Source organism: Pinus tabuliformis, chromosome 7, assembly GCF_031772625.1.
Source record: "Pinus tabuliformis cultivar Carrire ecotype Pingquan chromosome 7, CPIR1, whole genome shotgun sequence".
NCBI lineage: Eukaryota > Viridiplantae > Streptophyta > Pinopsida > Pinales > Pinaceae > Pinus > Pinus tabuliformis.
In genome coordinates this window covers 957,205,908-957,327,803 of record NC_142293.1, presented here as the reverse complement: position 1 = coordinate 957,327,803, position 121,896 = coordinate 957,205,908, and the positions used below count along the sequence as shown (strand labels likewise).

Below are 121,896 nucleotides of genomic sequence, written 5' to 3'. Positions count from 1 at the left end.
AAGCATCATATCGCTCGGCTTCCAAGAGGCCCGAAAATTCATAGTTTTGATAGGATTTCTTCATTTATGATTCCTATTCAAATCGGCCAGCGCCAGTAGCATTCCAGAAGCCACGGAAATCATTTGCAGCAGCTTTTCTTGCCTTGAAAGGGCAGAAAAGGGGCGATTTGACAGTTTCAAACACGCCGAGGGAGAGAAAATGGCCTGATTCAAGTGTCAAAGAGTATCAGAGGAAAGATGAAGCCTTGATTAAATTAAAGAGTATTAGTAAAGTGGCAAAGAGTATCAGATCGAAGCGGGCGAACATTAAAAGCCCCCAAGCAAAGTCAAAGAAAGCGGTACAACCATTTAAAGGCTCTCAGATCACAGTTAATACACATCAAAGCCACTCAAGAGCGGGGGATCAAATCCCAAAGCACAGTTATGGCTGAATGAATCACACAGAGCCATAAGGACAGATTTCAAATCATTTTTTTTGAGGCAGCTACCCCAGCGCAACACTTAGATATCTTCTTGCATTTATTTCACGACAAGATTAGATTAAAAAACTCATTTCCATCAGATCTGTTGTAATGGATATTTTTAGATATTTTCCCTATATAAACCACCCTAATTCATTGTTTAAAGGGTTGGTTGGTTGAGTTGCTCCACGAGAGACTCGCTCTGTATATCTGATATGTTTTCTTTAATCAAAGACTGCTGAAAAGCTTGGAGGATGGACTGTCTGATGTGTTGTTACTGTTCTGAAGAATGAATATGGAATTCTTGTGCTGCAACATGATCCAATAAGTGTCTCTTATCTCTGTTTTAAATTCATACATGTTTTTATCATACGTATATCACCATCTAAGTTACAGAAAGAAAGATTAGCTTAGAATTTGCGTGGATGCACTCTATGCTCAGTTTCTGTGACTTCTATATGTTTTCTTCTGATTCAGGCATAAATTTGAATTCCTCATGGTTCGTATTTGCTCTGTTTCATTCATGTTTGACGGTTATCTAGAGATTCTTTACTGCTCCTGGATAGAGCTCATTCACCCTCCCTCTGTTAAGCTGAAAGAAAGATTCTTAATTGCCTCTCTTTCCTTAGCATTCAATCCATCTCCATTTAGATTGAAAATTGTTTCATGTATAGCTATATTGCTCCATATTCCTCTTGTGACCAAGAAAACGCACCAACAGTCCCACTCCTTGACTCCACGCCCAATGGTTTGAAACTCTCACACTATACTTACCTCTCTACTTGGAAGCCTCATCCATCCCACCAAAACTCAAACAAAACCCCTTGAACTCAACAACTAGCCTAAAATCATCAACAAAGCTAAATCATTAAGAGAGAGACCTCTCTGATTGCAGGTGGGCTAGAACCTGCAGTCCAAAGATTGGTTTGTGGTTACCTCAGCCGTATCCCTTAAGGAGCTTTCGGGACAACCTAAGTGATAACAGGGAGCTATGGAGATAAATACATAAAGTGGACCACACTACGGCAGGGAAGGGACCAAGATGTGTCAGAGTTCACAAATATTTTTGATACCCTTCTCACAAAACTGGGTATCAAGGATACTGAGCGACATTTGGTGCTCAAGTACCGCGATTGTCTACACAAGTACATCCAAGATGAGATGGAGTTCTTGGACATTTCCTCACTTGACACATCGTACTAGTACGCTGTCAAGATTAAGCAGAAGTTTAAATAGAAGAAGTGGGACTTTGGATTTGCGAATCCAAAGCAAGGAAAAGGCGCAGCAAACCACATAACAAAGGACCAAGTCAAGGCGGGGCTACCCAGGACAACCTGCCGAAGTTGCAAGTAAAGAACAACATGAAGAAGGCAAAGAAGGACATGGGAAAATGGTTTGAGTTCCATAAGAGCTCCACTCACAACACAAGTGAGTTTTGGGCCAAGTAGCCACTGGTGGCTGAGCTGAATGCTTTTGAATCAGACGCATGTTCCAATTCTTAATCAAAACCTAATAATGGAACTGACAAAGGGAATCAAATCATTGATGCAGAGCCCAGTGCCACTGTGGCCACCACCAAGATCCAGAAGATTGAGCCTGAAGATCCAGAGGAGGGGGAATGCCTCTTCCACTCATAGATGTGGGTGAAGGGTTCTCCACTGCAGTTCATTGTTGACAATGGGAGCCAAAAGAACCTCATTTCAGCAAAGGTCATGAAGTGGCTGGGCCTAAATACTACAACACATCCACAATCGTACACCATCGGGTGGCTTCACCAAGGGTGAGATCTTTGTGTCAGCCAACAGTTCCACCTTCCCTACAACATCAAGCCCTTCACGGATGAGGTACTGTGTGATGTTGCTCCCCTTGAAGTTTGTGATGTATTGTTAGGACAACCATACTTGTGGAAGTGACATGTTGTATATGAGTCTAGACCTTGCTCTCTGATTATTACATTGGCCAGCAAGTTGTATGGGATACCAGAGGTAGCCCCACCTACCGCCATCTCTTTGATCACTGCAAAGCAATGCGATAAGATCATTTCCTAGACCAAGAAAATTGTTTTCCTAATGATTCACCATTAGGGAAAAAAGAAGGTTGTGGCCACGACTTCCATGCAGGGCTCCTCTGCACAACAGCAGCAGATGGACAAGGTTGTGGAAGAGTATAGGGATATTTTTGCCTCACCTACAGGGGTACCTCTGCCCTGTCAGGTTAAGCACTCCATCAATCTAACCTCGGACGCGTCGCTGCCCAATGCGCCGATATATCGGCACTATGTTCTGGAGAACGATGAGATCAGGAAGCAAATTCAGGAACTATTGCAGAAAGGGCACATCAGGCCAAGCTCATGAACCTATGGGAGATTGATTGTATTGGTACAGAAGAAGGGTGGGACCTGGAGGTTCTGTATTGAGTACTGGGTGTTGAACAAGATCACTATCCAGAATAGGTACCCAATCTCGCAGATTTATGACCTTATTTACCAGCTCAAGGGGGACAAATATTTCAGCAAGATTGACTTGAAGTCAGGTTATCAACAAGTAGCTATTGAACCTTATGATGTGTGGAAGACTACCTTCAAATCCAAGGAGGGCCTTTTCGAATGGTTCGTCATGTCGTTCAGATTGACGAACGCCCCTGCAACCTTCATGAGACGGATGGACGACATTTTGTGACCCTTCACCAATGCATTCATGGTGGTGTATTTAGATGACATCTTGATCTTCAGCCAGAGTTGGGACGAGCACCTACACCATATTCGACAGGTCCTTCAAACCCGGATAAAACACAAGTTGTGTGCTAACTTGGAGAAATGCACCTTTGGCCTGACCTAGGTTCAATATATTGGGTACATAATTGATGAACAAGGTGTACATGTGGACCCATCCAAGATATAAGTCATTCGGGATTGGCCAGCCCCAACCACTCTAACGAAGCTCTGCAAATTTTTGGGTCTTGCCAACTTCTACCATAGGTTCGTGTTGGGGTTCTCTCATATGACTTGGCCTTTAAGTAAAGTCACCAAGGGTGGAGCAAAAGAAAACTTTTTTTGGTTTGAAACCCAACAACAAGCATTATCTAAGTTGAAGAATCGCCTCTTTTCAGCACCAATGCTCACATTACTAGACCTGCAACAACCATTTGAGATTGAGACAGTTGCCTCTGACTATGTTATTGGTGCGGTTCTTACTCAGCATGCGCATCCAATGGATTACCACAGTGAGACACTTTCAGACACGGTTCGAAAGTACCCCACTTACGACAAAGAAATGTATTCCATTGTGCAGGCTTGCTGTCAATGGAAGCATTACATTCTGGGGAAGAAAACGGTGATCCACACAGACCACCGACCTCTACAGTTCATACAAATACAAGGGAAGTTGCAGAACGATTGCCATAATAAATTGTCCACCTACTTGCAACAGTTCCATTTGAACATTAATTATAAGAAGGGAAACACCAATAATGTCATTGATTGCCTTACCCGACCACCGGTCATGGCACAGATCACTGTGCTCGACTCCAATGGGCACAAGACATCGGGGTGGCCACATCTTTACAATAATGATATAGAATTCGAAAACACATATCAGGCACTACTGGAAGGGAAGAAAGTTCCAAAATTTCACCTTCAGGATGCACTGTTATGCCACCTGGGACACATCTGTGTTCCTTCAAGTGAGCGTACCAAGATGATTTTGGAGGCACACTACAATCGGGTCGTTGGACATTTCGGAGTAGAGAAAACAATGGTGGTATTGTAGAAGTATTTTTATTGGCTGAAACTTCGTCAGGATGTTGGGAAGTACATTAGATCCTGCACCGCCTATGCCATTACCAAACCAACCATAAAAAAACAAGGCATGTATATTGCTCTACCTACTCCGAGTCAGCCTTGGGAATTTGTCTCCATGGATTACATGTCAGGCCTTCCTTCTACTAAGCACAACAACGATTGCATTTTCGTGGTCGTCGACAAATTCTCTAAGATGGCCATCATGGCAGCCTGCAAGAAGAGTATCACAACAGAGGCCACTGCTAAGCTCTTCTTTGAGCGAGTATGGGTACACTTTGGGATCCCACAGTCCATTGTCTCAGATCGGGACAACAGATTCCTGAGTGCATTTTGGTCAAGTCTCTAGTCGATGCTGGATACAAAACTTACTAAGTCCATGACTTTCCATCCCCAAACTGATGGCCAAATAGAGGTTGTCAACAGGATGATCGTACACATTCTACACATGTACAAATCGAAGCATCCACACACATGGGATGAAAGCCTCCCCTATGTCCAACACAGCTACAACAAAGCTCTCCATAGCTCAACGAGCCATAGCCCCTTTCAGGTAGGGTTGGGATTTCAACCATTATGTCCTATTTATGTGGCCATACCATTTGCAACTACTTAGGAAGATTCGGCTCATGTACAGTCCGAAGTCGACAGGGCTAAGAACTTCATTGAGCACATTCAATACATCTATCAGTAGGTCAGTGATATATTAGATAGAGCCAATGCTAAGTACAAGTAGCGCTATGATTAGTATCGGGTGCCGCACAAGTTCTAGGTGGGCAACAAAGTTTGGCTACATTTGTAGAAGGAGAGCCTCACTGGACCCCACCGCAAGCTTTGTCCCCTCTGATATGGGCCATACACCATCACTAAGGTTGTAGGGGAAAATTCCTTTGGGCTTAGCATTCCACCATTCCTTGGCCTTCACCCAGTGTTCAATGTAGACCGCCTTCGTCCATACTTTCTACCATTGCTAGACACATCCGACGTTGCAGAACAACTCAAACCAATAGAGCTAAACCCAAACTACATGGAACAATCCACCACCTAATCATGGACACACAACTCAAGAACACTCGCCAACAAAATATCCAACTATATCGGGCCATCAAAGCTATCTAACTCCTCCACCAAGGCAAATGGCTCACCAGGGACCAAGTTTAGCAGAAGTTTCCCCATCTCATGGAGGCACTCAACATAATGGGGACCATTTCTTCCTAAGGGCAGAGGAATGATCCAAGTGGATATTTGTTAGGTCCCTATAATACTAGTGATTACCCCATTACTATTGTAGTTGTATCCCTTATATTGTTGTGCCCTTGTTGTCCCCATATTGTTATTACTGTGCCCCATAGAATCCCTCTATTATTATTTTTGGTGCCTTTATATTATTATTGTTAGGTCGGCTAGGTTATATTGTGACTCCTTAGACTCCTATATATAGGAACGAGGTTTTGTCATTTGAATCATAGAAGAATCATTCATTTGTGTAATTTAAAGGAGGTTGCCCCCTCGAAGAGGCTGAATTCTAAGGCTTTGATCTATCTTTTCTATCTTTTTGTGAGCTGGTTTCATAACATTTGGTATCAAAGCTTTGGATTCTAGGGTTTCGCTACTCCAAATAGGTCATCGTGACATTTTCGCTATAAATTTTTTTCTGCGACATTTCAGATGCGAAAAAAAAACCCATTTGAGAGAAATCACATTGAACCTCGGGTCCAAATTTTAGAGCTTTTTGCACTATATTTGAGGAGATATGATTCGAGGAATTTGGTATTTTTGCAGACTCCTGAATTACATTCCAAACAGGTGACCTAGGGAAAGTCGTCATAACTTTCTATCTGAGCATCAGATTGAAATTTAGTCAAAAGGCATAGAAAGAGGACAGATTGTAGTTTCTTGTACATATTTTTCAAATCCAGAGGTCGAAACAGGGACACGTGGCACGTCATACAAGTTCGCTCTACTGAACTAGTCTATAATCAGGTCACTGTGGGAGATTTGGCATAACTCTTCCTTGGAGAATCCAATTGGGATCAAATTGGTGGCATTGGAAAGAGGACACAGAGGGCTACTGCAGGTCGCAATTTCAAAACTGGATGATCCAAAATTACAGAGATACATCAAAGGCAATATCAAGCTCCTACAAAGTGAAAAAAGGTGTGTAGATTTTTTAAAATTTTTTCTTAAGCTTGGTTTGAAGAATTATTTTGAAGGAATTCAAAGGGCATAGTAGAGCATTATTATCAGTAACTGATGCCCCGAGGAAAGAAAATGAAAACACCTAGTAAGCAACCTGAAAGTTCTAGCATGACTCATGAAGAAGAGGAAGAAATGCTACATGATATATCAAAATTACAAGACCAAGTGCAGCAAATTTCACTCTCACAAAAGCTAACAGAAGCTAAGAAAAATGGCATGGAATCTAAGATAAAGGGCGTGGAAGCTAATATGAATGGCGTGGAAGCTAAGATTGACGATTTGAAGATAGATTTGACAAATTTTCTATAAGAAATACTTACTAGTGGTGAAAGGGTAGCAAAGGAAACTCATGATGCGAACAAAAGAAATGTTAATCATGATTTCATAGACTCTAATGTTGGATCGAAGAACCACCATATTCCAAAAATCGATATGAGGAAGTTTGATGGCAAGGATCCCGCAACATAGATATTATAGATGGAGCAATTTTTTGTTCTCAATAATGTGAAAAACACACAAAAGGTACGTATTGCAACTTTATATTTGGAACCAAACTAGTTTGTATGGTATCAATGGCTTTGCTCTCGTAAACAAATTATCACTTGGGCAATTTTTACAGAAGGATTAACAACACATTATGAGGATACAAAAAGCAACACTTTTTTTAGCCAATTGATAAGTCTCAAACAAAAGGGTTCAATAATGGAGCACATTGAGGAGTTCCAAAAATTGAACATAAGGGTAAAAAATATTCCAAAGGAGCATAGGATTGATGTGTTCACAGGGACTTTAAAGGATAATATCTAACATGATGTTCGCCTTTGGGAACTTGATTCATTAGAGAAGGCATTTAGGTTAGCAAGAAAAATTGAAAGAAAAATTATGGAAACCAGGAAGCATACCACTCACAACTATAAAGATGGAAGTGTTGTTGCGCCTAGTCTTCCACAAACTATAATGTTGACACCACAACAACTGGAAGAAAAAAGAGAAAAAGGGCTTTGTTATAGTTGTGATAGCAAATACACTAAAGGTCATAAGTGTGCTGAGAAGACATTATTCTACATAGATTGTGAAGAGGAAGAAGAAAAGGAGCAAGAAAGGTCAAAAGAAGAGGATATACTCCAGGAACAAAGCCTAGATAAAGAAGAAATGAATCCAACCATATCTTGTAATGCATTGGCTAGAATTACCACTCCTCAAACCATCAATATAGATGGAAAAATCAAGAAGAAAAAGGTAATAGTGTTGATTGATTCAGGAAGTACCCACAATTTTATTCATTGTAAGGTGACAAAAGAATTGAATTGCTTCTATATCCAGCACCATAGTGTCAAGTGATGGTTGCAAATGGAGGAACAATAAATTTCTTTGGAAAGTGCCATAATATCAAGCTATCCATGGGAGAATATGTATTGACTAGCCCAATGCTTTCCATTCCAATGGGAGGTGTTGATGTTGTACTAGGAGTCCAATGGCTACAATCCTTGGGTACAATAGCTTTTAATTTTCAAGAACTTTTCATGAAATTTTATGCGGAAGGAAAGGAAGTTGAATTAAGGGGTATTGCAGGGAAACCGGGAAAGATAATCAGCTCTAACGGTATGACAAAGCTTCTAAAAACGGAACAAAGAGGTGTAATTACGCAATTATGTTCGCTAAATGTTTCCACATCGAAATCATCTATTTCTCCAGATATCCAAAAAGTCTTGGACAATCATTCCAAGGTATTTGAGACTCCCAAAGGTCTCCCACCTATTCGTGATCATGATCATGCTATTCATCTGATTCCAGGAAGTGTTCCTCCAAACATCAGGCCGTACAGATATCCCTATGCCCAAAATAGTGAAATTGAACGTATGGTTGCAGAAATGCTAGAGGCTGGTATAATTCAACCTAGTCAAAGTTCTTTCTCCGCTCTAGTAGTATTGGTGCACAAGAAGGATGGATCATGGCGCATGTGTCCGGATTATAGGGAGCTCAACAAGCTCATTATTAAAGATAAGTTTCCCATTCCTGTCATTGATGAATTACTGGATGAATTGCATGGATCAATTTACTTCACCAAGTTGGATCTTCGTTCAGGATATCATCAAATCAGAATGAAGACTGAAGACATTCCAAAACAACATTTAGAACTCATGAGGGTCATTATGAACTTTTGGTCGTGCCGTTTGGCCTTACCAATGCACCTTCTACATTTCAAGGTTTGATGAATTCCATTTTCAAACCCTTCCTTAGAAAATTTGTGTTAGTATTTTTTGATGATATACTAATTTACAACAAGTCTTGGAAGGATCATGTTGAACATGTTGACAGGGTGCTACAACTATTGGAGGAGAAACAATTATATGCAAAAAGATCCAAATGTTTCTTTGGAGTACAAGAGGTGGAATATCTGGGTCATATTGTATCTCATGAAGGAGTTATGGTAGACCCTAGCAAAATTAAAGCCATTAAGGAATGGAAAATCCCCACATCCATAAAGCATATGCGAGGATTTTTGGGGTTGACAGGGTATTATCGCAAGTTTGTTAATAATTATGGGAGAATAGTAGCACCTCTAACAACATTATTGAATAAAGATGCATTTTCATGGACTCCAGAAGCAACAAAGGCCTTCGAACATCTTAAAGAGGCAATGTGCCAAGCACCGGTCTTAGCTACACTGGACTTCACAAAAACCTCTATTGTGGAATGTGATGCTTCAGGAAATGGAATTGGTGCTGTTTTAATGCAAGATAAAAGACCCATTGCTTTTGAAAGTTGTCCAATCAAGGGAAAGTTTTTACACAAAGCTATTTATGAGAAGGAAATGTTGGAAATAATACATGCACTTAAGAAATGGTGACCCTACCTAAAGGGAAGACACTTCAAGGTAAAAACGGACCATGATAGCCTTAAATACTTTTTAGAACAAAGATTATCCTTTGAAGAGAAACAAAAGTGAGTCACAAAGATGTTGGGATATGGCTTTGAAATCTGATGGAGGAGCATCAAGACCTTTTTCTCCATTTGTAAATATGGGGTGTGATAATATTAATTTGTAAATATGAGGTGTGATGATTTTTAATATTTTATTAATTAATTTGAATTAAATAGGAGAAGGTGAGGATTTATGTAAATATCTTTTTATTAATAAAAGGATATGAGGAAATTTAATGAATTGAAGGATTTTAGGGATAAAAACCTATCCTTTAGGGATGTTGAGAAACTTAGGGGTTTGTTGAGGATTTTAAGGGATTGAGCATTTAATTAAATGATTTTTAAAAGTGTGTAAATAGGAATGGGTTTTAGAGAGGAAATGGTGAGGAGTGAGTGAGAGAAGGGAGCAACGGTTCTCCTTGAGAGCCTTTGGCAGTTTGTAAAGGGCCATAGATCTGCATATCTGGCCATGAATAGAACTTTTGTAAATGTTTGTTTTTATGTAAATATGAATATGTAGAATTCAGTTCTGTACGAGCATGTTTGTGGTTGATGAATTCCAAGATATGGTTCTGCATGGGTGACAGAAATTGATGTTATACAACTTGAATTGGAATGAGGCGCTGATGGTTCGATTTTTTCTAATGCGCAGTTGCTATGTGTGTTAATTACAGAAATCGATTCCCTTTCTTTTTATGTTGTTACCAGGCTTATCCCCCGGTTGCATATATGTCTCTGTCTACACTTGGAATTCTTGTGTTTTATTAAATCGCTGTGCTTAAGACTGTGAGGCTTCTCATAGGAAGCATTCAATGCCATCGATTGCGTGTTAACTTAATTATTCGAAAAGCTAATCAAAAGCTTTTCGTGGACGCCGACTGTTGGTTGAATGGGAGCGGGTTCTCATCAGTGAATCCTTATATGCCGTGTTCGTTGAATTCATATACATATAACAGTGGACTTAAAATGGTTGCTGTCTATATATATTCTCTTGGAAAGGTTGAGTGGGCAACGTATTCCCCAGTCATTAGCTTCAAAGCGGATTCTGATTGCTGTTCACTGTATATATATCTGTGTGCGTGGAACAGCCTGTCTGTACGCATGGAGAGGGTTCCGCATATACATATATATACCTCTGTGCATGAATTTTTTGCAGAAGCGCGTGGATGCATATATAGGCGGAGAAATCACAACTGATATCCGGGAGTTAAGATTACACAGGGATTTCGACTTCCAAGAATAGTTTCTACAAAGGAAATCGCTACTGGACGGAGACATATGAAGATGAGCAAGTTCTGAAATTGGCAGCGGAAATTATATAACTAGTTTCAATTAAAGCGCTGCATAATTAAAGGCCGCTGTCAAGTGTATCTAATCAAGAGATACCGATTTGTATCTGCGTCAATTGGAGATAGCGAAGGCCGCATGTATAATGATAGTGGCTGTTCAGTTGAATCTCCATATATATACCACGATCATGCCTTGAAGCACTGCGCCTTACGCAGTTAAGATATGAGAACGATTACGCCTTGAAGCGCATGCGTTATTGCATTATTGGCATTTAAATGCGGGTCAAATTAGAACGCACAGAGATGCCGTGCAGGTGGGAGATGAAGCGAGATCAACAGGATCTTGAAGGTGAATTGTAATTGATTATGCGACCTGAAGCACAGAAGTAAGAAAAGGCCAGGTATGGGTTTCATCTTATATGGTATTTATTTTTAAATAAAGGAAAAGCCGACTTTTGAACAGAAAAATTGTATGTTGAATAAACCTTGAAGCTTAGCAATAATTCCCTGTGGGCTGGTGGAAATTGTAAACGTCAATCTCAATTACGTTTAAAGGGCCTATATTAAGTATGACTTTGCAGAGTATTAAGAATTTGATTTGGGGAAAATACTGAGACATGCTGTATACATGGGTAAGATGTGATTCTAGGTTTGGTGGGTTTAGCTCGCTATCATTTTGGTATCAGAGCTTGGCTCTGTTGAATGAAGAAGGTTTGTTTTTCTGAATAAAGACAGAAGGTTTGTTGAACTGGAATATATTTCTGAATGTGTGATGAATGATCAGATTTTAAATCTGATATGCAGCTGAATGAAGGAAGAATCGTGCAGGTATTGGCTTGTTTAATTTTGAATTGTGTTTTACTGACAAGAGACAGATTGAGGATTAATGGTTGTAGCGTTCGAGGAGGTGAATAGAATGGCAGATCGTTGCAAATGGTACAGCGCTGGAATGAAGTTCATTCCTGGTCAAAAAACGCAGATATAAAGGTATGAAAACTGGATTCATTATGTGGTTCTGAACCTGGAGTAAGACGCTTATATAGATGGAAATTTTAAGTCCAAAGAATGTTGTTAACTTACACTGAAATTTGTAAACATGGGAAAATTGTAATGCATTGGGTTAATGGAGTTCCATTATGATAATGATGAAGACTGTGGCAAATTGAAGGGCGCAATTTAGTTGGTTGACTTCCAAATTGGGATTTTAATAACTTTGTTAAGTTGTTAAGATAACTCAAGGACGCATTTAACTGAATCCAACACATGGGAACAAATTTGTGATGGTATGTTGGGGATGAAATGAATGAGGGACTTAAGCATAGTTATGGTGTTATGAAGCATCTAAAATCTGATTGATAAATAATTTGATGTTTGAGAAATGATTATTGTGAAAAGGTTTCATAACCATAAATATGAAAGAAAGCTTCTACATGTTGAAATGGGGGAAAGATGAATTTGCCAGTGATTGATATTTGAAGTTTGGGAATTTGCTGAGTATGGTAATTTGAAGATCCTGGTATTGCAGGCTAGGCTCTAGGCTTGCGTCAATTTTTGGTAAGATGATATGTTTTTGAAGAACAGAATATTGTAGTCTTTGCAATGAAATATTATTGCAACTAACAGATAAAGGAAGCTGGTGAAAGTTTCTAGGTGAAACATAGAGGTGGCAGAACCTTGAGGAAATCCAATAGAGATTGGATAAGGAAGACAGTTGTAAACAGGGAGATGAGTTGAAGCCAGGAAGAGCAAAGAGAAGTGCTCAAAGGAGGTTCCAGAGATAGAACCAATTACTTGCCAAAAGACCGAGTGAGGAGGGCTTGGTGAGGTAAGTGGCGGCATGACAGGACTTGCTGCGAAAGAGGCTTTAGTGCAACTCATAGTAAAGTGAGTAAGGAACTCATAGAGATGGAAAGGAAGATGACTAGTGACAGTCATAACAGAGGTTCTGAAATCAACCACAGCAGAGGACAAAAGGAGAAGGATGCCAAGGCAGTTGGCATATAGAGACAGTTAAGCAAAGAGGAATATGAAAGGGAGAAGGCTGAGATAGCAGTTCAGCTTGAGGTATTAATGGAGATGTTGCAAAGAAATGAGGAAGACCAAAAGCGTGGTTACGTCATGAGAAAGAAGTTGAGGTGGCGGAGGCTACAAGAGAAGTGGAATCATCAGGTAAATTTGCAGTTGATAAAGGAACTAAGGGAACTTGAACAGGTTATAGATGCCAGGCAGAGAATAGAGAAGCTCGGAAGAGTTGAGCTACAGCAAAATGAAGATGTTGAAGAAGATGTTGAAGTTTTGTTATGTTACCCAGAGCGTGGACCATTACTTTTTGAAAGAGATGAAGAGCTAGAGGAGTTGAATCATATGAATGATTCAAGGCAGCCCAAAGATTTGATGACTGAAGCATCAAACAAGACCGTAAGGTCTTGTGATTTTAAAACTAATGATTTGTGTGTGATTGCAGGTTTGGAAGAAGAAGAAGAACATCTACTGAAAGGTGTTAAGGAAGATTTAGCAGAAGAAAGACCATGTGAGGAAATGGAAGATCATGTAAAATTTCCAAAGTCCACTACAAGTAAAATCATTGAGTTATATAGAGAAATGGACTTTCAAAGGAGGAAATTGGAAGAACAGAGGACGAATGTCCAGGATAGATTGCTGATAAAGGATGACAAAGCAGTTGTCATAAATGATAATCAAGAAGAAATTGCAGATGAAATTGCAGATGGTGAACAAAGGAATGTTGCAGAGGGAAAGGAAGTTTGGGAGGCCGCAACATTCATAGTGATAGCTAGAGCAACATGTGATGCAACATTTATAGTAGCAGCAACAGAAAAGGTGATCAAAACAAGTGATGAGCAAGCAAGAACGAGAAATCAGCAATCAAGGGATGGAAACAATCAGCAGACAGAGGACATACTGGACAGAGAAATTGAGTTGATAAGGAGATTAATGACAAAGACATCCCAGAGAAAGACAGCCGAAAGAAAGAAAAGGAGCGACAACAAGAGAATGACAATGAAGGATTATAGGAGCAGAGCAGGTGGAGCACTACAACACAAAATATGGAAACCTGGAAGACACCAGCAGATGACAACAACAGTGAAGCAATCGACAAGCACGGAAGGATTACAAAATAAAACTTGGGATCCAGGAGGAGATATCTAGACTTATGACCAGGTGGTCATGAATTTTCTTACATGGGGAGTCTGATGCAGGAGCATCAAGACCTTTTTCTCCATTTGTAAATATGGGGTGTGATAATATTAATTTGTAAATATGAGGTGTGATGATTTTTAATATTTTATTAATTAATTTGAATTAAATAGGAGAAGGTGAGGATTTATGTAAATATCTTTTTATTAATAAAAGGATATGAGGAAATTTAATGAATTGAAGGATTTGAGGGATAAAAACCTATCCTTTAGGGATGTTGAGAAACTTAGGGGTTTGTTGAGGATTTTAAGGGATTGAGCATTTAATTAAATGATTTTTAAAAGTGTGTAAATAGGAATGGGTTTTAGAGAGGAAATGGTGAGGAGTGAGTGAGAGAAGGGAGCAACGGTTCTCCTTGAGAGCCTTTGGTAGTTTGTAAAGGGCCATAGATCTGCATATCTGGCCATGAATAAAACTTTTGTAAATGTTTGTTTTTATGTAAATATGAATATGTAGAATTCAGTTCTGTACGAGCATGTTTGTGGTTGATGAATTCCGAGATATGGTTCTGCATGGGTGACAGAAATTGATGTTATACAACTTGAATTGGAATGAGGCACTGATGGTTCAATTTTTTCTAATGCGCAGTTGCTGTGTGTGTTAATTACAGAAATCGATTCCCTTTCTTTTTATGTTGTTACCAGGATTATCCCCCGGTTGCATATATGTCTTTGTCTACACTTGGAATTCTTGTGTTTTATTAAATCGTTGTGCTTAAGACTGTGAGGCTTCTCATAGGAAGCGTTCAATGCCATCGATTGCGTGTTAACTTAATTATTCGAAAAGCTAATCAAAAGCTTTTCGTGGACGCCGACTGTTGGTTGAATGGGAGCGGGTTCTCATCGGTGAATCCTTATACGCCGTGTTCGTTGAATTCATATACATATAACAGTGGACTTAAAACGGTTGCTGTCTATATATATTCTCTTGGAAAGGTTGAGTGGGCAACATATTCCCCTGTCATTAGCTTCAAAGCGGATTCCGATTGCTGTTCACTGTATATATATCTGTGTGCATGGAACAGCCTGTCTGTACGCATGGAGAGGGTTCCCCATATACATATATATACCTCTGTGCATGAATTGTTTGCAGAAGCGCGTGGATGCATATATAGGCGGAGAAATCACAACTGATATCTGGGAGTTAATATTACACAGGGATTTCGACTTCCAAGAATAGTTTCTACAAAGGAAATCGCTACTGGACGGAGACATATGAAGATGAGCAAGTTCTGAAATTGGCAGCGGAAATTATATAACCAGTTTCAATTAAAGCGCTGCATAATTAAAGGCCGCTGTCAAGTGTATCGAATCAAGAGGTACCGATTTGTATTTGCGTCAATTGGAGATAGCGAAGGCCGCATGTATAATGATAGTGGCTGTTCAGTTGAATCTCCATATATATACCACGATCATGCCTTGAAGCACTGCGCCTTACGCAGTTAAGATATGAGAACGATTACGCCTTGAAGCGCATGCGTTATTGCATTATTGGCATTTAAATGCGGGTCAAATTAGAACGCACAGAGATGTCGTGCAGGTGGGAGATGAAGCGAGATCAACAGGATCTTGAAGGTGAATTGTAACTGATTATGCGACCTGAAGCACATAAGTAAGAAAAGGCCAGGTATGGGTTTCAGCTTATATGGTCTTTATTTTTAAATAAAGGAAAAGCCAACTTTTGAACAGAAAAACTGTATGTTGAATAAACCTTGAAGCTTAGCAATAATTCCCTGTGGGCTGGTGGAAATTGTAAACGTCAATCTCGATTATGTTTAAAGGGCCTATATTAAGTATGACTTTGCCGAGTATTAAGAATTTGATTTGGGGAAAATACTGAGACATGCTGTATACATGGGTAAGATGTGATTCTAGGTTTGGCGGGTTTAGCTCGCTATCATTTTGGTATCAGAGCTTGGCTCTGTTGAATGAAGAAGGTTTGTTTTTCTGAATAAAGACAGAAGGTTTGTTGAACTGGAATATATTTCTGAATGTGTGATGAATGATTAGATTTTAAATCTGATATGCAGCTGAATGAAGGAAGAATCGTGCAGGTATTGGCTTGTTTAATTTTGAATTGTGTTTTACTGACAAGAGACAGATTGAGGATTAATGGTTGCAGCATCCGAGGAGGCGAATAGAATGGCAGATCATTGCAAATGGTACAACGCTGGAATGAAGTTCATTCCTGGTCAAAAAACGCAGATATAAAGGTATGAAAACTGGATTCATTATGTGGTTCTGAACCTGGATTAAGACGCTTATATAGATGGAAATTTTAAGTCCAAAGAATGTTGTTAAATTGCAATGAAATTTGTAAACATGGGAAAATTGTAATGCATTGGGTTAATGGAGTTCCATTATGATAATGATGAAGACTGTGGCAAATTGAAGGGCGCAATTTAGTTGGTTGACTTCCAAATTCGGATTTTAATAACTTTGTTAAGTTGTTAAGATAACTCAAGGACGCATTTAACTGAATCCAACACATGGGAACGAATTTGTGATGGTATGTTGGGGATGAAATGAATGAGGGACTTAAGCATAGTTATGGTGTTATGAAGCATCTAAAATCTGATTGATAAATAATTTGATGTTTGAGAAATGATTATTGTGAAAAGGTTTCATAACCATAAATATGAAAGAAAGCTTCTACATGTTGAAATGGGGGAAAGATGAATTTGCCAGTGATTGATATTTGAAGTTTGGGAATTTGCTGAGTATGGTAATTTGAAGATCCTGGTATTGCAGGCTAGGCTCTAGGCTTGCGTCAATTTTTGGTAAGATGATATGTTTTTGAAGAATAGAATATTGTAGTCTTTGCATTGAAATATTATTGCAACTAACAGATAAAGGAAGCTGGTGAAAGTTTCTAGGTGAAACATAGAGGTGGCAGAACCTTGAGGAAATCCAATAGAGATTGGATAAGGAAGACAGTTGTAAACAGGGAGATGAGTTGAAGCCAGGAAGAGCAAAGAGAAGTGCTCAAAGGAGGTTCCGGAGATAGAACCAATTGCTTGCCAAAAGACCGAGTGAGGAGGGCTTGGTGAGGTAAGTGGCGGCAGGACAGGACTTGCTGCGAAAGAGGCTTTAGTGCAACTCATAGTAAAGTGAGTAAGGAACTCATAGAGATGGAAAGGAAGATGACTAGTGACAGTCATAACAGAGGTTCTGAAATCAACCACAGCAGAGGACAAAAGGAGAAGGATGCCAAGGCAGTTGGCATACAGAGACAGTTAAGCAAAGAGGAATATGAAAGGGAGAAGGTTGAGATAGCAGTTCAGCTTGAGGTATTAATGGAGATGTTGCAAAGAAATGAGGAAGACCAAAAGCGTGGTTACGTCATGAGAAAGAAGTTGAGGTGGCGGAGGCTACAAGAGAAGTGGAATCATCAGGTAAATTTGCAGTTGATAAAGGAACTAAGGGAACTTGAACAGGTTATAGATGCCAGGCAGAGAATAGAGAAGCTCGGAAGAGTTGAGCTACATCAAAATGAAGATGCTGAAGAAGATGTTGAAGTTTTGTTATGTTACCTAGAGAGTGGACCATTACTTTTTGAAAGAGATGAAGAGCTAAAGGAGTTGAATCATATGAATGATTCAAGGCAGCCCAAAGATTTGATGACTGAAGCATCAAACAAGACCGTAAGGTCTTGTGATTTTAAAACTAATGATTTGTGTGTGATTGCAGGTTTGGAAGAAGAAGAAGAACATCTACTGAAAGGTGTTAAGGAAGATTTAGTAGAAGAAAGACCATGTGAGGAAATGGAAGATCATGTAAAATTTCCAAAGTCCACTCCAAGTAAAATCATTGAGTTATATAGAGAAATGGACTTTCAAAGGAGGAAATTGGAAGAACAGAGGACGAATGTCCAGGATAGATTGCTGATAAAGGATGACAAAGCAGTTGTCATAAATGATAATCAAGAAGAAATTGCAGATGGTGAACAAAGGAATGTTGCAGAGGGAAAGGAAGTTTGGGAGGCCGCAACATTCATAGTGACAGCTAGAGCAACATGTGATGCAACATTTATAGTAGCAGCAACAGAAAAGGTGATCAAAACAAGTGATGAGCAAGCAAGAACGAGAATTCAGCAATCAAGGGATGGAAACAATCAGCAGACAGAGGACATACTGGACAGAGAAATTGAGTTGATAAGGAGATTAATGATAAAGACATCCTAGAGAAAGACAACCGAAAGAAAGAAAAGGAGCGACGACAAGAGAATGACAATGAAGGATTATAGGAGCAGAGCAGGTGGAGCACTACAACACAAAATATGGAAACCTGGAAGACACCAGCAGATGACAACAGCAGTGAAGCAATCGACAAGCACGGAAGGATTACAAAATAAAACTTGGGATCCAGGAGGAGATATCTAGACTTATGACCAGGTGGTCATGAATTTTCTTACATGGGGAGTCTGATGCAGGAGCATCAAGACCTTTTTCTCCATTTGTAAATATGGGGTGTGATCATATTAATTTGTAAATATGAGGTGTGATGATTTTTAATATTTTATTAATTAATTTGAATTAAATAGGAGAAGGTGAGGATTTATGTAAATATCTTTTTATTAATAAAAGGATATGAGGAAATTTAATGAATTGAAGGATTTTAGGGATAAAAACCTATCCTTTAGGGATGTTGAGAAACTTAGGGGTTTGTTGAGGATTTTAAGGGATTGAGCATTTAATTAAATGATTTTTAAAAGTGTGTAAATAGGAATGGGTTTTAGAGAGGAAATGGTGAGGAGTGAGTGAGAGAAGGGAGCAACGGTTCTCCTTGAGAGCCTTTGGCAGTTTGTAAAGGGCCATAGATCTGCATATCTGGCCATGAATAGAACTTTTGTAAATGTTTGTTTTTATGTAAATATGAATATGTAGAATTCAGTTCTGTACGAGCATGTTTGTGGTTGATGAATTCCGAGATATGGTTCTGCATGGGTGACAGAAATTGATGTTATACAACTTGAATTGGAATGAGGCGCTGATGGTTCAATTTTTTCTAATGCGCAGTTGCTGTGTGTGTTAATTACAGAAATCAATTCCCTTTCTTTTTATGTTGTTACCAGGATTATCCCCCGGTTGCATATATGTCTTTGTCTACACTTGGAATTCTTGTGTTTTATTAAATCGCTGTGCTTAAGACTGTGAGGCTTCTCATAGGAAGCGTTCAATGCCATCGATTGCGTGTTAACTTAATTATTCGAAAAGCTAATCAAAAGCTTTTCGTGGACGCCGACTGTTGGTTGAATGGGAGTGGGTTCTCATCGGTGAATCCTTATACGCCGTGTTCGTTGAATTCATATACATATAACAGTGGACATAAAACGGTTGCTGTCTATATATATTCTCTTGGAAAGGTTGAGTGGGCAACGTATTCCCCAGTCATTAGCTTCAAAGCAGATTCCGATTGCTGTTCACTGTATATATATCTGTGTGCGTGGAACAGCCTGTCTGTACGCATGGAGAGGGTTCCGCATATACATATATATACCTCTGTGCATGAATTGTTTGCAGAAGCGCGTGGATGCATATATAGGCGGAGAAATCACAACTGATATCCGGGAGTTAATATTACAGAGGGATTTCGACTTCCAAGAATAGTTTCTACAAAGGAAATCGCTACTGGACGGAGACATATGAAGATGAGCAAGTTCTGAAATTGGCAGCGGAAATTATATAACCAGTTTCAATTAAAGCGCTGCATAATTAAAGGCCGCTGTCAAGTGTATCTAATCAAGTGATACCGATTTGTATCTGCGTCAATTGGAGATAGGGAAGGCTGCATGTATAATGATAGTGGCTGTTCAGTTGAATCTCCATATATATACCACAATCATGCCTTGAAGGACTGCGCCTTTCGTAGTTAAGAAATGAGAAAGCTTACGCCTTGAAGCGCATGCGTTATTGCATTATTGGCATTTAAATGCGGGTCAAATTAGAACGCACATAGATGCCGTGTAGGTGGGAGATGAAGCGAGATCAACAGGATCTTGAAGGTGAATTGTAATTGATTATGCGACCTGAAGCACAGAAGTAAGAAAAGGCCAGGTATGGGTTTCAGATTATATGGTCTTTATTTTTAAATAAAGGAAAAGCCGACTTTTGAACAGAAAAACTGTATGTTGAATAAACCTTGAAGCTTAGCAATAATTCCCTGTGGGCTGGTGGAAATTGTAAACGTCAATCTCGATTACGTTTAAAGGTCCTATATTAAGTATGACTTTGCCGAGTATTAAGAATTTGATTTGGGGAAAATACTGAGACATGTTGTATACATGGGTAAGATGTGATTCTAGGTTTGGCGGGTTTAGCTCGCTATCATTTTGGTATCAGAGCTTGGCTCTGTTGAATGAAGAAGGTTTGTTTTTCTGAATAAAGACAGAAGGTTTGTTGAACTGGAATATATTTCTGAATGTGTGATGAATGATCAGATTTTAAATCTGATATGCAGCTGAATGAAGGAAGAATCATGCAGGTATTGGCTTGTTTAATTTTGAATTGTGTTTTACTGACAAGAGATAGATTGAGGATTAATGGTTGCAGCGTCCGAGGAGGTGAATAGAATGGCAGATCGTTGCAAATGGTACAGCGCTGGAATGAAGTTAATTCCTGGTCAAAAAACGCAGATATAAAGGAAGCTGGTGAAAGTTTCTAGGTGAAACATAGAGGTGGCAGAACCTTGAGGAAATCCAATAGAGATTGGATAAGGAAGACAGTTGTAAACAGGGAGATGAGTTGAAGCCAGGAAGAGAACCAATTGCTTGCCAAAAGACCGAGTGAGGAGGGCAGGACAGGACTTGCTGCGAAAGAGGCTTTAGTGCAACTCATAGTAAAGTGAGTAAGGAACTCATAGAGATGGAAAGGAAGATGACTAGTGACAGTCATAACAGAGGTTCTGAAATCAACCACAGCAGAGGACAAAAGGAGAAGGATGACAAGGCAGTTGGCATACAGAGACAGTTAAGCAAAGAGGAATATGAAAGGGAGAAGGCTGAGATAACAGTTCAGCTTGAGGTATTAATGGAGATGTTGCAAAGAAATGAGGAAGACCAAAAGCGTGGTTACGTCATGAGAAAGAAGTTGAGGTGGCGGAGGCTACAAGAGAAGTGGAATCATCAGGTAAATTTGCAGTTGATAAAGGAACTAAGGGAACTTGAATAGGTTATAGATGCCAGGCAGAGAATAGAGAAGCTCGGAAGAGTTGAGCTACAACAAAATGAAGATGCTGAAGAAGATGTTGAAGTTTTGTTATGTTACCCAGAGAGTGGACCATTACTTTTTGAAAGAGATGAAGAGCTAGAGGAGTTGAATCATATGAATGATTCAAGGAAACCCAAAGATTTGATGACTGAAGCATCAAACAAGACCGTAAGGTCTTGTGATTTTAAAACTAATGATTTGTGTGTGATTGCAGGTTTGGAAGAAGAAGAAGAACATCTACTGAAAGGTGTTAAGGAAGATTTAGCAGAAGAAAGACCATGTGAGGAAATGGAAGATCATGTAAAATTTCCAAAGTCCACTACAAGTAAAATCATTGAGTTATATAGAGAAATGGACTTTCAAAGGAGGAAATTGGAAGAACAGAGGACGAATGTCCAGGATAGATTGCTGATAAAGGATGACAAAGCAGTTGTCATAAATGATAATCAAGAAGAAATTGCAGATGAAATTGCAGATGGTGAACAAAGGAATGTTGCAGAGGGAAAGGAAGTTTGGGAGGCCGCAACATTCATAGTGACAGCTAGAGCAACATGTGATGCAACATTTATAGTAGCAGCAACATAAAAGGTGATCAAAACAAGTGATGAGCAAGCAAGAACGAGAATTCAGCAATCAAGGGATGGAAACAATCAGCAGACAGAGGACATACTGGACATAGAAATTGAGTTGATAAGGAGATTAATGATAAAGACATCCCAGAGAAAGACAGCCGAAAGAAATAAAAGGAGCGACAACAAGAGAATGACAATGAAGGATTATAGGAGCAGAGCAGGTGGAGCACTACAACACAAAATATGGAAACCCTGAAGACACCAGCAGATGACAACAGCAGTGAAGCAATCGACAAGCACGGAAGGATTACAAAATAAAACTTGGGATCCAGGAGGAGATATCCAGACTTATGACCAGGTGGTCATGAATTTTCTTACATCGGGAGTCTGATGCAGGAGCATCAAGACCTTTTTCTCCATTTGTAAATATGGGGTGTGATAATATTAATTTGTAAATATGAGGTGTGATGATTTTTAATATTTTATTAATTAATTTGAATTAAATAGGAGAAGGTGAGGATTTATGTAAATATCTTTTTATTAGTAAAAGGATATGAGGAAATTTAATGAATTGAAGGATTTTAGGGATAAAAACCTATCCTTTAGGGATGTTGAGAAACTTAGGGGTTTGTTGAGGATTTTAAGGGATTGAGCATTTAATTAAATGATTTTTAAAAGTGTGTAAATAGGAATGGGTTTTAGAGAGGAAATGGTGAGGAGTGAGTGAGAGAAGGGAGCAATGGTTCTCCTTGAGAGCCTTTGGCAGTTTGTAAAGGGCCATAGATCTGCATATCTGGCCATGAATAGAACTTTTGTAAATGTTTGTTTTTATGTAAATATGAATATGTAGAATTCAGTTCTGTACGAGCATGTTTGTGGTTGATGAATTCCGAGATATGGTTCTGCATGGGTGACAGAAATTGATGTTATACAACTTGAATTGGAATGAGGCGCTGATGGTTCAATTTTTTCTAATGCACAGTTGCTGTGTGTGTTAATTACAGAAATCGATTCCCTTTCTTTTTATGTTGTTACTAGGCTTATCCCCCGGTTGCATATATGTCTCTGTCTACACTTGGAATTCTTGTGTTTTATTAAATCGTTGTGCTTAAGACTGTGAGGCTTCTCATAGGAAGCGTTCAATGCCATCGATTGCGTGTTAACTTAGTTATTCGAAAAGCTAATCAAAAGCTTTTCGTGGACGCCGACTGTTGGTTGAATGGGAGCGGGTTCTCATCGGTGAATCCTTATACGCCGTGTTCGTTGAATTCATATACATATAACAGTGGACTTAAAACGGTTGCTGTCTATATATATTCTCTTGGAAAGGTTGAGTGGGCAATGTATTCCCCAGTCATTAGCTTCAAAGCGGATTCCGATTGCTGTTCACTGTATATATATCTGTGTGCGTGGAACAGCCTATCTGTACGCATGGAGAGGGTTCCGCATATACATATATATACCTCTGTGCATGAATTGTTTGCAGAAGCGCGTGGATGCATATATAGGCGGAGAAATCACAACTAATATCCGGGAGTTAAGATTACACAGGGATTTCGACTTCCAAGAATAGTTTCTACAAAGGAAATCGCTACTGGACGGAGACATATGAAGATGAGCAAGTTCTGAAATTGGCAGCGGAAATTATATAACTAGTTTCAATTAAAGCGCTGCATAATTAAAGGCCACTGTCAAGTGTATCTAATCAAGAGATACCGATTTGTATCTGCGTCAATCGGAGATAGCGAAGGCCGCATGTATAATGATAGTGGCTGTTCAGTTGAATCTCCATATATATACCACGATCATGCCTTGAAGCACTGCGCCTTACACAGTTAAGATATGAGAACGATTACGCCTTGAAGCACATGCGTTATTGCATTATTGGCATTTAAATGCGGGTCAAATTAGAACGCACAGAGATGCCGTGCAGGTGGGAGATGAAGCGAGATCAACAGGATCTTGAAGGTGAATTGTAATTGATTATGCGACCTGAAGCACAGAAGTAAGAAAAGGCCAGGTATGGGTTTCAGCTTATATGGTCTTTATTTTTAAATAAAGGAAAAGCCGACTTTTGAACAGAAAAACTGTATGTTGACTAAACCTTGAAGCTTAGCAATAATTCCCTGTGGGTTGGTGGAAATTGTAAACGTCAATCTCGATTATGTTTAAAGGGCCTATATTAAGTATGACTTTGCTGAGTATTAAGAATTTGATTTGGGGAAAATACTGAGACATGCTGTATACATGGGTAAGATGTGATTCTAGGTTTGGCGGGTTTAGCTCGCTATCAAAATCATCTACAAAAAAGGGAAGCAAAATGTGGTGGCAGATGCACTCTCAAAAAAGGATGAGGATGTGGAAGCATTGTTGTGCGCCATTTCTATTATCCAACCAGATTGGATAAACGAAGCAAGGGAGGAATGGAAGAATGATGAAGAAGTGTGAGCACTTATTCGAAAGTTACAACAAGATTCTAGTACATCTGATACATTTAGTTGGAAAAATGATTTGTTATGGTACAAAGATCGCTTATACCTCTGTAAGAATTCCCAACTCAAACAAAAGATTCTTATGGAATTGCACACTTCTCCCTTAGGAGGGCACTCAGGATTTTTAAAAGGTTAAGAAGGAATTTTTTTGGGATGGCCTTAAATAAGATATTCAAACGTTTGTGGCAGAACGTTTGGTTTGCCAACAAATAAAAGTTGAAACAATTAAGACCCCGGGTCTATTACAACTTTTATCCATTCCAAGCCAACGTTGGGAGGAGGTTTCAATGGATTTTATCACAGGTTTACCCAAGTCTGAGGGAAAGAGTGTCATCATGGTGGTAGTTGACAGACTTACCAAGTATGCACACTTTTGTGCATTATCACATCCATTTAAAGCCAGTACAGTTTCTATTGCATTTATGGAAACAATTCAAAAGCTACATGGAAACCCAAAGATTATTGTAAGTGACAGAGATCCCATTTTCACTAGAAATTTTTGGACATAATTATTTTCTTGTCTCAGTACTCAGTTAGCTCATAGCTCATCTTATCATCCTCAATCGGATGGGCAAACTAAGATAGTAAACAAATGTTTGGAAGGATATCTTCGTTGCTTTGTATCTAATAAAGAGACACAATGGGTCAAATGGTTGCCTCTGGCTGAATGGTGGTATAACACTTCCTTCCATACAACAACAAAAATGACCCCATTTATGGCACTTTATGGATATCAGCCACCATCCATCACATCATATTTAAGAGAAAATTCTAAGGTTCAAGCAGTGGAACATCACATCGAGCATCAACAACAAGTCCTCCAACTCTTAAAGGATAACCTCATGTTGGCGCAGAATAGAATGAAACAATGGGCAGATCAACATCGCAGTGAAAGAAGTTTTGATGTAGGTGATTGGGTATTCCTACGACTACAACCATATAAACAAATGTCCCTCAAGCAAGCTAAGAAGGATAATAAATTATCACCAAAGTATTATGGTCCATACAAGGTGTTGCAAAAGATTGGTACTATGGCATACAAATTGGAGCTTCCTATAGCTTCTCGAGTGCACCCAGTTTTCCATGTTTCATGTTTAAAGAAGGTTATACGTGACAAGCTCCTAGTTCAAACAATATTGCCAGAACTTGACGAGGAAGGAAAAATTATATTGGAACCAGAAGCAATCACAGAAACAAGAACTCGACAACTACGAAATTGATCAATTTCGGAGTATCTCATCAAGTGGAAGAACTTATCCGCTGAAGATTCCACATGGGAGGATGAGAATTTTATACAGAAGCATCCAGAACTACTCAAGCGTTGAGGACAACACTTTTTTGAAGGAGAGGGGCATGTTAGGTCCCTATAATACTAGTGATTACCCCATTACTATTGTAGTTGTATCCCTTATTAATATTGTTGTGCCCCTGTTGTCCCCATATTGTTATTACTGTGCCCCATAGAATCCCTCTATTATTATTGTTAGGTCAGCTGGGTTATATTGTGACTCCTTAGACTCCTATATATAGGAAGGAGGTTTTGTCATTTGAATCATAAAAGAATCATTCATTTGTGTGATGTAAAGGAGGTTGCCCCCTCGAAGAGGCTAAATTCTAAGGCATTGATCTATCTTTTATATCTTTTTGTGAGCTGGTTTCATAAAAATATTGGTGGCCACCCGCCTATTCCAGTTGGATCCCCAAAGCTGTCTCTTTCAGTTTTTCGGTCTCCTTAATTGTTGCACAATTTACTATTTTTGGTAGTTTTTTCGGGTCTTGAACTTCTGGAGCTGTTTTGAGTCCCTAAACGATGTTTTAGGGAAAATGGAGAGATTGTAAATGTCCCAAACTAAGCGACCAAATTGTTTTTAGCCTTTTCTTTTAGATCTTCGAAACGAGGTATTATGATAGCCAAACAGAGATCGTATGCTAAAGTTACGACCCCGAGAAGTTGACGTACCAATTTACCCAAATGGGGCCCACAATTTTGGTGCTTCATCTCCTAGGATTAGGTTTTTGTATGTTTAAGGTTTTCCATTGTTTCTCAATAATAAATAGGCCTTTGAGCCTCATTGGAACACAGTTCAGAGGCATGTAGCTGCCGCATCTCTTCTTGGAGATAAGCCACCATCGCCCAAGCTATCTTATTTCCATTCTGTTTGTAAGCATAGTTCAATATTTTTCTATTAATGAAATGAAGTGTTTTTTTATTGCATCACTATATTTATGATTATATCTATAAGTTGTTGTGTTCCTGTTTAAGTTCGGTTCACATTTTTTTATGGTTGATTGAGACAGGTGGGTCTAGTATGAAATATTATGAAATGCGGTCCATGGTGCCGCTGAGGGTTTGAGCCTTCAGTGAGGGAGTAAGAGCTTCCTTTTGGTAGGAGTTGGTAAACTTGTCTAGGGGGTTGTAGCTCCCTTCCAGTGAGTGTTGGAGAACGAGTGGAGGTAGTAGCCTCCTATAGGTAGGAGCCTGTGTGCTGGTAAAAGTCTGCGCTAGTACATAATTGTAAGAATATTTTTATTTATGATAAAAGAAGAAGACAAAGATAACAACGACAGTGGTTTTCTCCCACATTGGGTTTACACTTAAAATCCAATGTCCATATGTGTTGATGTGTTTCTTAAGTTTTATGATTTATTTTCTTTTTACTGGTCCTGGTTACTACATAATGAATGGCTAAGGAAATAATGATGCAATGGTTAAGTTAAACAACTGATGAAATTATGAAAAGTTGGTAATCTGCATATACACGACTTTCATTCACTAAAGGTACATGCATACACAATTTATCTGAAGAACAATAGCATACACCTTTCTGAATTTGAAATTGAAGATTAATTGAAATAAAAATATTGATTCACTCCCCCCCCCAGTGTTTTTCCTAATAATTTGGTTGATAGCATGTCTCTCCAATACAAGCTTAATCGCTTGAAAGTGGATCAGGGACAATGGGAAGGAAGAACAAAAAGAAAGAAGCATAAACTAACAAGTCAAGTCAGGAATGTATTGACAGTGATGTATCAAATGTCGTGGAAATATCCGCATTCACAGATCAATGATGAACTATATTAAAAGATGTCAACAAATATTCAGATTTAGGAGCACCTCGTTATCTATTGATCAAGGAAGAAGAAGATAGTGAAGATAGTGACAAGGAATTATCAGGTGCTTTTATTTATTTATTTTCTATTTCTAATTGTGATGATCATTGTACAAATGATTTCCCATTCCCTTGCTCATGTAGCGATGATAATAATGGATTAAGTAAAATTTCTCTCTTGGGTAGAAGTGAAAGTGATAATTCTATAGAGGAACTAGATTAAAAAATAACGGTCCTAGAAGGAAAGATTAAGAGGCTCACATATGATAATAGAGGTCATCAAAAGTTACTAAAACTTTTTGATGAAAGGTATTGCACTTACAAAGAAGAGATTATTAGGTTAAAGACTCGGCTAGAAGAAGGAAGAAAAGTTGAATAAGTAATGAGGAAGCAGTTTACGGAAAGGGAAGATCAATATCATAGACTGAAATATGAAGTAGCTACATTGAGAAATGAAATAAAAAATAAAATATCCCATCTATAGAAGGCAACGAGAACTGAAGAAGATGAAACAATCAAGGAGCATTAAAGAAAGAACCAGTTATTATGAAAGACTTGAAGCAAAGATCATCTCTCTCAAATTTGATCTTGAAAAGTCAAAAAAATGATATGAGGAGATACTTCAAGTATTTGAAGAATAAGAAAATGATCTTAAAAACAAGATCATTGAGTTGAGGACTCAATTGGAAAAGACAAGAGAAGAAAAAGAAGTTGAGGTAAGAATATTAGAAGGTAAATCAGCAGATAAGAATAATCAATTGAGATTTCAAGATAGCTCAAAGATATTGGATAATATTCTTAACAGTCAAAGATCCCCCTCCATTAAATATAGTCTTGGATTTTTGGAAACTATAAAGGGAAAATCCAGCTCACAAGCTTGTGTAAACAATCTTAAGACCAACAAGGAAAACTCTGAAAATTTTGGTCAACAAAACCAACAACCAAGGAAATCAATTTTTCAACGGAAATTTTGTGCTCCCAATAATAGAAAGAACAATTGATTCTCTCCTTCGAACAATGATATTGAATGTTTTAACTGTCATAACTTTGGATACATTGCATCCAATTAAAGAAGTAGATTCACGAAAAGATCATCAACTCGCAGGTACTCAAGTTTCTTTTAGGGGTATTTTTTTACATGTATTGTATCTGGTCACAAAGCTATTGATTGCAATAGGAGAAATATGAAGCAAAAATATTATGACTATCTTTCTCCCTTCTCTAGTCATGTAAGGTGTTATACATGTAACTTGTAGCAAAATAATGCATGAACAAAACAATGAACTCATACAAAAAACCAAGCACGCATACATATAAGAACATTGTTGGACCCGTCAGCACTCGTCATATTAAGAAGAAAGAAGAAGTACAAGTAAGGTGTGGCCTTTCTCTATGCACATTTGAAGAAGAGGATCAATGGTACATTGATACAATTACTCTTATCACATGTCTGGAAATATGGAAAAATTTATCTCTATTAAGAAAAAAAAGAGTGGTAAGATTGTTCTTGGAAATGGCTCATCTACAAAGGTACTAGGAATGAGTAATGTTGATCTTGATGTTAAGAATAAAGAAACAACTAATGTATTATTGGTTGAAGGGATAAAGAAAAACATTCTAAGTCTAGGTCAAATAGCTGATAAAGGAAATGTAATCATATTTACATCAACTGGATGCAAGTTCATAGAAGAAGACACTGGAGAAATCATAACAAAAGTATGCTGAAATTCAGAAAAATTATATGTACTAAAGAAGAATATAGGCAAAAACAAGAGGTCTAACTCCTCTTCATTAGATTCCAACTAAAAAAATTAGTCCTCACTACAATCTATTCTATCTGATGCATATTTCTAAAAGGACTACAAAAGTACATATGGACTAGTTTATAGCTTTATGACAATCAGGTCCACAGGATCAATGGTGCATGATCTCAGGGGGAGTTATGCATGTGTACCTTAGTGATGATTTAATATGTTGCTATATTATTCTTTTGGTGATGTTTATGCGTTGCATCTCATGAAGTGATTATGATCAAGAACATATATGACATGTTCAGGGGGAGCTACGGGCATGCAAAAATCAACATTTTATATTTTGTACACATTTCTTATGAAGGATAATCATGCATGTACATGGTTCTTATCTTAGATAGTAGCGTATGTTTCTCTGTGATGAAAAATAAATAGCACAGATTTAGGGGGAGCTTCACATAAGCTTCCAACATTTCAATATTGACATTCTGGTTCTGACATTGGTTTATTGCAGACTACTGATGATGCCTATCTGATGTTTAGATGTGCTTATCCATGCAAGATCTTATATTATTGTTTTTGTTAACTTTATCGGTGAAGAGGATATATGTATGTTGTTAGTGATGAAGAGTTGATACAGGTTCAGGGAGATCATCTTCTATGCTTCCAATGGCTCATTGTTGACATTATGGTTTCTCGGGATGTTATGAACTAGCTCAAGAAAAAGATAGAAAAGATAGATCCACGCCCTAGAATTCAGCCTCTTCGAGGGGGCAACCTCCTTTACATTACATAAATGAACAATTCTTCGATGATACAAACGAAAAGACCTCCATTCTATATATAGGAGTCTAAGGGGTCATAACATAATCAGAGCCGACATAATAATAATAATGTAAGGGCACAATAATAACAATAGTGGGCTTCTATGTGGCACAATAGTAACAAAATGGGCACTACATCGGTACATCAATATAATAAGTGGGTTGTACTAATAACAATAAAGGGTTACACTAGTAGTATAGGGGCCTAACATACCCCTCTCCTTCAAAAAGCGTTGTCCTCAACGCTTGAGTAGTTCTTGATGATTCTGTATAAAATTCTTGTCCTCCCATGTGGAATCTTCAGCGGGTAAGTTCTTCCACTTGATGAGATACTCTGAAATTGATCGATTTCGTAGCTGTCAGGTTCTTATTTCTGTGACTATTCTAGGTTCCAATATGATTTTTCCTTCCTCTTCAATTTCTGGCAATATTGTTTGAATTGGGATCTTTTGCAACCTTTGAATAAGTGGCCATACTTATTCATCCTTCTTCCATTCATCCCTTGCTTTGTTTATCCAATCTGGTTGGATAATAGAAATAGCACAAAACAATGTTTCCACATCCTCATTCTTGAAGAGTCTTCCCATTTAGTAAGGTCTCCATTTTTTAAGTGCATGTAGTATTGCCAACATTTCCTTCTCATAAATAGCTTGCTTGAGATGTAGCAGTAAAAATAACCAATCACCTACATCAAAACATTTTTCACTACGATGTTGACCTACCTGTTGTTTTGTTTGATTTTGCACCGAAGTGGCATTATCCTTTAAAATTTGGAGAACTTGTTGTTGATGCTCGATGTGATCTTTCACTGCTTGAACCTTTTTCTTCTTGATATGTTCTTCTATCTCTAGAGTTTGAGGAGTGGTAATTTCTTCCAATCCTTTACAAGATATGGTCAAATTCATTTATTGATGCTCAATGTGATCTTTCACTTGAACATTTTTCTTCTTGATATGTCCTTCTATCTTGATAGTTTGATGAGTGGTAATTTCGACAAGTGAATTACAAGATATGGTTGGATTCATTTCTTCTTTCTCAATGTGATATTTCACTTCTTGCACCTTTTTCTTCTTGATATGTCCTTCTATCTTGAGAGTTTGAGGAGTGGTAATTCTTGCCAATGCTTTACAAGATATGGTCTAATTCATTTCTTCTTTCTCTGGGGTGGGGTCCTAGCGTATATCTTCTTATTTTGATGTTTCTTGATCCTTTTCTTCCTCCTCTTCATATTCTATATAAAATAATTTCTTCTCAGCACACTTATGACCTTTAGTGCATTTGCTATCACAATTGTAACAAAGCCCTTTTTCTCTTTTTTCTTCCAATTGTTGTGGTGCAACCCTTGTAGGTTGTGGAAGGCTAGGAGAAACAACACTTCCATCTTTATAGTTGTGAGGGGTATGCTTCCTGGTTTCCAAAAATTTTCCACTATGTCACAAAGCCCTTTTACTCTTTCCAATTGTTGTGGTGTTGCTCTAAAGAAGGTGTTGCTCTTTGTATCCTCATAATGTGTTATCATTTTCTCCGTGAAAATTGACCACATAACAAGTTGTTTACGAGAACAAAGCCCTTCATACCATAAAAATTGATCCGGTTCTAAATATGAAGATGCAATACATACCTTTTGTAATAGTGGTACACCATGTAGATCAAAATATTGCTCCATCTAAAGTATCCAATTTACCGGATCCTTGCCATCAAACTTCCTCATCTTGCTTTTTCTTGATTTTAGGAGCTCGATCTTGAAACGAATGTAACTCTGTACTTTTGGATCTTTAAGTTTTGAAATTGTTATTTGTAGTAGCCCTCTGTGTCCTCTTTCCAATGCCACCAGTCTGATCCAAATTGGATTTTCCAAGAAATAGTTATGCACAATCTCCCAAGATGACCTGATTATAGACCTTTCCAGAAGAGTGAACTTGTATGAAGTGCCACATGTCACTGTTTCGACCTAATATCTACAGCCCATCCTCTTTCTATACATTCCAACGAAATTTCAATCCAATGCTTAGAGAGAAAGTTATGACGATTTTCCCTAGGTCACCTATTTGGAATGTAATTCAGGAGTCTGCAAAAAGACCAACTTCCTCAGATCATATCTCCGCAAATATAGTGCGAAAAGATCTGAAATTCAGACCCAAGGTTCAGTGCGATTTCTTCTCAAATGGGTTTTTTTTTAGCATCTGAAACGTCGCAGAAAAAAAGTTATAGCAAAAATTCCACGATGAACTATTTGGAGTAGCGAAACCCTAGAATCCAAAGCTCTGATACCAAATGTTATGAACTAGCTCAAGAAAAAGATAGAAAAGATAGATCCACACCTTAGAATTCAGCCTCTTCGAGGGGGCAACCTCCTTTACATTACATAAATGAACAATTCTTCGATGATACAAATGAAAATACCTCCTTTCTATATATAGGAGTCTAAGGGGTCATAACATAATCAGAGCCGACATAACAATAATAATGTAAGGGCACAATAATAACAATAGTGGGCTTCTATGGGGCACAATAGTAACAATATGGGCACTACATGGGTACATCAATATAATAAGTGGGTTGTACTAATAACAATAAAGGGTTACACTAGTAGTATAGGAGCCTAACATGGGAACTCCTTATTATTGATATATGATGAGTCCATTATTTTTTGTTGTTGTGATCAATCTTCTTACACTAGTTCTTCAATGCATTGATTATTGTTGGAAGATATATATGCTGTTGTCACTTTGTCATGAGTTATCAATGATGCTTATGCAATGCCTTGTGTTGTATATGTTAAACCTATTGATGGTACCTTATTATTGCTATTTCCACTATAAATATTGATGCACTTGATGAGGAGGATATGTATTCTATGTTCACTATTAATGTTGGTTGAAAATTAATATGTTGTGGACCGATTCTATTCTACTTAATGGTTTATGGTGTTGGAGGTCCTATTTGCTTTCACATATGTTGCTGTCGCATGGAGAGAGTATGTTGTTGTTTTGAGTCTCATGAGAATAGTTTTGGAAAGAGTGTGCTGAATTTAGTGGCATGAGGTCAAGAGGATGAGTTTCTTTATTGAAAAAATCTTATGCTGCTACTATTGTTGCTTAGATGCATTGCATATTTGGCCACATATTGATGATATTAAAGATACTGATGTTACACTGTCTTATCTGCTTGATGATATATGGCTTCTTGATAATAGGGATGTTTATGATGCTGTCATTATGTCATTTATGTTGCTGATGTCAGATGATTATGCTACAAATTCCTATATGGTGCATGGTGGTTGCTGATGATTATCATGGTTTTGCTACAAAAAATTCATCACTGAAATCCTTGTTCATGGATGAGATGCTACATAAAGCATAATTTATTGCTCATGGTTTCCATGTAATTGTATAGGGATTGCATTGAGGAGAGAACGCTTGTATGAATTTGTAAAAGTCATGCATCATTATTGTTCTATTTTGATGGCCTATTGGTCGTGAAAAGATTCATGTTGTAATCACTATAAAATTTAGCCATGTATGGGCTATTGGGATCAAGTCATGTCATATATGTAACCCCATTAATTTGGGTGTTTGATGTAATCATGAGATCATAGAGTCATTGGTTATAGGAGAGGTCATATGTGCTCATGGATAACCATGGATTTGATTTTTATATCACTGGAAGGTCTAGTATATGCTTAGAGGGAGCATGGTCAATATGTAAGGCTATTGTCATATTTTGTAGTTATGCTTCTTGGTTCACAACAAAAATTCAAACTTATAGTGTTGAGCATGATTGGGGGAGTAATTCAACTTGATTCCTCCATTTTCCCTAGATGTCAAAGGGAAGAGAAGACTTGGTGTTTGCAGGAGGTTGCCATCAAGTCCAAAGGGGGAGATTGCTAGCATTATGAATAATATGTTATCCTTGATGGAAACCTGCATGAAAAACATGTCCTTAATGTCAACTTGGTTATAATATAATGTGTTATAGGACTGCTACTAATGACATGAATGATGGTACAATAATTACAGAGGATAAGGAAGAGTATTGATTGCTTAGTCACATGATGCATGGAAAGTGTGAAGTTTGAAAAGTATACACAACCCTTGTGAAGAAGAGACACATACATACATAGGTTTAATGAAAAATTTGTGTACATGATCCTACCCATGGAAAATAGAAAACGAAGAGATTTTCCCATGGTAATTTCCCATAGTATTGTGATGACAATGTTTATTTGATCCCGTCAACAATTACCGACAACATTACCAAAGGATTTTCTTATGGTATTAGAAAGAAAAAAGCTATAAAAGGAAAAGGAGATCAAGGAGTTATTTTTGCAATGCAATGATGTATTCATGTGTGATTTGATTTGGAACAGGTGTGCACCAGGGAGTAATAAGAAGGCTCAAATATGAGAGATATAAAGATGTGTTGAAACATATGTTTGATTGATTTTCTTATTAAAAAATGTTTGGATTGCTAACAATGCAAGATCTATGGTTATAACATAACTATGATATGGATGTATGTGCCGAGATCTATGTTTTTGACAAAGGTTGTATGTAAGATAAATCTAATGCTTGTGGAGAGGGTTTGATGTATGTTGACATATGTACATTGTTTGTTTTCTAGAATGTTGCATACATAAGAACATATTCTTTTGAATAGTCATGTATATTATTTGAGTAGTTGTGGTTTGATTAATGTTGTTATTTGTAGATGAATGTGGGCTTTATTACTATTGATTGATGATTGACAGAGGTTGATGAAGTCAATGTGATGGATGATTTTCTGCCAGGATTTTGATTTAAGATATGTACACAATTTCCATGAATAGGTAACTCATATATACATGGATCCTTCCTATAACAATCACTATATATTATGAATTAAAAAGCCTTTAATTTTTTTGCTTGATCTGGGTTGTTAATAGTGGTCTTGCTTGTAATCAATGCTTATGATGGCAGTTGATAAAATTCGCTTTTAACAAATAGAATGGCTTGGGAATGACATTCATTGAACTGAGATTTGTATGCGGATATTATGCACAAAATACATGTATATACACATATATTCTTAATGATAGTTATGTATATGTTCTAAAGTTGAGTAGGGTTTGCAATTTTGCTCTAGCTACGACAATAAATGCGTCTTTTGTTGTTTGCTGATATTTATCAAGGATGTATGGTATTCAACAATGTAGTTATTAGTTTAGTAATCAATGTTTGGTTAATGATTGGTCTTGGTTTGATCAGTGGTTGATTGATTGGTATCTTGGTTTGATAAGTGATTGGTTGCAGAGAAAATATTTGTATTTAGTATTCAGTGTTTGGTTTCAAAATGGTTAATTTTTATTGAGCATAAGGTTGGGTATGGGTCCAGTTTGAAAATTTGATGAAAGATGGTTTGCATGTTTTGATGGTTGATAGAGACAGGTGGATCCGGTATGAAATATTATAAACCACAGTCCACGATGTTTTTGAGGGTTGGAGCCTTTAGTGAGAGTGTAGGAGATTTCTTTCGGTAGGAACTTCCTTCTGGTAGGAGCTGATAAACTTGTTCACTGGGTTTTAGCTCCCTTCCAGCGGGTGTTGGAGAATGCGTGGAGGTAGTATCCTCCTGCAGGTAGGAGCCTGAGTACTGGTAAAAGTCTGTGCCAGTACAAAATTGTAAGAAGATTTTTCTTTATAATAAAAGAGGAAGACAAAGACAACAACATTGATGGTTTTCTCCCACATTGGATTTCCACCAAAAATTTGGTGTCCATATGTGTTCATGTGTTTTTTATGTGTTATGATTTATTTTCTTTTTACTGCTCATGGTTAATGCATAATGAATGGCTAAGGAAATAATGATGCAAAGGTTAAGTTAAATAATTGATGAAATTGTGAAAAATTGGTGATCTGCATATGCGTGGATTTCATTCACTATAAGCGCATGCACATGTGATTTTTCTGAAGAACAATAGCGTAAACCATTCTGAATTTGAAATTAAAGATTAATTGAAATAAAAAATACTGATTAACCTGCGCCCTCTCTCTTTTAGTATTTTTCCTAACAAAAATCACATTAAATTTATATAAAATCATTAACCAAAATTATATGATTATAGGAAAGGAACGAAGAGAGATTTATTTGAATTTAAAAATTACTTTAACCCATCCCTACACATATATACCATTTCATCATAATTTTGAAAAAAAAATGTTTATTTATTTATATTATATTATTGAAAAAAATTATATATATATTTTTAAATTATAATTACAATTTTATCCTAAAATATAGAAATATTAAAAAATTTTCCTCTCATAATTGATTATTTTATTTACTCCTTTATATAATGAAAGAAATTAACTTCTATATAATTATACATATTTTTTATATTATAATTACAATTCTATCCTACAATATGAAAATTTAATCCTTAAATAAAATACATTATATATATTATACCATATCCCAAAACATTACATACCAAATAAGAAATAATCTTGACTTCATAATTAATGTTGAGAAATGTAATCACAAAAACCATCTTTATATAAGGTAGCCTAAAGTAAAGTTTGAACTGTTATCACCCCAAGAAACTCTCCTAGGTTGTATATCAGAGATGCTCAGGGACATTACAAACTTAGCAAAAATGTTGGAAATTGGATGAATGGAAGGGATGATGCATATTCAAGCCAGATAACCACTTCTACTAGGCTTAACCCCAGACATGGGTGAACACCCCCAGAATACAAGGCTTTAGACCACCAATTACTCATAGTTTAAGGAATAGGTGAACATGGAGAATACTGACCACACCAGTAGATGCACAAGACCATGTGATGGCCGGCTGCAACTAGTAGAAAGGTCTGTAAATCTATCTCCTAATGCACAAATAGGATGACAGCTCCCTGGCACCAAGAAAACAGAAACCTGCATACACCTTCAATAATACATACTAGATTCTAACACAGAGGTGGGATGACAGCCCCTCTAATGCTAAACATCAAGAGCACATGAAAAATGCATAACAGGCACAACCTGGGACAAAGAAGAAGTGGAAAGTCAGCAATTAACAACAAAAGAAGCTTGCATTAGTTGAAAATGAAGGCTAGACACTGCAGTATCACAATAGTTACAGTCTCCAGAAGTTGAACTTTAAATCAAACCAATATCCATCAACCTCATTACATCTTGTTACTGGGTATATGGAGGTTGATTACAAAAATATTTGTTGTCCTATGCATGGAGGGGTCATAATGGACCACCAACCACCTTAACTCTCTGATGGAGTCTCTGCTACGATTTGACTGTGTCTGCGCATGAATTTGACGTTCTCTGGTGTTCTGCAGTCCTCTTTTGAGCAGGTGGAGTATAATATGTATAAAGCTCCATGACTGATAAATGTTTTAACTGCTCGAAGCCATCCTTTCCTTCCTCGGCCATGCTTTCTTTTAAATGCGGTTGTTGAGGGTTAACTATGCCAAACACTGATAAATGGCCGCTTCTATCCTTCGGGAGCATGGTACAGGATGAGGGTGGCACGGACAGTATGGTGGGGCAGATTGAACACAGGAACGAAGCTCAGCCGTCGGATTGCGCAGATCGATGGTGGAGATCAGTTTACAAGAGGAATCGGGAGATGATGCAGATGGAGAAACGTGGGCCGTCGGATCGCGGTCGGGCGGATCCGACGGTCATTGGGAGGCGAAAGTGCATGGGCGATAACATGCGGGGGATATATAGGTAGGCGGTAATCGGTACTCCTCGCACTGCCTACGGGGGTCTAGTGGTATACATACAATGGCCAGCGATCCCATTTATCAGTTGACGTGTGGTCGACGGGACGTGGCGAAAATCGCTGATATCGCGAGTTAACGCGCGGGCAAGTTTTGGCGGCGGAAGGAGCGATCACCATTGGATCGCGCGACGGACGGTCAGATCGCGAGGAACGTGCATGAGGTTTAACGTGGGGGGGAAAACGCGGAGACCATTAGATCGGGATGCAATGATCGAACGACGCGGGGTTAATTGCACAGGTTTCTGACTGTTATGACAGGGAAACGGTGAATTCGAGGATTAGGCGAAGGCACGGGGCTACATGGGTTATGGTGATATGAGGGTTCGGGCTAAAGAGCGAGGGGCCCTCTACTTATGGGTTTTGCGTGTATTAAAGCTCAGGACAAGGGCTTGGACCATGGTTTAGAATGAAAACACGGGAAGTAAGGACAAAGGAGGGTAGGAGAGGTAAAAGGGGAAGGTGAGGGCTACCACCACGAGCCTCTTTTGAGCACGACCAAGGGCCAAGTTGGCATCCAGCTTTAAGGAATGTAGCAGAGCTAACATGAACATTTTTGACTTCATAATCAATGTTGATAAATGCAATAAAAAAACTATCTTTATACAAGGTACCCTAAAGAAAGTTTGAACATTATCAGTTAAGGTAGCATGTCTTTCATTAATTGAACATAAGAAAGTATATTACTATCGGTTATTGGAAGTTAATATTTTTAAATTTTATAAAAAGATAATAATTTTTTTTGTTTAAATATAATTTTTAAGATCACTTATATTATGTTTTGAATTTTATTTATAAATTTTACTAAAATACCATTTAGAAAGAAAATATTTATTTTTATTACTTAGATAATTATTTTAAATTTAAATAATTTATTTATACAATCTTTTTTAAATATGTTCTAGTATAATGATATGTTCATTATAAACTTAGTATGTTACTTGCAAAAATTAAATAACTTCAAAAGTTAGTTATATAGATTTATTTTTTGTTTTTATTTTTAAATATATTTAATTTCTTTTATTTTTTAAATGAATTGATTTTAATTATTTCATTAAGTTAGAGGATAGTTTTTTATAAATATTATAGTTAAGTAGGTTTGAAAAGTTGTTTCTATGATACCATTCTTTTCATTCAGTCAAGAGATGCTATCTAGCTTTATATGCAGAGATGTTGTAATGACATGTTTAACATTTTGACTTGGTCAAATAAAGTAAAATGAAAATTAAAAATAAAATAAAATAGAAAACACAAAATTAATAATTAAATTAATAATAAATTAGCCTAAATCCATCTTAACTTTGAATCCACCAAGAACCAAGAGAGATCAAATCTCTTGAGATGAAGACTTGTTTTAAAGTGAAAAGAGATTTTATCCCTCTTTACCCTTGGTAGATCGAAAGTTAAGATGGACCTAGACTAGTTATATCATATCACATCTCTCTCCATTATTATTTAATAATAGGAAAAAAATCATTTTCCCATATTTGATTATTTTAATTATTTTTTGTTTTTTCCTCTTTTAGCCAATCCACATGGGGGATTTGAATCGATGACTCTTTCACAAAGAGTACCTTTGCAATGCACCTAGTCACGGTAAATTCAAAACCCAGTGACCTATTTTATTTATTCTTAAAAAAAACCAAATTTCTATATAATTATATTTTTTTTATAAATTACAACTTAACTTTACCATATGGTATTATTAGCGCAACCATATGAATTAAATGATTGGTAAATACCAATAGGCATCAACCCATGATAAGCATAGAAACACTTACGTTATGATACATCTCACATTGCCAACATTAAAAAAGTCATAATAATGTGTGTGAATACCATAGCTTATCAATACCGTATACCCAAAAAAATATAATTCATTTTTATGCTAATAGGCATGTCTATTTTAGAATATGACTTCCATAAATTTAATTTAATTATCAATAATTATTGGTGGATAGTTGTCAAGTAAGGATAGACTGAGTGGTTGAGGTGGGTTGTTAACTCCCTCACTATTCAGGGTCAATTTCCCAAAATGGAATGCTTAGCATGTATTGATTAAGCTCAAGGAATAGGTGGTTCCAGAGAGTTTTCACTCTGTCTATGGTCAATACAGGATGTCTCGGCTCTTGCTTAGTCATTTGGTCATTACTACTAAATAATAATAATAATGATTATTGGTGGATGGTACAAATTTAACATGCACATTATATTTTTTAGCCCTGAGGGTTAGCTCAATTGGTTGAGTTCTGGTCACTAAAGCAACATGCTAATGGGAGGTCACGAGGTCAATTCTCCTCGACACACTTGGGGTTAGGATTGACTAATAAATGATTTTTCGTGTATGTAACAAAGCCTATTTACATACTAGCAATCTCTGTGAAAACTGGAGTAAATCTCCATGGTTAAGAATATTGTTCCATGTTCTTTAAAATGTATAAATGTTCCTTTATGTCATGTGGATCACTGCCTCATATTTTATGGCCTATTGTTCCATGTTTTAAAAAATGTATAAATGTTCCTTTGTGCCATGCCTCATATTTTATGGCCTATTTACGTACTAACAATATCCATGACAAATGGAGTAAATCTCCATGGTTAAGAATATTGTTCCATGTTTTTTAAAATGTATAAATGTTCCTTTTTTCTGCCATAATTTTTGGATACAGTTGCAATATTTATGCCAACAATTTTATATACTTGTGGAGTGATTTTTCATTGTTAAGATTCATAGGAAACCAACCCAAAATTCAAATCTTTGAAAATTTAAACAAGTATTTTCATAAAAAATGGATAAGAACATGATGTAAATAAATATACTTACCAGAAGTTACTACACACCATTATTTATGTGTTGTTTAGCACTTTAATAAGTAGAAGTAAAAATGTAAATGTGCAAACTTAATAGTGGTTACTACCCACCAAAATTTATGCAATTCCTTGCCCCTTAGTTCACGATTAATTTTTCTATTTCATATATCAATTTGTAATTTTTATGAATGCATAATTTCCACTTAAGTGGCAGGGACTAAGCTACTCCGACCATATGATGCATTCCCCTTTGTGAAAAGAGAAATTGTTTTTTTAGCACCATGTATTGGCTATCCCATAACTGACCTAACTACATGGGAATAACTGTATGTTAGAGTATGATTTTTCTTATCCATTAGGTCGATAACATACATGTTAGGAATTGCTTTTAAGTTTTGTGCTTTTTGAATCAAAAGTTTTCTCATCGCATAAGCTGTTATCATATCAGATATTGCTCAAGGGTAGAGCACCTACATAGAGTGGAACATTAGATTCTTTTTGTGATATTTTATAAAGAACTACAAATATATAATTTGCATCACAATCTTAATATATAGAGTGGAGAATTATATTTTTTTTGCAAGATTATATGAAGAATTACAAATATATAGCTTACATTCACAATCTTGATACTATTTATCTTAAATATGCCTCAAATTCTAAATTATTTGATAATTAAATGTGTAATTTCATCTACAGGTATCCAAATACACCTGGAATATAGAAGGAGCAGGTGAAAGCCTAGAAGCCCATTGTTAATGTTTTTTTCTTCTATCAAATTTGGCATAGGGAAGGGCTTTCCATATGGGTAAGGACATATGCATTGCTATCTGTAAATTCCTTCCATGCAGATTGTGTATATTTGATTCGGATTCGGATTGGGAATTTATAAATTCCTTCCACGTTGGTAATATGTATTGGATTAAAATCATTTTTATATTAAAAAAAAAATTATTTTGTTAGTACAGAAACTGTAACACCCTCCTCCAAGATCTATCCAAGTAATCGGCCAACCGGGGTAAACATGTGATGAGAAGTTACTATGATATGATTCAACCTCCTAAGTCATATTAAGGAAGTGGAACCGACAGAAACACACCATACATACCTTCCACATCAACAACATGAATCCCAGGAACCATCCCAACCACTTAGGTAACTAGCCCCTGGATCCCACTGAGTTTTTTGACCATTAAACTCTTGGACGCTCCCTTTATATGGGAATGCATGCATCCAAGAGTCTCTGGACGCTTCCACAACATGGGTATGAATGCATTCAGGGACATTTCTTCCCAGTGCTGTGCCTACGTCTCCAGGATTTGAACTATTTTTTCAGGCCCAGAGAGCAGGGCTCTGCCCAAAACTCAATGACACCTCCATGAATGAAAGATAACAACAAAACAATGATACAAATAAAATTACTTGAACAAGGACTTGACTGGACCCCTACTAGCCATCACAAGCATTTCGTCAAGCATGTCACAAAAATGTACTCTACTAGTTTAAGCAACAAATCTGAACATAGGGGTCTCATACTCATCTAAGAATCACTAAGAAGCATTGATGCCTCAACACATTAGCTATAGTTTCATCCATTAGGCCATTGATACATTGTTCATTCATTTACAAGTAAAAACATGATGAGAGCCATACATAGCCATTGTCATAATACATATTCATAACCAGCATAATAGCAACATAAATACCAAGGAAATCACAACCATATCATCCACATATAAACCAATATAATACTCATGAAATAAAAAGGAGAAATAACCTCATATTAATGATGCAAAGGCCAACCAGTTGTGGGACTTCCATGAACCACCCGACTGTAGACATGGCTGAGCCAAATATCTCTTCAGCCAGTCACCCCCATGCCATATTCCAAGCATGAATGTGGGATCTCATTAAATACATAAATAAAAAACATCCAATGCTTCCAGAGGCCAAACCACCTCAACCCATAAAACAGTGTTTCCACCGCATGGTCAGACATCACAAAACCATTATTAAATTGGGCTCTACCCAAGCCTTCCAGGGTTCTAGAGCATTTGTTCCAACCAAGGCTTCCAAGACTAGTAACTCAACCCACAACTGCAGCTGGGTTTCTAGAGCGTTTTTCCAACAAGGGATTCCAATACTAGTAACTCAACCCACCAAGGGGTTCCAGAGAGTTTATCCAACCAAGGCTTCGAGGACTAGTAGCTCAACCCAAGCTGTTATAGGGTTTCTAGCACGTTTGTCCAATCAAGGCTTCTACGAACTAGTAACTCAACCCAAGCTAAATGAAACATGAGAACCAACCAGGAAAAAAAACAAATAAACTCACAACACCATAACTATCGAGGAAATAGCAAGGCTAGGAAAATCCATTGCCAATCTAGGCAATCCTCCATGCCAGTGACAAATCATGACCAATACACCTCATACATATGCCATGCACGCCAAAAATAGTGAGGAAAACAACATGCAACCCAATACCTGCAAGCAAAACCCGTTGTAGCTGCTGATCCCGATGTCCTCTTGCACTTTCCTGTTATTCCTTTGCCTTCTTGTACCAAAAATCCAAGTATTCCACACTCCTCCAAGAGTGTTCTAATTGAATTTAAGTGTCCAGTAGTATGAGAGAGAGAGAAGAAAGAGAGAGCTCCAAAACTGAATTGAAAAAAGTCTGTGTATTGATCCTCAAAATCCTTTTTATTAATGAGGCCTATATTTTCTCCATTTTCCGTTATTTTCCTTCATTTTCCTCCTCACATGCAAGTTGTGACCTTTCACCTCCCTTTTCTCCTAATTTCCATTATTTTCATAAATAAATGTTCCAAAATGTGATTTTGCCTTTCCAAAGCCTTTACCAATTTCCTTAGCCATTAATAAATCACCAGTGATCCCCATCATTATGTTTTTGCACAACATTCAGCTTGGAATAAGTGTCCCATCAACAGTGGTTATTATTTTATCTTTATTAACTTTTATTACATGAAATTTTCACCAGGGCTATTACATAACCCTCCCCCATTGGGGGAACTCCATCCTCGGTGTTCAACAACACCTATAACCAACAAAGTTGTTTTAAGCAAAACATACTACCTATGGATATTTATAACTTATCTCATTGCAATATTTACAATGATCATCATGCTAAGAAGCAAACCAACAAAACAACATAACACGCATAACATCATAATGAGATGACACCCATACCGCTTATTAGAGATTTATAACATAGATCATGGTGGTATTTACATCCATATACATATGTACATATAACAAACATCACCAAAACATGTACCAAAACATATACGAAAGACATGCCAAAACATCCTCTCAACCAACGAATAAGGATACATAGCCCGCATCTGATCCTCCATCTCCCATGTAGCTTCATCAGAACTAAACTACTTCCATTGCACTTTAACCTGCTCGATTTCTCGGTTTCGGAGCATGATCATATTTGTCTATAATATACACTAAGGCTCTAGCTAGAATTCTCCTTCTGACTCCACTTGCAATACAGACAGGTTAATCACATGATCAAAATATTTAACATACTTCTTAAGCAATGACACATGCAAAACATCATGGACTTTCACTGTCAGAGGTAGTGCAAGTCAATAGGCTACTAGCCCAATCCTCTCAATAATCCTAAAAGGTCCACAAAAATGGGGTGCCATCATGGCACATGATCCAATCCCCAAGGAGATATTCTTCGGTTTGATGCGCAAGTACACCTGTTCCACAACATGGAACTCCTTTAACAACCTATTCTGATATGCATAACTCTTCTTCCTATCCTATGTTGCTTTCAAATTCTTCTTGGTTACTTGCATTTCCTGTTCCATTTCCACTAACATGTCCAGTCCAATCAACATCCTGTTAATTGGATCACTCCAACTCATTGGAGTATTGCAACTCCACCCATACAATCCCTCAAACAAACTCATCCTCAATGACTCAGAGTAACTATTGTTGTGAGAAAACTATACCAAAGGAAGGTATTGTTCCCAATTTCGCTGCTGATGCATCACATACGTCCTCAACATGGCCTCCAATATCCTGTTGACCCCCTCTCTCTGTCCATCTGTATGCGGATGATAATATGTACTGAAGGCCAACTCCATGCCCAAACCTACAAACAAATCCTTCCAAAACTTGGAAGTGAATTTCGCATCCCTGTCTGACACAATCTTCTTCAGAACTCCATGCAATTTGACCATGTCCCTAATGAACTCACTAAGAATGTAGACCTCATTAGAATGAACTCCGCTACCTTTTTCAACCTGTCCACCAATAACATGATGGAATCATGATGTCTCAATTTCCTCGGAAAACCCCTGATATAGTCCATGGAAATAACCTCCCATTTCCATTATGGAGTCACAATTAGTTGTAATAGTTCACCTGGATTCTTACAATCTACCTTCACCTGCTGACAATCCAAACACCTAGCCACAAACTCTGCTACACCTCTCTTCAAATTCGGCCAATAATGAAATTTCTTCACTATTGTCAGTGTCTTCTGATATTCTGGGTGACCTAAATACAATTTTGCATGAAACTCCCTCAAGATTACCTCATTGAGTTCACTAATGTCTAGCACATATATCCTGTCTCTAAACCTAACCAATCCATCTGCTGTGAGATGATAGTCCACATCCTGTGCCCCTGCATCTGTACATGTACCTGTACATATACTTGTACCTGTACCACTACCTGAACCTGTATCATCACCTATACCTATACCTGTACTATTACCTAAACTCTGTTGCAACCTATGCACAATCTCCTTATACTTGACATCTTGCTAACCTGCCTGCAAGATCCTATTATGTAAATATGTCCTGTAGGAGCTCATAACTGCTATGTGATTTACCTATACCCATCTGCTAATAGAATCTACCATGCTATTCTATTTACCTTTGATATACCTGATCTCAAAGTAAAAATCACTGATCATGGCCAACCATCGAGTTTGCCTGCCATTTAGATTCGATTGGTTAAATAGATACCATAAACCACAATGATCACTCATCAATACAAACCTCCAGCCAAGAAGATAGTGCCTTCACATCTTCAATGCATGTATGATCACTACCAACTCAAGATCATGTTTTAGATAGTTCTGCTAGTGCTTATTTAGTGTTCATGACTCATAACATACCACCTGTCCATCCTACATAAGGAATCCACCAAGTCCTCTCTTGCAAGCATCTGTACATACTACAAACTCTTTTTCCGGATCTGCAATATTTGACATTGGTGCATGTGTCAACAACTGCTTGAGCTGCTCAAAACTAGTCGCACACTCCTATGTCTATTCAAACTTCTTACCTTTCTTTTGCAATGATGTTATAGGATAAGTGATCAGTGAGAAGTTCCTAATGAACCTCTTGTAATAACCTACTAACCCCATGAAAGATCTCACCTCATCTACATTCCTAGGATATTCCCACTACATGATAGCTCTTACTTTTTTTGGGTATACTGTTATGCCCTCATTGGAAACAACATGTCCCAATTAGTGCACCTCAATCTGAAAGAAACTGCACTTTCTGAGCTTAGCATACGACTGATATTCTCTCAACAATATCAACACTGAAGCTAAATGCTCGACATGCTCTTCTTCATTTTTTGAATATACCAATATATCATCAATGAACACAATAATAAACTTGTCCAAATACAGATGCAACACACTATTCATCAAGCACATAAAGGTAGTTGAAGCATTAGTTAAACCAAATGGAACTACAAAAAACTCATAATGCTCATACCTGGTCTAGAAAGATGTCTTGTAGATGTTCTCTTGTTTAATGCGTACTTGATGATATACGGATCTTAGTTCAATCTTCGAGAACATTACTGCTCCCTTCAACTGATCGAACAAGTCAACAATCCTCGGTAATTGATAACTGTTCTTGATGGTCACTTTTTTCAGCTGTTTGTAATTAGCACAACCTAAGAGTACCATCCTTATTCTTCACAAGCAATATCGGTGCGCCCCATGGTGATACACTTGGGATAATGTATCCCTTGTCCAATATTTCCTTCAACTACAGCTTCAACTCTACCAACTCAAGTGTACTCATCCTGTAAGGTGCCTTTGATGCTAGAGCTGCCCATGGCACCAACTCAATAGAAAGTCTACTTCCCTGTGAGGTGGACACTCTGAAATCTCTACGAGAAACACATCCTGAAATTGCTGTAGAACCAGGTACCTACTCAAAACATCTGCATCCTCAACTTCCTTACCTTTGTCACTAGAGGTATATATGTAAAATAACACATGCCATTTTCTGCGACTGTGCTTTTCCTGCATAGCTGTCACCATGCTAACTAATGTAGCTTTCTTCTTTCCCTGTAAGACTCTTAGTTCCCCATTTTCATCCAAGCACTCAGTGGATTTGTCATAAAAATCCACCTTGGTCCTATGAAGGTACAACCAATCCATGCCCAACAACATATTGTATGATCCCAATAGTAATACATTCAAATGTGCTGCGGTAAGCATACCATTCAAATCTAATGCACAAGCTCTTACCCAATGATGAAATCTCTTCTTGGTACCTGTAGCCAACTATAATAACTAAGATTCTGCATGCACTTCTTTATTCAAACCACACTTATCCACTAAGTCAAGACTACCATAACTATAATTAGATCTAAGGTCAATCAAAATAGAAAAAAATGGATCACAAAGCTTATCATCCATCTTAATGATAGATTCCTGATGATCTACCTATCTGTTATCTAGCACTGCATAGATCCTAGGAATACTCCTTTCAACAACTCCCACTCTCTGTGCCTCCTGAGAACTGTAGATATGTGGTCTACCACCCTGATGCTGTGGAAAATATCTCCTATGATGATCTTTGCCACAAGTCCAACACTCTATAGGCTTCCATCTTGAATCCTTGTTTTGCTCCTCAGATCGAAGTCCTTGTCCTTTGTCAGATGAATTGAACTTATTAGATGGAACTGCATTCTCTTTATTACATGAATCTTGAGGTCTTACTTGCTTCTTGTCCCATTTTTCTTTTTTCTTTGCATTACCTTTCCATTTCGTCTTAGTCTCAGATTTGCGCTTTGATTACTCATAGAAATGCTTTAGCTTTTGGATGACCTCCTCTAGTGATCTAGGCTCATCGAACTCAATCCTATCTTTGAATGCAATCGACAATCCACTGATGAATCTTTGAATCTTGGAATTCTCCTCCTTGAGGTAAGGCACATACCTCGACAACTCCAAGAACCTGCTAGTGTACTCCTCATCTGTCATTGATCCCATCTTTAGCTCATATAATTCTTTTGCCTTGTCATCAAAGTATCTCTTCAATAGGTAGTTCTTCTTGAATAGTCTCTCAAACTCACTATAAGTCAAGTCCTACTCATGAATACCTCTGACATTCTTCCCATATTCCCACCAAATATCTGGTTTACCTTTGAGGCTGAATGTAGCTATTATGGCTTTCATGTTCTCTAAATAATCATGCAACCTGAAAATTTTCCTCCTACCAAGATATTATGGCTTTCATGTTCTCTGAATAATCATGCAACCTGAAAAGTTTCCTCATACCAAGCAACCATGCTTCTACATCCTAGGATTTCTTCATCTCTCCATCAAATGTAGGTGGCTTTGTTTTCTTAAAATCATCCAATAAATATCCACTGCCACTCCTCTTGTAAGGATAATAACGATGAGGACCATAATGTTTATCAAAACCAGAACTAGAGTAGTACCCATGTCCATCACTCTCCTATCCAGAGTATCAAACAACCTGCCATCTCTCACCGTGTCATCTCTATCTGACCAATGATCACCATGATACCTACTACCATATGCCCCATTAGTTCTATCCTCCTGCTCATGGGTGATACGAAGTGGTCCATGTCGCTGCAATTCTGACAAACTCTGAAGTATCAATGCATTTACCTCTGCTTGTTTCTCATGTGCCTGTATGATTTAGTCATTTTTCGCCTTACAACTCCTTATTTCTGCCTCAGCTTCTCAGTGTGTCTACCAAATCATAAGAGTTCCCAACACCACATTGCTTATCTGATCCATCAGGAGAGTCTTGGGAACTATTGGATACCATCTTGCTAGTCATCTTTGATATTCTTCCTACAAGGTATATCATGTCAGCTAAACCAAATCACAATAAACCAACATACCTTAGCATAGTTTGGGGAGGATAACTCGTCTGCAAGATCAACCAATGAGTGTAATACATGTATAAAATAATCATGAAAACATATGGAAAAATATAACACATAAGAATATAAGCATATACCAATCATTCTAGCTAGAGTCCAGTCATTAATGCATGACCATATCAACTACACATTCCATGACCTTATGCATGATTACAACCGCCACACGTGAATACTAATGTGAATAAACAATGCATAATCAACCATACACTCATGAGGACACACTTCACCACAAAGTCATCAACTTCCCATGGTGGCCTCCCTACAACCATAACCCATATCGTACAAATGCAGCAAGCACATGGTCTTACAACACAAGAAACACATATGAAACTGACATGAATGCATGACAAATACACAACCCATTTAGTCCAAGGTGTGAACAATGATCTGATACCACTCTATAACACCCTCCTCCCACATCTACCCAAGTAACCATCCAACCAGGGTAAACATGTGACGAGAATTTATGTCTATGATATGATTTGACCTCCTAAGTCATCTTAAGAAAGTGGAACCGATAGAAACACACCATACAAACCTTCCACATCAGCAACAAAGCTCCTAGGAACCATCCCAACCACTTAGGTAACCATCCCCTCAATCCCATTGATTTTTTTTACCATTAAACTCCCTGACACTCCCTTGATATGGGTATGCATGCTCCTGGGAAGCTCTGGATGCTCATGCATGCATTCAAGGAGTTTTCTGCCCAGTGCTGTGCCTGCATCTCCGAGATTTGAACCACTTTTTCAGGCCGATAGCTAAGGTCTCTACCCAGAACTCAATGACACCTTCAGGAATGAAAGGTAGCAACATAAAAATGATACAAATTCAATTACTTGAACAAGGAATTGATTGGAACTCTACTATCCATGACATGGATTTCGTTAAACATGTCACAAATATGTACTCTATAGGTTTAAATAATAGATTTGAGCATAGGGTCTCATACTCATCTGAGAATTGCTAAGAAACATTGATTCCTCAACACATTAGCTCTAGTTTCATCCATTAGGCCATTGATACATTTTTCATTCATTTACAAGTAAAAACATGACGAGAGCCATACATAGCCACTGTCATAATACATATTCATAACCATAATAATAGCAACATAAATATCAAGGGAATCACAACCATATCATCCACATATAAACTGGTATAATACTCATGAAATAACAATGAGAAATAACCTCATGTTAATGATGCAAAGGCCAACCAATTGTGGGACTTCCACAAACCAACTGACCGTAGAAATGGTTGAGCCAAATCTCTCTTCATCCAGTCACCCTCGTGCCATATTCCAAGCATGAATGTGAGATCTCATTAAACACATCAATCAAAACCATCCATGGCTTCTAGAGGCTAAACCAACTCAACCCATCAAACAGTGATTCCACCTCACGGCCAGACATCACAAAACTATCATTAGATCGGTCTCTACCCAAGCCTTCTTGGGCTTCATAACATTTATTCCAACCAAAGATTCCAGGACTAGTAACTTAACCCATAACTATCACCGAGCTTTCGAAGCATTTGTCCAACCAGGGCTTCCAGGACTAGTAACTCAACCCACCAAGGGATTCCAGAGAATTTTTCCAACCAAGGCTTCCAAGACTAGTAACTTAAACCAAGTTGTTACATGTTTCTAGAGCATTTTTCCAACCAAGGCTTCTAGGAACTAGTAACTCAACCCAAGCTAAAGGAAACATGAAAACCAACCATAGAAACAAAGAAATAAACCCACAACACCATGGCTATCTAGGAAATGGCAAGGCTAGGCAAATCCACTGTCAATCCAGGCAATCCTCCATGCCAGTGATAGATCATGACCAATAAACCACATGCATATGCCATGCATGCCAAAACTAGTGAGGAAAACATACATGCAACTCGACACCTACAAGAAAAACCCGTTGTAGATGTTGATCCTGATGTCCTCTTACACTTTTTTTCTCTTCCTTTGCCTTCTTTCTCCAAAACTCCGAGTATGCCACACTCCTCCAAGAGTTCTCCAAGAAACGCTAAGTGTCCAAGAGTATGGGCGAGAGAGAAGAGAGAGAGAGCTCTAAAACTAAACTGAAAAAAAGGTCTGTTTACTGATCCTCATAAGCCATTTTATTAATGAGACCTCTATTTTCTTCATTTTCCATTATTTCTTTCATTTTCCCCCTCACATGAAACTTGTGACATTTCACCTCCCTTTTCTCCTAATTTCCATTATTTTCATAAATAAATGTGTCAAAATGCCAATTTTCCTTTCCAAAGTCTTTTCCATTTCCTCTGCCAATTTCCTTAGCCATTAATCAATCACGAATGATCCCCATCACTATGTTTTTTCCCAACATTCAGCTTGGAATAAGTGTCCCATCAATTGCGGTTATTATTTTGCCTTTATTAACTTTTATTACATGGATTTTTCACTAGGGTTGTTACAAAAACCACTTTGTCTTTTTTCCAAAGGGAAACTATTTTATCTATTAATTAGATTAAACTAATATTATTATATGTTGTTTTTGTTGATTGAAAAACATTTGTGTTCAATTTCTTTGAATAGAGGTGGCTAATTGGGTCTATGGAATGCATATTATCAACCCAATGGACAATCCCATTTCAGCATTAGATTGAAAAATATAGAGATGGCTAACTGGGTCTATGGAATGCATATTATCAAACCAATGGACAATCCCATTTCATCATTCGATCGAAAAATATAGGCAAAATTATGTTGATTAAAGGCATGGATTTTGCAGATTATCCTACTAAAGCTCTTAAAATTGATAATATCCCACAAATTGTTAATGATTTTCGTGTTGCTTCCGTAGTAGCTAACTGTCATTCATAATTTAACATTTAGCCACTTACTAAGTTGTAATTAATGTAGTTGAGTGAAATTTTAGAAACTATTTATTTATTTATTTATTTTAATTAATATTATATTTCTTTTCCTCTTGTTAATATTAAATAGTTGTTATATATCTATATATCTATATATCTATATATATATATATTTGGATTTAGAATATTATCAATGAAATTGGTTAAATTTTATTAGTCTTTGTTAATAATATGTATTGAATAGCTTTTATAGCTTTTCCATTTCAATATGTTATTATGATTTTGGATATAATTTGTTTTAATATTTATTGGTAATTTCTAGATATTTTGTTGTTACTTAATAATTAATAATAATTAATATTACTAATTATGATTTGTTATTTTGCTATCAATTAATAATATTAATTGCTATTATTTAATATATGCTAACTTCTTATTAAATAATAATAATAATAGTTATGGTTACGTTAATATTCATGAGTACTGTTGTTTATATTTACATATATATAGCCTTGAGGGTTAGCTCAAATGGTCGAGTACCCGTCACATAAGCACCTTGCTATGAGAGGTCACGAGGTCAATTCTTCTTGACACCCTTAGGGTTAGGCTTTGAAATGAGTTGTCAAGATTGATCTCTTTAGGTGGATCTATTTGAGATCGGGTTAGGCTCCGAAATGAGTTGACAAAAGGATTGATCCCTTTGGGTGGATCTATTCGAGTGGGTGGATCTATTTGAGACCGGGTTAGGCTCCGAAATGAGTTGACAAAAGGATTGATCCCTTTGGGTGGATCTATTCGAGCGGGTGGATCTATTTGAGACCGGGTTAGGCTCCGAAATGAGTTGACAGGATTGATTCCTTTGGGTGGATCAATGAGTTGATAGGATTGATCCCTTTGGGTGGATCTATTTAAGACCGGGTTAGGCTCCGAAATGAGTTGATAGGATTGATTCCTTTGGGTGGATCTATTTGAGCGGGTGGATCTATTTAAGACTGGGTTAGGCTTCGAAATGAGTTGACAGGATTGATCCCTTTGGCTGGATCTATTCGAGAGGGTGGCTATTTTTGAGACCATTTCTTTTGGATGTAGTGGTCACCTATATATAGACCATTTATTTGAGTGGGTGGATCTATTTGAGAATTTTTTTTTTGGACGTAGTGGTCACCTCTCTCTCTCTCTCTCTCTCCCTATATATATATATATATATATATATATATATATATATATATATATATATATATATATATATAAACAATTTTATTGTATACTATGTTTTTTATATTCAAAATTATTTGGCAAGGACTATGCTGTATGTAGCCATTGTTACATATTGATGTCTATCGACATTTACAAACCATTTAATTTATATGGTTGCACTAGTATATGACACCTTCAAAAATTCTGATCACTATGAAAATTATTTTAGAATATTTCATTGAAGTTAAAAATCTACCATCCATCTGATCTAAAAATTAAATCATATAATAAAACACAATTTGACTTTGAAGATATTCCACACAATGATCTCACCAAATGAGTATGAATTTTAAGAATTATAATATAAAATATAAAATCATCTAATAAAACACAATTTGAGTTTGAAGATATTCCACACAATGATCTCACTAAATGAGTATGAATTTTAAGAATTATAATATAAAATATTTCAGGTCTTCAAGCAGTGTTATCATTTTTTTTTAAAAGAATCACAAATATGAATATTTTCAAAGATTATCCATCATATTTATGGGCATTCACTCTTCTATTTCTTTTAACAATTTTATCAAGTGTAGTTGAAGTAAAAATTATGCATTGTGTTACTCACACAATATCTTTCTATTTTGAAATAAGGTTTTACAAATTTTAATTTAATAATCAATAATTATTAAGTAGATGATAAGGTTTTAATCTCCAAATATTATTTTAAAATGTTTTTAATAATAGTCACAAAATAAAGGTTTAAACTTATCTCAAAAGTAGTTATGCTATTTCTATTCTTTTAATTAAATTGATTAATTAAAAATAATATCATATGAACATGGGTTATGGTTTTCTAGGCATGTGGTTGATAAACCATGCTATTGGCCCGTAGTATTGTAATAAAGCCCATTTATAGGTTAAGAATCTACATAGTAAAGTGGGGTGAAACTCCATGGTGAATAGTTAAGTTCTTTTATGCCTATTGATGTTTATTGGCCATTTACTTTATATTGTTACACTAGTTTTTGTATGATTATATGTTTTTGAGTTCAATTTATTAAAATTATAAAATTTTGTTGATAAAATTTCTTTACTTGAGTGAAAACATAAAAATGGTAATATATTTATTTTATTTTTTTTGTCGATTAAAAGAGTTTGATTAGTTCATCAAAATTGTACAAAAGATATACATAATAGCCCCTACTCAACCGGCCTCACTTGAATCAGATTTGTTGGCTAGGGGATCATAACAAAATATGAGAATAGTTTGATTTACAGAATATCAGCCAATAAAGAGACCATAATGCCCAAAAAGCAGAGATGATGAGAAGGAAATCAATATCCATAAGGGACAAGAGGTAAGTTAGGACCATGACCAACTCCATGCACATCCAGGGGTCGAGGATAATCGTGAGCATAGAACTCCACATGTCCTAGACGCCCCTCCATCTGGTCTAGGAAGTCATTGATACATCTTTGGCCCCTTTGTATGGAGTCCCAACTGTCTAAGATATCCCACTAGTTTTGTTGCAGGTCAGGAAGGATATGACTTCGTTGCAATCATCATGCCTTTGTTGTCGCATCTCTTCCAACATTGCCAGAATACACCTCATAGAAGAATCTAGTTGTTCCAAAGTGGGACGCTGGTCCACATGATCAAGAGAGAGGTTCTGTTCCTGAGCCAATTCCCCTTCAAACCCAGCCCTCGTACCCACATCGTCTGCCATTGTTCCACCACGTCCCATCTGTTGGCCCCGCAACCCCATCCTCAACTGAGCTTGACCTCTCTACATGAGCATTTCTTAAAGCACACCAGACCACCGAAAAGGAGACCTCACGGTAATACAAGACCAAACCTCATGCCTGATAGCCCCAAACCACTTGACCCCAACAACATGCTTAGTGGCACTCCTTGCCATAGGTACTCGCATCAATAGAATGCAACTCTAACATCACCACCTTCTATCAAACACTAAAATCTTGCCAGTTTCCCTTGGGAAACCTATCTCACCCTAAACAAACCTAATTACACCGAAAAATCACTACTCCATGCATCATCCCAAGGAACTGAAAACAAAAGGGGTCCTTGTATAGGGATCCTCCAATTCACCACACCCCACCAACAAACATAAGAAAATCCATATCAAATACCCACTCCAGGGAATGAATTCAAAACCAACAACCAAGGGAAACCAAACTACATAAATAGGCTTACCTAAAGGATTGTGCATGAGCAAGAATCCTTGAAATGCCAAGAGTTCTAGCTCTACTGTGTAACCATGAAACTTTGAGAGTTCTAATGTCTGTTCATGCCCGAATTTAAAATTATGTGTTGTGGGTTTGCCCTAGAGCCATCCAAAGAGTCGAGCCTTACCACTGCAATAGTTTCTCATAGAAAAACCAGAATATCGAGCATGCATAGGTTGATAGCCTCTGCATACCTAATGACGTATCTACCACCCTCTTTTCTCTGATACCACGAAACCACCAACACAGGAACCAAACCATTGTCTAGTGTTTATAGGCGCGACCTTGCATCACGAAGTTTCTAAATGTCCCATGACAAGTGTCATGTTAGGTATTTTCCATCATTATGTTTGTCATCGTATACGTTCCCCACCGCGCCAGTGTACACCAGTAATCCATTGTTCTTTCACCCCATTGAGGGAATCATAATATTTTTATTTATTTAAACAAGAAAAGTTGTTTATTTTTTTGCATAACTTAAACTACTCAAATGTCATATTTTATTTAATAATTATAATCAAGTTTTGTAAAGCATTCTCTATTGAAAATATTATATCTATATCTATATCTATATATATATATATATATATATATATATATATATATATATATATATATATATATATATAGACACACACACATTAATTTTCTAAATATATATAAGGATACATGTAATGCTTATTATATATACTTGTTTCCACTTTCAAAGACTTCAGATAAGCATGGACAAAGATTAAAGCTAATTTCAATGGTGAACATTATTAAATAACAATTACATAAAAGATGGTTGACTTGTGTATATAGGTGAATGCATGGTAGATGACTACAAGGAATTAATTCTTGAGAGGGATGAAGCAATGTAGATTCCCTATAATCTATTTCCTAAAAATGCGATAACAACTTCTAGAGATACATAATTTAGGGTTACGAGGCCTAAGCCACATTCGATGTTTTCTATCATCAATGACTCATGAGTTTAAATAACATTGTTTTAAAATAAAATTGAATTTTAAGTAGGATTGACTACATACACTTGTCATATCTCTACGAAGCTGCAAAATAAGTTTAGTGAAAGTGAGTAAGAGAGATCCAACCAACACTACTATAGTATTGGTTCATGCCGAGGTCTTTGCAATGGGATATGGATGAGAGATTTTACTATTGAAAACTATTATTTTCCTAAATATTGTGCTAAGGTACTTGTAAGGTTTCAAGGGACGAAGAATGTGGCACCAAAGTTTCCAATGGAAGAGGAGAGCTTGGATTACTCAAGCAACTCACTGGAGGTACAATTAATCTAGACGAGCTTGCTTCCACACATGCGATGAACTTTGGTAAGTGCAGGGAGGAGGTATGCCATGGAGGAATATCCACTGAAGGGGGACACGATGAACATCCCCAGTCTGTTGGAACAAGGGTTTTCCAATATTGATTCCAATGTGGAAGCTAAGATGGAGGTGAGGCTCTACGAATTTGGTATCCTATTCCCCAAGTGCATTAATGCTACCCCAATCATACTTGATGTGGCACACTTTGGAGAGGATATTGAAAATCCATGTCTACGAATTCACTATATTGAAGAGATTAGAGGTTTTTCTCAAATAAACACAAAAAAGATAACAATGACCCAATTTTGGCCTCCTACGAGGAGTTTGAACTTTTGTTATGCGATTGTTTTGGTTTGTATGCAATGAAAACTAAGGAATAATTTATCATAAAATATTTGGATCATACCCTCATGAGTGGCTCCATTATATTTGAGATAGGGAGCCAAGTGAATACTACATTGGGAGGAGAAAAGTGACCCAAGAAATGAAAATGCACTAAAAATAAGGAGGAGGTGATAAACCTGAACTTGAAGACTAAAACTAGGCTCAATGTTTTGAGCCTTTGGCAAGTCTCATGGTAGGAAGATGAATGGGGGCCACCTTAAGGAGTGGAGTAAGGTAATATTGAACATGTGGTTGGATGTGGATTGGACACCATCACATTATGAGTTTAGAAAAAGCATGGTTAGTGTGGGATTTCAAATCAATGTCTAAGGTAAACAATATATTTCATAATATATGGATGTGGGGTTTCAAAAGCTTATCGTTGAAAAAATGGCATGTGTATTTTGTTGATATAGATATTAATGGTGATATCCTTCCAATATGGGTTTGCAATCTAACTCATTTTCTTGTTTTATAGTTTTAGGATATGTTTGAAACTATTTGGAATGCCCTAAACTCATACTTTGAAGATGAGTACTCCTTCAAAGATAGCTAGTAATATAGAATGGAAAGAATATTAGTCAGCCTAGAGAAAAACAAGGGTTTGGCAAATAAAATGGTCATTAAGCATGAGATATGATTTTACTATCTCACTCTTGACAATGAAGGAATTCCTTTTAAGTGTTATAATTGATATTATTATGGGCATTCAGAAGTGAACTACTCATACCCTTATCATAGGAAGGCCTGGATACCAAAAAAAAAAGCAAATTTGTTGGGATTGGTCTTCAATGTGTGTTATATTCTTTGCATAACTAATCCCATGTGTGATTCGTTATAGCAGGTGCAAAGGGGAGGTCAGAGGGGTTGAAACAACTCCCCTTGTTCAAGGGAGTTGAAAAGGGGTAGTATCTCACCCCCCCGACCTGCATGGGGGTGCAGGAGTAAAAAAAACTTTTAGTTGCTTTTTTGCATCCGTTTTTGGCACATTTTTTCCACTTTAGTGACTTTGTGGCACATGGCAGTTCAACCCATGTTTTTGTAATTCCAATTAAGGAACTTTGTTTGTACTCTAATATAGGGTTAATGGATTTTTAGTGTATGCATGCCATAGCAGATACATATTATATTGTAACACTATAAAGACATAATATACTGAAAAATATTTATGCTTTTCCCAGTTTGGTTTTCAAGGATAAAATCTCTATGCTAATATGCGTATATCATTGCATCTTTTTTTTTAAGAATCTATTTGCAACAATTAATTGTACAAGATTAAAATCAATATTTGGTATTAAAAAAGTTTGGCTTCAAAAGGAAAACTTTGTAGCTAAGGGGTTTGGATCAGGCATGTGGTAGATCCTATTATAATGGGAGCTCCATGGAATCAATTTTTGTATTGAAAGGAAATAACCATCATTTTTAGGACAAATTTGAAAATATATATCTTTATATTGCTAAAAAGTTACATAATGTCACTAATTGCATTTATACTTTAATTTATATTTAAAAGAGTTGAAATCTATGTCCACGGGGTCTTGGATAGCTGGTGATCAAGTGCTTTGTTAAGGCAATTCTTGATGTGAAGTCACCAATTCAATTCCTCACCCCCATCAGGGTGATATATTGGACATGATGAAGATGTAGTCCTGCCAAGCTTACAAAAAAGAAGAAGAGTGGAAATCTACATTTTCAAATGTAAACAAGGCAAAAATTTACGGCGAAACATTCATCATTTACTAATTTATACATCAAAATATGAAAGCATCAGTGAAATTTATCAATTTATACATTAAATACAACTATTAGTGATTTTTTAAATTATTATTATTATTATTATTTTAAAGTTTTAGTCAAAAATTAAAGTTAAAACTTTTGATTTATTGCTGATTATTAACTAATTAACCTTTTATCATACATATTTTTAATTGTCTAATATTGTATATTAGATAAAGAAAATAAATATTTTTTTATAATATTTAATTTAGTTTCAGAAGAAAATGTTATTGGCTAAGAAGTTTTGTGATATTTTAAAATATTGTAATTTTATAATTTGAGAAGTTTGTCACGTTTTTAAATTGGTTTCATAACATGATAATATGATAAGAAAATATTATGGGTCACACTGTACATGTAAACTATCAATGATAAATATATTAACAAACAAATCAAAGTCAAATCATCTTAATAGTTTTTCCTTCTTTCATACCAAGTGTTTCATTACACACACATGAAGGAATAGTTGAACTGTAAAATTTAATATGAAATTGTTTAATTATTACTTAAATACACACATACATATATACATTCATACATAGCGTAATTTTATTATCAAACGAAATAAAATTACATTCTATTTATATAGGTTGAGCATGTATTTAGATGATGAAGAGATCTATATAGATATTTCCCAAGAGTGTGGTAGAATTGCAATTATACAAAAATATCATAGAAAGAGTGTATGTTTAATAAGAATCACCTTAATGCCCGCAGAGGTTTGGTCTCGTGGCCAACGGACGATTTGTTAAGTCATCCGTGCTACTGTGCAGGTCACGAGTTCAAGTCTCGTCTTACCTGAGGGCCGTTCTTGCGGGCTGGGCGGTTCCTCCTAGAGGTTATAGTGGCAGCCAGTGGGATTCAACCCCGTGTAACACGAGTACGATACCATCGCCGTTGCTGATTCCACTAGTCAACAAAAAATAAGAAAAAGAGTCACCTTAAGGACCTTGTGTATGTGCCTGTAAGTGATGGAAAAGAAAAAAATGTGGAAATATTTTGATATTAAGGAGTTGATAATGAAAAAAAATGAGTAAAGCAAAAAATATTAATCTATGTTGTCTTCCTCGATGAATGGTCAATGGTATAACTCATATTCTTGACCATTTAGTGATTATGTGATAATCAATGTCCCATGAGACATTAGAATACCCTATTTAGAGAGGGTGTTTGCAATGTTGTTATGCTCCTTGTATACATGTGAGGCCAAGAAACAAGTGAGAATATATTTCAAACGAATTATTTTATCCACTAGGGGTTGAATCCTTTGATTGTGGCATCTGCATGAACCGTTTATCCATTTTATAGACAACTAGGAGTCCCAAAAAACCTGAGGAGAGAGGATACCCTTTTCAATAACAAAGATTAGAAGAAGCTCGAGGGGCATTAGTTTAGTGAAATTATTGGTTCCCTCTCCTAAACCCATTTTGATGTGAAAATAATGGTGTTCATCTATGTGAAGTGTTTCCCTTCCACCAAAAGTTTTTGGATCTCCCTAAGTGGCACCGTCAAAGAAAGTCCATGGCCTAGATTTGTCAATTTGGGGGATGGGAGAAGTTTTGTTGTGTTGCGTAGCCTTGGGTTTGGGTAGGAGGTCAAGAATGGCAAGAATTGAGTTGTTGAGATTTTTGGGGATCAAACATTCATTGAAAATGTTCTCGTTTATGGAAAGCCAAATACCCCAACATGTGAGAAGAGGGAGGAAAATGAAACATTTGACTGCTCTATTTTTGTACCATGTCTACGAGGTCTCAGTGAGGTTCTCCCCTGTCCATAAACATGCTTTTCTGAAATTGGAGGAGAGAAAACGACATAATGCCTGTGTATATGAGTACTTAATCAGTAGGTGGGGGGTAGATTCATCAGAACTTTTATATAGGCTACACCATTTAGGCCCTTTTTTTTTATCTTTTGTGCAAAAAAATCCCAGGTTGGTATTTTTTTTTCTAATGCACACCACATAAATAATCTAGTTTTGGTTGGTCACCTCAAATTCTAGAGATGCTACCACCAATCCTCCTAGAGTTATAGAATCCCATATGCGATAATGAAAGAATAACCTTATTTAGGAGTATAGTTCCCAGAGGGTGAATGCATCCATATGAGTTCATTAGGTTCACCATTCAAGAGAATGTGGGCATCCCTTAAAGAATGAATATAAGCATACCAATTTTCTTTGAAAACTTGTGGGAGGCTCAGCTATAACCCAATGAGCCACTGTTGTTCTCTAAGATGCTTCTGGAGAGGGGCCATAATGTGATTAAGAGTAAATAATCCTTTTTCATGAAGAAGAGTGATGAGCTCCTCATGGAGATGGTGGGAATTGTTGCTTTCAACCCATGGGTCTACTTCTAATCTAATTTGAGATCCATCCTTCACCTTCCATACCAATCCATTTTCAATAAGGGGGAAGGATAAGATGACAAAAAACTAGACGATGGATACATTATGCATGTTATTTTTTAGACTTTTGATCCAATCTTCAATAAATAGGAGGTATATATATTTCCTATAAACCATGAGGGTCCATAAACTCTGGTCCTTTGCAGTTAGAGTTTGAGAGGAAAAAGGGAGGTGTTTAAGACCCCAACCCCCTAAGCCTTTGGAATAGAAGTTCTATCCCACTTAACCCAAGGAAAAGTGTACTATTCGACAAGACCAACACATAAGAAATTGTATTATAACTTCTATATCTTTTTTAGAATATCCTTTGGGATCTAGGATAGAGACATCTAGTAGACTAGTATGGCCTCGAGGAAAAATTTAATAAGTACTAACTGACCTGCTCTTGATAACCATCTAATGCTATAGGAATTTAGCCTATTTTCGATTTTAGCAAGGATCCATAACCAATCAACATGTTTATAAGAGTTTGGTTTGAGGATAAAGCCTAGGTATTTTAAACCATTCTCCATATTGACTAGTGCAAAGGGTAAGAGGTCCTAATGAAATCTCATCTCATCATCATTGAGTCTGAAGGGAGTTAGTGAGCAGTGATCAGTTCATGAGTAGGACTTGACTTATAGTGAGTTTGAGATACTATTCAAGAAGAACTACCTATTGAAGAGATACTTTGATGACAAGGCAAAAGAATTATATGAGCTAAAGATGGGATCAATGACAGATGAGGAGTACACTAGCAGGTTCTTGGAGTTGTCGAGGTATGTGCCTTACCTCAAGGAGGAGAATTCCAAGATTCAAAGATTCATCAGTGGATTGTCGATTGCATTCAAAGATAGGATTGAGTTCGATGAGCCTAGATCACTAGAGGAGGTCATCCAAAAGCTAAAGCATTTCTATGAGTAATCAAAGCGCAAATCTGAGACTAAGCCGAACTGGAAAGGTAATGCAAAGAAAAAAGAAAAATGGGACAAGAAGCAAGTAAGACCTCAAGATTCATGTAATAAAGAGAATGCAGTTCCATCTAATAAGTTCAATTCATCTGACAAAGGACAAGGACTTCGATCTGAGGAGAAAAACAAGGATTCAAGATGGAAGCCTATAGAGTGTTGGACTTGTGGCAAAGATCATCATAGGAGATATTTTCCACAGCATCAGGGTGGCAGACCACATATCTACAGTTCTCAGGAGGCACAGAGAGTGGGAGATGTTGAAAGGAGTATTCCTAGGATCTATGCAGTGCTAGATAACAGATAGGTAGATCATCAGGAATCTATCATTAAGATGGATGATAAGCTTTGTGATCCATTTTTTTCTATTTTGATTGACCTTAGATCTAATTATAGTTATGGTAGTCTTGACTTAGTGGATAAGTGTGGTTTGAATAAAGAAGTGCATGCAAAATCTTAGTTATTATAGTTGGCTACAGGTACCAAGAAGAGATTTCATCATTGGGTAAGAGCTTGTGCATTAGATTTGAATGGTATGCTTACCGCAGCACATTTGAATGTATTACTATTGGGATCATACAATATGTTGTTGGGCATGGATTGGTTGTACCTTCATAGGACCAAGGTGGATTTTTATGACAAATCCACTGAGTGCTTGGATGAAAATGGGGAACTAAGAGTCTTACAGGGAAAGAAGAAAGCTACATTAGTTAGCATGGTGACAGCTATGCAGGAAAAGCACAGTCGCAGAAAATGGCATGTGTTATTTTACATATATACCTCTAGTGACAAAGGTAAGGAAGTTGAGGATGCAGATGTTTTGAGTAGGTACCTGGTTCTATAGCAATTTCAGGATGTGTTTCTCGTAGAGATTTCAGAGTGTCCACCTCACAGGGAAGTAGACTTTCTATTGAGTTGGTGCCATGGGCAGCTCTAGCATCAAAGGCACCTTACATGATGAGTACACTTGAGTTGGTAGAGTTGAAGCTGTAGTTGAAGGAAATATTGGACAAGGGATACATTATCCCAAGTGTATCACCATGGGGCGCACCGGTATTGCTTGTGAAGAATAAGGATGGTACTCTTAGGTTGTGCTAATTACAAACAGCTGAAAAAAGTGACCATCAAGAACAGTTATCAATTACCGAGGATTGTTGACTTGTTCGATCAGTTGAAGGGAGCAGTAATGTTCTCGAAGATTGATCTAAGATCCGTATATCATCAAGTACGCATTAAACAAGAGAACATCTACAAGACATCTTTCTAGACTAGGTATGAGCATTATGAGTTTTTTGTAGTTCCATTTGGTTTAACTAATGCTTCAACTACCTTTATGTGCTTGATGAATAGTGTGTTGCATCTGTATTTGGACAAGATTATTATTGTGTTCATTGATGATATATTGGTATATTCAAAAAATGAAGAAGAGCATGTCGAGCATTTAGCTTCAGCGTTGATATTGTTGAGAGAATATCAGTCGTATGCTAAGCTCAGAAAGTGCAATTTCTTTCAGATTGAGGTGCACTAATTGGGACATGTTGTTTCCAATGAGGGCATAACAGTATACCCAAAAAAAGTAAGAGCTATCATGTAGTGGGAATATCCTAGGAATGTAGATGAGGTGAGATCTTTCATGGGGTTAGTAGGTTATTACAAGAGGTTCATTAGGAACTTCTCACTGATCACGAGCACCAATGGAAAATGTTGATTCCAACGAGATCGCAAGAACCTGGATCTCTCTTCACCGAACTTGTTGTAGTTAGCTATGTGTTCTTAGCGAAGGCGAAGAAACGAGCTTGGTAAATCGTCTCGTGGCTATATATACGTAAAAGGGTTCATCAAGCAGAATACCAGACCCATGTCAAATTATCATGTTTTTCCAGAGCATAACACCTGTGCACATAATTTATTTGCTACATGTTTTTTTAAAGCATAGCACTTGTGCACATAAATCATTGGCAGCATGCACGGATAGTGTAACATGTCAAATCCACTTTAACTCCGTGATTGCTATGCCCAGGTATCGGCTTCAACAAGACTAAAGAGTTGTCCGTCCATTGCATTATCACCTTCACTATAAGTTGTCGGTCGCATTGCCATTATCGCCCTCGCTGTAAGCAACCCAATCTACTTATCTCCTTATGAACTAAGGAGAGCCGGAACAAAGCTTATTGTGGTGGTCTAACCTCAATCAACGTTATTATCATCGAATATGGAGGTTGAGGGCCGTAACTCTACCTTTAGGTTGCTCACAGATCTCAGCTTATCATTGTAAATGTGTTAGAAAACCTGCACAGATGAATCTAGCTAGTAAAGGTTGAACACACAGCTTTGCATAGCAAAAACAATAAAAGAAAATCGAAAGAAGAAAAGAATGATTCATTAGAAAATAGGTTACAATGCTCATGATATAGCATTACTGGGTGAAGATCCCAAGGTAATGCACCATAGTGGTGATCAATGAGAAGACTCAACACCTACAACAAGTTCCGGAGATAACTAGCTAGTTGCGGAGAGAAAGAAGGAGCAAATTAGGGAGTAAATCATGTAGAAGAACTAACCAGTTGCGGAGTTAAAGAAGGAGAAAATCAAGGAGTAAATCATGCAAAAGGAATCTTGCATGTAGTCCCATGCTCTAACTAAGAGTCTACATGTAGGTGTGTAGTAGTTCCAACACCCCCCCTGAACACCACTATGGGGAAAAATAGAAAATGGGCCCTGGCAACTAAGGCCAAAGGTCACCCAAAATACAGTGCAACTTGTACTAAAATTGAGGAAAGAGGGAAAACCTTGTGGGAAAACCCCCCCTCAAAATACAATGTAATCAAAAGAAAAGAGGAAGAAAAGACAGTTGCTAAGCAACTGTGTCCTTCACTCCAAGACGATCGCGCAGAGAGTGAAACTTCTGCTCAGTGAATGTCTTGGTGAAGATGTCTGCAGTCTATTCTGCTGAGGGAAAGAACTACAAATCAATGACTCGATCATGTACTAAGTCTCTGATGTAGTGCATATGGATCTCTATGTGCTTCGTTTGCTACCTCTGTACTGGATCCCTGTAAAATTTGAGGGTGCTTTGGTTGTCACACCAGATGACAATGGGCTGGTGGAATTGGATGCCCAACTCAGTGAGGAAGTGCTACAGCCATAGAGCCTAAATGGTCATGTTGACTACTCCTCTGTACTCAGCCTCAGATAAAGAGAGAGCAATAGCAGCTTGCTTCTTGCTCGACCAACAAATAGGGTCAGATCCTAGATTGAGTGAATATCCGGAGGTGGACTTCCGATCAATGTTGTATCCTGCCCAATCAGAATCTGTGAAGCCAAGGAGATTCAATGCAGTGCCTGCTGCATAGTGAATCCCGAAGGTGATGGTGCCCTGCACATATCAGAGGATGCGTTTGGTAGCATTCCAGTGTAGCTCATGTGTCTCCTGCATGTATCTGGAAACTGCCCCTACTGCATATGAGAGATCTGGTCTGGAGTGGGTGAGGTACAATAAGCTCCCCACTAGCTGTCGGTAGAGAGTGCTGTCAACTAATGGAGTCTCACCTCCATCCTTAAGGTGGACTCTAGACAGAAAAGGAGTTGGTGCTGGCTTGCAGTGAGTCATGCGAAATTTCTCGAGGAGATCCCATGCATACTTAGCCTGAGAGAGTTTGATGCCTGTGGCATCCTGTCTGATCTCAAGACCAAGAAAGAAGTGTAATGGACCCATGTCTATCATCAAGAACCTATCATGCAAGGCCCTCTTGACTGTAGCAATGGTTGAAGCCGAACTGCCGGTGATTAGGAGATCATCCACATACAAAACTAAGATAAGAAGAGAATCATGTGTCCTGAGCATGTAAACATTCAGATCAAACTTACATCTTTCAAAGTTCTGTGATAAGAGAAAAGAATCCATCTTCTCATACTAAACTCTCGGGGCCTGCTTAAGGCCGTAGAGAGATTTCTTCAGTCTGCAAACCAAAGATGAATCCTGAATGAAACCATGTGGCTGCTCCATGTAGATCTCCTCAGATAGGTCTCTGTGAAGAAAGGCATTCTTCACATCCATCTAATGTACTTCCCATCCCTGGGCAGCCGCAATGGCTAGTGTAAGGCATATGGAATCCATCTTTGCTACTGGAGCAAAGGTCTCGTCATAATCAATGCCATGCACTTGTTAGAAGCCTTTAGCTACCAGCCTCACTTTCCATTTGGTTATTTGCCCATATGCAACACTCTTGGTCCTATAGACCCATTTGCATCGGACAAGTTTCCTTCCTGAAGGAAGGGGGACCAGATCCTAGGTTTGGTTCTTGAGCAGGGAGTTATATTCCTCCTCCATGGCGGACTCCCAAGATGGATGCCTAGCAGCCTCAACATAAGACTGTGGATCAGAAGACTGAACCAAATGACAATGCCAGGATGGCGATGGTTCAGTGGTAGTGAGGACATGGGAGGCTCAATAAAATCTGAGCTAGTCCTCTGTAGATCAGAATTATCCCCCACAAGACCATTTCTAGTAGCTGGGTGGTCTTGTGCATATATCTCACGTAAGATCCTTGTTCTCTAATTTATGACAGGGGAATATGATTCACTGCTGGAAGCTCGATCTGGACTTGGATGTGGATCATCATTTGCATGCACTAGTTTTGTATTTGAAGACTCTGTCTCTGCATCTGCATGCTCTACCTTAGCATCTGCATGCTCTGTATCTGCATCTGAGTGTACTGAGTCATCATCTCAGACATGAGGTAGATAAAAGGTGTCTGCATGCGGCAATTGAGGTGCATGCGAGAGACTTTCCTCAAATTTGACACTTCGCTCAATGATGAGCTTGTCCGTAGAGGAAATAAGGAGCCGGTATCCCTTTACACCATCAGGGTATCCAAAAAAGATGCACTCAGTGCTCTGTGGATCAAGAGCTTTCCTCTTTTCAGAGGGGATCCTGGCCCATGCTCAGGAGCTGAAAACATGGAAGTGGGTGACCTCTGGTTTAGTGCCGCTCCAAGCCTCAAAGGGGGTCTGATCCTTGACAGACCTATGAGGAGATCTGTTCTAGATGTAGTTAGTACAATTAAGTGCTTCAGCCCATAGCTTATGAGGCAGTGACTTAGCATGCAACATGCAGAAAGCCATCTCTTTGAGAGATTGGTTCTTTCTCTCAGCAACTCCATTCTGCTGCGGAGTGTATGGAACTATGTACTACAATTGTATGCCAGACTGAAGGCAAAGGTTCCAAAGTGTTGTGTTAACATATTCCCCCCCATTGTCTATATGGAGGGCTTTGATCTTTCTCTCTGATTGTGTCTCAACTAGTGCTTTGAAATCTTCAATGTGCGCAAAAACTTCAGATTTGGCCCTGAGAAGATACACCCAAGTATACCATGAGAAATCATCAATAAATGTAAGCACATACCTTGCTTTGTTGATGGAAGGATGAGGAAAAGGCCCCATGAGATAACTATGGATTAGATCTAGAGGAGAGGATGCTCTGTGAGTCTTGCCAGTGTCAAACTTTTCTCTAGGATGTTTGCCAAGGACACACCCTTCACAAACTCCTTTGGAGAAACTGATATTTGGCAAGCCTTCCACCATCTAATTCTTTCTTAGCTACTGATATACCTATAATTTAAGTGACCAAACCTCTCGTGCCAAAGCCTACTACTATCATCAGCATGTGTAAGCAGTAAGGAAGATTCAGATTCAATAAATTTAGAAATTGTATACAGTCTGGCTCCATTGTTTACCTCACCAGTTGCAATTTTGGAGCTGCTATGTAGGTCATATATGTTCACTGCATCTGGAGTGAATTCCACTCTCTTTCCAGTGCTAGAATGAGTGATCTGATAAACTGAAAGCAGATTTACCGAAAGTTTTGGAACATGAAGCACATATTCAAAGCTTCCGTGTAAAAGTTCCACTCTACCTTTTCTGGTGACCTCAATAGGTGAGTCATCTCCCATGAGGATGGAAGGTCCTTTGCATGCATCCAAAGAGGAATAGAATTCCTTTGCAGCAGCCATATGATATGATGCACCAGAATCTATAATCCATGCATTAGGAGAAGAATTAATTGCAACTAAAGCATGAAAATTGTTACCTTTCTCGTGTGGCAGATCCTCAGTTTTCTTCTTGGCGCCCTGAGGGATGTGGTCCCCAAGGTTGTGCTTCTAAAGGATTTCTACCATTTGGTCACTTTGTTTCTTCATGCAAGAGGATTCTGAATGGAATCCTCTTTGACAGTAGGTGCATATGTTTCCTGTCTTCCCTTTCTCATTTCTTGAGCCGGAGGAGTCATTGAAGGGCTTGGTGTACCCTTCCTTATTTGGATGGGAATGCGCTTTTACCTTGTCTTTTTGCTGCTGATTTTTCTGATTTGAATCAGATCTGTGATTTTTATTGTGGCTGCCATCATGCACAACAAGTGCATGCACTTTTGGAGGTTTGATTTTCCCCATGCCAATGAGTTTATCTTGCTAAAAAATGAGGGACTCCATAAATTCTTTGAGAGAAGGCATAGTGTAGGATTACCTCTTGCGAGCCTTACTGAATGACATGTAGACACAAAGACGGAGTATTCCAGTTTGAGCTTTGACATAATAGAGAGAACTTGGCAACTCTCCTCCTTGGATTTGTCAATTCCACAACCCTTGAGTTGCAACAATAGATCATTATATTTGGTGAAGAAGTCTTGAATTTTGTCATAGTTCCATGGATCCAATGATAGTAGCTCCACTTTGAGCAGATGTCCTTTCATCTCATCCTATTTCCCATATAGATCTTCAACCTTTTTCCAAATCTCATTGGGAGTATTGCAGGCAGATAGATGAAACTGCAACTCTGGAGAGATGCACATGCATATGGATCCGTGGGCCTCATCCATATGGTTGAGGTACTTGGATTTCTCTATGCTGAAGCGGGTTCCACTTCTGTAGCCATGGTAATCCTGTACAACCCTTTTTGACAAAGGTATCGAGCCATTTGGTCCTTCCATTCATGATAGTTGTATGGTGTTAGGATGGATGCTTTGGGAAACTCCATTTTTCCGTCGATCTTTGATCTCCAAGCTGTAATACCTGCAAAATAAAGTACTGGTGCACCTTTTATCTAGCAACCTGTGGGCTTTGATACCATGTAAATGTGTTAGAAAACCTGCACAGATGAATCTAGCTAGTAAAGGTTGAACACACAACTTTGCATAGCAAAAAAACTAAAAGAAAATCGAAAGAAGAAAATAATGATTCATTAGAAAATAGGTTACAATGCTCATGATATAGCATTACTGGGTGAAGATCCCAAGGTAATGCACCATAGTGGTGATCAATGAGAAGAATCAACACCTACAACAAGTTTCGGAGATAACTATCTAGTTGCGGAGTGAAAGAAGGAGAAAATCAGGGAGTAAATCATGCAGAAGAACTAACCAATTGCAGAGTTAAAGAAGGAGCAAATCAAGGAGTAAATCATGCAAAAGGAATCTTGCATGTAGTCTCATGCTCTAACTAAGAGTTCGCATGTAGGTGTGTAGTAGTTCCAACAGTCATGGAATATGCAGGCCGAGGGCACAACTCTGCCTTCAGGTTGCTCGTAGGTCTCAGCTGAAGAGAATTAACTTATTTATGACTCTCTCGGGTTTGAAATGAAGGGTCCTTCTCCCCTCGCTATGTTGCGGCTGTAATTGAATGCAAGCCTGTGGTGTCTCAGCAACTGTACTGTTTTGAAGACATCCAAGAAAAGATAGTGCCAGTACTTACTCACTCAATTGGAATGATTTCATAACAATTTCTTTTCAACTTGCATGGGTTTTGGTTTAGGGTTGTCTCTCCTCTTATTCAGTTGCTAATTCAGGCCTAACACTGGCATTACCTGAACCTTGGGGCTTTCATACGTGAGTCTGCAAATTACCGTTTTTCACCATTTGGAAGCTCATAAGGATCTCACCTCAAGAGCAGTGGAGGAATCATGGCATAGCGTAGACTGAAAATGTACATAATTCAGAATTCACATTCATTGGAAATGAATATAGTCTACTCACATTCAAATTAATTATCTTCTAAGCAATGAATATAATGTACTCAAAAGGTATTCAAATGTTATCCTATATGTTGTCTGTTTTCATTGTGATCCTGTATGTATGTTTTCATTGTGACCCTGTATGTTTTCATGCATTGTAATTTCTTGTAACACAACAAACTTGTGTTACAAACTTTACGAGAAGAAATAGAACCATTTTTTTCAAAATTGTAGAAATAGAAGAAATATAAGCTTTCTTGCTTGAAAGCATAAATAAAATTCAAACCCTAAGCTTCCCTTTGAATTAAGGCTTTGAACAAAACATTTGTGTTGGTTGAAGTTTGTGCGACAGAATAGTCACCAAACAAATAGAATGAACAAAATGAACAAAATAGTTGTGTGCTTGTGTGTTTCTTGTCCAATTATTCTAAACAGTTCGAACAAAAGAACCGTCATACACCACTCGGACAAAAGAACCATCATACGCCGCTATACAGAGGAGCAACAAGAGAGGCATTCTAGAAGTCGCAGAGGCAAAGCAGAGGAACTCGCAGAGGCAAAGGTCAGATAGCTTCTTGCTCTTGTTCCACTCGCAGAGGCACAGGTTCTTTAATCGTTCCAGAACTCAGAACTCGCAGAGGGAGAGGGCGGATAGGTTCTTGCATCATTTTTTCATCTTAGCAGATGATTTTGCTTTCATTTTAAGCCTAAGGCAGGCAAGTAAATTCGTTTTCTCTCATGCAAACTGCAAACTACAATTTTGACACGTAGGGAAATTTTGACATGGCAAGGCAGGCATGGTTTGACACGGCATGGATGACCTGTCTCAAAACTTACACTAATACCCAATAGAGCGGTTGTTTATGAGCTAGCATTTACTGTTATCAACTAATGTAAGCATTAGTTCACCAGTTTCAAAATTCCAAGCAACAGGTTTTAAAATGCGGAGCAAATGGATAAATATATGATATGGTTTTGCCTCCCCACCTCAGGAAGAGGTCAAATAAGACTGCAAAATAGAATGCAGTGTAAAATATGTAAAAAAAGCAGTGTTGAGCTAAAAACTTTGCCTAAAAACAACTAAACTAATACTAACTCCAAAATTTCGATTACTATAGTCCCATGCCATTGCCAGATGGCAGGGACTGATAAGGTCTTAACTAGTTGTCGAAGGGATTATATCATCACCAACCACAGGTTAAAAAGAAGCACACGTTTGATATTTGGAGTGGAGTGATAAACCATGGTTGGATAGAATTGGCCCTGGTTGTGAAATACATAATTTATCACTACCATACTCCCATTGCACTTGCCACCGCATACGTCCCCAATATTATCATCTCCTCAATTCTTTGGCTTCTTCAGCTCGGTGTTGATGTTTTTTGACTATACACCAAGTCCATCCATAGTTACTTTGGCTCATAAGTTTTCAACCCTTTCGAAGGGAACTTGGATTCTCCAATACATATTTGCATTCTCTATAGTTTCCTCATCCATCATACGAATTGTTAATTATTGTGAATCCCAATCATCTACCTCAATGATGATTCCTTCATTCTAGACAGGATGTAGAGTGTTTTTCTTAGTTGAGCACCGCTTTATGCATTCTATTTTAAGTCGTACAAAAATCAATACAAAAGGATTTGATTCCCTAAGGATATCATTGTTCATCGAATCTGTTGCCTCTATCAAGGATAGATCCAAGACCCCAAGACCTCGGTTGGCCTCAATTCTAAATAGCTATAATCTCCAGGTAAAATAGGATAAACATATCGACTAGGCCACGCAAAAACATATATTGTCATTGTTTTGATTGTACTATGTATCGGGTTGTCAACCCCTAGTAATGCCTTAACATCTCCACCTAGAATCCTTATATTGAAGGATCTTATTTACCCTTTATGTGCATCAAATTGAGACTGCCAACCAAATATTTATCACATCATGATTCTCCTATTTGTTGGAGATAGATAGTTGATCATCTAAGTAGAGTCTTTTATGGCTCCTTGTCTTTGGTTTTCTTTGACCACCCCATGTATACCAATATCTCTTTTGACTACTACATGTACATTAGTTTAGATTTATTTAAGTATGAATTTAATATGAGTTGAGAGGGATCAAATTTCTTCACGTGTAAACTTTCTAAAGTGCAAAATACAATGCCTAATTTTTCAATGTTTAAATTGTATTTTTAAATTGCCTTTTTATTATTAATATATTTTTAATTGTATGTCAATATTAATTCATATTAAAATATTTTATTGATAACCATATTGAATATATTTTTATATACAACATTAAAATATTTTATTTTAATATTTTTTTTTCCATATATAGATATATATGAAGTTTATATCTATATAAATTATTTAACATAGATTTTCAAATAGTTTATTTAAATATCTTGTTAAAATATTTTTAAAAAATATAAAGTTTAAACATTTTATTCACATTTTTTTTTACTTCTAATTACTTATTATTATTATTATTATTATCCATTTTTAAGGTCACGGCCAAGCCAAACAACAAATTTGTGTATGAGACCCCCTTGTTTGTGGGACAAGGGACCCACCTTCGCGCAACGATTTGACTGCTAAGTCTATGAAGGCATACATACTCTACCCCCCTCTGGTTTTGAACCCGTGACCTCTTAGGAGAAAACACATGCTCTTAACCATTAGGCCCACTCAAACTGTATCAATTATAGCGAACATGTATTCATTTTATTTTAATTATAGCCAACATTATTTTTTTCTTTAAAGTATATTTTTTATTTTTATTTTAAAGAGACATGTGTCAACTTGATGAATGGAAGAACACACTTACACATCCCCTCATAATGAGTTGTAGATTGAACCTCTCTGCTCAATAATATAACTCATATGACACACAAAGTGAATACACAACAAACATATCAAATGGAGAGAATATATGTATTTTATAAATGCAACTTTGGAAATGCAAGGAATTAGACCGCTATATATTTTTTCGTAAGGATGAGAGCAATAAACCACTCAAGCGAAGCCATTAAACATGAATTATATATCTTTCTCTGATGAATTTATAATATGATCCATGAAACTGCAAAAGAGTCTTTGAATTTAAAATATTTTTCTTCGCATTTGTTATAAATCCATGATTCCGTTGGTGCTTTGATGCTTGGGATTACTATCTTCTGACTGTAGTTGTAAGGTCCCAAGAAGTTATACATAAATGGTGTAATAGATTTCATGTAGAACTTTTTTTGAGAAATCCTTCACACTTTAACTGAGAAAAACTTTGCTACAACACCTTTATCTATGGATTCTTCTAAAAAAGTGCTATTGATTTGAGGAAGAATATGATCCTCTAGATATCCCAAGATCCCAACTATCACGTAAGATCCAAGATGTTAAGAAGATGATTCCAATGTCCTTGTAAAAGGTGTAAGAGTAGAAATGTTTCCTTCAAATAAAGAAGTCATTAAAAAAAAGGCTAAATACAAAGTACATAAAAATCCTCTCAATTTATAAAAATTGGCCACATCATTCCACGACAAGCCAAAAGGGTGGATTAATCTCACTAAGAAAAAAATGATCTTAAATGTTTTTTTTTAATACACTAATACAAAATTGAAGTGTAATAGTTTGCTTTAGTTAACTCAAATAACTGTAATTATGTAGAATGAAAATCAGACTGGTGAGAATCTCATATTCTATATTCATTATGCATTCAACCCATTAAAATTTAATTGACTATTGGACCTACTATACAATGGCCATGGTAAGCTCGACAATGTTGTAAGGATCATCATTTCTCCAAAATAAGCCAAAATAAGCAAGTGGATGTTCAATCCAATCAAGAATGGCAAATGGTTTCTCATTACAAGGTAGAGCAACAAGTGGGTTTTCAACACGAGCAAAGATGACTCAGCCTAAGCCTAAAAATCACAACCTTCAACCTCATAAACCATGATTGTGTGCGCTAAACCACATGCGATATTAACAACCCTTGAGCCAAAATATAAATCAATTTCATGTGAAAACAACACAAGAAATAGGAGGAGGCATATTGATCAGAATATTAGGGAAGAAGCTAGGGTTATTATCATCACTGTGAGCTAGTGTTTCTTTGTGAAATATTTTCCCTTATCTATGAAATATGTGCAAGCTCCACGACAAATGAAGAGTATTCCCTTGAATAAATCATCCATAGGAGTCGAGTTTGAGCCCCACTAGAAGTCCAACATGACATGGATTCTTTAAAAAGTATGATGACACATACTGGAGTAACCTCTTTGATTCTAGAGTAGGAAGGACCACCTAGCCTTATGGGTCAAGCATTTGGAGTAAAAATAAATGGGTTCTACCTGAAATAGATAATGAACACATTGTTAGTGCATTTGAGGGGAGCTCCTATTTGTTGTGGGCCTAGAGATATGGGAAAAAGATATTGGGAATGAATGATCTATGGGTGAAACATTATGGGATTGGTCATGCAGGGAGTTTTAAGGATCTATGGATGAATATGCTTGTTATTCAATTCAATAGGCATAGGAAGATGAATAAGGTTGTTGTTTCTTTGGGTTGTGCTATGACTGGTGATACTTCGACTGTGCTGTCATCATATTGTGCTGTTGCAGGGATACCTGCTATTGTCTTTCTACCTACAAATAACATCTCGATTGCCGATTTAGTTCACCCAATTACCAATGATGGATTCATGCGTAATCTCTATACTGATTTTGATGGGTGTATGAGGTTGATCTAGGAGGTGATTGCAAAGTTTCCATTCTATTTGGAGAATTTGCTAAATATTCTATAGTTGGAAGGGAAAAAGACTACAACTATCAATATCCTGCAGTAGTTTGATTAGGAGGTGACATATTAGATCATTATGTTGGGTGCAGTGGGGGGTGGGGGGGGGAGGGGACTTGGGGAATATCTATGCATTTTATAACGGGTTCCATATGGGTTTGGTGAATCATATTCCTCACCTTGTCTATGCACATGCTACCAATGTGAATCCTTTCTATTTGTTATATATGTCCAGGTGGAATGAATTTATGCCTATGATTACTAATTCCACCTTTGCATCAACGATATAGATTGGTGATCACGTGTTAATCCATCAAGATGTTTGTGCATTGAAGAATTTAGATGGAATATTCAAGAAGGATACCAAGGAGGAGTTGATGGATGTTGTAACTCTGGTATATCTGGAAGGTATGTTTAAATGCATTCATACTAGAGTGGCTCTTGCAACATTTAAAAAACTCGAAGTAAGTGTATTTTTAGGCTTATTGATGGGATCATTGATGTTAGTATTGCTCATGGGCTGAAGTTTATCCAAGAGTAGAATCAATATCTACATTCTAAACATATAGATGATAAATATCATCATAAATCCAACGTCATAATTATAGCATATAAAAAAATGGAATATTCATTGATTCAAACAATAGGAAGTCCAAAACTTGTCTAACACTCATCAATGGACTATTGGTCATATCGTATCACACATTTGAAACAATGGAGACTTTTGTAGTATTTCAATTGGAATGCATGTGTTATAAAACTCTCGCCATAATCAACTTTCCCTTTCATAGAAGTATGGTGCATGATTTCACCAAATTTGGCCTCATGCCAATGTGAGATTTATTGACTAATCTAGATACGCCTTTGCAATAAGGATACCAAAATACATTGTAGGAAATTCACATCCATATGTGTAGTGGGAATCCTATGATATGTCTCATCCCTTCTGCATAAGTTGAACATATTTCCCAAGGAGCAAAAAATGTTTACTTGACTTCTTTACAAAAAAAAATAGGAGTAATTGCAAAAATGGATATCCTCTTAGAATTCTACTTAAATCAAGAAATTTTTGTCATCATTTTAAACTATATGAGATATAGAGAGAGAGAGATATGTGTCACACCCATAATGGAAAAATCTATCAATACACATAGTTTACTTGAAATCCTTACAAATAAATAAGAGAAACCATAAAAATTGATATTCTCTGAGAATGCTACTTAAATAAAGATATTTATGTGTGTGTGTGTGTGTCACTTCTATGTGTGTGTGCTTGTGTGTTTGTGTGTGTGTGTGTGTCACTTCTATTAGGGGTAATGTTCGAAGGCATGATTTTTTTAGTATGTGTCATCTAAAATGATTATCTAGACACATGTGGACTAAGATATACTTTTAAAAATAACAGTGTAGCTGAGTAACACCTAGTTACATTTGTATTCTTAGGCCACAAGCTTCACTTCACTCAAAGGCCACAAATTTTGTTGTATTCCTCGTATAACTAAAATATATTAGGATTTTTTTCTTGATACATAAATCAAATCTACTATGGGACTCTAACTTTCTACATATAAGTTATTTGGCCCTTTATTTGTCAATATAACTATCAAAATTCCGTTTTAGAGGGAAAAAAAGTTATCTAGAAATTGTTTACATCATAGCAACATGGATAACCGATTCAACCCTAGACACAATGAGTCAGCCAGATTGATGACCAGAATGGGTAAATCTGCTTGGAACCAACAGGTCTAACATGGAACCTAATTGACTCACCCTTACCTCACAAGACTTGGTGAGTTAAAAGAATATATAAGTCATTCAAAATTTTTTGAGTCAAAGAATATAAAAGGTAACTTTTTCTCATATTTTTATCATTCTTACCCTTTTTGCATGTATAATTATGAGAAAAATGATAAGGTTTTATGACTAAGGTTTTGAATTTAAAAAAACAATAGCTATGGTTTTCAACATTTGCACACCAGCTGGTGTTTTGACCCAATTGAAGAGTTTTTTAATTGATGTATAGGGCATTTGATGATTTTACATTCATGAATCATGATCCATAGTCCATGGTGACTTTGAATCCCAATGGATCACGAATGACAATAGATATGTATTATGATGGTTGAACTTGATCGTGAATTATGAATCATGATATACTTGGTTGTGTTTTCATATGTTGTTTTTTCATTTTATATAGTGTATTTGCATTGCAACCAGTGTAATCTCTCATTTATATTCTAAAAAAATATATTTTATTGAAAAATGTGTTCCTTGAATGCTTCATGGTGTCGATTCTTTGCCCTAGGTTGACTCATGGGTATTTGGCTAGTCCTAAGTCAAGTCTGACTCTTGCAAAAGGGAGTATTGTTGCAAGTCAAGTCTGGTACTAAGATTTATATTACTTCCATTCCATTTTATTTATTTATATTATTTTGTAGGTCATTATCACCATTTTTGATGAGTATGGAAACTACCCGCAAGAAACTTGGGAGCACATTTTAATGCGTATTTCTCATTTTGAGAATTTGCACCTTTTGGGAGAGGGTGTTCCTCTAGATGCTATATTCTTTTATAGTGCCTCATTGTATCAGAGAAATTAAAACAACCAATGTCATCAGTTTTTTCATGTACTAAAGAGAAAGGAACCTATACAATTCAATAGGCCACAACAACAGATGTTGGATGAGTTTCATTTGACAATGTTGGTGTTGGGGGGTATTCTTTAGGATTAGTAACCACATATCATATACACAATTTGATTTCAAGCTTGAACATTCTTAAGCATAATGGAAGTGTTGAAATCAGTAATGTATTTACACATAGCCAAAGGTTAAACAGTGAGGCAATAGTTGATTTTGTAAAGGCCCTCTTCAAGGTCTCCATGGAAGAACTATGATCTCCTACTGAACCCCTATTTTTCAACCTAACCAATATTGTAGAAATTACGTGAGGATCTATTTCTTATACAGAGTTCCTTTTCTATATTTACAAAAGCTACAATCATAGAGGTTTCTTTTTGTGGTAGAGATTCAAATATAATGCTTGATTATGATTAGACATGTGTTTTCCCTATGCATGAATTGTAATATGAACCATATTAGGCTAGTTTAGTCTCCCAAATGACATGTTATTTCTAGTTTTTTATTATTTTTGGATGCTCAGAGAACCTCTCAATTGCTACCTTTTTCATGGATTCACTGTGACAACTAGCCATGAAGTTTGTAGAATGCGAGGAGCTGGAAAATTATAACTTTCAGAATGAATTCATGAAACCTTTTGTAATTGTGATGCAAAAGAGTATCTTTGTAGAAATAAAGGAACTAATCATCAGATGTGATTCACAAATGGTTTTGTCTCATGTCAATAATGTAATGTCAGATTGGAAAATCATGTTTGTGTTATGTTTAAATTGCATTGTATGGTTTTCATTTTTGGTCAAGATGTATACCATTTCCTTACCTTAAAAAATATATACTTGTAATGTTTTTTCTTTTAAATATTTTAAAAATATTTTAGAAGTTAGTTCTATATGAATGAACCTTTAATTTTTTCATTATGCAGATGGTTTTCTTAAGAACTTTCAAATATAATTCTATTGTCATTTTTGTTGAGATCTTCACTGTAGCTTATTATCTTGTTATGTAGGTCTCTGATCTTATTTTATTCTAAAGATGTTCATGATAAAAACTTATGATGATCACAAGAATATTGTCTTTTTGACTTTTGAGACCATTGAAAAGATAGTGCGAGATTATTTCCCTTACATAACTAAGATAAAGATTACCACATTCATAGATTGTGTCAACTGTCTGATTGCATTTACAAAGAGAAGATTCAACAAGGATATTAGTCTCAATGCAATTTCATTTCTTTGTTTTTTTTCTCTCAAACTTGTTGAGATGGGCCTTATTTCTTCTTCAAAAAATAAAGGTAAAGAAAAATATGGGAACCTTGCTACTTTATTTGCTATTGGTCTAGATAGTCAAAATTTTAGTAATGAAAGTTCCAAAATGTAGTAAAACATTACAACTTCTTCTATTCTAACTATGTTCATTGTAATGGTTGTTGAATATGTGTGTAACACACACATATTTGATTTCCTGTCACTCTCTCTCTCTCTCTTTTCTTGTCTGTTAGATATGGTACATTAATATATATATTTTTTCTTTTTCTAAAATTGTGGAATATGTTATGTTATAAATTTGTATAGATGCACATCATAATTGACACATCTTGGAGTAGGAGATGAGTACACCTGATACCCCTTCCTATATAACCAAGGAGATCTAACATATCGGTTTTGGCCTAAGCTTGAAGAATATCAAGTGTTTCCTAAAAATTGGCATCCTTGATTGAAAATCTTGAGAGACAAATATGATCTGAATGTAAGAAATTCTCCTTGGTTGAACACAACATCTGCCTCATGAAAATTGACTCAAAAGTGTCGTTTCAACAAGTAAAAGATACATGTCAAGTTGATCACATCCAAGATACTCTTAATAAATTGTTGTATCATCACCCCCCCGAGCAAACCCATTTGAACAAGGAGTGGAGACAAAGAAAATATTATAGTTAGTAGCAATTAAGTCCCAAAATGGTATGGCAACTTTTCATCTCCATATCTAATGCTTAAACATTTTATTTTTTTCAGGTACCACATTACGTCCATTTATAATCCCATTGCATTTTACTCAATCCCTTATCACTAAATTTGTAGTGACCTACGGTAATTTTTCCCTTAGGTTTTCTTAGATACTAGGGTTTCCAATATAATTCCTTCACTTATTCAACAATGAAATAAATAGTTCATTCAAGAAAAACATTTCTAATACATGAATAAGAAATATGGTCCTTAAACCCCCCAAATAAATAGACAATTATAAGATTCAATGAAAATATAATCGTCCAACAAAATCACACTATTCTAGGGATTTTCTCCCACTATATTGAGTTTATATTCAACCAACAATTCAAAACACTATAGTAAACTAGTACTATAAAATTTGGTGAGCCTACCACTATTTTACCATATGGCTCGATCTTGTTGCCTCATGGATGCCAGAAAATTACACAGAGAACCCAACGAATTTTGTCGTAAATAGCCTCAGGAAATAACCCAAATTCTACTACAGGAGTGGTCTAAAAACCACCAAACTCTTCGTCATGAAAATTGTTAGCGCTTGAAATTTCACCTAAGGCTGAGAAAGGTAAACCTCAAGGCAACATCAAACCACTTAGCCTCGTAGCTAGCCCTACGGGGCTGGAGAGGGCTCTCTCCGGTCTATCTCGGTGAAATCTTCAATGGATGAGATGACCAATAGGGTAACACTGATTTTAGGCTAGTAAACTAATCAAAAAGGTTGATTTGGGGTTTTTAGGGTTTTTGGTGGAAAATTGGGGAAATGGCAATTTTGGGTGCGGGGATTGGACACAGTTTCTGCAGGGGATTCTTTGGGGCGAGGTAGGAGACAGTATTGATGCCTTTGATTGAGGTGGATGGTCAGGAATGAAAGGTGAGGAGCTAAAGAGAGCAAACAATAACTTTGAATTCTCTTTAGACAGTAGAAAACATTGAAATTAAACAAACTTAAAAGCAGAGCATGGCAGGCATGAATTCTTACTTTAACACTTCATTTGTTTAATGTGCAGAAGTAAAAGAAAGGAAATGAATCACATAACAAGCTTACAAGTACATTGAGAAACACACCATCAACACATGAGTCCACAAGAATCCCAAAGAGGACTGCAAAACCCTGGTCTTCCTTAGCCAAAAATTGCAGAGATACAGTGAATAATACAATGATAGCTTATCCCTCAAGAGTCCAACCTTCCAACCCCTGAAAATGACTAAGAAAATACATAATATAGGCAAGCTAACACCTTTCCTTGCCTCTAGGGGTCGAGCTCATCCTTCTAGGAGCTGTTTCAACCAATTCTAAACTGAGCACTAAAATCTAGGCAGTCAAAACAACTTGCCTCTATAAACTAGGAAACCAATTCATTCATTTAATTTTCAGCCTTTTCATGAATGAATCTTCTAGAAGAGGTACATAAGAGTAAAAGTGTCACAAAAGTACAATAATTACATCAAAGAGCCTAATAATCCACCCCAAAAAGTCAAACAGGGTCAAACTGCGTTTTTCTGAGCTGTACAGTGAAATTTGGAGAAGTTTGCCTGACGGGTCGCGCGCATTTGGGACCACTTTTGGGGAACTTCCCGGTGTCAGAATCAGGTGCAGGATAGCTCGTTGGAAAGTTCTTTGAGTCTACTCTCCAACCCAACTGGAATTTTGCAATTTGGAGTTCATTTTCCCTGTCAAAAATCACATCTCCCAAGACTGCTTTCTGCAACTCAAAAATGTGGCAGAAAGTCATTTTTTGCTAGTTTTTTGACTTTCTGGAGGCCCAAAACTTCACCAAATCTCAAGTCCATCCATGAGCATGTGTAAATTTGCATGAAAAATTTTGAAATGCTGAGTTTTTTCCAAATGGAGTTGCCATGATGAAGGGTCGCGCGGGGGGTGAGACCCGTTAATGGGAAAAACCTGCAAATGGCACAAAAAATTCACAAATGACAAAATTTTCTCCAAATTTCTTGAAATTTGGGCTGGGAGTCCCAAATCAAGTACCATGCTCAGTCAAAGAGGCTTTGACCAAAATTTGGAGTGGATCGGGCCTTTTCCGTCGTTTTAGTGCCTTGGCCAACTTCCTTGGATCCGACGATTGTAATTTTGACATTTCTCTAAAACCATGACACCTGTACAAAAAGTGAAGGAGGTTTTTCTTCCTTGGCATGTTATGGACAAAAACATCTCTCAGTTTTACAAAATTCATCTTTTATTGCTCTGGAACATCATTTGAGTGTGACTTGTCCCGATTTGTGAAATAAGGAATTTTGTCGAAATGGAGCGAAATGAAGGGGATAAGAGGCTTCTAAATTCTTGGGGAAATTTTTGGGAGTGGGGAGGGATGTTAGGAAGCAAGGGAAATTTGAATCTCAGAGATTGAGTGAGGGGAAGGGGTCCAAAAGGGCAAAACACAGGCCAAACCTAGAAAATTGCCAAGTTGTAGCTAGAAACTAGGGTTTGTGCAAAAATGAGGAATTTGGCGGATATAAGGGATGTAAAGTGTTTGATAAGGTACTTTAAGGATAGGGGAAGGTGTATGAACATCAGGAAACAAGTTTTGCCAGTGATTTGACCATCCAAGAGAAATTGCCTTCAAAACCCTAGGAGAGGGAAATGACCTTGCCTAGGCACAACTGAAGCATGAATAAGGTGTAACATGACCCAATAGACACTGACATGATAATGAAAACCCAATGAATTATGATTGAATCAGCTGAATAGTGACATAGACTGACATTTTGACAACTTTAGAAGGAGTTAAAGCAAACCCTAGACCTAATGCCTAGTGACCAAATTTTGCTTGAAAATTCTTTGAAATGACAAAATTTGACTTGGAAACTCTGAGACCACTTTGTAAGAGCATATTTGATCACTGGAGGAAGGCTGGAAAGACTGACACTAACATTGGCTCCAATGGGGATGGTAGCTCCTTGGAGGTGCCAAGAACCACAGACCTCTGGGAGAGCAGACCAGTGCTTTTGACCATTGGGCGATGGAGTCATTATTTACACCTTTGACACAAAACTTTGACACATTTATTGAATGAAAACTTGACTGAAACTTAACCGACTCGATGGCAAACTGAAATAACTTGAAAAAACTCACTCAATAGACCAAACACAAATGACTCATGACTAACTTAACTAAAACAAGAACTTACAAAGCTTATGGAAGGGCAGCAGTCCATCAAGATGTGAAATCATGATGACAACTACCTGTGTTTCTTACAAGACAATATACATCAAACTATATCAAAATGCCAATGCAACCAATCAAGCAGATTCCTTCTTGATTGATTTTCCTGATTAGATCTCCTGGTCAACAATACAAACCTATCACTGGGCATCCAAAAACATAGTTGACCATGATCTCCCTCCTGACTGAACACAACAATAAATACTTTCACTGTTGGCTGCAACAAACTTGCTAGAGGATCGTGAAAAATATGAAGATTTGCCACTGCCACCTCCCGATGAAAGAACAAGGTGTCCTTTGTTTCAAATTCTGATCTGCCTTCATCATGTGTTTCGGTAAAAGTATGCTCATGGGCTTCAAAAAACTCTGAACAAATGGATGGGCAAATCTCTTCTTGGAAAAACATTTCAACACATGCAACATATGAAGAATCTGCAAGGTAATCCTGTATGCTCTGATCTTCTGTAGTTTAACAATATGGTGGGTCATCTTCAAATGATATGACAGCCGGATTATCATCTTTGTGAAGGAAAACATTATCTGTTTGCTGATCTACAAGACAATCATCTTCTTCAACAGAGGAAGAAGTTTTCTGACTATGTGTGCACTGCAAATCTGCTGTAGCTTGGGCTGTAACAAGGCCTTTCAAAAGCTGATCTATCTCCTCTTCAAACAAAGGAGACAATTCCTTTTGTTTTCTTCTGCTTAAGCAGTAATTATCTTCATATGAAAGGGCACTCAAACTATCATTTATTACTGAGTTATTGAAAGGAGATTCATCACTTACTTGCACAAAGATCTCACCTTGTTGTTCATGAACATCTGAATCCAAAACTCTGTCTATGATATCAACAGTAGAGCTCTCTTTGATGGGCTTCGGCACAAGATATTCCTGGTCATCATAATCTAAATGTTGTTCTGAAGTAGCTGTCCTAACATTATCACATTCTGCAATCTGGTTTTCTTCTGTGGGAAGATCTGAAACAAGATCTTCTCTTTCATCAATTATAGCCATATGGAAATCTTCAGCCTGCTGATCTTGACAAGTATCCTCTAAGATTTCTGTGTGCTGCTGAAACGGATTTTCATACAGAGCCTCCATAATGTCAACGTCCATAAAATTATCATCTTCATAATATTTCTCAAGGCTTTCAATAAAACTATAAGCATGCTTGCAACAGTCATGAACTAAATTTAATGATGGATAAGATGCTTGATATCTTTTAATGAACATAGCATGAAAATCCTTTAAACAGTAAATACAAGCAGGCGGCAAACTTTCATACCATGATTGGGCTTCACCTTCCAGAGTGGCCAGAAATATCTTCATCAAGCAATCTTCAGGAAAATCCACCTTCAACTTGCGAATATGCATATGAAATCTAACTAGATGAAGAGCAACATCCTTCTTACCATCATCATTAAATGTAGGCAAATTCCTTGACCAATCTACCTTTGGAATTTTATTTGGAAAACCGGGGATGTGATCTCGACTCAAGGGAGCATATCTTCTTGTGATTAGATCCATCTTGAAAATCTCAAAGCTACTGATCTCTCTGTAGTGAAGTCACCATGAAGCATTGATCTCTGGAGTTTTTAGTGAAGGAGTCGCCAGTGAATGATTTCAGCCTTGTCAGTGTCTGATCGTTGTCCACTATCAACAATCGGATCTGAACTTGATACATGTACTGGGGTAAAATGCAAATGAAGTGTTGTATTCACAAGCTCACGGAGATTGACTGAAGCAACATTTATCTACTAACGCTGATGTAAAACAAGAGCGTTTTCTAAGGCTACCTGGCGTAACTTCAGGCTCCGTCTAAGACTTATGAAATAACACGGCAATGAGGAAACGATTAATTTTTTCTCCCCAGTATGGTCGCCAATATGTTAGCGCTTGAAATTTCACCTCAGGCTGAGAAAGGTAAACCTCAAGGCAACATCAAACCACTTAGCCTCGTAGCTAGCCCTACGGGGCTGGAGAGGGCTCTCTCCGGTCTATCTCGGTGAAATCTTCAATGGATGAGATGACCAATAGGGTAACACTGATTTTAGGCTAGTAAACTAATCAAAAAGGTTGATTTGGGGTTTTTAGGGTTTTTGGTGGAAAATTGGGGAAATGGCAATTTTGGTTTCGGGGATTGGACACAGTTTCTGCAGGGGGTTCTTTGGGGCGAGGTAGGAGACATTATTGATGCCTTTGATTGAGGTGGACGGTTAGGAATGAAAGGTAAGGAGCTAAAGAGAGCAAACAATAACTTTGAATTCTCTTTAGACAGTAGAAAACATTGAAATTAAACAAACTTAAAAGCAGAGCATGGCAGGCATGAATTCTTACTTTAACACTTCATTTGTTTAATGTGCAGAAGTAAAAGAAAAGAAATGAATCACATAACAAGCTTACAAGTACATTGAGAAACACACCATCAACACATGAGTCCACAAGAATCCCAAAGAGGACTGCAAAACCCTGGTCTTCCTTAGCCAAAAATTGCAGAGATACAGTGAATAATACAATGATAGCTTATCCCTCAAGAGTCCAACCTTCCAACCCCTGAAAATGACTAAGAAAATACATAATATAGGCAAGCTAACACCTTTCCTTGCCTCTAGGGGTCGAGCTCATCCTTCTAGGAGCTGTTTCAACCAATTCTAAACTGAGCACTAAAATCTAGGCAGTCAAAACAACTTGCCTCTATAAACTAGGAAACCAATTCATTCATTTAATTTTCAGCCTTTTCATGAATTAATCTTCTAGAAGAGGTACATAAGAGTAAAAGTGTCAAAAAGTACAATAATTACATCAAAGAGCCTAATAATCCACCCCAAAAAGTCAAAAAGGGTCAAACTGCGTTTTTCTGAGCTGTACAGTGAAATTTGGAGAAGTTTGTCTGACGGGTCGCGCGCCTCTGCCTGACGGGTCGCGCGCCTTTGGGACCACTTTTGGGGCACTTCCCGTTGTCAGAATCAGGTGCAGGATAGCTCGTTGGAAAGGCCTTTGAATCTACTTTCCAACCCAACTAGAATTTTTCAATTTAGAGTTCATTTACCTAGACAAAAGTCAAATCTCCCAAGACTGCTTTCTGCAACTCAAAAATGTGGCAGAAAGTCATTTTTTGCTAGTTTTTTGACTTTCTGGAGGCCCAAAACTTCACCAAATCTCAAGTCCATCCATGAGCATGTGTAACTTTGCATGAAAAATCTGGAAATGCTGAGTTTTTTCCAAATGGAGTTGCCATGATGAAGGGTCGTGTGGGGGGTGAGACCCGTTAATGGGAAAAACCTGCAAATGGCACAAAAAATTCACAAATGACAAAATTTTCTCCAAATTTCTTGAAATTTAGGCTGGGATTCCCCAATCAAGTACCATGCTCAGTCATAGAGGCTTTGACCAAAATTTGGAGTGGATCGGGCCTTTTCCGTCGTTTTAGTGCCTTGGCCAACTTCCTTGGATCCGACGATTGTAATTTTGACATTTCTCTAAAACCATGACACCTGTGCAAAACGTGAAGGAGGTTTTTCTTCCTTTGCATGTTATGGACAAAAACCTCTCTCAGTTTTACAAAATTCATCTTTTATTGCTCTGGAACATCATTTGAGTGCGACTTGTCCCGATGTGTGAAACAAGGAATTTTGTCGAAATGGAGCGAAATGAAGGGGATAAGAGGCTTCTAAATTCTTGGGGAAATTTTTGGGAGTGGGGAGGGATGTTAGGAAGCAAGGGAAAGTGGAATCTCAGAGATTGAGTGAGGGGAAGGGGTCCAAAAGGGCAAAACACAGGCCAAACCTAGAAAATTGCCAGGTTGTAGCTAGAAACTAGGGTTTGTGCAAAAATGAGGAATTTGGCAGATCTAAGGGATGGGAAGTGTTTGATAAGGTACTTTAAGGATAGGGGAAGGTGTATGAACACCAGGAAACAAGTTTTTCCGGTGATTTGACCATCCAAGAGAAATTGCCTTCAAAACCCTAGGAGAGAGAAATGACCTTGCCTAGGCACAACTGAAGCATGAATAAGGTGTAACATGACCCAATAGACACTGACATGATAATGACAACCCAATGAATTATGATTGACTCAACTGAATAGTGACATAGACTGACATTTTGACAACTTTAGAAGGAGTTAAAGCAAACCCTAGACCTAATGCCTAGTGACCAAATTTTGCTTGAAAATTCTTTGAAATGACAAAATTTGACTTGGAAACTCTGAGACCACTTTGTAAGAGCATATTTGATCACTGGAGGAAGGCTGGAAAGACTGACACTAACATTGGCTCCAATGGGGATGGTAGCTCCTTGGAGGTGCCAAGAACCGCAGAACTCTGGGAGAGCAGACCAGTGCTTTTGACCATTGGGCAATGGAGTCATTATTTACACCTTTGACACAAAACTTTGACACATTTATTGAATGAAAACTTGACTGAAACTTAACCGACTCGATGGCAAACTGAAATAACTTGAAAAAACTCACTCAATAGACCAAACACAAATGACTCTAGATAGTCAAAATTTTAGTAATGAAAGTTCCAAAATGTAGTAAAACATTACAACTTCTTCTATTCTAACTATGTTCATTGTAATGGTTGTTGAATATGTGTGTAACACACACATATTTGATTTCCTGTCACTCTCTCTCTCTCTCTTTTCTTGTCTGTTAGATATGGTACATTAATATATATATTTTTTCTTTTTCTAAAATTGTGGCATATGTTATGTTATAAATTTGTATAGATGCACATCATAATTGACACATCTTGGAGTAGGAGATGAGTACACCTGATACCCCTTACTATATAACCAAGGAGATCTAACATATCGGTTTTGGCCTAAGCTTGAAGAATATCAAGTGTTTCCTAAAAATTGACATCCTTAATTGAAAATCTTGAGAGACAAATATGATCTGAATGTAAGAAATTCTCCTTGGTTGAACACAACATCTGCCTCATGAAAATTGACTCAAAAGTGTCGTTTCAACAAGTAAAAGATACATGTCAAGTTGATCACATCCAAGATACTCTTAATAAATTGTTGTATCATCACCCCCCCGAGCAAACCCATTTGAACAAGGAGTGGAGACAAAGAAAATATTATAGTTAGTAGCAATTAAGTCCCAAAATGGTATGGCAACTTTTCATCTCCATATCTAATGCTTAAACATTTTATATTTTTCAGGTACCACATTACGTCCATTTATAATCCCATTGCATTTTACTCAATCCCTTATCACTAAATTTGTAGTGACCTACGGTAATTTTTCCCTTAGGTTTTCTTAGATACTAGGGTTTCCAATATAATTCCTTCACTTATTCAACAATGAAATAAATAGTTCATTCAAGAAAAACATTTCTAATACATGAATAAGAAATATGGTCCTTAAACCCCCCAAATAAATAGACAATTATAAGATTCAATGAAAATATAATCGTCCAACAAAATCACACTATTCTAGGGATTTTCTCCCACTATATTGAGTTTATATTCAACCAACAATTCAAAACACTATAGTAAACTAGTACTATAAAATTTGGTGAGCCTACCACTATTTTACCATATGGCTCGATCTTGTTGCCTCATGGATGCCAGAAAATTACACAGAGAACCCAACGAATTTTGTCGTAAATAGCCTTAGGAAATAACCCAAATTCTACTACAGGAGTGGTCTAAAAACCACCAAACTCTTCGTCATGAAAATTGTTAGCGCTTGAAATTTCACCTAAGGCTGAGAAAGGTAAACCTCAAGGCAACATCCAACCACTTAGCCTCGTAGCTAGCCCTACGGGGCTGGAGAGGGCTCTCTCCGGTCTATCTCGGTGAAATATTCAATGGATGAGATGACCAATAGGGTAACACTGATTTTAGGCTAGTAAACTAATCAAAAAGGTTGATTTGGGGTTTTTAGGGTTTTTGGTGGAAAATTGGGGAAATGGCAATTTTGGGTGCGGGGATTGGACACAGTTTCTGCAGGGGATTCTTTGGGGCGAGGTAGGAAACAATATTGATGCCTTTGATTGAGGTGGATGGTCAGGAATGAAAGGTGAGGAGCTAAAGAGAGCAAACAATAACTTTGAATTCTCTTTAGACAGTAGAAAACATTGAAATTAAACAAACTTAAAAGCAGAGCATGGCAGGCATGAATTCTTACTTTAACACTTCATTTGTTTAATGTGCAGAAGTAAAAGAAAGGAAATGAATCACATAACAAGCTTACAAGTACATTGAGAAACACACCATCAACACATGAGTCCACAAGAATCCCAAAGAGGACTGCAAAACCCTGGTCTTCCTTAGCCAAAAATTGCAGAGATACAGTGAATAATACAATGATAGCTTATCCCTCAAGAGTCCAACCTTCCAACCCCTGAAAATGACTAAGAAAATACATAATATAGGCAAGCTAACACCTTTCCTTTCTTCTAGGGGTCAAGCTCATCCTTCTAGGAGCTGTTTAAACCAATTCTAAACTGAGCACTAAAATCTAGGCAGTCAAAACAACTTGCCTCTATAAACTAGGAAACCAATTCATTCATTTAATTTTCAGCCTTTTCATGAATGAATCTTCTAGAAGTGGTACATAAGAGTAAAAGTGTCATAAAAGTACAATAATTACATCAAAGAGCCTAATAATCGACCCCAAAAAGTCAAACAGGGTCAAACTGCGTTTTTCTGAGCTGTACAGTGAAATTTGGAGAAGTTTGCTTGACGGGTCGCGCGCCTCTGCCTGACGGGTCGCGCGCATTTGGGACCAATTTAGGGGCACTTCCCGGTGTTATAATCAGGTTCAGGATAGCTCGTTGGAAAGGTATTTTAGTCTACTTTCCAACCCAACTGGAATTTTTCAATTTGGAGTTCATTTTCCCCGTCAAAAATCAAATCTCCCAAGACTGCTTTCTGCAACTCAAAAATGTGGCAGAAAGTCATTTTTTGCTAATTTTTTTACTTTCTTGAGGCCCAAATCTTCACCAAATCTCAAGTCCATCCATGAGCATGTGTAAATTTGCATGAAAAATTTGGAAATGCTGAGTTTTTTCCAAATGGAGTTGCCATGATGAAGGGTCGCGCGGGGAGTGAGACCCGTTAATGGGAAAAACCTGCAAATGGCACAAAAAATTCACAAATGACAAAATTTTCTCCAAATTTCTTGAAATTTGGGCTGGGAGTCCCCAATCAAGTACCATGCTCAGTCAAAGAGGCTTTGACCAAAATTTGGAGTGGATCGGGCCTTTTCCGTAGTTTTAGTGCCTTGGCCAACTTCCTTGGATCCGACGATTGTAATTTTGACATTTCTCTAAAACCATGACACCGGTTCAAAAAGTGAAGAAGGTTTTTCTTCCTTGGCATGTTATGGACAAAAACCTCTCTCCGTTTTACAAAATTCATCTTTTATTGCTCTAGAACATCATTTGAGTGTGACTTGTCCCGATGTGTGAAACAAGGAATTTTGTCGAAATGGAGGGAAATGAAGGGGATAAGAGGCTTCTAAATTCTTGGGGAAATTTTTGGGAGTGGGGAGGGATGTTAGGAAGCAAGGGAAAGTGGAATCTCAAAGATTGAGTGAGGGGAAGGGGTCCAAAAGGGCAAAACACAGGCCAAACCTAGAAAATTGCCAAGTTGTAGCTAGAAACTAGGGTTTGTGCAAAAATGAGGAATTTGGCGGATCTAAGGGATGGGAAGTGTTTGATAAGGTACTTTAAGGATAGGGGAAGGTGTATGAACATCAGGAAACAAGTTTTTCCGGTGATTTGACCATCCAAGAGAAATTGCCTTCAAAACCCTAGGAGAGGGAAATGACCTTGCCTAGGCACAACTGAAGCATGAATAAGGTGTAACATGACCCAATAGACACTGACATGATAATGACAACCCAATGAATTATGATTGACTCAGCTGAATAGTGACATAGACTGACATTTTGACAACTTTAGAAGGAGTTAAAGCAAACCCTAGACCTAATGCCTAGTGACCAAATTTTGCTTGAAAATTCTTTGAAATGACAAAATTTGACTTGGAAAATCTGAGACCACTTTGTAAGAGCATATTTGATCACTGGAGGAAGGCTAGAAAGACTGACACTAACATTGGCTCCAATGGGGATGGTAGCTCTTTGGAGGTGTGAAGAACCGCAGACCTCTGGGAGAGCAGACCAGTGCTTTTGACTATTGGGCGATGGAGTCATTATTTACACCTTTGACACAAAACTTTGACACATTTATTGAATGAAAACTTGACTGAAACTTAACCGACTCGATGGCAAACTGAAATAACTTGAAAAAACTCACTCAATAGACCAAACACAAATGACTCATGACTGACTTAACTAAAACAAGAACTTACAAAGCTTATGGAAGGGCAGCAGTCCATCAAGATGTGAAATCATGATGACAACTACCTGTGTTTCTTACAAGACAATATACATCAAACTATATCAAAATGCCAATGCAACCAATCAAGCAGATGCCTTCTTAATTGATTTTCCTGATTAGATCTCCTGGTCAACAATACAAACCTATCACTGGGCATCCAAAAACATAGTTGACCATGATCTCCCTCCTCACTGAACACAACAATAAATACTTTCACTGTTGGCTGCAACAAACTTGCTAGAGGATCGTGAAAAACATGAAGATTTTCCACTGCCACCTCCCGCTGAAAGAACAAGGTGTCCTTTGTTTCAAATTCTGATCTGCCTTCATCATGTGTTTCGGTAAAAGTATGCTCATGGGCTTCAAAAAACTCTAAACAAATGGATGGGCAAATCTCTTCTTGGAAAAACATTTCAACACATGAAACATATGAAGAATCTGAAAGGTAATCCTGTATGCTCTGATCTTCTATAGTTTGACAATATGGTGGGTCATCTTCAAATGATACGACAGCCGGATTATCATCTTTGTGAAGGAAAACATTATCTGTTTGCTGATCTACAAGACAATCATCTTCTTCAACAGAGGAAGAAGTTTCCTGACTATGTGTGCACTACAAATCTGCTGTAGCTTGGGCTGTAACAAGGCCTTTCAAAAGCTGATCTATCTCCTCTTCAGACAAAGGAGACAATGCCTTTTGTTTTCTTCTGCTTAAACAGTAATTATCTTCATATGAAAGGGCACTCAAACTATCATTTATTACTGAGTTATTGAAAGGAGATTCATCACTTACTTGCACAAAGATCTCACCTTGTTGTTCATGAACATCTGAATCCAAAACTCTGTCTATGATATCAACAGTAGAGCTCTCTTTGATGGGCTTCAGCACAAGATATTCCTGGTCATCATAATCTAAATGTTGTTCTGAAGTAGCTGTCCTAACATTATCACATTCAGCAATCTGGTTTTCTTCTGTGGGCAGATCTGAAACAAGCTCTTCTCTTTCATCAATTACAGCCATACAGAAATCTTCAGCCTGCTGATCTTGACAAGTATCCTCTAAGATTTCTGTGTGCTGCTGAAACGGATTTTCATATAGAGCCTCCATAATCTCAACGTCCATAAAATTATCATCTTCATAATATTTCTCAAGGCTTTCAATAAAACTATAAGCATGCTTGCAACAGTCATGAACTAAATTTAATGATGGATAAGATGCTTGATATCTTTCAATGAACATAGCATGAAAATCCTTTAAACAGTAAATACAAGCAGGCGGCAAACTTTCATACCATGATTGGGCTTCACCTTCCAGAGTGGCCAGAAATATCTTCATCAAGCAATCTTCTGGAAAATCCACCTTCAACTTGCGGATATGCATATGAAATCTAACTAGATGAAGAGCAACATCCTTCTTACCATCATCATTAAATGTAGGCAAATTCCTTGACCAATCTACCTTTGGAATTTTATTTGGAAAACCGGGGATGTGATCTCGACTCAAGGGAGCATATCTTCTTGTGATTAGATCCATCTTGAAAATCTCAAAGCTACTGATCTCTCTGTAGTGAAGTCACCATGAAGCATTGATCTCTGGAGTTTTTAGTGAAGGAGTCGCCAGTGAATGATTTCAGCCTTGTTAGTGTCTGATCGTTGTCCACTATCAACAATCGGATCTAAACTTGATACATGTACTGGGGTAAAATTCAAATGAAGCGCTGTATTCACAAGCTCACGGAGATTGACTGAAGCAGCGTTTATCTACTAACGCTGATGTAAAACAGGAGCGTTTTCGAAGGCTACCTGGCGTAACTTCAGGCTCCGTCTAAGACTTATGAAATAACACGACAATGAGCAAACGATTAATTTTTTCTCCCCAGTATGGTCGCCAATATTTTAGCGCTTGAAATTTCACCTCAGGCTAAGAAAGGTAAACCTCAAGGCAACATCAAACCACTTAACCTCGTAGCTAGCCCTACGGGGCTGGAGAGGGCTCTCTCCGGTCTATCTCGGTGAAATCTTCAATGGATGAGATGACCAATAGGGTAACACTGATTTTAGGCTAGTAAACGGATCAAAAAGGTTGATTTGGGGTTTTTAAGGTTTTTGGTGGAAAATTGGGGAAATGGCAATTTTGGGTGCGGGGATTGGACACAGTTTCTGCAGGGGGTTCTTTGGGGCGAGGTAGGAGACAGTATTGATGCCTTTGATTGAGGTGGACAGTCAGGAATGAAAGGTAAGGAGCTAAAGAGAGCAAACAATAACTTTGAATTCTCTTTAGACAGTAGAAAACATTGAAATTAAACAAACTTAAAAGTAGAGCATGGCAGGCATGAATTCTTACTTTAACACTTCATTTGTTTAATGTGCAGAAGTAAAAGAAAGGAAATGAATCACATAACAAGCTTACAAGTACATTGAGAAACACACCATCAACACATGAGTCCACAAGAATCCCAAAGAGGACTGCAAAACCCTGGTCTTCCTTAGCCAAAAATTGCAGAGATACAGTGAATAATACAATGATAGCTTATCCCTCAAGAGTCCAACCTTCCAACCCCTGAAAATGACTAAGAAAATACATAATATAGGCAAGCTAACACCTTTCCTTGCCTCTAGGGGTCGAGTTCATCCTTCTAGGAGCTGTTTCAACCAATTCTAAACTGAGCACTAAAATCTAGGCAGTCAAAACAACTTGCCTCTATAAACTAGGAAACCAATTCATTCATTTAATTTTCACCCTTTTCATGAATGAATCTTGTAGAAGAGGTACATAAGAGTAAAAGTGTCATAAAAGTACAATAATTACATCAAAGAGCCTAATAATCCACCCCAAAAAGTCAAACAGGGTCAAACTGCGTTTTTCTGAGCTGTACAGTGAAATTTGGAGAAGTTTGCCTGACGGGTCGCGCGCCTCTGCCTGACGGGTCGCGCGCATTTGGGACCACGTCTGGGGAACTTCCTGGTGTCAGACTCAGGTGCAGGATAGCTCGTTGGAAAGGCATTTGAGTCTACTTTCCAACCCAACTAGAATTTTTCAATTTGGAGTTTATTTTCCCTATCAAAAATCAAATCTCCCAAGACTGCTTTCTGCAACTCAAAAATGTGGCAGAAAGTCATTTTTTGCTAGTTTTTTGACTTTCTGGAGGCCCAAAACTTCACCAAATCTCAAGTCCATCCATGAGCATGTGTAAATTTGCATGAAAAATCTGTAAATGCTGAGTTTTTTCCAAATGGAGTTGCCATGATGAAGGGTCGCGCGGGGGGTGAGACCCGTTAATGGGAAAAACCTGCAAATGGCACAAAAAATTCACAAATGACAAAATTTTCTCCAAATTTCTTGACATTTGGGCTGGGAGTCCCCAATCAAGTACCATGCTCATTCAAAGAGGTTTTGACCAAAATTTGGAGTGGATCGGGCCTTTTCCGTCATTTTAGTGCCTTGGCCAACTTCCTTGGATCCGACGATTGTAATTTTGACATTTCTCTAAAACCATGATACCTGTGCAAAAAGGGAAGGAGGTTTTTATTCCTTGGCATGTTATGGACAAAAACCTCTCTCAATTTTACAAAATTCATCTTTTATTGCTCTAGAAAATCATTTGAGTGCGACTTGTCCCGATGTGTGAAACAAGGAATTTTTTCGAAATGGAGCGAAATGAAGGGGATAAGAGGCTTCTAAATTCTTGGGGAAATTTTTGGGAGTGGGGAGGAATGTTAGGAACCAAGGGAAAGTGGAATCTTAGAGATTGAGTGAGGGGAAGGGGTCCAAAAGGGTAAAACACAGGTCAAACCTAGAAAATTGCCACGTTGTAGCTAGAAACTAGGGTTTGTGCAAAAATGAGGAATTTGGAGGATCTAAGGGATGGGAAGTGTTTGATAAGGTACTTTAAGGATAGGGGAAGGTGTATGAACATCAGGAAACAAGTTTTGCCGGTGATTTGACCATCCAAGAGAAATTGCCTTCAAAACCCTAGGAGAGGGAAATGACCTTGCCTAGGCACAACTGAAGCATGAATAAGGTGTAACATGACCCAATAGACACTGACATGATAATGAAAACCCAATGAATTATGATTGACTCAGCTGAATAGTGACATAGACTGACATTTTGATAACTTTAGAAGGAGTTAAAGCAAACCCTAGACCTAATGCCTAGTGACCAAATTTTGCTTGAAAATTCTTTGAAATGACAAAATTTGACTTGGAAACTCTGAGACCACTTTGTAAGAGCATATTTGATCACTGGAGGAAGGCTGGAAAGACTGACACTAACATTGGCTCCAATGGGGATGGTAGCTCCTTGGAGGTGCCAAGAACCGCAGACCTCTGGGAGAGCAGACCAGTGCTTTTGACCATTGGGCGATGGAGTCATTATTTACACCTTTGACACATTTATTGAATGAAAACTTGACTGAAACTTAACCGAATCGATGGCAAACTGAAATAACTTGAAAAAACTCACTCAATAGACCAAACACAAATGACTCATGACTGACTTAACTAAAACAAGAACTTACAAAGCTTATGGAAGGGCAGCAGTCCATCAAGATGTGAAATCATGATGACAACTACCTGTGTTTCTTACAAGACAATATACATCAAACTATATCAAAATGCCAATGCAACCAATCAAGCAGATGCCTTCTTGATTGATTTTCCTGCTTAGATCTCCTGGTCAACAATACAAACCTATCACTGGGCATCCAAAAACATAGTTGACCATGATCTCCCTCCTCATTGAACACAACAATAAATACTTTCACTGTTGGCTGCAACAAACTTGCTAGAGGATCGTGAAAAATATGAAAATTTGCCACTGCCACCTCCCTTTGAAAGAACAAGGTGTCCTTTGTTTCAAATTCTGATCTGCCTTCATCATGTGTTTCGGTAAAAGTATGCTCATGGGCTTCCAAAAACTCTGAACAAATGGATGGGCAAATCTCTTCTTGGAAAAACATTTCAACACATGAAACATATGAAGAATCTGAAAGGTAATCTTGTATGCTCTGATCTTCTGTAGTTTGACAATATGGTGGGTCATCTTCAAATGATATGACAGCCGGATTATCATCTTTGTGAAGGAAAACATTATCTGTTTGTTGATCTACAAGACAATCATCTTCTTCAACAGAGGAAGAAGTTTCCTGACTATGTGTGCACTGCAAATCTACTGTAGCTTGGGCTGTAACAAGGCCTTTCAAAAGCTGATCTATCTCCTCTTTAGACAAAGGAGACAATGCCTTTTGTTTTCTTCTGCTTAAACAGTAATTATCTTCATATGAAAGGGCACTCAAACTATCATTTATTACTGAGTTATTGAAAGGAGATTCATCACTTACTTGCACAAAGATCTCACCTTGTTGTTCATGAACATCTGAATCCAAAACTCTGTCTATGATATCAACAGTAGATCTCTCTTTGATGGGCTTCAACACAAGATATTCCTGGTCATCATAATCTAAATGTTGTTCTGAAGTAGCTGTCCTAATATTATGACATTCTGCAATCTGGTTTTCTTCTGTGGGCAGATCTGAAACAAGATCTTCTCTTTCATCAATTACAGCCATATAGAAATCTTCAGCCTGCTGATCTTGACAAGTATCCTCTAAGATTTCTGTGTGCTACTGAAACGGATTTTCATACAGAGCCTCCATAATCTCAACGTCCATAAAATTATCATCTTCATAATATTTCTCAAGGCTTTCAATAAAACTATAAGCATGCTTGCAACAATCATGAACTAAATTTAATGATGGATAAGATGCTTGATATCTTTCAATGAACATAGCATGAAAATCCTTTAAACAGTAAATACAAGCAGGCGGCAAACTTTCATACCATGATTGGGCTTCACCTTCCAGAGTGGCCATAAATATCTTCATCAAGCAATCTTCAGGAGAATCCACCTTCAACTTGCGAATATGCATATGAAATCTAACTAGATGAAGAGTAGCATCCTTCTTACCATCATCATTAAATGTAGGCAAATTCCTTGACCAATCTACCTTTGGAATTTTATTTGGAAAACCGGCGATGTGATCTGAACTCAAGGGAGCATATCTTCTTGTGATTAGATCCATCTTGAAAATCTAAAAGCTACTGATCTCTCTGCAGTGAAGTCACCATGAAGCATTGATCTGTGGATTTTTTAGTGAAGGAGTCACCAGTGAATGATTTCAGCCTTGTCTGTGTCTGATCGTTGTCCACTATCAACAATCGGATCTGAACTTGATACATGTACTGGGGTAAAATGCAAATGAAGTGCTGTATTCACAAGCTCACGGAGATTGACTGAAGCAGCATTTATCTACTAACGCTGATGTAAAACAAGAGCGTTTTCGAAGGCTACCTGGCGTAACTTTAGGCTCCGTCTAAGACTTATGAAATAACACAACAATGAGCAAACGATTAATTTTTTCTCCCCAGTATGGTCGCCAATATGTTAGCGCTTGAAATTTCACCTCAGGCTGAGAAAGGTAAACCTCAAGGCAACATCAAACCACTTAGCCTCGTAGCTAGCCCTACGGGGCTGGAGAGGGCTCTCTCCGGTCTATCTCGGTGAAATCTTCAATGGATGAGATGACCAATAGGGTAACACTGATTTTAGGCTAGTAAACTGATCAAAAAGGTTGATTTGGGGTTTTTAGGGTTTTTGGTGGAAAATTGGGGAAATGGCAATTTTGGTTTCGGGGATTGGACACAGTTTCTGCAGAGGGTTCTTTGGGGCGAGGTAGGAGACAATATTGATGCCTTTGATTGAGGTGGATGGTCAGGAATGAAAGGTAAGGAGCTAAAGAGAGCAAACAATAACTTTGAATTCTCTTTAGACAGTAGAAAACATTGAAATTAAACAAACTTAAAAGCAGAGCATGGCAGGCATGAATTCTTACTTTAACACTTCATTTGTTTAATGTGCAGAAGTAAAAGAAAGGAAATGAATCACATAACAAGCTTACAAGTACATTGAGAAACACACCATCAACACATGAGTCCACAAGAATCCCAAAGAGGACTGCAAAACCCTGGTCTTCCTTAGCCAAAAATTGCAGAGATACAGTGAATAATACAATGATAGCTTATCCCTCAAGAGTCCAACCTTCCAACCCCTGAAAATGACTAAGAAAATACATAATATAGGCAAGCTAACACTTTACCTTGCCTCTAGGGGTCGAGCTCATCCTTCTAGGAGCTGTTTCAACCAATTCTAAACTGAGCACTAAAATCTAGGCAGTCAAAACAACTTGTCTCTATAAACTAGGAAACCAATTCATTCATTTAATTTTCAGCCTTTTCATGAATGAATCTTCTAGAAGAGGTACATAAGAGTAAAAGTGTCACAAAAGTACAATAATTACATCAAAGAGCCTAATAATCCACCCCAAAAAGTCAAACAGGGTCAAACTGCGTTTTTCTGAGCTGTACAGTGAAATTTGGAGAAGTTTGCCTGACGGGTCGCGCGCCTTTGGGACCAATTTTGGGGCACTGCCCGGTGTAAGAATCAGGTTTAGGATAGCTGGTTGGAAAGGTCTTTGAGTCTACTTTCCAACCCAACTGGAATTTTTCAATTTGGAGTTCATTTGCCCTGTCAAATGTCAAATCTCCCAAGACTGCTTTCTGCAACTCAAAAATGTGGCAGAAAGTCATTTTTTGCTAGTTTTTTGACTTTCTGGAGGCCCAAAACTTCACCAAATCTCAATTCCATCCATGAGCATGTGTAAATTTGCATGAAAAATCTGTAAATGCTGAGTTTTTTCCAAATGGAGTTGCCATGATGAAGGGTCGCGCGGGGGGTGAGACCCGTTAATGGGAAAAACCTGCAAATGGCACAAAAAATTCACAAATGACAAAATTTTCTCCAAATTTCTTGACATTTGGGCTGGGAGTCCCCAATAAAGTACCATGCTCATTCAAAGAGGCTTTGACCAAAATTTGGAGTGGATCGGGCCTTTTCCGTCGTTTTAGTGCCTTGGCCAACTTCCTTGGATCCGACGATTGTAATTTTGACATTTCTCTAAAACCATGACACCTGTGAAAAAAGTGAAGGAGCTGTTTATTCCTTGGCATGTTATGGACAAAAACCTCTCTCAGTTCTACAAAATTCATCTTTTATTGCTCTGGAACATCATTTGAGTGCGACTTGTCCCGATGTGTGAAACAAGGAATTTTGTCGAAATGGAGCGAAATGAAGGGGATAAGAGGCTTCTAAATTCTTGGGGAAATTTTTGGGAGTGGGGAGGGATGTTAGGAAGCAAGGGAAAGTGGAATCTCAGAGATTGAGTGAGGGGAAGGGGTCCAAAAGGGCAAAACACAAGCCAAACCTAGAAAATTCCCAGGTTGTAGCTAGAAACTAGGGTTTGTGCAAAAATGAGGAATTTGGCGGATCTAAGGGATGGGAAGTGTTTGATAAGGTACTTTAAGGATAGGGGAAGGTGTATGAACATCAGGAAACAAGTTTTTCCGGTGATTTGACCATCCAAGAGAAATTGCCTTCAAAACCCTAGGAGAGGGAAATGACCTTGCCTAGGCACAACTGAAGCATGAATAAGGTGTAACATGACCCAATAGACACTGACATGATAATGACAACCCAATGAATTATGATTGACTCAGCTGAATAGTGACATAGACTGACATTTTGACAACTTTAGAAGGAGTTAAAGCAAACCCTAGACCTAATGCCTAGTGACCAAATTTTGCTTGAAAATTCTTTGAAATGACAAAATTTGACTTGGAAACTCTGAGACCACTTTGTAAGAGCATATTTGATCACTGGAGGAAGGCTGGAAAGACTGACACTAACATTGGCTCCAATGGGGATGGTAGCTCCTTGGAGGTGCCAAGAACCGCAGACCTCTGGGAGAGCAGACCAGTGCTTTTGACCATTGGGCGATGGAGTCATTATTTACACCTTTGACACAAAACTTTGACACATTTATTGAATGAAAACTTGACTGAAACTTAACCGACTCGATGGCAAACTGAAATAACTTGAAAAAACTCACTCAATAGACCAAACACAAATGACTCTAGATAGTCAAAATTTTAGTAATGAAAGTTCCAAAATGTAGTAAAACATTACAACTTCTTCTATTCTAACTATGTTCATTGTAATGGTTGTTGAATATGTGTGTAACACACACATATTTGATTTCCCGTCACTCTCTCTCTCTCTCTTTTCTTGTCTGTTAGATATGGTACATTAATATATATATTTTTTCTTTTTCTAAAATTGTGGCATATGTTATGTTATAAATTTGTATAGATGCACATCATAATTGACACATCTTGGAGTAGGAGATGAGTACACCTGATACCCCTTCCTATATAACCAAGGAGATCTAACATATCGGTTTTGGCCTAAGCTTGAAGAATATCAAGTGTTTCCTAAAAATTGGCATCCTTGATTGAAAATCTTGAGAGACAAATATGATCTGAATGTAAGAAATTCTCCTTGGTTGAACACAACATCTGCCTCATGAAAATTGACTCAAAAGTGTCGTTTCAACAAGTAAAAGATACATGTCAAGTTGATCACATCCAAGATACTCTTAATAAATTGTTGTATCATCACCCCCCCGAGCAAACCCATTTGAACAAGGAGTGGAGACAAAGAAAATATTATAGTTAGTAGCAATTAAGTCCCAAAATGGTATGGCAACTTTTCATCTCCATATCTAATGCTTAAACATTTTATTTTTTTCAGGTACCACATTACGTCCATTTATAATCCCATTGCATTTTACTCAATCCCTTATCACTAAATTTGTAGTGACCTACGGTAATTTTTCCCTTAGGTTTTCTTAGATACTAGGGTTTCCAATATAATTCCTTCACTTATTCAACAATGAAATAAATAGTTCATTCAAGAAAAACATTTCTAATACATGAATAAGAAATATGGTCCTTAAACCCCCCAAATAAATAGACAATTATAAGATTCAATGAAAATATAATCGTCCAACAAAATCACACTATTCTAGGGATTTTCTCCCACTATATTGAGTTTATATTCAACCAACAATTCAAAACACTATAGTAAACTAGTACTATAAAATTTGGTGAGCCTACCACTATTTTACCATATGGCTCGATCTTGTTGCCTCATGGATGCCAGAAAATTACACAGAGAACCCAACGAATTTTGTCGTAAATAGCCTCAGGAAATAACCCAAATTCTACTACAGGAGTGGTCTAAAAACCACCAAACTCTTCGTCATGAAAATTGTTAGCGCTTGAAATTTCACCTCAGGCTGAGAAAGGTAAACCTCAAGGCAACATCAAACCACTTAGCCTCGTAGCTAGCCCTACGGGGCTGGAGAGGGCTCTCTCCGGTCTATCTCGGTGAAATCTTCAATGGATGAGATGACCAATAGGGTAACACTGATTTTAGGCTAGTAAACTAATCAAAAAGGTTGATTTGGGGTTTTTAGGGTTTTTGGTGGAAAATTGGGGAAATGGCAATTTTGGGTGCGGGGATTGGACACAGTTTCTGCAGGGGATTCTTTTGGGCGAGGTAGGAGACAATATTGATGCCTTTGATTGAGGTGGATGGTCAGGAATGAAAGGTGAGGAGCTAAAGAGAGCAAACAATAACTTTGAATTCTCTTTAGACAGTAGAAAACATTGAAATTAAACAAACTTAAAAGCAGAGCATGGCAGGCATGAATTCTTACTTTAACACTTCATTTGTTTAATGTGCAGAAGTAAAAGAAAGGAAATGAATCACATAACAAGCTTACAAGTACATTGAGAAACACACCATCAACACATGAGTCCACAAGAATCCCAAAGAGGACTGCAAAACCCTGGTCTTCCTTAGCCAAAAATTGCAGAGATACAGTGAATAATACAATGATAGCTTATCCCTCAAGAGTCCAACCTTCCAACCCCTGAAAATGACTAAGAAAATACATAATATAGGCAAGCTAACACCTTTCCTTGCCTCTAGGGGTCGAGCTCATCCTTCTAGGAGCTGTTTCAACCAATTCTAAACTGAGCACTAAAATCTAGGCAGTCAAAACAACTTGCCTCTATAAACTAGGAAACCAATTCATTCATTTAATTTTCAGCCTTTTCATGAATGAATCTTCTAGAAGAGGTACATAAGAGTAAAAGTGTCATAAAAGTACAATAATTACATCAAAGAGCCTAATAATCCACCCCAAAAAGTCAAACAGGGTCAAACTGTGTTTTTCTGAGCTGTACAGTGAAATTTGGAGAAGTTTGCTTGACGGGTCGCGCGCCTCTGCCTGACGGGTCGCGCGCATTTGGGACCAATTTTGGGGCACTTCCCGGTGTTATAATCAGGTTCAGGATAGCTCGTTGGAAAGGTATTTGAGTCTACTTTCCAACCCAACTAGAATTTTTCAATTTGGAGTTCATTTTCCCTGTCAAAAATCAAATCTCCCAAGACTGCTTTCTGCAACTCAAAAATGTGGCAGAAAGTCATTTTTTGCTAATTTTTTGACTTTCTTGAGGCCCAAATCTTCACCAAATCTCAAGTCCATCCATGAGCATGTGTAAATTTGCATGAAAAATTTGGAAATGCTGAGTTTTTTCCAAATGGAGTTGCCATGATGAAGGGTCGCGCGGGGGGTGAGACCCGTTAATGGGAAAAACCTGCAAATGGCACAAAAAATTCACAAATGACAAAATTTTCTCCAAATTTCTTGAAATTTGGGCTGGGAGTCCCCAATCAAGTACCATGCTCAGTCAAAGAGGCTTTGACCAAAATTTGGAGTGGATCGGGCCTTTTCCGTAGTTTTAGTGCCTTGGCCAACTTCCTTGGATCCGACGATTGTAATTTTGACATTTCTCTAAAACCATGACACCGGTGCAAAATGTGAAGGAGGTTTTTCTTCCTTGGCATGTTATGGACAAAAACCTCTGTCCGTTTTACAAAATTCATCTTTTATTGCTCTGGAACATCATTTGCGTGTGACTTGTCCCGATGTGTGAAACAAGGAATTTTGTCGAAATGGAGCGAAATGAAGGGGATAAGAGGCTTCTAAATTCTTGGGGAAATTTTTGGGAGTGGGGAGGGATGTTAGGAAGCAAGGGAAAGTGGAATATCAGAGATTGAGTGAGGGGAAGGGGTCCAAAAGGGCAAAACATAGGCCAAACCTAGAAAATTGCCAGGTTGTAGCTAGAAACTAGGGTTTGTGCAAAAATGAGGAATTTGGCGGATCTAAGGGATGGGAAGTGTTTGATAAGGTACTTTAAGGATAGGGGAAGGTGTATGAACATCAGGAAACAAGTTTTGCCGGTGATTTGACCATCCAAGAGAAATTGCCTTCAAAACCCTAGGAGAGGGAAATGACCTTGCCTAGGCACAACTGAAGCATGAATAAGGTGTAACATGACCCAATAGACACTGACATGATAATGACAACCCAATGAATTATGATTGACTCATCTGAATAGTGACATAGACTGACATTTTGACAACTTTAGAAGGAGTTAAAGCAAACCCTAGACCTAATGCCTAGTGACCAAATTTTGCTTGAAAATTCTTTGAAATGACAAAATTTGACTTGGAAAATCTGAGACCACTTTGTAAGAGCATATTTGATCACTGGAGGAAGGCTGGAAAGACTGACACTAACATTGGCTCCAATGGGGATGGTAGCTCCTTGGAGGTGCCAAGAACCGCAGACCTCTGGGAGAGCAGACCAGTGCTTTTGACCATTGGGCGATGGAGTCATTATTTACACCTTTGACACAAAACTTTGACACATTTATTGAATGAAAACTTGACTGAAACTTAACCGACTCGATGGCAAACTGAAATAACTTGAAAAAACTCACTCAATAGACCAAACACAAATGACTCATGACTGACTTAACTAAAACAAGAACTTACAAAGCTTATGGAAGGGCAGCAGTCCATCAAGATGTGAAATCATGATGACAACTACCTGTGTTTCTTACAAGACAATATACATCAAACTATATCAAAATGCCAATGCAACCAATCAAGCAGATGCCTTCTTAATTGATTTTCCTGATTAGATCTCCTGGTCAACAATACAAACCTATCACTGGGCATCCAAAAACATAGTTGACCATGATCTCCCTCCTCACTGAACACAACAATAAATACTTTCACTGTTGGCTGCAACAAACTTGCTAGAGGATCGTGAAAAACATGAAGATTTGCCACTGCCACCTCCCCCTGAAAGAACAAGGTGTCCTTTGTTTCAAATTCTGATCTACCTTCATCATGTGTTTCGGTAAAAGTATGCTCATGGGCTTCAAAAAACTCTGAACAAATGGATGGGCAAATCTCTTCTTGGAAAAACATTTCAACACATGAAACATATGAAGAATCTGAAAGGTAATCCTGTATGCTCTGATCTTCTATAGTTTGACAATATGGTGGGTCATCTTCAAATGATACGACAGCCGGATTATCATCTTTGTGAAGGAAAACATTATCTGTTTGCTGATCTACAAGACAATCATCTTCTTCAACAGAGGAAGAAGTTTCCCGACTATGTGTGCACTACAAATCTGCTGTAGCTTGGGCTGTAACAAGACCTTTCAAAAGCTGATCTATCTCCTCTTCAGACAAAGGAGACAATGCCTTTTTTTTTCTTCTGCTTAAACAGTAATTATCTTCATATGAAAGGGCACTCAAACTATCATTTATTACTGAGTTATTGAAAGGAGATTCATCACTTACTTGCACAAAGATCTCACCTTGTTGTTCATGAACATCTGAATCCAAAACTCTGTCTATGATATCAACAGTAGAGCTCTCTTTGATGGGCTTCAGCACAAGATATTCCTGGTCATCATAATCTAAATGTTGTTCTGAAGTAGCTGTCCTAACATTATCACATTCAGCAATCTGGTTTTCTTCTGTGGGCAGATCTGAAACAAGCTCTTCTCTTTCATCAATTACAGCCATACGGAAATCTTCAGCCTGCTGATCTTGACAAGTATCCTCTAAGATTTCTGTGTGCTGCTGAAACGGATTTTCATATAGAGCCTCCATAATCTCAACGTCCATAAAATTATCATCTTCATAATATTTCTCAAGGCTTTCAATAAAACTATAAGCATGCTTGCAACAGTCATGAACTAAATTTAATGATGGATAAGATGCTTGATATCTTTCAATGAACATAGCATGAAAATCCTTTAAACAGTAAATACAAGCAGGCGGCAAAATTTCATACCATGATTGGGCTTCACCTTCCAGAGTGGCCAGAAATATCTTCATCAAGCAATCTTCAGGAAAATCCACCTTCAACTTGCGAATATGCATATGAAATCTAACTAGATGAAGAGCAACATCCTTCTTACCATCATCATTAAATGTAGGCAAATTCCTTGACCAATCTACCTTTGGAATTTTATTTGGAAAACCGGGGATGTGATCTCGACTCAAGGGAGCATATCTTCTTGTGATTAGATCCATCTTGAAAATCTCAAAGCTACTGATCTCTCTGCAGTGAAGTCACCATGAAGCATTGGTCTGTGGAGTTTTTAGTGAAGGAGTCGCCAGTGAATGATTTCAGCCTTGTCAGTGTCTGATCGTTGTCCACTATCAACAATCGGATCTGAACTTGATACATGTACTGGGGTAAAAGTCAAATGAAGTGCTGTATTCACAAGCTCACGGAGATTGACTGAAGCAGCGTTTATCTACTAACGCTGATGTAAAACAAGAGCGTTTTCGAAGGCTACCTGGCGTAACTTCAGGCTCCGTCTAAGACTTATGAAATAACATGGCAATGAGCAAACGATTAATTTTTTCTCCCCAGTATGGTCGCCAATATTTTAGCGCTTGAAATTTCACCTCAGGCTAAGAAAGGTAAACCTCAAGGCAACATCAAACCACTTAACCTCGTAGCTAGCCCTACGGGGCTGGAGAGGGCTCTCTCCGGTCTATCTTGGTGAAATCTTCAATGGATGAGATGACCAATAGGGTAACACTGATTTTAGGCTAGTAAACTGATCAAAAAGGTTGATTTGGGGTTTTTAAGGTTTTTGGTGGAAAATTGGGGAAATGGCAATTTTGGGTGCGGGGATTGGACACAGTTTCTGCAGGGGGTTCTTTGGGGCGAGGTAGGAGACAGTATTGATGCCTTTGATTGAGGTGGACAGTCAGGAATGAAAGGTAAGGATCTAAAGAGAGCAAACAATAACTTTGAATTCTCTTTAGACAGTAGAAAACATTGAAATTAAACAAACTTAAAAGCAGAGCATGGCAGGCATGAATTCTTACTTTAACACTTCATTTGTTTAATGTGCAGAAGTAAAAGAAAGGAAATGAATCACATAACAAGCTTACAAGTACATTGAGAAACACACCATCAACACATGAGTCCACAAGAATCCCAAAAAGGACTGCAAAACCCTGGTCTTCCTTAGCCAAAAATTGCAGAGATACAGTGAATAATACAATGATAGCTTATCCCTCAAGAGTCCAACCTTCCAACCCCTGAAAATGACTAAGAAAATACATAATATAGGCAAGCTAACACCTTTCCTTGCCTCTAGGGGTCGAGCTCATCCTTCTAGGAGCTGTTTCAACCAATTCTAAACTGAGCACTAAAATCTAGGCAGTCAAAACAACTTGCCTCTATAAACTAGGAAACCAATTCATTCATTTAATTTTCACCCTTTTCATGAATGAATCTTCTAGAAGAGGTACATAAGAGTAAAAGTGTCATAAAAGTACAATAATTACATCAAAGAGCCTAATAATCCACCCCAAAAAGTCAAACAGGGTCAAACTGCGTTTTTCTGAGCTGTACAGTGAAATTTGGAGAAGTTTGCCTGACGGGTCGCGCGCCTCTGCCTGACGGGTCGCGCGCATTTGGGACCACTTTTGGGGCACTTCCTGGTGTCAGAATCAGGTGCAGGATAGCTCGTTGGAAAGGTCTTTGAGTCTACTTTCCAACCCAACTAGAATTTTTCAATTTGGAGTTCATTTTCCCTATCAAAAATCAAATCTCCCAAGACTGCTTTCTGCAACTCAAAAATGTGGCAGAAAGTCATTTTTTGCTAGTTTTTTGACTTTCTGGAGGCCCAAAACTTCACCATATCTCAAGTCCATCCATGAGCATGTGTAACTTTGCATGAAAAATCTGTAAATTCTGAGTTTTTTCCAAATGGAGTTGCCATGATGAAGGGTCGCGCGGGGGGTGAGACCCATTAATGGGAAAAACCTGCAAATGGCACAAAAAATTCACAAATGACAAAATTTTCTCCAAATTTCTTGACATTTGGGCTGGGAGTCCCCAATCAAGTACCATGCTCATTCAAAGAGGCTTTGACCAAAATTTGGAGTGGATCGGGCCTTTTCCGTCGTTTTAGTGCCTTGGCCAACTTCCTTGGATCCGACGATTGTAATTTTGACATTTCTCTAAAACCATGATACCTGTGCAAAAAGTGAAGGAGGTTTTTATTCCTTGGCATGTTATGGAAAAAAACCTCTCTCAATTTTACAAAATTCATCTTTTATTGCTATGGAAAATCATTTGAGTGCGACTTGTCCCGATGTGTGAAACAAGGAATTTTTTCGAAATGGAGCGAAATGAAGGGGATAAGAGGCTTCTAAATTCTTGGGGAAATTTTTGGGAGTGGGGAGGAATGTTAGGAACCAAGGGAAAGTGGAATCTTAGAGATTGAGTGAGGGGAAGGGGTACAAAAGGGTAAAACACAGGTCAAACCTAGAAAATTGCCACGTTGTAGCTAGAAACTAGGGTTTGTGCAAAAATGAGGAATTTGGAGAATCTAAGGGATGGGAAGTGTTTGATAAGGTACTTTAAGGATAGGGGAAGGTGTATGAGAATCAGGAAACAAGTTTTGTCGGTGATTTGACCATCCAAGAGAAATTGCCTTCAAAACCCTAGGAGAGGGAAATGACCTTGCCTAGGCACAACTGAAGCATGAATAAAGTGTAACATGACCCAATAGACATTGACATGATAATGAAAACCCAATGAATTATGATTGACTCAGCTGAATAGTGACATAGACTGACATTTTGACAACTTTAGAAGGAGTTAAAGCAAACCCTAGACCTAATGCCTAGTGACCAAATTTTGCTTGAAAATTCTTTGAAATGACAAAATTTGACTTGGAAACTCTGAGACCACTTTGTAAGAGCATATTTGATCACTGGAGGAAGGCTGGAAAGACTGACACTAACATTGGCTCCAATGGGTATGGTAGCTCCTTGGAGGTGCCAAGAACCGCAGACCTCTGGGAGAGCAGACCAGTGCTTTTGACCATTGGGCGATGGAGTCATTATTTACACCTTTGACACAAAACTTTGACACATTTATTGAATGAAAACTTGACTGAAACTTAACCGACTCGATGGCAAACTGAAATAACTTGAAAAAACTCACTCAATAGACCAAACACAAATGACTCATGACTGACTTAACTAAAACAAGAACTTACAAAGCTTATGGAAGGGCAGCAGTCCATCAAGATGTGAAATCATGATGACAACTACCTGTGTTTCTTACAAGACAATATACATCAAACTATATCAAAATGCCAATGCAACCAATCAAGCAGATGCCTTCTTGATTGATTTTCCTGCTTAGATCTCCTGGTCAACAATACAAACCTATCACTGGGCATCCAAAAACATAGTTGACCATGATCTCCCTCCTCACTGAACACAACAATAAATACTTTCACTGTTGGCTGCAACAAACTTGCTAGAGGATCGTGAAAAATATGAAGATTTGCCACTGCCACCTCCCTTTGAAAGAACAAGGTGTCCTTTGTTTCAAATTCTGATCTGCCTTCATCATGTGTTTCGATAAAAGTATGCTCATGGGCTTCCAAAAACTCTGAACAAATGGATGGGCAAATCTCTTCTTGGAAAAACATTTCAACACATGAAACATATGAAGAATCTGAAAGGTAATCCTGTATGCTCTGATCTTCTGTAGTTTGACAATATGGTGGGTCATCTTCAAATGATATGACAGCCGGATTATCATCTTTGTGAAGGAAAACATTATCTGTTTGTTGATCTACAAGACAATCATCTTCTTCAACAGAGGAAGAAGTTTCCTGACTATGTGTGCACTGCAAATCTACTGTAGCTTGGGCTGTAACAAGGCCTTTCAAAAGCTGATCTATCTCCTCTTTAGACAAAGGAGACAATGCCTTTTGTTTTCTTCTGCTTAAACAGTAATTATCTTCATATGAAAGGGCACTCAAACTATCATTTATTACTGAGTTATTGAAAGGAGATTCATCACTTACTTGCACAAAGATCTCACCTTGTTGTTCATGAACATTTGAATCCAAAACTCTGTCTATGATATCAACAGTAGATCTCTCTTTGATGGGCTTCAACACAAGATATTCCTGGTCATCATAATCTAAATGTTGTTCTGAAGTAGCTGTCCTAATATTATGACATTCTGCAATCTGGTTTTCTTCTGTGGGCAGATCTGAAACAAGATCTTCTCTTTCATCAATTACAGCCATATGGAAATCTTCAGCCTGCTGATCTTGACAAGTATCCTCTAAGATTTCTGTGTGCTGCTGAAACAGATTTTCATACAGAGCCTCCATAATCTCAACGTCCATAAAATTATCATCTTCATAATATTTCTCAAGGCTTTCAATAAAACTATAAGCATGCTTGCAACAGTCATGAACTAAATTTAATGATGGATAAGATGCTTGATATCTTTCAATGAACATAGCATGAAAATCCTTTAAACAGTAAATACAAGCAGGCGGCAAACTTTCATACCATGATTGGGCTTCACCTTCCAGAGTGGCCATAAATATCTTCATCAAGCAATCTTCAGGAGAATCCACCTTCAACTTGCGAATATGCATATGAAATCTAACTAGATGAAGAGCAGCATCCTTCTTACCATCATCATTAAATGTAGGCAAATTCCTTGACCAATTTACCTTTGGAATTTTATTTGGAAAACCGGGGATGTGATCTCAACTCAAGGGAGCATATCTTCTTGTGATTAGATCCATCTTGAAAATCTCAAAGCTACTGATCTCTCTGCAGTGAAGTCACCATGAAGCATTGATCTGTGGATTTTTTAGTGAAGGAGTCACCAGTGAATGATTTCAGCCTTGTCAGTGTCTGATCGTTGTCCACTATCAACAATCGGATCTGAACTTGATACATGTACTGGGGTAAAATGCAAATGAAGTGCTGTATTCACAAGCTCACGGAGATTGACTGAAGCAGCATTTATCTACTAACGCTGATGTAAAACAAGAGCGTTTTCGAAGGCTACCTGGCGTAACTTCAGGCTCCGTCTAAGACTTATGAAATAACACAGCAATGAGCAAACGATTAATTTTTTCTCCCCAGTGTGGTCGCCAATATGTTAGCGCTTGAAATTTCACCTCAGGCTGAGAAAGGTAAACCTCAAGGCAACATCAAACCACTTAGCCTCGTAGCTAGCCCTACGGGGCTGGAGAGGGCTCTCTCCGGTCTATCTCGGTGAAATCTTCAATGGATGAGATGACCAATAGGGTAACACTGATTTTAGGCTAGTAAACTGATCAAAAAGGTTGATTTGGGGTTTTTAGGGTTTTTGGTGGAAAATTGGGGAAATGGCAATTTTGGTTTCGGGGATTGGACACAGTTTCTGCAGGGGGTTCTTTGGGGCGAGGTAGGAGACAATATTGATGCCTTTGATTGAGGTGGACGGTCAGGAATGAAAGGTAAGGAGCTAAAGAGAGCAAACAATAACTTTGAATTCTCTTTAGACAGTAGAAAACATTGAAATTAAACAAACTTAAAAGCAGAGCATGGCAGGCATGAATTCTTACTTTAACACTTCATTTGTTTAATGTGCAGAAGTAAAAGAAAGGAAATGAATCACATAACAAGCTTACAAGTACATTGAGAAACACACCATCAACACATGAGTCCACAAGAATCCCAAAGAGGACTGCAAAACCCTGGTCTTCCTTAGCCAAAAATTGCAGAGATACAGTGAATAATACAATGATAGCTTATCCCTCAAGAGTCCAACCTTCCAACCCCTGAAAATGACTAAGAAAATACATAATATAGGCAAGCTAACACCTTTCCTTGCCTCTAGGGGTCGAGCTCATCCTTCTAGGAGCTGTTTCAACCAATTCTAAACTGAGCACTAAAATCTAGGCAGTCAAAACAACTTGCCTCTATAAACTAGGAAACCAATTCATTCATTTAATTTTCAGCCTTTTCATGAATGAATCTTCTAGAAGAGGTAAATAAGAGTAAAAGTGTCACAAAAGTACAATAATTACATCAAAGAGCCTAATAATCCACCCCAAAAAGTCAAACAGGGTCAAACTGCGTTTTTCTGAGCTGTACAGTGAAATTTGGAGAAGTTTGCCTGACGGGTCGCGCACCTTTGGGACCACTTTTGGGGCACTTCCCGGTGTAAGAATCAAGTTTAGGATAGCTCGTTGGAAAGTTATTTGAGTCTACTTTCCAACCCAACTGGAATTTTTCAATTTGGAGTTCATTTGCCCTGTCAAATGTCAAATCTCCCAAGACTGCTTTCTGCAACTCAAAAATGTGGCAGAATGTCATTTTTTGCTATTTTTTTGACTTTCTGGAGGCCCAAAACTTCACCAAATCTCAAGTCCATCCATGAGCATGTGTAAATTTGCATGAAAAATCTGTAAATGCTGAGTTTTTTCCAAATGGAGTTGCCATGATGAAGGGTCACGCGGGGGGTGAGACCCGTTAATGGGAAAAACCTGCAAATGGCACAAAAAATTCACAAATGACAAAATTTTCTCCAAATTTCTTGACATTTGGGCTGGGAGTCCCCAATAAAGTACCATGCTCATTCAAAGAGGCTTTGACCAAAATTTGGAGTGGATCGGGCCTTTTCCGTCGTTTTAGTGCCTTGGCCAACTTCCTTGGATCCGACGATTGTAATTTTGACATTTCTCTAAAACCATGACACCTATGCAAAAAGTGAAGGAGGTGTTTATTCCTTGGCATGTTATGGACAAAAACCTCTCTCAGTTCTACAAAATTCATCTTTTATTGCTCTGGAACATCATTTGAGTGCGACTTGTCCCGATGTGTGAAACAAGGAATTTTGTCGAAATGGAGCGAAATGAAGGGGATAAGAGGCTTCTAAATTCTTGGGGAAATTTTTGGGAGTGGGGAGGGATGTTAGGAAGCAAGGGAAAGTGGAATCTCAGAGATTGAGTGAGGGGAAGGGGTCCAAAAGGGCAAAACACAAGCCAAACCTAGAAAATTCCCAAGTTGTAGCAAAAACTAGGGTTTGTGCAAAAATGAGGAATTTGGCGGATCTAAGGGATGGGAAGTGTTTGATAAGGTACTTTAAGGATAGGGGAAGGTGTATGAACATCAGGAAACAAGTTTTTCCGGTGATTTGACCATCCAAGAGAAATTGCCTTCAAAACCCTAGGAGAGGGAAATGACCTTGCCTAGGCACAACTGAAGCATGAATAAGGTGTAACATGACGCAATAGACACTGAAATGATAATGAAAACCCAATGACTTATGATTGAATCAGCTGAATAGTGACATAGACTGACATTTTGACAACTTTAGAAGGAGTTAAAGCAAACCCTAGACCTAATGCCTAGTGACCAAATTTTGCTTGAAAATTCTTTGAAATGACAAAATTTGACTTGGAAACTCTGAGACCCCTTTGTAAGAGCATATTTGATCACTGGAGGAAGGCTGGAAAGACTGACACTAACATTGGCTCCAATGGGGATGGTAGCTCCTTGGAGGTGCCAAGAACCGCAGACCTCTGGGAGAGCAGACCAGTGCTTTTGACCATTGGGCGATGGAGTCATTATTTACACCTTTGACACATTTATTGAATGAAAACTTGACTGAAACTTAATCGACTCGATGGCAAACTGAAATAACTTGAAAAAACTCACTCAATAGACCAAACACAAATGACTCATGACTGACTTAACTAAAACAAGAACTTACAAAGCTTATGGAAGGGCAGCAGTCCATCAAGATGTGAAATCATGATGACAACTACCTGTGTTTCTTACAAGACAATATACATCAAACTATATCAAAATGCCAATGCAACCAATCAAGCAGATGCTTTCTTGATTGATTTTCCTGATTAGATCTCCTGGTCAACAATACAAACTTATCAATGGGCATCCAAAAACATAGTTGACCATGATCTCCCTCCTCACTGAACACAACAATAAATACTTTCACTGTTGGCTGCAACAAACTTGCTAGAGGATCGTGAAAAACATGAAGATTTGCCACTGCCACCTCCCGCTCAAAGAACAAGGTGTCCTTTGTTTCAAATTCTGATCTGCCTTCATCATGTGTTTCGGTAAAAGTATGCTCATGGGCTTCAAAAAACTCTGAACAAATGTATGGGCAAATCTCTTCTTGGAAAAACATTTCAACACATGAAACATATGAAGAATCTGAAAGGTAATCCTGTATGCTCTGATCTTCTGTAGTTTGACAATATGGTGGGTCATCTTCAAATGATACGACAGCCGGATTATCATCTTTGTGAAGGAAAACATTATCTGTTTGCTTATCTACAAGACAATCATCTTCTTCAACAGAGGAAGAAGTTTCCTGACTATGTGTGCACTGCAAATCTGCTGTAGCTTGGGCTGTAACAAGGCCTTTCAAAAGCTGATCTATCTCCTCTTCAGACAAAGGAGACAATGCCTTTTGTTTTCTTCTGCTTAAACAGTAATTATCTTCATATGAAAGGGCACTCAAACTATCATTTATTACTGAGTTATTGAAAGGAGATTCATCACTTACTTGCACAAAGATCTCACCTTGTTGCTCATGAACATCTGAATCCAAAAGTCTGTCTATGATATCAACAGTAGAGCTCTCTTTGATGGGCTTCAGCACAAGATATTCCTGGTCATCATAATCTAAATGTTGTTCTGAAGTAGCTGTCCTAACATTATCACATTCTGCAATCTGGTTTTCTTCTGTGGGCAGATCTAAAACAAGCTCTTCTCTTTCATCAATTACAGCCATATGGAAATCTTCAGCCTGCTGATCTTGACAAGTATCCTCTAATATTTCTGTGTGCTGCTGAAACGGATTTTCATACAGAGCCTCCATAATCTCAACGTCCATAAAATTATCATCTTCATAATATTTCTCAAGGCTTTCAATAAAACTATAAGCATGCTTGCAAAACATAGGTATTATGTGATCTTCATAGATGCATTTTCTTGTAAATGTTGGATTTGTTTCATGAAGATGAAAGATGAAGTTTATTCAATTTTTTTTGAATTTAAAGCCTTAGTTGAAAATGAGATTGGAAAGAAAATTAAATCCTTGAGAAGTGATAATGGAGGAGAGTGTGTGTCTAATTACTTTAAATAATTATGTGTCAAGGAAGGTATTAGAAGGGATTTGATTGCACCCCATAACCCATAATAAAATGTGGTCACAGTGAGGAAAAATAGAATTATTGTAGGAACTGTTAGAGAAATGTTGCATGACTAGGGATTACCACTATCCCTGTGGGCATAAGCTTGAAATACAATCGTTTACCTATAGAATAGGAGCCCTCACAAAATTCTTGCAATGATTACACCTGAAGAGGCTTTCTCTGGGAGGAAGCCAAATGTATCCCACTTTCACATTTTTGGATCCATAGTTATTGTCATGTCTCCAAAGATAACAGGAAAAAGTTGGAGCCCACTACAGAGAGGGGGATCTTTGTGGGCTATTTGAGATACCTCATATTTACCAGGTGTACATGCCCTCACTCAGGATGACTGCTATGAGGAGGGATGTGAGATTTGATGAAGAGAAATCCATGAGGAGCTCTCTAGAGCGAGAGTTTACCATACCACTAGAGGAGTAGCTTCTAGCTCCAAAGAAGGAGCCTTAGTCAAATCCAGAGAGCCAAATCTTTCTCAAAGGTAGGATGAGATTCCAGGAGGATGATGTGGAGTAGCCACATGTGGAGGAGCAGAGAGCAAGATGGGTGGAGGAACCCACTCACATAGAGCCTTCCAGAAAAGGGAGAAAGAATTGGTGTAGGAACCTTAGGAGTAGGTTGTATCTCCTAGCTCCATTCATAGATAAAGGATATCACTAGATAGATATATAGGATATATGGAACTCATGTCAGATTTGATTGATTCTAAGCCAACTTCTTTTGAAGAGGCACCTTCCCAACAAGTTTGGTTGGATACCATGGTGGAGTATAAATCCATCATGAAGAACAATGTTTGGGAGGTGCTGCCCAAACTTGAGAACACGTCAGTTGTTGGTTCCATGTGGTTGTATAAGGTGAAACATGTAGTTGATGGGAATGTTTAAAAGTACAAGTCCATATTTTTGGCTAAAGGATTCTCACAGATGAAGGGGATTGATTATGAGGAGACATTTGGTCCCATGGCAAGATACTCATCTGTCAAGATCATACTTTAATTGGGAACAATTTTGGGGTGGAGGATCCACCAAATGGATGTTAAAATTTCCTTCCTAAATGGAGTGGTTGAGGAAGAGATATACATTTAGAATCTTAAGGGTTTTGAGATATTTAGTAGGGAGACACGTGTGTAGGCTCAAGAGAACCCTCTATGATCTCAAGAAGGCACCTCATGCTTGGTACACTCACATAGATTCTTATATCAGTGGATTGATATTCACTAAGAGTGAATCAAATGCCAATCTCTACTAAATTATGGTATATGGAATTTTTCTCATCTTATTTCTCTATGTGGATGCCTTGATACTGATAGGAGATGGCAGGTTGATCCATTATTGCAAGGATGACCTTTGCAAGTGAGTTCAAGATGAAGGATATGGGTTTGCTGCACTACTTCCTTGGCTTGGAGGTGTGGTAGGGAGATGGAGAAATATTTGTTGGACAAGGGAAGTACACCTCTGAAATCCTTCAGAGATTCCGTATACACGATTTAAAATCCATGGATACTCCTTTAGGTACTAAATGAAGTAAAGCTGATGCTTCTACATGGGAGGAAGTATATGGAACTATTTACAGATAGTTGGTTGGGTCCTTGATGTACTTGGTGAACACAAGGCCCGATATTTGTTTTGCAGAGAACCAAATTAGTCAATTCATGGTGGAGCCTACCAAGCTTCAATGGTAAGCAACAAAACATTTTCTAAGGTATGTAAAATGAATAATAGAATTTGGTTTATGGTACAGGAAGAATGATGGAGTGAAGCTCTAAGGCTTCATAGATGCAGATTTGGTAGGGAATTCCTCAGATAGGAATAACACATCAGGAGAAGTCTTCAGTGTAGGGTCAACAAAAATTTCTTGGTACAACAGGAAACAAATATCTGTAGCACTCAACTTAGTGGAGGTCGAGTATATGGTGACTAGTCAAGAAACGTGTGAGGCTATTTGGATGAGGAAGATACTAGTTGGTCTCTTCAGTCAAGGGATGGAGTCTACATTGATCCACTGTGACAATCATAGTTATATAAAACTCTATGAAAATCCATTGTTTTATGCTAGCTTTGAGCATATAGACATCAAGTACCATCACCTTAGAGATCGTGTGTAGAGGAGAATCGTTATGCTACAATACATTCCTACAAAGGAGAGAGATGCAAACATTTTGACAAAGGCTTTGTCAAGAGGCAATTTCAAGTTACATAGGAGAAGGACTGTGGTTGTTTAGAATCCTTTTCTTACAAGAGGGAGTGTTAAATTGTAGCAAGAAAATGCTTCATTTGACTTGTGCCTTAGTCAAATGAATAAATTTGAATTTCCACTTTAGTAGGATGAGTTGATAGGTAGTTAGGAGGAGTGACATGTCCAAATCATTTAGGTGATTCAATCAATTTCAGTTGGTGGGCTAGTAGTAGAGTTGTGTGCTAGTTGGTGGTTAAGATCTAACTGCCTAGAGGTGATATCTTTAGTGAAAGTCAGTTATCTGAGCTCTAGTCTAGAATAGAGTCAGTATGAGTTTAGTTGACTAGTTGTAATTGTTGTTAACTCATTAAACTCTTAGTTAACTAGTCAATTTACTAAAAATAGCCCTATTCATGCATGCAATTCGAATTGCCAAGTGATGTGAAGAGAAAAGACACAATTTTAATTGTATTGTATATTATTTTGAGTGTACAATTTTTTTCATGGAGGTGGGTTTATTCTCTTGGAAATGCACATGAAAATAGGATATTTCCCTATCATTTAGGAGAAGGAATTGTGCAAGGAAATAGGAGGAAGAAAGAGGCATATTTTGGCTAAGTATTGGCCAAAGAAGAGTCAGGAGGAGATCAAAATTGCATTGCAGATTGAGATTCAAGCATTGAAGTTGTCATTGTAATAGATCATTGTTCTCATCTAGAATAATACAAAAAGAGGAGGGGTTTTTCCCAGTTGGCTTCCCTGGTAAAAACTTTGTGCATTGTGATTGAATAATTGCATGTGTTTCTGTTGTCTTTTTTTCTTTCACAGAATTTAGTAGAAATCTATGTCCATTGATTTCAGTGTGATTTCTTTAACAACTACAAATTTCAAGTTATTTGTACATATCGTGGAGACCATATGGGTTAAGTATGCCATTGACATGTAAAAAATTCTAATTGTGTTGTTGAGCACATATCTTCTAGGGTGGATTATCATGTATGGGCATGACAAACCATATGGTTGCTTGCACAACCTCTCTACCATGTATGTCATTTAGATATTCATCTTTTTAATAAAATATGAATATGTGTAGCTTTGCTTCTCTGAAATACATTGGTGAATAAGTATTTCCATCTGATACAACAAGCATATATACCATGGACTATGTTGAAATTTTTGAAACCAAGGTAATCAAATTCCACATTTTTATTTACGAATATGAAACATTTCATTATTTAAAATTGAGATGGTCAATCTATTCATCCTTTGAGGTGAAAATATAAATGTTTAGAGACTCATGGAATTTTATTTATATTTAGAAGTATGATAACTTATTTTCCACTCTCAATATCTAGGATTATATAACACAAACTTGGCTTCATGATGGGTAGCATGTGTTCTCCTTCGCTTGCTTAGATTTTGCGCTGATAACTTGGCTTTTTTTCTCTGTTGTGTTTTGAACATGAATTTGATGTTCAATAGGCTTATTTTTGTTTTTCTTGTCTACATTAATATACAATGGAACCTTTTGACTTCATAGATTTTGGAACAATTCCTTCATTTTCTTGTCAGGTACCTTTTGATTTCATAGATATTGGAATAATTCGTTATTTTTCTTGTCCTCCAACACGTTGAGGTTGAAAAAAAATCTAGTAGATAACAAGATCAAAATTTGTATTTCTATCTTTATTTTTTTGGGATTATGTTGTTTTTTCTACATATTGGGTGCTTGGAAAAAGAGTGGCTTTGGAAATGGTGATACCATTGCAGTGGAAATCACCAAACTAATAGACTACGCAACTTTGTTAATCCCAAATTTTGAGACTTGATGCAATGAAGGAGATAAAATTGACTTAATAATTAATCAGATAATGCCATCAATATTTGGAAAATTTCCATTCAAATAAATGGAATATGGCTTAAATGAGTTATGTTTCAACAGAAAATGCCACCTTTTTGTTAATTAACTCCAATTCGTAGACTCAACTCCTAGACAATATACATGCTACATAGGAATAATAATCAAGATACCAAGATTTTACTCAAATATTATGTCTATTTTTGTAACATGGTCATGATTGACAGCATACCATGACTTGTCAGGAATCATTGATTGTTCATATTTCACTTTAAAAAATGTCCTAACAATACATTTTTTTATTTTTTATTTTATTTATTTATTTATTTATTTATTTTTATTTTTTTTATGTAGATGCAACCTTTCTTTATTTAAAGTTTAAATGCTCAATCTATTCAAAATTTTAGGTAAAATGATAAATTTTTGGAGACCCGTGAAATTTTCTTTTTCTTATAATTATGATAACTTATTTGTTTCTCTCAATATATAGGATTGTATAATATAGGCTTGGATTCATGATGGGTAGATGTGTTGTCCTTTGCTTGCTTGTATTTTGGGATTCTGGCTTGGTTTCTATTCTCCAGTGTGTTTTGACATGAATTTGATGTTCAACATGCTTATCTTAGGTTCATGATGAGAGGATGCATTTCCCTTCATTTGCTTGTTTTTTTGGCTTTTGGCTTGAGTTACGTTGTCCTATATGTTCTTGCATCGCGAACTTGGGTTCAATTATGTGGTGATTTTTTGTTTTGCTTATCTACGTTATGATATATTGGGACCTTTTGACTTCATATATTTTGGAATAATTCCTTCATTTTCATGTCAAGTACCTTTTGATTTCATAGATTTTGGAATAATTCGTTCATTTTCTTATGCTCTAACATATACAAGATGAGGTTGAAAATAAATTAAATAGACAACAATATCAAGAGTTCTATTTCTATCTTTATGGTTTTGGGATTATCCTATTTTTTATACATATTGGGTACTTGGCTGAAGAGTGGCTTTGGAAATGGTGAGAGCATTGCATTGGAAATCATGAAACTGACAGAATGTGAAACATTATCAACTCTAAATTTTGAGACTCACCACAATGAAGGAGATAATATTGAACTTTCTAAATCGAAAGCAAAAATATTTGAACCTTGTAGTGTCAAATACATTGATTACATGCCTTGCCATGATCCAAAGAAAGCTATGACATTTCCTAGAGATAATATGACATACAGAGAGAGGCATTCCCCACCAAAGGATGAGAAGCTTCAATGCCTCATTTAGGCTCATAGAGGATACAAAAATCTATTTCCATGGACAAATAGTTGGGACTATGTGCCATATGATGATGTTCCCTATAAATTTCTTATAGTAGAGAAAGTTTTTCATAATTGGGTTCAATTTGAAGGTGACGTGTTCAAGCGTAGAGGAGGAATGATGTTTCCTCAAGGGTCAGATAATTATATTGATGAACTAGCTTAGGTGACAACTATTTGATGAACTCGCTTAGGTAATACCTATTTGATGAATTGGATCAAGTGATACCTATTTCTAACAATATTTTCATGACTACATTGGACATAGACTATGGGGTATGTTTGAAGCTTATACCTTGCTAGTGTCAATTCTATAAAAACTTGTTCTTACTCTTTCTATTTTTGTGATAACTAATATGTTTTAATTTGTGATAGTCTGATATATGATCAAAATTGTTCATCAATTTTGAAGGGATTGTAGGTTTTAACCTTGTACAAAAATTACCTGTAGACGAATTCTAAAAATAGAAAATAAACAATGACGAGAATATAAAACAAATACACAGAGATTTCCCCTGGATGCCAAAACTAGGACTACCAGATTGGTTTTTCATTATGTTTGATCCAAGTGGATATTGGTGGCCACCCACCTATTCCACCTTGACCCCCTAGTCAGTTTCATCTGTTTCCTTGTTCATTTCACAATTTACTATTTTTAGCAGTTTTTCGGGTCCTGAACTTCCGGAGCAGTTTTGACCGCCTAAATGGCATTTTTTGGTGTTCGCAACTGGCCCAAAACAATAGGTATAGGCATGTGCCAAAAAATATAGTACTCGGTGAGACGTTTCCAAAAAGGTATGGTACACGCCAAACAGAGATAATATGACCAAATTACGACCCGAGGAAGTTGGCTGCCCAACTAACCCCAACGAGGCCCACAAACTCTTGGTGTTACATCTCCCCAAATAGGCCCTTGAGGCTCATTGTAACACAATTTAGAGGCATGTAGCCGCCACATCTCTTCTCAGAGATAAGCTACCATCACCCGAGCTATCTTATTGGCATTCTATTTGTAAGCATAGTTCAATATTTTTCTATTAATGAAAAGAAGTGTTTTTTTGCTACATCTTTGTGTTTATGATTATATCTATAAGTTGTTGCATTTTTGTTTAAGTTTGGATCAATGGTATTAGAGTGGTCTTCTCTTTCTCCATTTTTCTTTTCATGTTCCCAACGAGGTCACGGTATAAGGAGTTAGGGCTTGATCTGGTTGAACCATTGCACGATCAACCTCACGAAAACTGATGACCTCCCATGGTGGAAAAGAACGATGAGGGGGTAGGAGATCCTTTCAAAATGTTGCTCGAGGAATCCCTTGAGCGATAAACGGATGCGATGATGGATAAATTTGCCTAGATCCTTCAACGACTACCCACAGTTGATGCATCTTCATCCAACAGCCACTTTGGAGGTGCCACTCCTTTTAAGGTACAAGTTAAATTTGATATTCCCATATTCGAAGCCCTGATAGATGCAGAAACTGTAAATAAATGGTTAAATCTGTTGGAAGGATATTTTTCAGTTCATGACTTTCCTAATCGGGAAAAGATTACTTTTTCACTTCTCAAAGCTGCGACACACATCAAGGACTGGTGGGAAACCTATTGTGAATTAAAGGACGAGAGTGAACCCTCATTTTTTTAGCCACACCCACTTGGAATTCTTTTCGAGACATCATCAAGGAACAATATTTCCCTATCAGGAGCTATGAAGACAAATACATAACATGGACCACACTATGGTAGGGAAGGGACCAAGATGTGCCAGAGTTCACAAATATTTTCCATACCCTTTGCACAAAGTTGGGTATTAAGGATATTGAGTGGCATTCAATGCTCAAGTACCATGGCTATCTACACAAGTACATCGAGGGCGAGATGGAGTTCCTGGACATTTCCTTGCTCGACATGGCGTATTGGTACACTGTCAAGATTGGGCAGAAGTTTAAATAGAAGAAGCAGGACTTTGGATTTGTAAATCCAAAGTAAGGAAAAGGTGTCCTCAAACCATAGAAAAAAGGACCAAGCGAAGGCGGGGCTACCCAGGACAACCCTCCAAAGCCACAAGTAAATAACAACACCATCAAGACAAAGAAGGACATGAGAAGATGGCGTGAGTTTCTGTTGCACTGTTCAACATACCCTCGTTTTAATAGATTATAAATTTCCTATGAAATTTATTATATTAAAATAGGGACCCTTCAATTTTAGAAAAATCTTATAACCAAAGTTTAATACTTAGGATTTTTAATTAAAACCCAAGTATTAAACCTTGATTATCCCAAAAAAAACCAAATTAAATAGCCCTCAGAACCAAGACTTATACTTAGGCTTTAAAAAACCTTAAGTAATAAATAAAATGTGTTATTTAATTAGAAAA

The 121,896-nt window shown here is 37.5% G+C and overlaps 1 pseudogene; it reads left to right on the top strand.

Annotated features, from left to right (window-relative positions):
- The first annotated feature begins 17,181 nt into the window (after positions 1–17,181).
- On the top strand, positions 17,182–74,619 carry LOC149250801 (threonine synthase, chloroplastic-like; annotated as a pseudogene).
- Positions 74,620–121,896: the final 47,277 nt, after the last annotated feature.